The following is a 144179-nucleotide window of genomic DNA, read 5'->3' as shown; positions in this document are numbered from 1 at the left end:
CTAAACTGTTAAGTTGTGGTACAGAATTTCACATAAATGACAAAGAATGAAATTAAAGAGCAGCAAACAAGGCTATAAGTAAGGGGCCGTTCACATATTGCGTCTCAGGCGCACCATATTCTACGGTGCCTGTAAGATGACATGGTCGGTTCACTTAGTTTTGTTGGGGCCACGACATAGTAACTCGTGGGACTTCTTTTGTTGAGGGAAAGACATCCATTTCTTATGGATAGCGTTTTCGACTCGTACCTTACACGTCACATCCTGATGTCACGTGTCATTACAGGACCTTTACGGGTTGTGTGTGAATGCATGCACATACTTCGGGTAATCACTGGCAGTGTGAAATGGGAAAAATCGAGTGACCTGGGAACAATTGCCAGGACTCTAACGTGTATTTTCAGGAATGGTCGTGTGAAAGGGACTCAGTTAATATGACGTTCCTTCAAATGTATATTTCATGGCCACAGCATGATATCACGTTCCCATGAGTTAATATGATGTCCCCTCAAATTAATATCTAGTGGCCACGACATAATATCACGTTCCCACAAGTTATTATGTTGTGGCCATGACAAAACTAAATGAACCGACCATGTCTCCTCAAAGGCTCTGTAATAATCAAATCTTTTTTTGTTAATGTTTTTAAAGTTTTTCTTTTGTGCTAAAAGTTCACAATAAAAGTTCTAGTAATATAAAAATGAAACAAACACTGACTCATATCCCATAATACTCGCTCAATTGATGCATTTTTCCTAACAAGGTTCAGGTCTAATGAATTATGAATCTTCTTGAAGAATTAGTAGAAAACTTCTGTTTTTTGTAAATGTTTATTTATCAGGTTTGTTTTTCTCCTTTGGCCTTTTGTTTTACAGGAATCAGACGAGACGACGGTGATTTACACCGGTTTCATCACAGAACAATAATCAAACTCTCCCTGTTTCTGTTTCCTCACAAACTATATACTGATTACTGCTGATATCTGGCTTTTACACTGTTACTGTTTCAACTAATTTTTTAATTTGTCATTTGGATTTCTTCTTAGTGATTTCTGAGTTTATTGTAATCCTTAATTATTGATAATTGTAGATTAACAAATTAACAAAATAATAAAAAATAATTAATATATAATAAATAATGCAAATGTTTATTCTCTTCTTTTAAATAATCTGAGAGTTCAATGAATTAGTTTTCCCATTTCTTGAATTCTTGGAACTAGAAGTCATCATAGTTTAATAAAAACTTCCACAGCGGTGAACGGGAGCTAGAGAAATTACAATTTTTGCATTTGTATTCGATTGAAGAGAAAAATAAATACAATACATGATGTGATTTAAATGATTTACCAGAAGAGAAAATAAAAATATAAAGAGACTGATTATGACACTCAGAAGAGAGAAGGATGTCGAAGTCACTGTCACTTCCTCAGCAACACCATCGCTGCAGGTTTTACTACTTTATTTATATATTTATTTAATGTAAGGCTAAGTTAAATGTATAGCATAATAAATATGATTTTAAAAATGAAAATATACAGAAAAAACGTATAACTTAATATAAGTGTCTTAAATGCATGAACACAGTAAATCAGATGCACGTAAAAGTGTAGTTCGTCACAATAGCAATGGTAGACTTTTTCATTAGAGCAAAAAAAAAAGAGCATTCAAAATTAGAAATCAATAAGAATCGGAATCACATTCATTAAAATTCAATTGATGCCCAACATAGTTTTTTATTTTTTTACTGGCAGCTATCTATTCACATCATTTTAATCCCTCATTTCATTCATCAAACCTCTCACTAACCTTTATACAAGATTGCTTGGTATGTATAAGTTCTATCAATTCATCTTCATAACGAAGTTGACATTGTTGACAGATCATCGCCCGCTCACTGCAATCGTCAGCCCACACCGGGGCATTCCCTCTCTCACAGCTATAGGATGCAGAGGTGGGCTTTGTTATCCTCTCATACCTATGACATCAAGTACCGAAAGTCAGAATTACATAGTAACACAGACAGACTGTCCAGACTGCCTTTTCCTGACAAAAAGAAAGCCACACGTGGTTCAAATGTTCTGCTTCAGTCAAGATTAAAGGGCTCCTGTAGCAGCTGCGGAGGTATGTAAGGGCACATGCAATCATCCAGTGCTGTCCAGGGTCACGGATATTGTCATGAGGGGAAAAGGTGAGAGCGATGGCCTAGGGGTTAAATGGTTCCTTTTTTGACATCATGAACTTTCAGAGAATAAGTTGTGTTCATTTACTTAAGCGATTCAACGAGAAGGACTGAATGTTCTGAGTTTTAATATCAATATTTTAAAGTGGAAGTGAAACAGTCAGTCAAGTTTACATTATTTAATAAACTGATTTCCAAAAAAAAACAAAAACATATTTAACAAACACGATTATGTTTAATACATGATAATGTGTTTGGTTTTCACCATAATTGCATGAATATCGAACACCAAACTGTTCTAAATCACGAAGTTTTGATCGTGGAAAACAAAAACATTGTTTTCATTTCGCAAGGCATAACGTGATGTAAACAAACAACACTGTTAATTTATCTACACTTCCCATAATGCACAGTGTTGCGTTTTCTGTTTATACATCTGAGAATACAGAAGGGAGGAATAGAGCCGTCAACTATTAAATTGAGTAAACCTGTATGAAGATATTTAACAGTATTTATCTGTGACAAACCCTGATTCTGTTTGATCTCTGTGTGTTTCATTGCAAAGTTAAATATCAGTTGAACCTGTTTGTGCAAATCCACATCCCATTTTTAAATGCTCTACTTTTGATCAGTTGTCATTCCCCATATTTCTTCCTCGTCTACTTCAATATCTTCATTTGTATTATTTTTTTTTCATCCTGTCATGTTTTCAGCTCGTCTGCCTGTTCCTGTCATCAGCAGAAACTGTTCTTCATCTTCATCATCCTCAGCGCCTTTTTCCCTGAGGTGCATGACAAGATAACTGACGACTTGTGTATTGAGTTTGGGCCAGGTGATTTCAAACACAACTTAAAGTCTAGGAAGGGTTATGCACCTAAAGTGCTTTCGACTCCATTTAAAGTGCAGGTTGTAACACTATCTCCTTTCTGTCCCAAAACACTGGTTGGGCCGGAGCCGCTTAATACACTTTTGCTGTGCCCTGTATGTGCGGTGTATATTTATACCAAGTGCTCTAGACTGTTCAGACTCTCGGAGCAGCTAGTTGTATGCTTTGGAGGGCGCACAAAAGGCCTGCTTGTACACAAAAGTCCTGTATTGTTCAAGCAAAGGCTGTCACACTGGATCATCAATGCAATTGCTTTGGCTTATGTCTCTAAGGGTGTAAAATGTCCATTTTGTGGCATCTGGTTGATGAGTTTAAAGGGCCCTATTTTAACAATCTAAGCGAATGGTCTAAAGCGCAAGGCGCAAGTGCACATAGGGTGTTTCCAAATCCACTTTTGTAAGTATAATGATGGGAGAAACCGTCTGCACTCTTTTGGGCATAACGTGCAATAAAACAATTTGAGTCTGATCTCCCATTTCCTTTAAAAGCGAGTTATGTTCGCACCTTGGCGAATTCGCTATTTAAATGGTGTAAATTTAAGGTGCACAGACTGAATGCGAGAGCAAATTAATCTGCTCATGCACAAGCAAATAGGAAGCCTAATTCTAAAACATGAAATTATTATCCATGATGATATTTTTAGATTTATGTAGCCTTCACAATAATATTATTTAACACTGTAATCCATTCATTTTTAATATTTGGCATATTTGTGTGCTATTGCGTGTCCCTGTTTGTAATAAGCAAAGTGAATGTGTGTTGTGGACCCGCCCAGAGGTGCATTTTCTACTAACATGCTCTGTAAATAACAAAAAAAAATGGTGCCATTGACTTTAGACCAGGTTTGAGTTGGTCTATGGCGCAGACCATTTTCACTTCCTCAAAATAGCAACCCACTTACAATGCAGCTAAATAAACCTATTTTTTAGACCAGCATGCCCATGGGCACGGAAATGCATTTGCTATATAAACAACAGGTACAGGACTTAAAAATGAGAACAGCGTCATGCTGAAACTAGCCCAAACACTTGTGCCTTGCCTTTTGTCACATTGCGCCAGGTGTAGGTCCTAAATGTGTTTCAGTGGGTCAGTTTATTTCTGTTGAACATTACATCATTGACCTACACAGGATGTTGTGGGACACTGGAGCTCGAAGTGACAATGTTCATAGGATGTGAATTAATCAGAGAGAAAAAAAGAGCTAGACGTTACATGCATTAACACTTAAAGGTGTGTGGTTAGTTTAGATGAAGGTGGATTTTCACACAACTACTACACGGAAGCTTCACATCATATTATTACTGAACCAGTTTTGAAGAGTTTATCTTTTCATATTTGTGGACTGAAAGTGTTGAAGATGTTTCATGCAGTTGTGTTCTGTTTTTGTTTGTGGCGTCTAGTTGGTGAGTTTGAAATGAGTTTTTATGCCTTCAGTTGTTTCCATTCTTGTACCATGTAATATATTACTGGTTAATTTAATTATGCAAACAAAAATAGGTATAAAGCAAAACTTTATTTTCTTTTGCAAAACATTTTTTTGTGTGTGTGTGTATATATATACGGCATTATATTGACTCCGTAGTCGTCAATCTGATTACATCTGAGGCCCGTTTAAAAAAGGAGATTAAGTGATAACTCTGAGTATGATAACCCTGAAATGAGGAAAACTGGGTTTTCTGTTTCAGAATGGGAGGTTTGTTAATACCGAGAAAGTATTAACAAACCTTACAATGTGAACCTAACCTGGTCAGGAGCAGGTTTTCTTCAGTAAACTCAGAGTATCAAGTCAAGTCAAGTTGAGCTTTATTGTCATTCCTCTACATTTGTGGACATACAGTGGAATGAAATGTCGTGCCTCACAGGACTATGGTGCTATATAAATACAGACATACAACAATTACGTAAAGCAGTATAAACCTATACACAACTAACCCACTGACAGATTTTGACTATAGATATACTATATATAAATGTTTACCTATACATAAACTAAAAAAAAAAAAAAAAACTATACAAATGCTTCACATAATACTGTACATGTGCAAAAAGAAACCTCATACTGTAAGTCAAGCAGAAGGCTGCGGAACAATGCAAGACGATTTGTAGTGCATGAACATGTAAACATATTACTGAGTGTTTTGTTGGGGATTATGTACACACAGCAGTGTGTGTGAAAAGTGTCTAGTGTGCATAGAGGAGAGTGTTACTACAGGTGGTTTGTACATGCCCACGCACCTGTGTTTAGCACACTTCGAATTGCACAGAAAAAAAAGATAGGTTCAGACAGTTTTTTTGTAATGTGGTAAGGTTGGAGGGTGGAGGAGGTGAGATGGTCCATGTTTCAGGAGGTATGGGGTTTGTGTAGGGTTTCAGAGGAGGGCAGGGTGATTTGAGTTCAGGGCTTTCACAGCCTGGGGGAAAAAGCTGTAGAGCAGTCTGGAGTAGTGGACTATGATGCTCTGGTACCGTCTTTCTGGTTGTAGGACCTTGAAGAGACTGTGAGAGGGATAGGTGTGGTCCTTCATGATACTGTTGGCTTTGCTGGAACAATGTGTAAGGAAGATGTCCAGGATGGAGGGCAGAGGGGCACCGATGATCTTTGCCTTTCTCTGTTCACTGTCCGCTGGAGGGTCTTGCAGTCAGCAGGACTGCAGTTCCCATACCAGACAGTGATGCAGCTGGTCAGCACACTCTCTATGTTGCCCCTGTAGAAAGTGGTGAGGATGGGTGGAGGGAGATTTGCTTTTTTCAGCTGGTGGAGAAAGTGTTGGTGATGTTCTGCCTTCTTGGAGAGTGACATGGTGATGGTGGTCCAGGTGAGATCCTCTGTGATGTGCACCCCCAGGAATTTAGTGCGGTTGACTCTCTCCAAAGTCGAGCTGTCGATGGTCAGTTTGGGGTGTCAACGGAGTTTCACTCGAAGTCCATTGTTAGTCCCACATCATTCAGCAAGCTGAACTTCCTCTCTGTAGTGTGCTTCATCGCTGTTACTGAACAGATCTACCACAGTTGTGTCTTCTGCAATCTTGATGATGTGGTTGGACCTGAACTTGGCAGTGCAGTCATGGGTCAGCAAGTGTGAAGGGCAGCAGGCTGAGCACACAGCCTTGTGGGGCACCTGTGCTCAGTGTGGAAGTGCTCCGACTGACTGAGGTCTTCCATTTAGAAAAATCAATTTACAGACGGAGGTATTTAGACCCAGCAGCTTCAGTTTATTAATGAGCTGTTGTGGGATTATTATGTTGAATGCTGAGCTGAAGTCGATGAACATCATTCTAACATAGTCATCTTTATTTTCTAGGTGGGTAAGAGCTAGGTCGAGGGTGGAGGACCGTAACCCTAACCCTAACCCAGTGTGTTTTGTAGGCTGGTTTTGATGTTGTGCATGACTAACCTCTCAAAACACTTCATCATGATTGCAGATAAAGGACAGTAGTCCAAGCTAATGTCATCCTTACATCGGTTGGAGACAGACAGAATGCCTGGTCATTGGGAGATATGGGCAGTTTTTATGCAGCTGTGTCATTCTGCATATTCCTTGATTTTATACCTTGCATAAAAGTGGTTGAGTGCATCTGGGAAGGATGTTTCATTATCACAGGCCTATGGCGGGGGCTTGTAGTCAGTGACGGTCTGAATGTCTTGCCACAAGCTCCGTGTGTCTCTGCTGTCTGTGAAGTGATTGTTGATTTTTTGAGCATATGACCATTTTGCATTTTTGATGCCACAGGACAGATTGGTTGTTGCTGTTTTGAGGGCTGCTTTATCTCCTACCAGCACTGACTCTACAAAGGCAGCAAAATCCTCTTTAGGACTGTCCACTGGAATGCATGCCTTTGACCGCTTGCTCAGGCTGGTGTATAGGAAAACACAGAGCGAGTGGTCTGGATAGTTATTAAGGCACTCAAGCTGAATTAAGTCCAGATTGTGAGCTTCCAGTGGGCAATCTCCATGCTCCACAAATTTCCACTTGAAAGGAGATAGATGATTTGAATCATTTGAGACTCGAACAGACAGATCCATAGATACATCTTTGTGTAATGATCAGAGAGATCAGACAGTCCAGGGAGCCATGGTGGAGCAGGGAACTCAGGAGGCCATGGCAGAGCAGGCAAACTAAAGAGCCTATAGTTAGTCCTATAGTTCCTAATAGGAGATTTCAGGTTACATGGCCAGATGTGGGAACAGAGGCCTTCTCTGGGCTGGATGTTGGGACTAGAGCACTTTCTGGGCTTAACTAGGGAACAGGGGTCCTCTCTGGGCTGGACACGGGAACAGGAGCCCTCACTGGGCTTAATTTGGGAACAGGAGCTCTCTCTGGGTTATGTCTTGTAGCAGGAGCTCTCTCTGGCTTAATTTGGGAACAGAGTCTTTATTCTGAGCGGACTTGGGACTGGAGCCCTCTTTGGGCTGGATGCAGGAAATGGAGCCCTTTCTGGAGCAGACTAAGGGGCTGGAGCTGACACTGGAGCAGACTATGGGGCTGGAGTCAACAATGGAGCAGACTCAGGGGCTAAAGCCAACACTGGAGTGGACTCGGGCTGGAGTCGACAATAGAGTGGACTCTTTGGCTTTTTGACTAATGATTCCTCATATAGGTTGAGATGAGGGAGATGGCTGTTGTCAGCTGAGGGCTTGGGAGTGAATTGTGAAATTGTGAAAATTGTGAATCAACTTGAAAGTGTAAGAGCCAGTGGGTTTAACAATGTAAGGACCAGTGGGCTTGACAATGAGGTCAGCGGGCTTGACTTTTGAGTGGCCAGTGGACTTGACTCCTGAGCGGCTGGTGAGCTTGTCTTGCGGCAGTTTCCATGATGGTGGGGGGAAAACGGAAAACAAAACTTTAAAAAGGAAACAAAAATTAGGAGAAGGGGCACCACTTACTGTTAAGTTCAGTGGAACGAGGAGCACAGAGATGATAGAGAATAACACAAGGAACCATCTTCATTCATCCAAATTAAGACTAACAAGCAGGAACACATGCGTAGCACAGAAGTTTGACATATAACACTGGATGCAGGATACAGGAAAACTCAGGGCTTAAATACCAGGAACTAAACAATTAACACCTGACATCAATGAACCTAATCAACAAGGGATAAACTGAGTAATGGGGAGCACATGACTAGCAAAAACAAGACACAGGAATACAGGGCTGACAAACTCAAGGGATTTTGTTCCATATATGAATCAGTTTTTTTTTTCTTTGTACTGCTGCAGAATATTATTTATTATTATTAGTTAATTTAAATGATTTAGAAGTATTTTAGTGAAGCTTCATCAAACCAACATCAATTAATTGTTAATCTGTGAACAACTCTGTCGAAAACTCTGTTCTCAGGTGTGTTTGGAGCTACAGGGCTGAAATCAGTGATAGTGATGGGGGGAGATTCAGTCACTCTAAACTCTGGTCTTTCTGAAATAAATGGTGATGATGTGATTCAGTGGAAGTTTTGGATTGAAAAAACATTAATAGCTGAAATCAATGTAACGGCCGACAGAATGACTGTATTTGATGATGTTCTTGATGGGAGATTCAGAGACAGACTGAAGCTGGACAATCAAACTGGATCTCTGACCATCACAAACATCACAACTGAAGACACTGGATTTTATAAAGTAGAGAACAAATATATTAATATAATTTTCATTCTTGGTGTCTATGGTGGGTTAAATATTTGTTTGAACTGTTTTATTCATTTGCTTTAATCTTTCAATTATTCAATTCAAATTTTAGTTTCAAACATTCCTTTTGTAAACAATCTTATTTAATAACACTAATCTGTGACAAACCTGTGTCCATGTGTTTTCTGTGTGTTTGGTGATACAGATGAAATATCAGTGAAGGAGGGAGATTCTGTGACTCTAAACTTTAATCTAACTAAAATTTTGGATAATGAACAGATTCAGTGGAGGTTTGGAAATGAAAGCAGTTTAATTGCACGTATCGATGTAGGGGAAAAATTCAGCACTGTAAATGATGATGTTCTTGACGGGAGATTCAGAGACAGACTGAAGCTGGACAATCAAACTGGATCTCTGACCATCACCGACATGAGAACTGAACATGCTGGAGATTATGCACTAGTGATAATTGGAGTAAAACGGTCATTAAAAGCTTTCCGTGTTTCTGTCTATGGTGAGTAGAGATCATTTGTTCTGTCCTTCAAAAATTCTTGTTTTTAACTGTTTGCTAATTTTTTATTTTATCATGTGAAATGCGTCATATAAACACTCATTTAACACACTGATTGAACTGAAAATAAGATTGTTGATTAGATTTGTTCTTATTTATCTTTTTTCTCTCATGTTTGCAGCTCGTCTAGCTGTTACTGTCATCAGCAGAAACTCTTCACAGTGTTCTTCATCATCATCATCATCCTCAGAGCAGAATTGTTCATTGGTGTGTTCAGTGGTGAATGTGGGTCATGTGACTCTCTCCTGGTACAAAGGAAACAGTTTATTGTCCAGCATCAGTGTGTCTGATCTCAGCATCAGTCTCTCTCTACCTCTGGAGGTGGAATATCAGGATAAAAACAGCTACAGCTGTGTGCTCAACAATCCCATCAGCAACCAGACTCAACATCTGGACATCTCTCAGCTCTGTCACACATGTTCAGGTACAGCAGAGATGATATTAGTTGATGTCGGCGCTGATATTAATGTTTATTGACTGATCTGATCTCAGTTTGGTGTTTTTATTCCTCAGACTCTGTCCACTGCTGTGGTTCTACTGAAGCTGTGATCCGATTGGTCCTCTCTGCTCTGGTGGGCGTGGCTACTGTCATTCTTCTGGTTTATGACATCAGATCCATAAAAACTGAATGAGACAATACACAGATTCGCACATCAGGTGCATGATTCATGATGTCATTTCTTAAAAAAAAAAAAATTAAATTCTGAATATTTGTGTCTATATATGTTCATCTTTTTCAGGAATTGAAATCTGAAGGAGACGCTGAACTTTAAAAATTTCTTCAAGTGTGTTTTGTGTGGTTTCTATATTAATATATATAAATTTACTTTGAATTATTCATTATATCAGGCTTTCTTTTTTCTTTTTTTATATAAATGTAATATTTGATTCAGGGTTTAAGGGCTTTTAAAATGTAATTGTCTAATAATGTTTTTATTGTACAGATGCAGTTTAAAAGCTTGTTGATTATATTTCTCTCAGATAAGACTCTGATCTCACTGTACTATTCATTTGTCTTCTGTATTTGCTTGTCTTTATCAATAAAGTTTTCTCACTGAGCTTCAAGAGTCTGTTTATGTTTTGTAGCATTTATAATATCGAGTGCCGTCTGGAGGAATACAGAAGTTCAGAGAGCATCATCTACAGTCCTACATTATCAAAACATAATTTTTAGTGCTGGGCAACGATTTTTTTAAAAAATGTGATTAATCGCATTAATGTATGTGATCAATTGCAATTAATCGCATGGTTATGCACAAAACGAATAATGCATTTTAAAGTAGTGTATTGTATTGTATATATATATATTTTTTTTTCATTTAAAAGTAAGCCTAATGCCATATGAATAGAAGTGTAAATTTGGTTTGCAAACACTTTAAACAAATAAGGTGCTGTTACATAGTAGCAGTTAAAATATTTATTGTAGCCTAAATAAACATATAACATTAATGTAATTAAATAAAATATAAATCAGGCTATTTGTCACCACCAAGACATTGACAATTTTATAAAAAATATTTTATAGTTTGCTATAGAAAAACAAGTTATGCTTGTATCATGCTGGAGTGCAGATCTCCAGATACATGCTGCATGATTGCATGAATATTTCTGAGTGGCTAAAGCGATAGAACTATAAAGTAATATATTGTGAGAGGGACATGTGTTAACGTGTCCCATAATAAACCACAAAGTAAAGAAAACAATGCACTCCACTGTGTTGAGCAAGTGCTTCTCTGCTGCACAATAAAATTATTGTCGGTGTTAATCAATTAATGTGTTAATGCAATAATAATGCTAACTTGCCCAACCCTAATTATTGTAAATATTATTTGCAAATGTTTACTTAATTAAGCTTCTTTTTATACTGATAAAAAGTTTTGATTTTGTTATTATAAATACTATAAATTGTCAAGAGAAAACCACATGTACATTTAAAAAAAAATGTTTATTAAAGTACTGAATATACACTGAACAAAGTTATAAAAGCAACACTTCTGTTTTTGCCCCCATTCTTCATGAGCGGAACTCAAAGACCTGAGACTTTTTCTACATACATAAAAGGTCTATTACTCTCAAATATTGTTCACAAATCTGTCTAAATCTGTGTTAGTGAGCACTTCTCCTTTGCCGAGACAATCCATACACCTCACAGGTGTGGCATATCAAGATGCTGCATGATTATTTCACAGATGTTTTTTTTCCCTTGTTCTAACAAAAAAATCCCGTCAACATGGCATCGTATCAAGAAATATCTGCCTCCACACAAAACCAGTGAAACCAGTGACACGTTGGGTGATGACATCATCATTTTAGAAAATATACTGATGGCACCGTCCACATAAAAATGCAAAGACTGCGTTTTCTGATTTTTCCACTCTGGGACCCGGTTTAAAAAAATAGTGGTTTCACCTTCCGAAAACACAGAATCTGTGTGGACAAAACGACTATCCGATAAAAAAAATTGTGCGTAATCACGGAAACACATCAAGCAGGGGCTTGTGGTCCGTAAAAAATCATGAACTGGCGACCTGCTAGGTACTGGTGAAACTTTCTGTCAGTGGAAACAACTGCAAATGCTTCCTTATCAATCTGGGCATAATCGCTCATTTAAGCAAATAGGCTTTTTCTGGCCATCACGCTCCAAGTGAAACAATGAAGCCCCAAACACATAGGACAAGGCATCGCAAACCACTGCCAGGGGTTTCTTTTCATCGTTATGCATCAGCACGTAATCCGTTCGCCTGAATGTATGCCATCTCATAATTTGCTCCCCACTGTCAAGTAGCGTACTGGTCAAGGAGGTGATGCAGGGGCTACAGGACAAAGGTCTAGGAAGAAAGTGATCGTAAAAGTTAAGAAGCCTCAAGAGTGGCTGGAGCTTTGTCTTGTTCCATGAAGGTAGGGCCTTTTTGAAAAATGGTTTAAAACGGTTGTTGACACTCCAAACTGCAATCTGTGGTGAGAGTTAATAGTCAGTAAGTCAGCTGGTTTGTTATCCAAAGGAAGCTGCAGATACGCTTGTTTCAAATCAAGTCATATTCACTTGTAGCTGCAACTTTGTGTTTGCATGAGTCATAGCAGAGGGCTGCGCATGGATTTTTGCACCACACACACTAAGCAGCACAGAACGAATCTTTGCGTCATCCTTAACATAATTTGCATGGAAAAAACACCTGCACACAGTCTGTTCGAATCTGCTCATCGCCTGTCTAGTATACTTGAATGACAGGAGGAGGCTGTTGTGTCTGGTTTAATCTGTCAGTGGATAAACAGCTTCTGCTGAATGTTTGTGGTTTCTGTGTGTGTGTAGTTTTTATGTGAAGCATTTCTTAATTTTCTCTCCTGAAAATATGAACCTCATAATCTTCTTCTCGACACAAAACATCTTTACGATGCAATGAAGTGAATTCATCAGCAGTCAATTACGAGTCTGAGCTTGCAATGCTAAATAACACAATACAGATATATAATACAATATTTCACACTTTTTATTGGTTTTCACACAGGAACAGAATTAATTTGAAAATGTAAAATCAGCAGAAGCTTGTTGATTTTCGTGATGATAAAGGAGACGGACGTGTGAGCGGAAACTATCTGACGTTTGGGGAGGATTCAACCAGATAAGTATCACAGTTCAGTCGTTTCAGATCAATCTTGAGTGTTTTCAGATATTTTAAGGGTTGCTGTCATTAGTTTTTATTTGAGAAGATGTCTCTGAAATTAGTTTGGTTCTGTTTGTGTTTCTGGCATCTGGACGGTGAGTTTGAAATGTGTTTTATGTGTTTCAGTTGCTTCTGTTCTAGTAGCATGTAACAAAATACTAGTTAAATTAGTCAAAGAGGATAAACATCTACTGATATTCTCCTACGGAAATAATTAAAGTGTGATTTAACTGTGACATCAAGATTGAACTCAGATCTGAACTGATACTCAACAGAATTATTTTCAGTGTGCCATTGCTCTCAAGTTTTTCTTTTTTATTTAGTTATTGATCTATATGAAATGTTTGAACTACTTTTCCATTCATTCCAGATATGTTTCTTTGCTGAATATTTTTCACTTCACATTAAAATTAATAAATGCTTGTGAAACCTCATTAAACCAACATCACATGACTTAAACTTTGATCTGTGGAAAAACTCTGTTCTTCAGGTGTGTTTGGTTTTAAAAAGAAGCCAGTGAACGAGGGAGATTCAGTCACTCTCAACTCTGCTCTTACTGAAATAATGGATGATGATCTGGTTCAGTGGGATTATGGACCTGTAAACACTTTAATAGCTGGAATCTATAAGCCGAACAACAGATTCACTGTATTTGATGATGCTCTCGACGGGAGATTCAGAGACAAACTGAAGCTGGACAGAAAAACTGGATCTCTGACCATCACAGACATCACAACTGAACATGCTGGACGTTATCAACTAGTGACCAAATCTAATAGAATTTCTTTCTTTCTCACTGTCTATGGTGAGTTAAAAAAAAAAGTTTATTTATGACAAAATTGAAATTATTATAATTTTTTTTTACATTTACAGGTTTGTATTTTATATTCTATATCAGATTGTTTTTAAACGCTCTTGTTTTTGAATACCTTTGATCATATGGTTCTTTTCGACGTTTCTTTCATTTTCACAGCATGTTAAAATATCACACTCTTGACCAACTGTGCATCAGTAAAAAAGATTAAAGACTCTAGCTTCGATATTTGACCACTGTTTTGGAAAAAACATATTGTTGCAGTGACAGTAGTTTAGTAATTTATGTTGCACAAAATAATAAATCCTCGTGTCATATTTGGTATAGAAATTCTATCTAGATATATTTACACATGTTTACTTCACATTTCTTCAGACAGAATCATAATTTCTATTCATTTTCTACTGATTTACACAATCTGATGAAAATTGCCATGGGCTGTCTCGATGTGCTGCCTTCACGTGCTATCAGTAGCCAGATAACTAACAAAAGATTGACTCGTTCTCAAGTCAAGAACCAGTTGCATAGGTTTTCGGATCACCAGTGGTGATGGGAAGTTCGGTTCTTTCAGACAGTTCGATTCAATAAACTTTGAAGAAAACGGTTCACCGGTTCTTTTGCGCTCTACGTAATTACGTCATTGGTGATAATTGTCCTTGATTCAAGCCTTCGGTTTACCCGCGCTCATAACATTAGCACAGAATCAGTTCAGAATCAATCAAGAAAGGAATCAGTTCGGTTCAGACGCTGTTGATCATGTTGATCATGTATCTAGTCAGAAAGACCCATGAGCAGCAATCTTTTTATTTGGGTTATGTCATTTGTGTCTCCATGCCAAAATGGGGAGTGAAAGCAATGGAGATATCTTCATTCACCCTCATTTTTCTTTTTTCTCTCATGTTTTCAGCTCGTCTGCCTGTTCCTGTCATCAGCAGAAACTGTTCTTCATCATCATCCTCAGAGCAGAATTGTTCATTGCTGTGTTCAGTGGTGAATGTGGGTCATGTGACTCTCTCCTGGTACAAAGGAAACAGTTTATTGTCCAGCATCAGTGTGTCTGATCTCAGCATCAGTCTCTCTCTACCTCTGGAGGTGGAATATCAGGAGAAAAACAGCTACAGCTGTGTGCTCAACAATCCCATCAGCAACCAGACTCAACATCTGGACATCACTCAACTCTGTCACACATGTTCAGGTACAGCAGAGATGATATTAGTTGATGTTGGTGCTGATATTAATGTTTATTGACTGATCTGATCTCAGTTTGGTGTTTTTATTCCTCAGACTCTGTCCACTGCTGTGGTTCTACTGAAGCTGTGATCCGATTGGTCCTCTCTGCTCTGGTGGGCGTGGCTACTGTCATTCTTCTGGTTTATGACATCAGATCCATAAAAACTGAATGAGACAATACACAGATTCAAACATCAGGTGCATGATTAATGAAGAAATTTCTCACCATATACAGTATAAATATGTGTGAGATTAATAAATTCATGCCTTTATATGTTCATACTTTACTGTTGCTGTCAATATGGCATCTGTATTTGCTTGTCTTTATTAATAATAAAGTTTTCTTTCTCTGAGGTTCAAGAGTCTCTCCATATTTTATTACATTCACTGTAACAAACTCCTGTAAAAATTACAGCAATATTTTACAGTAGCTGGATGTTTTCCTAATACTACAGCATATTGCTGTAAACTACAATGCGGTGTAATTCATTTATTCATCTTACTTTATTTTAAATGGCTTTATATAACAATCTGCTGCATCGATGCAAATAAAAATCACTTTCCTCGCATTAGATTTAGTATGACAATGATTTTTTGATTTTTCCCATCATTATTCTTTTTTTTATGTTATTCAAATTTGACTCAGCAATGCACAATAGTTTTACGATATTGAAACATAATTGTAAATGAACATTTAATACCATCATATTTTTATACTGATAAAACATTGGTTTTGTCTTTATTCCGGAAGGTTTTTTTTTTTTTTTTTTTTTTGTAAGAAACCATATTTACATCTTTACTAGCCTACTATTTGAACAATTACTTAATTATTAAATTATATGAGTGGTAGTAAGCAACATAAAATATATGTTAGCTAAAAACACGTGTTAACGTCATTAAACATTTAATGTCAGATTTCTTGTTGACTGTCTCAACAAGAATCACACACTTCCTTCGCGGTCACGTCACGTACTTCGCAGAAGCTCCGCCCACGGCGCTGACTCCTCACTCGTGGTCTCCTCTGATTGGCTGCGCGTTCAGCCAATGGTTCTCAGCCATCTGTGCAGGAACACAACCGAGCCATATTTCACGGACCCTTCACCTCGAGCGTAATTCATTATATATCGGGATCTTCATCTATTAAAGGTCCTTTAACAGTGCAGAGATGCGGATCGCTGCGGTAGTGTGTTTCATATCTGCACTGACTTTCATTGCACATGCAGATGTGTATTTTAAAGAACAATTTCTGGACGGAGGTAAATAGCACTTCTTCGGTCGATAATGACATCAAATAGTCTACATTGTCACTGTTATACTGAGATGAAAGTGTTTCTTGAAAATGACAAAATAATGTCTTTAATATCTTTTAAACGTGTATTGAGCAAGTTTACTTTCATGCATTTCTGTGATCAGAGCTTGTTGTATGTCACTTTCATTTACTGTATTTGCATACTAAACTGTGTTATAAGATTTACAAGTTATGCTAAGAATATACGATTTGTGAAAGATTCAAACATTTTCTTTTCTAAATGCGTACTTAACTTAATGCGTGATTATGGCAAACGGGAAATATTGATGAATTCAAAATGTGTTGGGTTTTGGTTTCAGTTCACTTTTTTTTTTTTATACTACTAAACAGTTTTTGTCTTGTATATACATATAAATGTAAATATTTACTTGGAAATATGGCAAAAGATTATGCAAATTTAAACGAAAAAAAATTCTAATAAAAGTAGAGGTTATTTAAATATAGTTCTCTATTTACTGTAATAGGAAATTATTGCTAGATGACTGCAAAACGTCATTTAAAAATAAGAAGGAAAAAGCACCCACAATTGAATATTCCAACATACAAAATTGATATGATAGTTTTTAACAGCTAAACTTCGTCTTTCCAGATGGTTGGAAAAGCCGATGGGTCGAATCCAAGCACAAATCCGACTACGGCCAGTGGAAACTGACCTCAGGGAAGTTCTATGGTGATGCCGAGCTTGATAAAGGTCAGAGGTCACTGCTTCTTTCACCAGCACTTGATTGCTTATGCAAATGTCTACATCTGAAAAGCAAATAAGTACAAGTAGATGCGAGATGACTTTTAAAAGAAAATGCAATGTTTGTTTTCCCCTTCAAGGTTTGCAGACAAGTCAAGATGCCCGGTTTTATGCTCTATCCAGTCGCTTTGACTCGTTTAGTAATGAGGGTAAAACACTTGTCGTCCAGTTCACTGTGAAACATGAGCAGAAGATTGACTGTGGCGGTGGGTATGTGAAAATATTTCCCGCTGACTTGGACCAGACCGAAATGCATGGCGATTCACAGTACTACATCATGTTCGGTAAGTTACAGTTGGTGGCTTTAAAATGTGCACAAAGTCACTTTCTTCAACCAAGAAAGCCAGTAAAACATTAACCACATTGAAACAGTGCAACGTGAAATTCACTATCTTTGTGTCACTTTCATTGTGAACTTCCTTGTAGGACCCGACATTTGTGGCTACAGTACCAAGAAAGTTCACGTCATTTTCAACTACAAAGGCCAGAACCACCTAATCAAGAAGGACATCAAATGCAAAGTATGTTTTTTTTGTTTTGTTTTTTTTTATTAAATTTAAAATATCTTGAGATTCAATTGCAGCCTTTGCAATTCAGTTCTTCCGCTTGTCCTCATCAGGACGATGAACTCACGCATGTGTATACGCTAATCCTGCGGCCAGACCAGACGTATGAAGTGAAAATTGACAACGAAAAAGTGGAGTCAGGTTCTCTGGAGGAAGATTGGGATTTCCTTCCTCCAAAAAAGATCAAAGATCCAGAGGCCAAGAAGCCAGAGGATTGGGATGACCGGGCGAAAATCGACGATCCTGATGACACGAAACCTGAGGTATATTTTCAATCATCAAAGCTGTAGTGTGTAGAAATCTTTGATATTTAAAAAAGTTGTTCATCAACATGAATCCAATGGTGCTTTTATGTTTAGGATTGGGACAAACCTGAGAACATTCCCGACCCTGATGCCAAGAAACCAGACGATTGGGATGAAGACATGGACGGAGAATGGGAACCTGCCATGATCCCGAACCCTGAGTACAAGGTACAAAATATCAGTCCTCACGTAGAAGATTCTAATATTTTAAAGTGGTTCAAAATGGTTGGATTGTTTTAGTGGTCTAGTTTGATGGTTTTAGACTTAAGAACATTTTAGAGTGGTATTTTCTGCAGGATAGGCTGCCAGAAGATGGTTTAGGATTCAATACCAAGTAGGTTTGGACTTTCCAAGTGTTTTTGAAAGTGTTTATCTCATTATCAAAGATGTTCTCATGTAGACGATCCAAATACATTAAGATCTACCAAACATTAAGTCATAAAGTTCTTCAAACTAGTCCGATTGGTCTAGTTTTGGTTCTTGGGAGACTAGCTAAAACCACTTCAGACTGGTTTCTTTCACAATTAGGTTTGGGCCTTTTAGGAGTTATTGAGAGAGATTAATACTCAAGGTTGTTTCACATGGGCCATTTCTTCTGCGTTTTCAAAACCAACTGATTTTCAATCAGAGTGATTGTTCATTATGCAGGGACCAGCTTCATCAACCAACTAACAAAGTTCTGTTTATGTAGGGTGAGTGGAAACCAAAACAGATTGACAACCCCAACTACAAAGGCACCTGGATTCACCCTGAAATCGACAACCCTGAATACACCCCAGATGACACCATTTACAAATTTGACAACATTGGCATTCTGGGACTGGATCTTTGGCAGGTATGGCTTAGATTGGCGTACCGTTAAATCAACATTGTAATTAAATATAATTCGTAGGTTTTAAAAACTATTTGGTTAGGTTATATCTGGTGACATTAACCAGTCCACCAGGATTACATGATTATTTTTTGTGTGTAATCTTTGCAGTCAAAATGACTTTAGATTTTTGTGGTGGAAATTTCCAGAACTTTGTGGAACATTTGCCATATTAGGGTATGATGTTAATTGTACAATAGTCATACATTGCAGGAAAAAAAAGAAACAAAATGCAGAAAGCCTGCTTATTTTTATGTTTTACCAAATTCTTACATGCAAGATAATTATTTTCTTCTTTTTGTGGTAGGGATGTAACGATTCACTCAACTCACAGTTCACGTTTTTATTTTATTATTATTATTTTTTATTGCTGGACAAAATGCTGCACATTTCTTTGTGTAAATTAAATAACACTATAATAATATAGCACTTGCATATCATTGTTCTTTTGTTGGTTCTGATCACTTATATTGTCCACATTTGTAAGTCGCTTTGGATAAAAACATCTGCTAAATAACCAAATTTAAATATAATGTAAATAACAAAACTAACTTGAAAATTTAAAACAAGACACAAATCAAATAATGCATATAAAATAAATCTCTTCATATAAACAAAATTAAGGCTTTGAGTGCTCTTTGCATTTAACATTATAGGCAACCACTCCATTTCAATCATGATTCAAATAAAGATGCTGCATACATGAGATGCAGATTTATTCTCTGCCTTCAGGTGGCGCTTAAAGCATTTCCTTGGTTACCACTGTAAACAAAGCAGCCCTTCAGTTATAAACTTTAATATATATATATATATATATATATATATATATATATATATATATATATTAGGGGTGTAACGATACGCGTATTCGTATTGAACCGTTCGGTACGACGCTTTCGGTTCGGTACGCGGTACGCATTATGTATACCGAACGGTTCGTTGGAGTATTTAATTATATTTGAAAAAAAAAAAAAAAAAAGAGAGAGAGAAATATAATGATATGCGTTCAACAAGGTAGCCCAATAACCCAAACAAGGTAACAGGCAACGCCCCTGACACTCCCGAAGAAGAAAAAAACACCATCTTATATGTTTATGTTAGGCTACTCAGCAGGCGCTCGCTCACTCAGTACGCGCTGAAGGCTCGTTGCAAAATAGCCAATGCGTTTAACAGACTAGAAATGAGAAGATCCTCCAATAACCAACAGGTCTGGTGTTTGGGTGCACTTTGGATTCCCTTTAAGCTATAATGGTGATGGCAAGAGAGTGGTGGATAAAAAAACAACGGTATGTCGCATCTGCAACATGACAGGGTACACCAGCGGGAATAAAAAAAAAAAAAAATATCTGGGATGTATGCGTCAGTACTATCTGGGAAAAGACGAAAAAAAGGAGAAACATGCACGCAGCAAACTATCCCTGCAGCATTTAGACACTATAGCTTACAGGGAATCCAACCCAAACACCAGACCTGTTGGTTATTTTAGGATCTTATATTTCTGGTCTGTTAAATGCATTCGACATTTTGCAACGAGCCTTCAGCGCGTGCTGAGTGAGCGAGCGCCTTAGGGGCCGTTCACATATCGTGCCTAAAAACGCATGGAAAACGCTAAGCGCGTCTTTCTCCTCCTTTCCAAAGCGCTTGGGCAGAAGCGCTCATGAGGCGTCTGTCTTTGCTAAGCAACAATGACGTGCTGCTCTCTCCATGAGACGCGGAAATTTCAGCGAAGGATAAATGGATTTGCAGCTCTAAAAATCGCTTGCAGTAGCTCTGCTACTAAATTTATTTCAAAATTGCAATCCATATACAACTATGATCAGCTGATCCTTCATCTTGGCTGAGCTCTCAACGTTGTTACGGGAAAGGATGAAGCTGATTGGTTGGTTCTTGTCACATGACCCGCGGTGCGCTTGCGGCATTCTGAAAAGTTGAGATGTTTTTACATTTTGCTGTATCTAAAACGTATCGAACCGAACCGAACCGAACCGTGACATCAGTGTATCGTATCGAACCGAACCGTGAATTTTGTGAACCGTTACACCCCTAATATATATATATATATATATATATATATATATATATATATTATGATGATGATCATTTTGTGGTTAAATGCCGATTTATTACGTTGTGTTTAGCGATCTGTTGACTTTTTCTTACAGGTGAAATCTGGAACGATCTTTGATAACTTCCTGATCACTGATGATGTTGAAGAGGCCGAAAAATTTGGTACAGAAACGTGGGGCGCAACAAAGGTAAAAATGTCTGGAGTGTCACAACTGACAACATATTAGTATTAATAAATTGCATTTATTAGATATCTGTGATCAGTTCTTCCATTTGTTTCCACAACATTATTATTAAATAATAAATGCTGATGCCACGATGTTATGTATCAGGAACCAGAAAAGAAAATGAAGGACCAGCAGGAAGAGGAAGAAAGGAAAAAGCGTGAAGAGGAGGAAAAGAGCAAGAAGGATGATGATAATGAGGAAGATGAAGAGGAGGAAGATGATGATAATGAGCCAGACGAGGAAGAGCACACAGAAGAACCTTCTGAGGAGGAGGAAGAGGAGGGTGAGGATGATAAGATCCCTAAAGATGAGTTGTGAAGAGGAGTTCCCTTTCTGAATGAGCAGATCTGCTGCGTTTCTGACGTCTTTTTCTTTGTGGTGTGAATTTTTGGCCCCGCCCCTTTCTAGTCACATGTTGCATCCCTAAACTCTGATTTCTTTCATTTTTGCTGCTAGATGCCCCCCAAAATATTCATAGTACGGCCCGATAAACTATAAATTAATTAATGTTTGGGTTTTCTGTTCTGTGTGGAGTCGCGCAAGGGAAAAATTCGAATGCATCATTTGTTGGATTTGCACTTTTTTTAAATAAATGATTTATTTTTAAATGCTCGTCCGTCTCGTTTTTCATCGATGTTAAATTGTCCTAATTTTTGGTTCAAAGTAAATGTTTACTTTTTTTTTTTTTTTTTATTAGATTATATTTTTATTTTAACTTTTCTTAACTATAATAACCGTTTTATATAAATATGCAATTGTCCTACTGCGAGTTTAACTTTTCTTTATCTGTAATACCTTTTGTATTGTAAACACACATAATATTGTATTTGATTTAAGAAAGACACCACACACAATATTGTATTTGATTTATTAAGAAAGACACCACACAGGTCATTGTTTTAAGCATTTATTAAGAAAACATTTATGGAATATTAATAAGAGCTTGGACATAATGAAACCTGTATTAGTAAAGCTTTAAAGAAAGAAGGACATTACCATAGAATGCTGTGTGAAGGAGAACTCAAAGAAGAAAATCCCGGAGGAGAAATATCCGAAAATAGAAGAGCTTCTTAGGGAATTTCCAGACCTCATGACATCACAAGACATTGGAATCCACCTGCTGTCTATGAGGGACTGAAGTGCAATGAGGAAAGCAGATGCTGATTCTGTGGAACAGCTTATCTGGTCATTTATTTATTTTTAGGAACCATTTGTTGTTAAATGACCAAAAAAAAAAAAAAATAAAACCTAGAGGAGGAGACCACACGTCATTAGGGCTGTTCGAATCCGGATTTTTTGGAATCGAGTACGATTCTGATTCCCGGTTGTGGAATCGAATCCACGGATCGATTCCTCACTGTTGTTTTCTAATCTTTTTTTTTTTTTTTTTTTTTTTAGATTGAAGGAACCTAATCTCACCATGACAGCAGGATATATGTCGTAAACCGTATAATTCTCATAATATGAGGCTTTATTTTTAGAAAATTACAATACATCGTTATTTTGTTTGCTTTGCACCTGAAATTAGCAGGGACATGAGTTTATAGCATGAATTGAACAAGACATGAAATGTCCAAAATAAATGTGGACCGTTCAGCTGAATAATGAAGTTTACTTTGATTATATATGCTTTGCACAAAATTAACAAACTGTACACTGAAACAAAATAACCAGAAATTATCAATAACTGATAGAGCACGTGGTTTATCTGTCAATCAGATGCGCTCTCGGCCACAGATCTATTTGTCTATACCTATTACCATTGTCTGAATGTTTGAAAAAAAAAGTCTTCTTAGATGGAAATAATATATTAAAACTAATCGGACTTCACTTTAAGCGAGCATTGGGGAGGGGAATTGTTAAAAAAAAAAATAATATTTTATCTTTTGTTATTGTGGCTTTCAGCGATCATAAGGGAGGTGAATGGTGCTTCTCAAACGGAAGGTGGCATCCTAAAATTAAGAAGATCTCAGTGCCGACTCGTTTTCTTTACGTTTATTTTCGTGAATTTAAATGTTTCCAACCTGCCGTATTTCGATTGATAAGCTCTGTTGAACTGAAAAAAGGCTCTGAATGAAGAGTCGATTCACTTTTGGAATAGACTCCCAGCCCTATTTGTTCAAACACATGCACACAAAACACATTCTTCTGATTTACGATAATCAATGAATTGTCCTCACTACTTGAGTCAATTAAATTAAGACTTTTGTTGAAAATGGTGTAATTTTTTTTCAAAAAGTATATCTACATGTATATAAAAATGATATTTCTATGGAAACATAGACTTGCCTTTTTCGTGGTCACTGACAGTGAAGCTAGTTCTGAGGAAAGCTCGAGAAACTTTTGTTGCTCTGGTATTTTACCTCATATAATGCCAGTCAGACAGACGTTCATAAGACTCACAGGGGTCACTGTACGTCCATGTGTCCATGTGTCTTGTCCAATTCAGCAAGTAGATGGCGTCTTCCCTTACCACAGGCGCCTCATCCGTCCAGAAGATAGCTGAGTCACATCTCCACGCGCGCTCACCGAGGACACTTGCGAGGCTGTTTTTCGCGCTCAAACACAATGCTGACGATCACTTTGAAGACCCTCCAGCAGCAGACTTTCAAAGTGGAGATAGACGAGGAGCTGACGGTGAGTGTGCGTGTCTGTACCCGTGTAAACATGGCAGGGCGCGGGCACAACGCGCTGGGAAACGCCGCGGCCTCCAGCGGCCGCTGCTTGTGGAACGCGCGAGCGGACAGTCGCTGTCATTGTATAATATTGCATTATAACAGGTGACGTCACAGAGCCGCACATTCCAACAGTTGTTGATTTGAAAATAACGGTCGTGTGATTCACTTTAACGGTCTGTTTACATTCTGGTCTTGTGGCAAGCCGTTTTAACATGTTCGTTTAAACTAATTAGTGTTACTTACTTTTATTAATTACATTAATAGTGATTAGTACGTGCTGTCTATTTCACTGATATTGACTATTAATTATATACTAGAAGGCTATAGTTAGTCACTAAGGCTTATTCATTACTTGTCACTATTCCACTATTGACTTGTATTGCGTTGTTGTTACTGGTTAAAAATTTATATTTTTTTGCCACTAAATTATGGGGCTTTGTTAACTATAACCTATACCAAGTTATTGCATGTACCTTTTCTAGTTTTACTATTTATTCAAACCAAATATGTATGTTATACCAGTAGTTACTAGTGTCTATCCCAGCTTTACTAATTTATAATCAATAAATACTAGTATTTATAAATGAAACATTGGTGTGTATGCCAACTGTGACTAGTAGAATTTATTTCCTCAGAGGGCTTTTTCTCCTCTTTTTTTTAAATAATGAAAAGTAAGAATGGGCACTTCGGTGTTTCAGTTAATCTTACTAATTAAAAATGCTACTGACAATTGGAATACACCGTGTATTTGCTAGTTATTATTATTATTTTTTCTATGAATGAATATTAAAACAGCTTGCCATGTTTCTTATTTTCCTAGAATGACAATGCATTACAGATATAGATTGTATTTATGTTAGGAACTATTATTATTTAAAACTTTTTAGTCAGATTCATGTGTCTTGGTTATTTAAATGGATAGTGTCTATAAATGTGTTAATTTGGAATGAGTATTTTAATTCATTTAGGATTTGTTAAAAGAAGTTTTGTTCAGATAATGCAGTATCATTCTGACTGTGTTTGTGCAAAGCAATAAGATGAAATAACTTCATAATTCAACATGTGCCCATATGAATCCATATGAATCTATTTCTCTTGAAGATAGTTTGGGAAGCACATGACCATTAGTTGCCTGCTTTCATAATCATACAGTTCATGCGTTTTATTTTGTCCTTGAAAAAGTGAAAACCTTGAGATGCTTCTGATTAAATTCTGTCCTTCTAAATTCAGGTAAAAGCTCTTAAAGAGAAGATAGAAGAAGAAAAGGGGCAAGATGCTTTTCCAGCTGTCGGTCAAAAACTAATCTATTCAGGTCTGTTTTTTCTGACATTTTTATTTATTTCTGTCATTGCAAAGCTTAGGTGTAAACATACCTATTAAGCTCACCAAAATCTACATTGAGACATTTTTAGTGGACAAGATACCGGTTTCAGTACAAGTTATATTAAAATAACAAAATAATTATCTCTCACACGATTATATTACATTTTTGTTATCTTTAAGCTTACTCCTGTTCCCACTAAGCTCCCACTATTTTATTAAAACATTCTTGTTTATTTTAAACAACCGTTTTAAAGAATAGTTATATAATGTCACAAAAAAAATCACAAAAATCACATTGATATTATCTATGAAATTATACTTTTTCTTATTGATGCCACACTGAAGCTGTGTGATTTTCATAGTAGTGCACCAATAATATGAAGTCTTTAAATATTAATTAATAATCTGAGCTCCAAATGGTAGTGAACTTAATAGATACGTTTACCTATATAATTACTGTCAAATTAAACTTTTTGCATGCACCATATCCTTCTTTGGTTTTAAAAAGATGCTTTTTGATTTATAAAAGTTCGTTTTTCTCTGTAAAACACAGGCAAAATTTTGAATGACGATATACCTCTAAAAGAATACAAGATAGATGAGAAGAACTTTGTTGTGGTGATGGTTACAAAGGTAAGGCTGTTTCCTTTTCCACACGTTTCTCTCATTGCCTTCTTCAGAAGATGATTTATGCAAGTTTCAGTCCCACTAATGGCCTTAAAAAATATTGTCCTTCCATAAATTTTCTTTCAAATTTTGGGATGTCACATTAAAAACACGGGATGGGAATGCCAATATGTGCATAAAATCTTAAAATGCACATAAAACAATAACAGTATTTTTTTTTTTTTTTTTTTTAGGTGGATAATTTTTTTTATCTGATAAGAAAATGTTTGCATAAACTTCTTTGGAATCTGATTTAAGGGGTGTATACACTTAAAACTTAAAACTTTTTAATGGTTTTGGACATTCATTTGGGGGCCTGAATATGCAAATTCACAGAATCATCTCTGTGTAAATTCCGAAAATGATAATTTATGAAAATGGTGACTTGCATTTGAATTACATGTTCAATGTATTTATAGGCATGCATATGTGTGCAGGTGTGTAGTGTTTTTTTACTAAGTGACACTGCCAACTATTGGCATGGTATGCATATTACTGTGTATTATAAAACGAATAGTTCCAGTCCTTGATTCTGATTGGTTGAGCCACGTTCAAAGCTACACTACAAGTATACACCTTTGTTTACTTCTATGTGTTGCTCGGCAACCACTTTGTTGGAACCACAACTGTTGCTGAGGAACTACATTGTTTGGTGGAAGAATACTGTTTAGAATACTTATATTTACATTTTATTACACTTTATTTGCTGCGTTTTATTCTGTAAACCTTATTATGTATATGGAATAAACTTTTTATAAAAGCAATAAGCCCCATGAAGCTGTGGTTTACAATGAATTTATAACCACTAACTAAGCTTCACTTCGTGCCTAACAACGGCCCTTAGCTGTTATAGATTCACTGTAAACCACGACTTCTTGGGGTTATTTCATTTTAGAGGATCTACGTATGTAAACGAGGATCGTTTTGACAATGTTGTCATCTGTGCACAAAATTGTCAAAATCACAAAGGGAAAAACCTTTCAGTTTTTTGTACAATCGTTGTTGTGTAAACATAACCTTAATTAATAAATTCCACAATATGCAACAAAAAACTGATTTGGTATAATTACTTCCAAGAACAGTACTACAAGATTGCGTTCACAAACATCAGACATGCAAGAGAACATGAATGCGATTGTAATTGCGTTCAATCGGCACACAAGTTTATTTTGTAGGAAAAATAGCCAAAGTACTGTCGTCAGCCTTGGCAACTTCCATTTTTAATTATACTTCACGCCAGTTTCCCAGGAAGTGACGTTTTTGTTCTCTCAAACACATTTCTTTTATTCACATATGTTAGGGCTGGGAAAGTAAATCCATGCATCATGTTTCGTGGATAGATTCTGAGATACATACTCAGAATCTGCTTCGTGATTCTCTCTCGTATCGTTTCTGAGGTTAGTTTTTAACAGCAGATGTTACTAGTTATTAACCACACACTCAAAAATGCTCATGAAGAAGAGCGCTTGTGCATTTGATTGAGCAATGTATGTGATTAAATGTACTTACACTTCGGTTTTAATGATGCAAGATTCATGTAAATTAATGTTAATCTAAAGCACGCAGGAAGCTGTTAAAAACTAAGCTCAGAACCATCTTATTTCCGATAATCTCGGAATCGATCCAGAATTATTTCTCTGTTCGCGATGCATCGATTCATTGTCGCAATCCTAAAAATTGTTTGTGTGTGTGCAAAATTTCAATATTTCAAATAGTTTTATTTGCAGCTTTGGATCGAAAACAGAGTTAAAGTTCATTGGCAGGTTTCTATACTTCTCTGTGCAGTTGTGTTTCTCTTTCTACAGCCAAAATCTGCAGCACCGCCACAAGCTCCTGCTCCCGCACCGGCAGCCGCCGCTACAGTTAGTGCAACCATCGCCGAAACCCCTGCACATCCACCCTCAACTCCTGCTCCCTCCGCAGTGCCTGTATCGACCCCTCCTCCCGCTCCTGTAGAATCAGCAGCGTCAGCAGATCCACCAGTGACACCCGTCACAGCGCCCCCTGCTGCTTCGGAGGATGCTGCAGAAAAGCCTGAGCCTGTTAGCACCACTCCCACTCCGATTTCAGAAGAAGAGAACCAGGCAGCGCAAGAAGAGCAGGCCGTTGCCCAATCAGAGGCTAGGTATGGCCACGCGCACAAACAAAACCGCGCCCAAAAAACAAAATTGCTTAACCAATAGAAAAACACTCAATTTGTTGTGTACTTTGTTCAGTGTTACAGATGAGTTGGGTCTTTTGGAAGCAGCTGCGTCCATATTAGGTACATTTGGTTTACTGTTTTGTTGTAAACCAGGTAAAGGAGAGAAGAACTTGATGTTATCATCTGTCGTTTTGCGTTTCTTTAGTTACAGGTCAAGCGTATGAGAATTTGGTGACGGAAATCATGTCGATGGGTTATGAGAGAGAACAGGTGATCGCCGCCTTGCGAGCCAGTTTCAACAATCCGGACAGAGCCGTGGAGTACCTGCTTATGGTGAGAGTTAGTAATGTAATTACTATAGTAAAGCTGCAGATGTTTTATTCCCAGAAAATACTGGGAGAACTAATATAACTGGTCTTGCTCGAAGTCAGCATGAAGTGACATTGGCAACCCATTTTGCTTTGTTAATGTGACGCATATTTCTGAGTTATACAGGATCAGGGACTTTTATTGATATTTGCACATTGCAACTCTTTAATGTTTAATGTTTTGTTTGGTAAAATAGCTTATTATGATTGCATCCATTTAAATAACCAAACAATATGCAAAACATATGCAAAAAGCTAATGTGTGCGTGTGTGTTTGCTTATTTTTCTCTAATGGTATAAATGACAACAATAGTAATTATAATGATAGATATTTATACTAATACTAAAATTTATATATATATATATATATGAGCAGAAATAAAATTGTTTATTTATAATTATTAATTAAATCTTAATTGATTGTAATTACAATTTTAATTAACAGAAATGTATAACTTTTTTTTTTTTTATAAAATATATTGCACCAATTAATTGCTTTCCTAATTAATGTGTATTAATAAAGAAGAAAGGACCTGGAATAGTGCCTGGTTTAAACCACACAATTGATCAGTCACAATTGTTAATGTCCGATGCTCAGGGTATTCCCACAGAATCCGAGCAGCCTCCACAGGAAGTAGTGCAACCCCCCCCAGTGTCGAACCCCACCCCTCCAGCACCACAGCGACCTCAGCCACCACCCGCCACCACCGGTGAGTGACCATGTGTCCACGACGTGTGGAAATAGACGCCCATTTGCCCTGCAGCTGCCACATTCTTGCTAATTCGTTGAAACATTATTTCGGCAGCACAGCTGATGGAGGAGTCTTGAATATTTAAGCTAAGGGGTGCCATTGTCATTCTGTACATTAGGCCAGTGAGAAAGCAATATCTCTATTAAGAATGCCCCCAAATTAGCATTAATGAGTGAATTTGAACGTTGGACTTGAAGGTGATGCATGTAAATTTATTAAAGTTTTTGGAACTTAACTTTCATATTGTGTTTGATTTTTAAATGGTTCGAAACACTGGTTAAACTGTTTATTACTTCTTGAAATTTGGTGGGGTTTTCTCATCTTGTGTTATGAATGTGTGTGCAAAGTATCAACACATAGATGTGTTTTGGAAAGGCTGTACACATTTTGGTTGTGTTGGGGTCCAATTGACCCTCATTGGTTTCCGTGCAATTCACCAAAAATAAAAAAACAGCAGAGTTGGGTGAAAAACAGAAAACCTTTTATTGTAGCTTGTCAAAGACTAAAATATAAGATACATGTAAACTTTTTATATTTATTAATTGGTGGCTAAAACAAAAGGGAAGTGTGAGAAACCCATTTTACCCTCAGAAGGTTTGAGAAACAGACTGAAAAAAATCATGAAAAAAAAAAACCAGAAGAAAAATGACAAAACACAACCAAATTATTAAAACTAAAATTTAATGTACTTATTATTAAAAGTAATTTATTATTACTTTTTGTGTTTTTTTTCAAGTGTTGAGTTTTGACGAATTTCCTGGAAACATATATATACACACGGTAGTTTATCAATGATGTTAAAATAACACTGCCAAAGTTATTATTAATATAAACAAAAATTAACTGGTATTCAAATTGTTTAAAAATATATATTAATTAGGACTATTTAAATTAATATTTTAACAAATATTAAAGTGTTATCATTAATACTATATGCATAATTAATATAATTATTATGTTGATATTTGGCAAATTTTCGTGAGGATCAACATCAACAGCATAAACAAAAAGTCAACACTTCGAAAACGTTGGCATTATTTTGACTTTCTCATTTGGAGGCACAGAAAATGGTTTTCTTTTCTCTCTCCCACGATGTCGGTGTAGCACTGTCCCGGGCCAGACTCCTCTACAGCTCTTTGTTCTGTGTACAGGTGTGGAGTCGGGAGCGCCACAGACCTCGGCAAACCCTCTGGAGTTCCTCAGGACCCAGCCTCAGTTCCAGCAGATGCGTCAGATCATCCAGCAGAACCCCGCGCTCCTGCCGGCGCTCCTGCAGCAGCTGGGACGTGACAACCCTCAGCTCCTGCAGGTGGGTGGAGCCCAGCACTGGGCCGCTTCGGTCGGACGTGCGGCGCTGAACGTGCCTTTATTATTCTGTGCAGCAAATCACGCAGCATCAGGAGCGGTTCGTGCAGATGTTGAACGAGCCACAAGCAGGCGAGGCCGGAGCCGCTGAAGCTCCCAGCGCACCACAGACCAACTACATCCAGGTCACGCCGCAGGAGAAGGAGGCCATCGAGAGGGTACGCTAACAGTGCTGTTTCTAATGTAAAATTTAGTTGTACTAGTTATCCATTTGGTCAGGCTAGAGTCACAGAAATTTAAAAAGATATATTGAATAGGTTTTTTTATTTCATTTAATGTTAAGCAAATTTCTAAAGCTACAAATGTGTTACAGTAAAATAAAATACTAATAAACTTATCTACTTTTACTTAAGTTAGCATGAAATGACATTTACAATCAATTTTATTTGACAATTTGACATAATTCAAAGTAAACAGTGTATATAAGCAATAGTAAATTATTTTATATAAATAAAATGAAATAATCTAATAAAAATGTTTATTTAAATTAACTTTTTTTTTTACTTGAAATAGTAAAATAATAAAAACGAAATAAGCATCCTAATCAATAAAAAATAAAACTATATAGACATTTTTTAAAAATGGAAAAAGCATTACTAAAACTTTAACAGAAACTAAAAATATCAACAACAAATCATTTTAAACTATAATATAAAAATCTAAAACAACTCATTCAAAATATTAACTATAAAAGTATATCTATGATAGTATATCTATGATAAAATGATACAAAATTACACTGCCAGTATTAATTTTATATATACTTATTCAGTTGTTAATATAATTTAACAAAAACATTAAGATTATTTAGAAAAATATTTAAATAAATATTATTATATTATTAGTTTCTAAACTAAAACGTATAATACGTTTCTTTTGTTGTTGTATTTTAATGCTTTTGTAATTTATACAAAGTTAGCATAAATTAATCAAATCTCCATATGGACCAGTACAGTATCTGTAGATGTTAAGCCGCAAAAGTTGGTTGAAATATGAATCCTGCATGTTTTGCACGTCTCTTGCAGTGAAATTTATTTAAAGAAATAAATCATACAATATTTCTTCCATGTTTTAATTTTAATAGCAAATCCCCTTTATTTACCAAAATATAAAATGTGTTTAAATTTCATAAATTAAAAGACAAATTAAATTTGGGTGAAACTTGTGTAATGTTTTTCATAAATATATTACTTGTAGAAAAACATTAAACACAATTGTAAATAAGTATAAAGAATGGCATTGGTTTTATTTTTAGTGATAAAAAGTGTTTTTTCTTTTTAATTAGCATATTTTTGTGTTTTGCTTTGGTGCCGAAATTGGTACCGAGAACCGTGGATTTTCACTGGTTATCGGTACCGAATACTGAAATTTTGGTACCGTGACAACACTATCTTAATTGATTTACGATAATTAAACAGTCATTCCACACAAAGTGTTTTAACATTTTATAAAATTGTGTTTTGTCTTCTAGTTAAAAGCTCTGGGTTTTCCAGAGGGACTCGTCATCCAAGCCTACTTCGCCTGCGAGAAAAACGAGAACCTCGCCGCGAACTTCCTGCTCCAGCAGAACTTTGATGATGAGTGAACGTTAACCGTTTAGACGCGACGACACTCGAAGGACGGCGACGGAGAGAATGCAAGTGCTAGGCCACATGTTGCGCATGTGTGTGTGAATGTGTATTACAGCGAATAGGACGTCGACTGGTCTTCCATGATGATTTTCATGGAGTTTAAACTGAAGCCATGATGTGATTTTTTTTTTTCAATATATATAAATACATATAAATGGCCGATCCTCCTCGACGAGGTTTCTGTCTGGTTTCTGCTGCTATCTCTGCTGTGTGCGTCGAGTGAAGTTTTAACACAGTTAAAAACCTGCCAAAAAACTCTCAAGGTCATCATTCATTTCTCGCCATTGTTTATCAGTATTAATAATGAGACGTCAAGATGGATGCCAAATTTAATTTGTCGCCACTGAAAACAAGCCTTTGATGGATTGACGTATGTATTTGGAATACGTCGTACCATTTTTGTTGCTGAAAAGATTTTGGGAGACACAGTTGCATCAAATTAAATATGGCATCTACTTATACCATGTTACATAATTTTTAGTGTTTACTTTACTTTCCATGCAAGCCTCTACTGTGTAAAATACAACGTTTATGCAGTGGACTTCACCAAACTACTACTTTATAACTCATCTGTTCCCTTAAGCTAAACCATTAATATTATAAATAAACCAAATGTTGGGTATGTTGGTATCTTTAAACCTATTTTTAAAATAAGAACTGTCAGTAAAGTCTACAATTATGAGTTATTGGTACAAAACAGCATTGACAGTTAGCTGCCTAACTAGAATTTATTTCCAAGTTTATTTCTGTTATGAAATACAGTAATTTCAACCCAAGATTTAAATTCTGTCATCATTTACTCACCCTCCATGTCTTTCTTCTGTTCAACACAAAAGGAGAAATTTTGAAAAATGTTAGTAACCAAACAGTTAATGGTAACAAGTAACTTCCATAGTATGGGGGAAAAATACTATTAAAGTCAATGGCTTTAACATCAACTGTTTGGATATCAACTTTCTTAATTTTCGTTTTTTGGTGAATTATCACTTTTAACTTTAAAGTTCCCACTAGAACCATTTCAGTATGCAGTAGAAGCCGAATGAGCATTGGTTTTGAATGGAGCCCGAAATGCTGCAACAATCGTAGGTATTTAATGTGGTGAAGCAACTGAATGCATTTGAGTGTCTCATCGGGAATTGAAAACATCATTAAAATATGCATTGTAATTTGAATATTTGTACATATTCTAGTGAAGGAGAAAACCGTGTTGTCTTGGTCTCTGTTGCACACTTAAGACAGTGCCAAACATAATTAGAAACTGGAAATAGATGAGTGGGCTGCAATGCTTAAAGTGGATGCAGAATGCATATATTTTTATATAGGTGATGTGTCCTGCTCCTATAGTTTTGAGTTAAAATGCTTTTATCGAGGACATTGAAAAATCTATAGGGGTTCTGACAGGTACAGGCAAAACTAAGCGCCCTGTTTACACTAGTTGATGCAGTTTTGGATTTTCATTTCAGCATTTTATATTGTTTCTATCGTCTTGGGGGATTTGATGTGTGGAGAAAGTAAACATGGAGGAGTTTGGTCTTAAATGCATCAGCACAAAAGTGTTTGCCGAGTGGTTTATGAATGTATTGTTTCAGTGGTGTGTGAAATAAATTGCTTTTAAAAAGCTTAATTGAAATCTTCAATAATGGATCTGGTTTCATTCATTAGTAGTACTCACTCCATAATCAGACAGCCCATATGCTTCTACAACCCAAAATTAAGAGATTCCTATACATTTTTCACAGTATTTACATTGTTCTTGAATTGTGATTACCACAAAAACCATGATAACCCAATTTAAAAAATGTTGTGTAGTAAGTAAGTGTAAGTTCACATCTTCTGCTCATTCCTAAAAGACCAATACTTCTGGTATTTTCATGAACAAATGGAAGTGAATGGAAATATTTACATTTGTAGATTCAACAACAATAATAACAACTGATTCAATCTAAAGATGTGGAGTTGTGGTTAAAAGAAATTATTATATACAGAATTTAATAGTAACCATTATTTACATATAGTGTTTGCAAATCTGAGCAAGATAAAATAACAATGCAAGTTAATAAAATAAAATAAAAACACTGAAATACACAGTGGATTATTGTTATTATTAAGTATTGTATATCTTAAGCTATATAGATATATGCCACAAAAAAGCTCATTAGCATTTCTAAAAATAATATATTCTTTACATGGGTGAAGATGTTCAGCTGTCCAACTTGTGGTATTGACTTGTTATATCTTAGGTATATACACATTACAAGCCTTGATGTTTCGATAGATGCCAGCATTTAAGTATATAACTCAACTATCCTGGGTAGAAATATTTACCAAACCCTTTTGTGTGCTTTTTGAAATTGGGTCTCTCTAGAACTTTAACTGGGATATTTTTAGCTATTTGCTCACCAACCCCATTCCCATGGAGAGTGAGTGACAGGCTAGAGCAAGGATATAATTGTCACATGACACGCTTCAGCAGAGAAGTGAGTGTTGGGAGGGGGAGTGCACAATCATGGCTTGTGCAAAGCAAGACATAGTTACCTATGACCAGAGCTCAGGAGCTGAGAAAAACGTAGCTGAGGAGGATCAGGATACTATCAATGTCGCTCCTGACACAGTACTCCAGGTGGAGGGGGAGATGTTCTTTGTGAACCGCGAGTATTTGGCCCAGCTGAGTCCCTACTTCCGAGCCTTGTTTTTTGGCGGTGGTCGTGAGAGCACTAAGAAGCACATTGAGATTAAAGGAGTTGGACTGCGGCAGTTTCAGGCTCTAATGGAGTTCACAAAGAACTTGAAGCTGAAATTAGACTGCAAGAATGTCCTTGAAATTCTGGAGGCTGCTGACTTCCTCCAGTTGGACAGGGCTCGGTTACTCTGCTGCAAGTTCTTGGAAAGGCAATTGCATCTTAGTAACTGCTTGGGAATGATGGCCTATGCTTGGCAGCTTGGCTGTCTGGACCTCTATGCGGCAGCAAGGGATGTCGTCTTGACCCACCTACCTGCCTTAGCCTCCGAGCAAGACTTTATGTTCCTTCCGAAGGAAAGCATTGCTGACCTCCTTGCTAGTGACAACTTAAGCATTCCCAAAGAAGACCTAGCTCTTGATGTGGCCCTTCGCTGGGCAACATTTGACCCAAGTCGGGAAGAGGACTTCATGGAACTGGTGGGTCTGGTCAGACCAGAGTGCTTAAGTCTTCCCTACATTACTGATCTTCTGTCCAAGATAAACAGTTCAGACCCACGTGCCAAGCTCATTTGTAGACTGAACGATAACTTGCCCAGCAGTTGGACTATGGGCAGGTCCATGCCTAGAGCCCGCTCAAGAGAAACTCTGTTTGTTCTTGGGGGACCGCATGAGCAAGAAACACAGTTGCTGTATCAGTTTCACCCCTACAGTGGAAGATGGCAATCCCATCCTTCGTTACAAAAGAAGTGTCTCACACAGTACTCTGTGGCTGCACTAGGTAACGACCTCAGCTGATCCTAAATATTTTAACCCAACCATAAGTTGTTAGCATAATAACCAACCTGGATCATGCTGGATCAGGTGTTGCATGCCCTTTCCAAAATTAAACTTTTAAGTCAGGAGTGCCGAATCCTGTTTCTGGAGATCTACTTTCAGTTCTCCAATATTTTCAGAAAATCTAAATGAGCTAGTTCAGGTGTGTTTGGTAAGGACTGAAGCTGAACCTTGCATCAAAGTAGATCTCAAGAATCAGAATTGGGCATTTTGCTTTTGTTGTCTTACTGTCCACACCATCTAAAATATTATTTCTTGCTCTAAGGGGAAAACATAGTAGTGACTGGAGGCTACTTCCGGGACGTGTTATGGTATAGTGTGGACTGGGTGAGCATTTATGAGCATGGCGACAAGCGATGGGTGGACGGCCCGGCGATGAAGAAGTCCAGGCACAGCCACTGCTCAGCATCTCTGGAGTTCCAGGTGTTTGTGTTTGGCGGTAGTATGGATGAGGGACCTGTGGCCGACGTAGAAAGGCTGGTTTTGGGAGCCAAGGAATGGGACACCGTAAGCCCCATGGTGCGGGCTGTGGAAAGGGCGGCCACTGTCACTTTGGGGACTAGTATTTATGTGGCCTGTGGTCTAGATGAGAATGGTGATGTTTACAGTGGGATTCAGAGGTACAAGCCAGAGGTTGATCAATGGGACGTGGTATCCTATTCTCCGTTTCCACGGTGAGTAAACTCAGTTGTGTCCAACTTGTTAGAAATGGTCCTCATGGGAGAACACAAGATCCTGGGGGCATGGTTGGATCCAAATCCAACTCCTCCCACCTTATGTATACCTAAACCTACCTGCCTCCACCTTCTGATCCCTAAACCCACCCATCTCCTCTCCTAAACCTACAAATCTCCACCCCCTAGATTCGGATCCAACCACGCCCCCTAAATCTAGTGTTCTGCATTGAGGGGATACTGACTTGTAATGAGCCAGGCTTGATCAACTCTGGCCCTCAAGGTTCACTGCCCTGCAGATTTTAGCTCCCACCTCAATCAAATACATAAAGTCTAAGCAAAGATTGTAGACAGGTGTGATTGGCTCTTGAGTTTAGCTCCAACCCTAATTAGAGTTGCCCATCTTTACAAGGCAATTCTCTCCACAGATGCCACCACAAATAGTCTTTTTTTTTTTGCACACTTTGGGAAACCCAAGTAAGATCTTGTCGGATACACGTGTACTTCTTTTACAGTTATGACCTTCTTGCAACTGAGCTCAATGGTGCCCTCTATCTGCTGGGAGGACAGGCTCTACGTTTAGACATCGACACAGACGAGTGGACCGTTCTTCACGAGGACTGTCTGGACAACAAATTCTTCACAGGCTGTGCCACTGTGAACGGGCAGATTTACATACTGAGTGAGAGGAAGATAAACAAAACATACCCAAACATGATTTTACTAGACCCTTACACTGACACTTGCTTGGAAATTAATGATAAAATACCCTGTCCTGTCCCCATAAGAGGTTGTGTCACAATGCATGTCAGTCTTTTTTAAAGCCATAATGCCAAAACTATTCTTTCAAAGTAGTAAACCAATGCAAAAACATTTTGTTGAGTAAAGTTGAGTATAATCATATTCTAAAACACTTTTATTGTTATTCAAAAGGTCACCGAAAAAAAATAGCGGACGAGAAGCATGTATGCAACATTACCAGTACTGAAGATTACAAGAATATATTCCTCTTCTGTCATTGTTACAAGATATATAACAACTACAAAATGTTGCATTAACAAACTCAGAACATGGTAAATCCCAATAAAAAGAGGGAAATTCATACAAAAACAATCACAGGTCTTTTATATGTTAAACAGTGTAAGACAGACGCACAGCTTTTGAATGAAAGATCAGTTATGGCTACTGTGCAAATAAACTTTCCAGCTTCATCTAGAACAACGAAAAAAACTTTGCCTTTAGCCCTTGGAGCAGAGTCAGTATTCAAGAAATCAAGGGGCTTACATAGTTGCCCTCAAATTTAACTACCCCCTTTGACTTTAAAGATTTCGAGGCACATGCTCCGGTGAGAAATCATCTGAATGATTTCAATGCGCCATCTTATAAAACACAACAAGCTCCAAAAGCTCCTTGCAACAAAATCTTACATTAGTAGAATCACAAAAACAAGTGGACCTGATGGCGCAGTAAGTTTCTCCTAAAGGTCAACCATTGCCCATTTTGATACAAATAGTAAAATTACATCTAAATGTTGCAGCAAATTAGTAAATTAACTTTAACAACACTTCAACAATTAATACTTAAAATGTCTGTTTATAAAAAAACACGTTTGTATTTACGTTAAAAAAAAATTTAAGTTATAGTGCTACTACTCAACCAATGCACTATAATTAATTAGACTAACTTTAAACAAATTAAAGTTTAACCTATTTAAGATACTCCAATGGTAATGTAATAATGCAAACAAGTAGTATTTTTTGTTTTACGCAATATACTGACTAAGCGTTATGTTTTCACGCAACCAAAACACCAGCGGTCTGAAATTACAGTAGGACTTTGACAAACAAGGTAAGCCAAGAAAGTTGAAGATGATTTAACACGTTTAAATACATAAAGTAGCATTACTATCTGGCTTTTGGAGTTTTACTATTCATTTTTCGCCTCTGATTTGTTAAATTGTTCAGAACACAGTTATTGGCTAACGATGCCAATTTTGTGTTAAAAGCACCCTTTTTTTGCTCCCAGGTGTGTTCTTCTTCTCCACCTTCTTCTTCTTCTTCTTCATCAGCTTCACTCTCTTCATCGCTCCGTTCATCGCGTTCCACCTTAAAAACACGTTTTAGTTTTTTTTTTACTTATATATAAATAGGGGATAACCTCATAAATAACGTAAGATACTCACTTTGCCTAAAAAGATAAATTTGTGAACCATTCGAAGAATCAACCAAGCCCAGAAGACGTGCAGAGCTTGCAAAACCAGCAACAGGCCATTTAAGAAATAATAACCAGGGTACGGAGGAAAGACGTCCAACGAATCCACCACCGCTGTGTAGACGATTCTGGAAATGAACCAAAATACAGTTCGTAAATCTTCACCTGAATGTCTTAGATTTGAAAAGAACATTCATAAATCATTTGAAATCGGCATTAAATTAAGTTATTACCTGTATGGAAAAACCACGAGGCGAGTTACCAGGAATACAGCGGCGAAAACGACAAACAAGGCATCGCAGGTCTTTCTCCATCCAGCATAATTGAACATCTTGGCAGACTGCAAATCAAGCAAAAACAAAACATCAGTCATTCTTTATATATTGACGTGTATATGGCAAAGAACATGAAACAACTTCCAAAATAAATTCCACAAGAAACTGTCAGAATCACGTTTTTCAGCATTTATGTTAAAAACTTCTGCAATGAAGACTGTTTATCTTTGCGTGGACTTTGCGAATGAACAAAGATAGCAAACCATTAAATTGTTTTATTAGTATTAAAACTATTTATTGAAGGAATCATCGCCATTTTTCTTCCATGTTTTAATTTTAACAATAATACTCTACTGTGCAGCACTTTGTTTGCCAAAAAAAGTTTAAATGAAATTTTATCAAAGGATACATTTAATTAATATTTAATGCCATCATTCACCAGAAAAAATGGAAAATGGAAAACAAAATTTGAAAAAAATTCTGTATATTTTATTGTAAAAACTTAATAAACAGTGTTAAAAAAATAAACAGTATTTGAGAAAAAAAAAATGTATTTAATTGGGCCCTAAAAATTTACATTTAGTTAAATTGTTATTAAATTATGTATAGTTTTATTCATTACAAAACTTTTATTTAACCATTAAAACATAGTCTAAAAATATTAAAATAAAACATTTAAATTTAGTAATTTTGTCTATGCTTTTATCCAAAGCAACTTACAATTGGGAAATACTTCTTATTAAAGAGCCAAACAGACACAGGAAGTGCTCGTAATACCAAGTTCTAGGTATTGTTTTAATAAGTACAAGGTAGAAAGAGAAGGAATAAATAAAGAGAAAGACAACATTTTGTATTACATTTTTTTATTGTAATTTATAATTCAGTAAAAAAGAAAGATTTTTAAGGGAAAAAAAGGAAAAATTAATCAGAATTTTAAGTCATAAGGCCCTACATCAGTATGAATCCCGAGGTCATGATGTCATAACAGAAGCTCACCGACTGGCCAATCAGATTCTGAGATTTACCTCCAACAGGAAGTCAGCAGAGTCGTGGACGAGCATCACCAGGGTTCCCACGCGCACATAGTTCGCACAGTACGAGAAAGCAATGAGGAAAATGGTGGCGATGTGGTGAATGATTTGCTCTTTGAAGTCCTACACAACCGAAACAAACACACAAGCGCAGTTTATGAATGAAAAGACCTTTCAAAGGAAATATAATGTTGAACGACACTTACTTTGCGCTTTATGTCCACCGATACGCAGAGCAGAAGCGAGAGATAGAAGGCTAACTCCACGATGTAATACCAGAACTGAGCTTCTGTTACGGCCTGCAGATGAAATCACACATAACGAGATCTACAAGAGCACATTTTGTGTCTCTTTTTCATATTCAAACAAGTGAAAGGTTAAAAGGTTTAAGTGTGTAGTATGTTTCTGGCTCTTGTGAGATAGTCTGGGCTGTTTTGATCGGATCGTGGGGTGCAGCGCTCACTAGTTCCTCTGATTTCTGCCTAATCTCAAGTTCCTGGGATTGTTCAGCAGGAAGTCAGTGTGTGGAGAGCCGTTTGTTACGGACCTGTCTTGGGTATCCACGCCAGCATTCCCGATGATCCCAAAACCACGGAGTCTGAAAAACAAAAATGACGTGAAAAAAATAAATGATAATAATTTATTACAGGTATGTCTTTTAATGTACAAGTTATGATGATTTTTTTTTTACTTGGGGTAACTTGCACCAATTTATTTTTGCATTATATGATTATAAATTTGTATGTATTCAGTGTATAAGATATTTAATAAAATAAAAATATTATCAAATACTTCGTTTTTATTTTGGAGTAACATGCACCATTTTTTTTAAATACAGGGATCCTTATTTTGGTGCATGCAGAAAATCTATTTTTATAATTTTTGTATTAATTTTAATATATATCTAAATGTTTTACCTAAAATAAAATAAACATTTAAGCAAACAATATATATATATAATAATAAAAAAAATAATATATTATATATATATATATATATATATATATATATATATATATATATATATATATTTTACTTTGGAGTAACAGGCAAAGTATAAATATAGGACTGCAAATCTATAGTTATTAAATGTATTATATTTTAAGAATTAAATCAAATCTACTTTTATTGAATTATTTTATCTCTATAAATAATTGAGTATATAAAAAACTGAATATATATATATATATATATATATATATATATATATATATATATATATATATATATATATATATATATATATATATATATATATATTCATTTTTGTTATTATTTAACTTTGGAATATAATGCACATTACAGAACTGCTCCCTTATATTATTATTATTATACATTTTATTATTATCTATTATTACCAAATTTTATATATATATATATATATATATATATATATATATATATATATATATATATATATATATATATATATTTAAGTAACAATCATTAAAACATCATTAAAAGACAACATTTTTGTGTGTATTAAATATATTAGATAATATAATATATATTAATATTAAATATTAAAATATATTTTAAAATGTATAAAAATATTTTAATTATAATTTCATTTTTTTATGTTTTAAATGTTTTATATAAAATAAATATTTAAGCCAAAAATGATATCAAACAAATATTATTATTATTATTATTATTATTATGAAAAATAATATTAAATTAAATTCTAAAACCATTTTCTGAAATCATCAGGCACAAATAGGACAATTTTTCTGAGAGCATCTCAGTCTGTGATGAGTCTGGAGAGACTCACCTGAACGAGTGAGACGAGAGCAGCTGAGAAGGCCACCAGATAAAACACAAACCTCCACCTGAGGAGCCACACAGAGGAGCCGTGTTAAACACACACAGACGGTTTTTTTCGAGCAGACTTCAGAAGCAGAAGACGTGTCAGCTTACGAGGCCTCACAGAACTTCCTGGTGCTGCTGGGACGGTCCTGGTTTCGACGGTGACGCAGCCAGCTCTGGATCTGATGCTGAGAGAGTCCACAGAGCTTCTCCAGAACCAGCAGATCGTTCTGAACACACACATAAAATATATTATGTTCTATGATTTCAAAACATCAAAACATTATATGCATGTATATAAAATATATTAAAATAATGTAAATATAAATTATAAAAAAAAAACTATAACATAATATCAATACGCATTGGTAGTGTTAGATATAATAAAATATAATAATTATATAATATGAATATTATGTTAGTTATTAAATGATACATATTAATAATATATTTATAACATTTATTAACAATTATTTTAAAACTATAATAAATGATTATTATTATTTCATAAATGTTGAATATATTAATGATACTAATGATGATGTCTATGTTTTTTTTCATTATAGGATCACTAATTATTATTATTATTATTATTATTATGTAATATTACCAAATTATTATTATTATTTAAATAACAAGTACCAATTATTGTTAATAAAAAGACAACTTTTTGTGTATTAAATATATTAGATAATATTAATATTAAATATTTAGAAAATATTAAAATACATTTTAAAAAGTATAATATAATAAAATAAACCAATAATACAATTTATTAAAAAAATATATACATATATTTTAAAACTATAAAAAAAATATTATTATTATTTTATAATAATGTGCCATGATGCCTTCTAAGATACCTAATTTTAGACAAAATGTAAATCAGCATTGCATGTATAATTCAGAGAGAACAGAACCCAGAATTCACTGCAATGAATAATAATAAAACTAAAATGCCTAAAGATGATATTTTGTTTAATACTGAAAAGAGCAGATAAAAACAGTCCCGTTTCCTTCTAGATGTGCCTCTGTCTCCAGTATTTGTGCTCAGCTGTACGTGATGATGTTGTGTCTCTCACCTGAGACGGCTGCTGCTTCTTCTGCAGGTAAAACACCTCCAGCTTCGGGACGGGTGTGACCCGCAGACGAACCCTGTCCCGGACGCCCAGACACCGGCTGAGCGGCAGCGCCACAACCCTGCCACACACACACACACACACACTCCAGGGCGTGACACACAAGCATCTGACCGAAACCCGATGCCGTCTGTAACACAAGATCTTTAATCAAGCGTGGCATGCTGTGGAGCGAGATGTGGGCGGCATCTGATGAGCAAACATCAAGAAAGAGTGGGATCTCGCCTCAGGAGCGACGGGACAAACAGCTGGCGTTGTGAGTCGCACCCTTTCTGTCTTATACTGTATATACAGCAGGTCTGCACTTGACTCGCTCGTCCGGACCGGCAAAACAACCTCACAACTCTGAGATAGAAATATGAATGATCTGTCAAGATCACATAATCAACAGAAGTAAGAAAGGAATCGATATGATACGTGACATCATAAATTATTTTATTTATTGTCTTAATAATAAGAATAATAAAAATACTTTTTAAAATATTAATAATATTATAATATCTGTTAAGATTATATTTTTATATTGTAATATACTGTAATATAATATAATAAACAGAGCACTGAACAAAAAATAAATAAAAAACAATAAATAAATAAAAAAAACAATTCAAACAAAAATGCTGAATTTAAACGTATTCATTTGTTTGGTAACTTAATGATTATTAAAAAAAATCATAATTAGCTATTTAGGTTTAAAGTTAATAACATTTATAAAAAGTTATTTGATTATTTAATATATTTAAATATAACGTTTAATATACAATTTTTACTACTATATACTATTAAGCTATTTTATATTATTAGTATATTAATGTATGATCATCTTATAAAAAAATACATATATATATTTGTATGAATATATATATATATATATACATACACACACAAACACATACACACAATATAATATAATATAATATAATATGATATGATAATGTTCTAAATTGCATTTATTTTGTTTCTTTTTTAGAAAGAACTTGGGTTATTTTGAGAAAATATAAATTAAATGAACGATTTTGATTTGAAACAAATACTTCTTAGTGGTATTTGCCCATGAAAAATAAACACAAAAAAACAAACAGTTCTTTAGTAGAAAAAATAAACAAGTCCAATGAGGATCCAGTCGCTGCAAAAAGATAATGGCGACGGTGTAAAAATAGCAGCATGCACCTGTGGTTTTGGTTACATGGAAATATTGACAACGAAACCATGAGAAAACAATACTCCACTTTAATTCGGTCCGAACTGACACACTAAACTTCGGCCTGATGTCCTCATTTCAATCATTCAAAGATTAACTGTTGAATAATACATTGTAGTTAATGTTAGAAAGCATTCTAAGTGCACTAGAGAGAAAACCAAACCGCGCATTAGTTACCCAATCCGCTAGTGTTTACAGTAATGATACACTACTGATCAGAGTTTGCACCTGTTTGTTTTAAAATTCACTTACAATATGAATATAGATGTAGTATTGATATGTACCTTTCAAAAACAAACCGCAGTGCGATGAAACTCAGGGCCAAGGGCAGAGAGATGAGCAGGTCGCGGGGTACGGGAAAACGACTTCCATCCGCCGTCCCTTCAGCGATGTCTTTCCATGTAACGCCAGGAGGAAGCCAGAAATCCTGCCGCCAAATCCACTGGTTCACAAGTTCCTCTAATCTAGACACCAAAGGAGAGAGTTAGAGAAGGCTATACTAGATTATTACAGCATACAAACCATCTAAAGATACAATTCGGTCCGCAGTAGACGGAACAAAAACTCTCATGATAATAACATAATTATTCCAGTATTTTCCATTTTGGCTGAACTACTGCTTTAAAATAACACAATGAACTGAAAGGTGAGTTCAAATAAAATAAAAAGAACAAATATTTATCGAAATGTGTCTTCTAAAGAGTGGCTTAGGCAGCGAAGTGGTTAAAAGCCTACAACGTTTTGACTCCGCAGCGATTAGCGATCGCCGTTTTCAAGTTAATGTTTACAACAAATCAGATAAATCCAACTAAAATCTGACTAAAAGTAGTGTAAATTTGAGTACTTCTTACGTTAGAAATACAGCACTCTGACAGGTGAGTTTATTTAGAACATAAAATAGACAATATTATCAGGAACGTGTTTTCTTACAGGGTTAAACGGCCGTCGTGACGTCATGACTCCTCAAGATTAGCTATGTGTGTTTTCAGAACAATCAACAAGCTGGCAATAAAACTATGCATAGACGCCACATATTAGTCGTAAAAAATGTAAACAAACAAATTCCATCATTAATCTAGAAAAAATATAATTAATATAGGCCTATATATATATATATATATATATATATATATATATATATATATATATATATATATATATATATATATATATATGCATTTAAGCTCAGGTGAGCTTAAATAAACTAAACTAAACCCATATTGTCCTAAATGTGTTTTTAAATAAATAAATAAAATAAAAAATACATTTAGGCCAGTTAGAAAGGGTTAACAGGCCTGACGTCGATTGTTTTCAGGCAGAATACAACAAACCTGACTATATCGCAAATAAATTATGAATAGATGCCGTATAGCAAACCCAGCTCGATGAAGTCAGAAATAGACAAAATCATTACCGTGATTTAATAGTAACGTTCAATACATTACGTTATAAGGGGAAAAACATACGAAAAAACACCATCCACCTCAAAATTATTGAGTAATTACCAAATTATGTCAGCGATTAATGACTGTACAGTAATATGTACATACAGGATTGTTTTTTATAATGTACCTGTCCATGCTTCAGTGATGGAGAAGCGGTGGTGGATATCGTTTAAAGCAGGACGCAGGGCCTCTTCTTCCCGTCTTTCCGTGTTCTAATCCCGTTCTTCGCTATTAACAGCATCCAGCCTCACGAACGCTCGAAATCAGAATGAAAACAAACGCGAATGTTCGAAGGAATGCGATGACGACATCAGCTGGATCACATCCACCACATCAGCCTCAGGTTGCGAGTCTTTCACGTGCTGCATTCATGAAACTATCCCAGAAAAACGGAGGATTTCAGCAGCAGCATCTACGTTTTCTCTCCATCAGGAAACATGTTGTAAGGTGCTTCTCCACAAACCTCTATAGACGCCCCCTATTGACCATGAACATACAACAATATCTATCTATCTATCTATCTATCTATCTATCTATCTATCTATCTATCTATCTATCTATCTATCTATCTATCTATCTATCTATGTGTATTAAACATTAAGAATTCGATTTATGCGTTTGAAAAACACAACCGGGATTATGCATTCATTACTTTGAAATCAAAAGTCTCAGTGCACATATTACTTTCCCCTTTTCCTGTTGTATGTTTTTGCCAAGTAAAATGCCTGACAGGTGTTTAGAAGTTCTGCCAAGGAGAAGGTTGTTCGTCGTCGTCAGTCCTGTCTTTCTGGCTCCTTACAACGAATCTACTGTTTGTTATTCAATCAACGGGGATATTAAATGGAAGAAAACAAACCTTATGTTTATTGATTGTTTTTCACCATCTCATCTCTTGACTTGTTTGGCATATTGTGAACAGCACACAAAAACACAACTTGCACGGGCCTTTCACAGTCTGTTTTATTTGGCTTTTTACATGTGTTTTCCCAGACTGCAGTGCATTTAATCTAAATGCAATGTGGCTAAAAGTCAAAGTATGCATTACAAATGTTGAGGACGGCACCCATAGACAGCCATAATGCCAACTGCATGTTCTCTCTGCTGTTCTAAACGTGGGGTGTCCTGGCTGGTTGCTAGGTTGTCCTGGGTGGTTGTTAGGGTATTGCTAGATTGTTGTAGCTTTATAATTTTTTTAGCTGTTTATATCTCACTTCATCATTGGACATTTTATTATTTCAGTATGCTGTGCTTTATCTGTTTCATGAATAAATTTGCTTACTTTGCACAGTAAATGAATCATGTTCCTGGAACAATATTCCAATCAACCAATCAGAATTAAGATGATTCAAATGATTCGCGATCCCGCTCCGAACTCCCAAACTGACTCAAATAATTCGCGAACCCGCTCCGAACTCCCGAACTGATTCAAATTATTCGCGATTCCCATAACTGACTCAAATGATTCGCGATCCCGCTCCGAACTCCCAAACTGACTCAAATGATTCGCGATCCCGCTACGAACTCCCTAACTGACTCAATTGATTCGTGATCCCGCTACGAACTCCCAAACTGACTCAAATGATTCGCGATCCCGCTCCGAACTCCAAAACTGACTCAAATGATTCGCGATCCCGCTACGAACTCCAAAACTGACTCAAATGATTCGCGATCCCGCTCCGAACTCCAAAACTGACTCAAATGATTCGCGATCCCGCTACGAACTCCCTAACTGACTCAATTGATTCGCGATCCCACTCCGAACTCCTGAACTGACTCAAATTATTTGCGAACCCGATCAGAACTCTGGCATATATTCAGATATAAATGTAATAGTCTATTTTGCCGTCAATACTGTTGACGGTGTCCTTTATTCAGTAGGCTTTATATTTATGCTCAACATGAAGTATAGATATTGTCATCGTGAAGAATATCCTGGTCTGTCGGCGGCCTCCCTCTATGTCACCTACAGTAGCAGCATCGCGCCAGCGCGTGTCAGGCACAATTCTGGTGTGTAAAGACCATAGACTGTATAATAACACAGAAAACGCGAAGCAGCCGTGTATGCTATACTTCAAGTAGGCTTAATAGCTAATAATAATAGTTAATTAAAAAACACAGAAACTCTGGTTACAACCCACCAAAATAAAAGTCTGGTCTAACTCAAAGAAACTATGTAAGACATTGCTTAGTAAAATATACTTAAAAAATATACTAAAACATTATTTTTATCACACAAGTTTTCATAGAAGTTTTAATTTAAACTTGCCAATACAATAACACCATATTTTTCAAAAACTATTTCTAAAAGTACATTTGTATTTGGGCCTATAATGTTTATTTATTTATTATTATTGTCAGCTAATAAAACCTATGCTTCAGGGACCATATTCATATAACATCTAAGGCTAAATGTAGCTCTTGACTGGTTGAGTTAGATGGTGATCAACACTTAACAGTAGAGTCTCCCCATCTTTAAATGTCATTGGCTGTTAAAATCTTGTGTTTCTTATAATAAATTGACATATTGATAACACTGAACCTTTTATAATGCTCTTAATTACATGTCGATGCATACTGTATGCATTAGTGAGTGTGCTGGTGTTTATGGGGTATGATCACTTATTCCTTATATGAACTGTTTCAAATGCAAGACACTGATTGCATGAGATTAAGTTTCTAAATGATAGTCTGTGCCCTTTTGTAGTGTGCACACAAACTATTTATCATCAAACTGTGATAACTTTGACTAAATTCAGTATAAATGCCACATGCTGCCACCCCTCAAAAATTCCTGCCCCCATCAATGTTTTTCTAGATCTGCCCCTGTCTACACCCTTGTTAATCTTGTATCGTTTCCCATTGATTTTAGGAATAAAATATGGGTAGGGTTAGGTTTAGAGGTAGAGATTGGGTTAAGGCTATATTTTTGGACAATAATGTCGATCTAGGATCATGTCTTAAATCACGGCGACCAGTATAGTAGCATGCTTTTTTGAACATAGCCAGAGGTTCATTTTTAAGGAGTGCAGGTCTGCTTTAGTGTCAGCAGATGGTGCAATGTCACACTTGTTAAGTCATGTTTAGTTGTTGGCTGTTGCAATCATGGCATGAAGGGTTTGAAAATGTATTTATGATGTTGGTGTATAGTGCAAATACAAACAATCTTATGGCGGCGAGTATTTGTCATGTCATGCCAAAGCGAAGTCTTTGATTGTAAGACTTAGTTTTGGTTTGTATAAAACAAACAAAGAGACCAAAGATAAGGAATCAATTTCATATTTTTTTTACTTTTATTCACCAAGGAATTCATTTGGATACAATCTAAATTGATATGACCCAGTCCCTCTTGAATAAAAGGTCTTTCAGACTGGTCCACCCTCTCAGGTTTCCAGGATTTAGAGCAAATATTTCCATGTGTTATCCTCTCTACAGAGGCACCAAATGTCTTGTGGAGGTGTTGAAGGAAACAGGGACATGGAGGTGAAGTTCATGTCCCAAGTTCTGCCTAACAACCAGCCAGAACAACCTAGCAACCGGGCAAAACATTAGAGCAACTGCCAAGTAGCCATCCAAGCACTAGCAAATGCCTAGCTAGCTAACAGGAAACATTCTCACAACTATCGTTAAAATTATATAGACCAAATAACAAATAGATTGTTATTAGCTCACTCTGAAAGTTTTTACAGACAACAGAGATCTACTTATTTAAAAATAATAATAATAAATAAATAATTGGTAATAAATTGAAAATGTATTCTTTTTGTAAGCATCACTGCGAGTCGACCCCACATAGTGACTCAGAAACACCCGGTCAGAACCAGAAACATCAGGTTTCGTCATAAACGTTAACCGGTCTGCCCTTAGCATTTAACCATCAAACAGAACAGAGAGACGTAACACCATGCGGTTTCCCAAGTCTCTCATCGTCCTCAGATGATCTCAGGTCTTCTCTGCGTGAGATCATTGCTAGTTGTCATTTCATGAATGATTATCATTATCAAAGGGCGGTAATTCTGTTCCAACTGCATCATACAAGGACACACGAGTCTGAGGATAATAGCCACCATGTGTGGAAACACATTCGGGTTGTGATGATGATGATACGGAGAAGAATGATTGCAATCATGCAGTGGCTTTCTGCCACTACGTTTTTTGGTCCATATTCAATGTATTTTTAATTAATATATTGAATGATAAAATTAAATGCATTTAGCAGACACTTTTATCCAAAGCGACTTACAGTGCATTCAGGCTAATAGTTTTTACCTAACATGTACAATTTAGCAGGGGTTTTTAAATCTTAAATATATTTCACATCACTAAATCTTTAAATGATCTGCAAATAATTGAAAATAATGATGTAATCATGTTTTACAGTTTGTTTTATGAACAGCTGCGCTATAGTCTAGTTGGGAAATCCCTTCTGTATGGGGTGGGATGTGGGTAAAGTGACTCAATATTAAGAAATCGTATTTGTTAGTTTATTGCGCTAAGTTTGTTTTGCTGTCCTTGGCTTTCCTCAGGGAGTGGATTACCTCAGCTGTTATTGAAGGTGCTGATTAGTTCCTCATTAGCAGCCACACAAGACATTAAGATGCTGCTCTGCAACAAAGGGTCCAGTTGTCAACTCGCTAGCTAACAGGCAAACCCCAAATTAACGACATATCAGTGTGATGCAGCATCTAGATCCTGTTTTTTGGCAGGTTGTTAGGGTTTCCGGTAGTTTCCAGAACGTGCCTGGTTCACAGTCAGGAATTCACCTCACTTCACTTCAGGAGGACCAAAACTGAAACCAAGAGACCGGCATAAAACTAACCAACTGATGTAAGTTTCAGATTTTGAATATTATCAGACATTAAAATTCATTTTCACTATCTATCTATCTATCTATCTATCTGTCTGTCTGTCTGTCTGTCTATATATATATATATATATATATATATATATATATATATATATATGGCCATGTTGTCTGATACAATTGTCTGATTGATTTTAAAGTCTCAAGCATTCAGAAATATAGCAAAAGAAAATGAAGCAGTTTTACGATGAAACCATGCTAATTTTTTGTAAGGATTTTTTTTAATTTTATTATAGAGGCCATATCATCTATAGCAAAACGGTGGCCAAAATGAAAGATTAAGTGGATATTTTTAATTCAATGTTTGGTCAATAGCATTTAATGTATTTTTTTAAAGTAATTAAAACACGCCATTATCGTCAACAGCCAAAAAGTTTCAAAGGATTATGATGTACCTGAAGGTTATACATGGGCTTCTTATTAGATAGAAATAAAGTTGCAATTATGAGAAATAATAACAATGGTGAGATAAAAGTTGTGCTTTTTTTTAAATATTACATCACAATTGTAGTTCAAAAAAATCTAAGACTTACAAGAAATAAAAGTTGCAACTGATAAAAATAAAACCACGATTATAAGAAATAGTCACATTGTGAGATGAAAAACTTGCAATTAGTAATAAAGAGAAATATATAAGTCACAATTGTGAAAGATAGAAAAGTTGCAACTATGGAAATACACAGTTAGTACAATTACAAGAATTTTACACAAAATGCATCTAGAATCAACCTCATTTATTTATCTTAGTGACAAACAGTAAAGTTTAACAACGTATTTTGCTACCAACATGGTGGCACCACTATACAGTTTTTCACGTCAGCCACCCAAACTCATCCGAATTTCCAAACTCATTCAAAAGTACATCTTGCTTTGGAATTCGGTCATTTGAACGCAAGCCAAACTTAACAGAGCGAGAAGTCTGTTTAGGCGTCTGTTTGAAAAATCGCCTCTCTGTGTCACTTAAGAGTGAATTTCACTGAAGAAGAGTGCATTCCACTCCCATCTTAAGTAGCCATGCCCTGCTAAATGTATCCCATGGTGCACTGGGTCTGCTGTGGCTTCCAGAGCTAGCAGAGTGCAATCAAAAGCCAAACTTCAACAACTACCAGATGGCCGAGAGACCACACACCTTCTAAAACAATGGTTGTTTTCTTAATGCTGCTAATATTAATGTCGGGAACATGACGAAAGATCTCCCAGAAGAACATGCCACTATTTAAAAGTTGCTCAGGAGACTTGAATTTTATGAGAAATTCATATTGTTCCTATTGAGATTTATGACGATTGACTGCAGACTTAATTTTTGGAAATTTCAATATTTTGAGAATTTGTTAAAATCTTATCTGAATCTCTAGACAAGATGCATTTGGGGCATCTCACTGCCATCAGAATTACTTAATATATAAACATAAACATAACATCCCCCAAAACAATACAAATTACCTGTCAATGTGAATATATGATGTTATAACAATGGCCTAGCATACAATGGAAGGTGATGAACTTCAAAATGATCCCAGCGTGAAGCACCGAACAGCTGGTTGGCTTTACCCGTCAGTAGAGGAACGGATCCACCCCCATCTGCAAACTCCCAAACGTTGACTTCAAAGCAGCCGTCTGGGAGTCCAACAGAGGTGCCGTTCCTCCATGGTCCTGCCTGGCAGGATCACACTTGCTAATGCTAAGCAAACAGACATTTGACTTTGTCTTTGAGCTGCGTCGCAAAAGACTGGAGAGCTCACTTCTCAGATGTTCCTCGTAAAGACTCCCAGTAATCTCACACTTCTTCTTCAGCATTTCGTAAGATTATGTATTAAGCTGCATTCAATATGATGAGCACAAAACATTCCCCCAACTACTTTGGCAAGTTTTGACTCATTTTTGTCACCAAACTGATATTCATTAAGTCTTCTGGGTGACAACCCTTTCCTATAGGAGCCAGTGATTCTTTCCAAACAAAGAACTATGTACTGCATGTGAACTATGTAGAATTAGTTGTATTTGTCAGTTTATTTGCACACTTTATTTCGCTGCGACCATGCTTGTGTTTGGTGTACTACATGTGTTTGCACAAGGTTACACGCATAGTTGTCAGTACGCGGGAAAACACAGCTGGCCACCTGACTGACTCTCAACAAAACTGACCCTCTACAAAATGGTGCCAAACGTTACCACCCAAGCACAAATCTTGGGGGAGGACGGGGGAATGGGTTTTGGACACATTTTGATGTCTTGAGGATATTAATGTTGTTCTTACATGCCAAGCTCTGTGCAATTTGTATCTCCCGAGATAATTCTATCAAGCACACCCAAGTGAAAAAGTACAGTATCCCTCAATAAAGTACTTAAATCGTGGATCCACAATGAGTGCGGACCTTTCATTCCTGTGCTGTGAGGCATGTTGAGTTAAAAACAGCTGCAGGAAATGCCGTAGACTGTGGGTACAGGTACAGTAGGATATTTTGGTTAGTTACCGAGCCATCACACATCTGTTCTTCCCATCCGTGATGATATTCCAGGCTTTCCATCCATTTGTCCAGGGTACACCTGCTTTACTTGATTTTCAGACCCATAAAAGAGGCTGTTTGGAGCTGTTTCCACAGTGGTTTGTTGGCTTGTGCTGGAAATAGTTATTTAGGACCATTAACCATTATCTATCAAGGGTGCTTACAAACTGTTGAGTTTAAGGTTCATGCTATTGTTACTTACTGTAAGGTACTGGGATGCAGTAGTTAAACCAAGCAAACCAAACCAAGAGACAGTATTTCCCCTAAAAATTCATCCTTGAGGTTTTGTTAACTTAATGTACGTACATACATGAAGAAAACTGACAGTGAGTCAAAACTGACTCAACCACAGATGGCAATAAACAGGCCAAAGTTCAATAGTGCATATCTATGATGAGAAATGTATGAAATTGAATACTTTTCATTGCAAACTTTGGTATCTTAGATATCTAAACACAGTTTGAGACATTGTTAAGATCTCTTCTGAAACTCTAGCGGTACGTCACTAGATTAGTAAGGTATTTTCTTCTCAGTAGGAGCTGGAGAATATCTCCATTTTATCTCAGTACAATCTAGGCAAAACATACTCTTTCCTATAGGTTCAATCTTTCAGAGCCCAACAACACAACTCCCATTAAGGACATTTCTCCAGTGGCATTATATAACCCACTTAATTTGCAATCTCATGCATTGGAAAAGAAATGTCTTCATGTTTGCTTATAACGTCTCTTTGCATGAATTGTGATGCTATTTTCACCTAAGCCATAAGGGGGCCACTGGCTGGGCCATATTTTATGGGTCATTTTCCATGTAAACCAGCGCTGGAGTGACTGAGATGGGGAACTGCTGTGCAAATAATCTGAGATCTGGAGCACATCCAGGTTTATTATTGCTGAGACGAAGGACTCCATGGCTCTGTCTTTCTCAAAGTTTCAACACCACCCTAATAAGCAAGAATGAGATGTATCGCAGGCAAAAGCAAGGTAGACATAGTTGATGGGCCACTAATATCATTAAATACAAGGATAGAACACATAATTGTGCTCCAAAATGCTGAAGCCTTTGACAAATGCATTAGTTAACATTTGCGTAATGGACGTACAGGACACTTACACACAATCACACAGGACTTCAGAAAGGGAATGAGTCAGGATTAGATCCTCAGCAGGACGCTATGCATGGAAAGAGTCACCGTCTGCGGTAAACCATAGTCAAAATATATCAGGGTTCTTCTGTTACACGACTGAAAACCAAAAATGGCCTTCCAAAACCTTACCTGACACCTGATATCCACTTTAACACACAAGTTCGCCCAAGTTTAGGGACTGCACACTGAGGGTACTTCTTACCACAGCGGGACACATGCTGACAAAACTGTTTCACAAATGGAACCAGGTGTTTTAGGGCCGAAACGTTGCAAAAACATTGCAGACATTGCTAAATGATCACTGGAACAAACTTACATGACAACTTTGCAGTCAGGTTAAACCAAAAACGAAGACAAGTTGGTTCCCAGTAGCACAAATCATTGTTTTAACAAGCCCCCCTGTTCACTTGCGTTAGGGCATGGATTTGCGTTATCAAGACGAAGCCACAGAGATCGGCGTTCCCCGCTCTTCGTAATTAACCGCAGATGCGAAAGTTTCATCCGAACCTGGAAGTGCACGTCAGATCTGTAAAAGATTAATGACCAATTTAAGTAAGGAGTCAAAGATGTTTTTCATTCTCTGCATGAATGACGTTTATCTGAATGAGTCTGCCGTTTTTTCCAAGGGTGTGGGGTGAGAATTCAATTCAGTTGATTTGCCAGACTCATGTCCAAAAGCCAAATTGATGCGTTTGCTCTGGGGTGGAGATCTCTTTAGATATGGGATGGACGGTGAAAAACCGCTGTATTTATAATTAGGACCGGATATTTAGTAACCTCATCATTACCCTCCACCGATGTTTCCGAAGAAACACAGAGGGAAGCTTTCGATGGTTAAGAAAGGTGCGTCTTAAGAAAACTGGCTCAGACTGTCTTCCAAGACGTCATTACATCACATCTGATGATCCACAACAAATTCAAATGAGTGATAGTGCATGTTTAAATGCCAACCAAAAATTTGCAAAAACATCATATACTCACCAGCATGTAATATATATATATATATATATATATATATATATATATATATATATATATATATATATATATATATATGTATGTATGTATGTATGTATTTTGATGTCCAATTTGCTCTTTTGCACACAATGAAAGGCAAAAAAAGCTGTCAATTTTCCAAAGGACAAAAAAGACAATAAAAGTAGCGAAATGATTCATATATATATATATATATATATATATATATATATATATATATATACTGTATATATATATATATATATATATATATATATATATATATATATATATATTCTTCAAGACTTGAATGCTGTATTCTGGAACCATATAGACGTAGCTTTGTTTGAGAAATCCCAAAGGAGAAACCTTTATAACCTTAATGTCATTTAAGTCATTTTAAGTCTCAATGAAAATATTCCCCTCTGACGTTAGATTTCTCATTTGTGTGCATTCAATTGTGGCAAAAGACCTAATGCATCAAGTTTGTCATCAACAACTAATGATGTCTTATTTTTGAGATTCATAACCTAATGTAGCTAATCTTGGCAAGTCATTTTTGAATCCACTTGTGCGGTACCAAAGTATCATTTTAGAAAAACCTCATCATCTTGAGGCATCTTATTAGAAAAGTTGTCCAAACGTTTATTATAGTGTTGCCAGGATTCCTTTCTACTCTCCAGTACTGCGTGATTTCAACACTGTTTAGATCTCTTTCAACGTGCAAAGTACACAACGGAAAAGAGAGCACCATGTAGGATAAGTGTCAGAACGTTCACATCTTTAAGTTTCGTGTGCAGTAAATTCCTGTCGTTTCTTAGATTCCCATACGACAGAATGTTTTATGCGCTCTTGACACGGTACATCTGAAATCCATTAGCACGGGATGCAGTTCATAAGGAGACGCTCCATGCAGCTCTATTGGAATTCCTTCTCATTGCCAGTTCCCTTCTCTTCCTTTACTCGTCATTTCTAGCTTTGAGGAGTTGCTTTCTGGGAACTTTCTACATGTCCCAGTGATTCTGAAACTCACTCTTTTCTCTCGCTTACTCACCTTCTCTTGGTGTTTTAAGGAGCCAATGAATAAACATTACATTTGATGTGCTATCAATGCAGGAGCCATTCTCACGTGTGCAGTTCCCACTTTAATGATGGTGTTTGTCATTGGTGCACATTTTTATTTCCCATTTTACAGGATGACGCAGGTTCAAAAACAGCCTACATTTGTCCTTTTATCCTCCTTTGAAGTGCATTCTTACCTCACTACATCACTGGAGGCCTACAGCTGCCTCGGAGGAAGGTGAGGTTAGCGTTACTGAATATATTTATATATATATATATATATATATATATATATATATATATATAAAAAGAACAAAGTGTTTGAGAGAACAAAGAGCTCTCGAGGTGTAAAAACACCAGAAATTAGAGTGACCTAAGATCCGCTTCCCAAAATAGTTTAGCACTCCTCTGATGTTTAGGGAAATGAAGAGATTAAAACTGAAGGACTTTATGGGAGATTTAATGGTGGAGTCTTCAACCGATGGCCACAGATTTCCTCAGTTCTTCATTTATTCGCTCTTGTGTCGCTCCAAACCCGTATGCGTTGGTCTTTTATATACAAGTAAAACGTATACTTAAAGATGCATTAATTTCTACTGTCAAGCCAATGCTTTCACAATCATTTTCACGCCAGACCACAGGAGTGCAAACAGGGAGCATCTCAAAACTATCACACTCCTCCCTGACCCATGTGGGTCACCACCACAAACCCAGATCTGAACCCCGTCCAAACCTCATTGAGTGACTCAATACTTTACAACATACTGTAGGGCATTTTATACCTCCTTGCGTCAAGGCTACAATGTCAAATTGCACACATACTGTAAGGAGCGTTCGCATTTTCTTGACCTCGCTATATATGTCCAACAAAGAAGAAAATCTCAGAAACCTGAATGTATGTGCATGCTTTTAGTTTGCACAGAACTAATGTGCACAATGCTCCGCATGTGGCTTGAATCAAGCGTCTTTCCAAAATAAATGACAGGGGTGTCTCATACGGCATCCTCTGAGATGCACCGATAAGAGTTTTATCTATAGACCTATAGAAATATCTGGTTTCCTAAAGCACGGGGGAACTTCTGATATGTGAGCTTTACAAGATTTCTAGTTTCTCATTTATGATTAATTCATGTTAACTGTAAAAAAGTCAACTGTTGGTAAAACTACATGGAAAAAGTCTCATTGAAATCAACAGCAAAATATCTTATTCAGCAAATAGCAATTGCCTTTCTAACAAACAAGCCGGCAAAACATGCTAAGTGTACTTTATAGTATATTGAGAACATGTACTGACAGATATTTTGTATGTTTTCATATATTCTGGCTTCTAAATATTGATTGTCTCTGTCAAGCAAAAAAAAAAAAACAGAAGAAGTTTGATTACTGAGAAAAGCAAGAAGGCACGTCATTTCTGAGTCATTAAAGGAACAGATCACCAAAAATGAAAATTTGCTGAACATGTATTCACCCTGAAGGCATCCAAGAATAGGATGGGTTTGTTTCTTCATCAGATTTGGAGAAATGTAGCATTGCATCACTTGCCCAGCAATGGATGCTCTACAGTGAATGGGTGCCGTCAGAATGAGAGTCTAAACAGCTGATAAAAACATCACAATAATCCACACCACTCCAGTCCATCAGTTAATGTCTTGAGAAGACAAAAGCTGTGTGTTTGTAAGAAACAAATCCATCATTATGACATTTTTAACTTCAAAACGTTGCTTCCAGCTGAAATATGTTTCCATAATCCATAATAACACTTCCTCCAGCAGTGAAAAATGTTGTCTGGTCTGAATCTGCTCAGATCAAACACTGTTTACAAGCAGAAAACAGTCCAAAACAGTTCTAAACTAATATGTGGGTGGATTTTGATGTGAGAGGAAAACAGGACATGGACTTTTTCACCAGAAATGACGGTTTTAAGTTAGTTTCTTAATGATGCATTTGTTTCTTACAAACATGCAGATATTGTTTTCTCCAGATGTTAACTGATGGACTGGAGTGGTGTGGATTACTGTGATGTTTTTATCAGCTGGTTGGACTCTCATTCTGACGTCACCCATTCACATCCATTGGTAAGCAAGTAATGCAATGCTCCATTTCCCCAAGTCTGATGAAGAAACAAACTCAGATGTGGCCTGTGGCTTAGGAAACTTGCAGTAAATTAACCATTCCCTTAATGTCTAGAGCACAACATGTTCGTTTTCAAACACTATGAGTAAAAAGTAATAGTGTTGCTTGCTAAGCAAATAGGGAAAGTATTACATTAATCGAAAGCAGAGAGTGTTTACAATTTTGGTAAATGTATAATCCCCAGAGCAATCCAAGAGAGTCACGAGATTAGTCAGAAAACCGTCTTCATCATCTTCCGGGAAAGTCTCTGGATGTCGCACTGTAAGCATACTGTCGAACACAACCTGTCAGATGTTGAGGGAGACTCAAAAGGAAAGGGAAAGGGGACCCGAAGCACAATGTGGTTTTGTTTAAGAGTGAGCCGCGTGGGTCTCGGAGAAAGACGGCTTTGCCAAGAACATTGGTCCTATCTCATTCCACTGCGTTCGCTCCAAGGACGAGGGGGATCGGAAAACACGCCACAAATAACTTCTAACACTGAGATGTTGCTCAAACATAGTTGCACACTCAAACGGTTGCATGCAGATCTCTTCAATTAATTAATTTTTATGACATTGGGAACAAATTTGACCCAAATCTCCCATGTCTTTTGACTTACTGAGGGATAAAACGAACACATTAAATGCGAGGGTGATGGAGGCCGTTGTTGAAATTGCTCATGCAACAAAGGCATCTATGTTTTTTAAACCTGCTGACTCAACAATGTTGTTGCTCGCATTTGGGTTGCGCTCAGCTGTTTGACCACCCAAGTGGCGCGTCGTCCCTAACAGCCAATTAAAATCAGGCAAGCTAGGTAGCATTATAGAAAACAAACAAACAAACCATTTTATCTTGTTTGGCTAACACTGGATTATTCACCCTTTCAGTATGATGACATCATGCTGAGCCTGACCTTCCATTGGCTTTATTTTGACTTCTGTAGTACATTTACTCTTCTTGCAAGTCATATTTTATTATCATTATTATTATTATTCGCGTGTGCAATGGATATAAAGTCTGTATAAATCATACAGATCAAGATAAATCACACCAAGACAATTTGAAATGTTTGGTTCAACGTTTCTCTCAAATAGGCTGACAAATGGTCAATGAGAATTTTTTGTGCACAAAAACATGCAAAATTACATAAACATATAGTAAGAAAATGTATTTTCTTCATAAAAATGGCTACATAACAGAATAATTGGCAACAATTTGAGTTAATCGTTTAGTCTCAGTAAATGCTGACTACAGATAGCTTTTACAAATACCATTGTTTGTAAAATGTTTCCTTATGATTGCTATCATGTGAAGGTCTACTTGTCTTTTCGAACATAAACATCATCAATCAGTGATTACAAAGAATAACTGTTTCTACTGGTGGGGAAATTTATGGAAATAATAGTTGGTTGCATTGCAGGGGGACAGTCAGTGGGTTCAAAACCCCCTCCTCTATGGTTCTCCATCCAAAGCACCTCCCCTCGACCTATCTGGGTTATTCACTCACGTTTCTCTTTCTCACAAGGGCTACAGTGCAGTTTTCCATTCAGGGGAACATATCCCGTGACAATAACGGACTCCTCCAGGCACTCCAAGACATCTGAGGTATTTCTGCTTCTATATCCTTATTATTCACGCATGGTTTATAGGCATCAGTTTCAACGATGCGAATTTAATATGCAACGCGATTTAAATATTACATGTAGGAAGCAAAGAATTTAAGGGCGATTTTGAAGTTGGCTACTTTGCAAGTTTTAATTTGAAGGAAACATTCCTTCGTGACGTAACCCGGCGTTTCTCTCCTTACAGTTTGCTTACCGGCTCTCTCATTTAAAACGCAAATAAAACTATTATCCTGGTACATGACTGCATAGAAATACATTTTAAAGATGAGAAACGCTGTAAAGTTTAGAAACATGAAAAAGTAACTTTAAACAGTTGGTTAAAAACGCTTTACGCGTCACTTCTTTAAATATCAATTTGGTATTCCTTAAAATAGACTAAACGCAACAAATACACTGATTATCAGCGGAATATTGGACGCCAGTCAATGTAATCGCGAAATCTCTCGTAAAGTAGGCTACAAACGCTTACTTTTTTTTTCTACCTACTGTTTTCTTCTTTTCTTTTCTTCACAAAGGATGCGCTCACGTGATGCTGCAATTTTAAACGTCATAATTAAAATAAATAAAAAATATTAAACGGTGTCCCTGTGTCTGACGTCAAGCGGGAGATGTAATTCATAATAATAATAATACTAATAATAATAATAAATAATAAAGATGACTGTTGTCTTTTTTTTCTTTGTTCGCGCCGCGTTTAGCGCCGCCCACATAAAAACTCCTCTAACTTTTCCTCTTAGATTTGCCAGACCTATTAAAATCAGATGAAATGTGAATTAACTGAATTAATCTATTATCATAATCATCATTTTATTAAACTGAAGACAAGCAGACGCCGTTCTGATGTTAAATAACATTTTAATTAGCAAATGCCTTTTTCAAAGCTACTCAAAATGCATGAGCAGTGTAATAGACCTCTATAAATGTATCTATGTATCTAGACTGCTGTTCCTCATTGATGTTTTTTTCCCCGTTCCCATCGCAATTAGACACGCCCACTTGAAAACTCCTCAAACTTTCCTTCTCAGACCTACTAGACCTGTCATCTTAGATGGTGTACTGTAATTTATTATCACAGTCTTCTCATTAAGCCAACTAAGCCTTTCATGTTAGCTAACAGTGATCATTTTGGGAAATTACATTTTGTGTTTTTATCAAAAAGCAGCTCACAGTAAAATAAAGTTATATATTATAATCAGCATAATAAAAGTCTGTGGAGGCATATCCAGTTTATGTTTGTTAAAGAATGTATTTATTAAGCAGTATACCCACTTTGCAGAGGTTTGACACAAATATATCATGCTGAAAAGAAAACTATGTTGTTTTGCCACCCCCCTGAAGTTGAAACCAATTCCTTCCATGGTTTTAAGTCTTCTGAGGCCCATTATTTACCCTAAAAACTTATTTTTAATGAGCCAGTTGAGGACAAAACCAGGAGACCAGTCTTGGCCAAGAGTTGGTTATTTCTACAGGGAATGCACACTAAGATATTTGATAAAAAAACTCCATCATCGACCGTGGGGGATTTAATGGCTACATTTATGAGGGGGCACATTTGTTCATATGTTCACTGTATAAGCCAAATAGGCTAAGCAGTAAATGAAAGTAATGGTATGCATTCGTCTTCTCTTTTTTAGCCTTCAGCCCTGAAGTGCTCTTGGATCACAAGCTTGAAGTTTTGCGTCTGAAGAGCTCATTGGAAAGGAAGAGTTTTATTGCGGGTGAGGCACGTTTAAGGAGTCGCACAGCAGGGGCCAATGGGAGTGTGGAAGCTGGCCAAGGTGGTGCTCGGATGGGCTGCAATCTGGTGGGCCACGGTCCATTCGGCGCAGGCGCAAGGAGACGGAGACATCCAGGCCAGTCGTTTCAATGGAAAACCTGAGGGGGAGGCGCAACTGAGGGTCCGTCGGAGAGGCCAGGAGTCCCTCAGGGGGTAAGACTTTTTTTTTTTAGTCACGTCCTGCTCCTGTTCTCTGTCAGTTTCATTCTTGAAGTGGACATTCTAATGATTTAACCATATGAGGCCGAGGGTTTAACTCAACTTTTATTACCCAAAGTACAGTATATTCATTTGGGGGTTGGTATATCTCATTTTTTAAAACTTGAATTCAAAGCTAGCGTCATCTTTTTTAAATGCAGTAGATTATTTATGTTGCAACCTGTTTGGGTTAAAGCCAAACGGGGTTGAAAGCACTATTGGTCCCGTTTGTGATAGAGCCAGCTGCAGAAGTGTTGTGAATCTACTGTGAAGAAATTTTAAGTACTGAGATGCCTCAGTATGTTGGTCATGACAAAAGGAATGTCATTTCCTGCTGATAATTTAAGTCGTTGACAGATATTATTGTTTGGTTATCGTAAATTTTATATCTTCTAGACGAATGCATGGTGTTTTAGATCTCTAGTTGAAAACTGAGGTAAACACACTTAAATGAGAGGAGTTATTGATATTATATGACATGATAGATATTTTTCCAAGCCTTCCAGTGCCTCAGCATCTGCATTCTTCTCCACAAAGCCAAAGCTGTGTATTTTTCAAATATTTGGGAAAACAATGGCTGTTTTGTGTTGTGCGGTCCTCATATGTTCAAAAAAGTTATTCCAAGTATCCTCTCATCTGTACTTGCTTATAATTCCTGTAATTCTTGGATCCTTATTTAATCAGGAAAGGGTCTTCTCAGCTAAGGTCTGAAACAAATCTAGCAATGTCAAACAGACACTTTGAGTCCATTAGATTAGGAATGTGGCCCAGTTGAAACTGAAATTCAGAAACAAAAGCACAATTCTGTATGTGTACCCCATTTCCAGAAGTGGGACCAATAGTAGTTGACCTGTACTGTCCTCAAAAATTAGTTAACGGAACACTTTGGCCAATTTTCCAGGTAAACAAATAGGGAGTGTCTGATCCGGTCAGTGGAGCAGAACCATGTGGCACCGAGTCAACTGAGAAATGTACCACAGTACCCTTTTGAGAGCCCATGCTAAACACAAACTAGCCCAAAGGGATGTAGGGACTGGCACGGTTTCCAGATTGTTTTCCGTCCAACAGTTCCCTTTGTAAAGGCGAAGTAAACGTAAAGACCCTTCTCACAAATGTTGTAGTCTTAAAGAAAGGTCTTATCACCACCAAGCACCATTTGTAATCATATTTAACATACAAAAACAGTGTAAGAACAGCCTTTAAAAAAGCACATTTGATCTGCTGTGGACCAATCAAGCCAAGTTATCCTGGCTCAGATGGTTTAAGAGAGCTGCATTAGGATTTGGAGCTGACTGGCTCTCCTTGCTAAGCATAATTTGGCCGTCAGATTGGAGGAGTCTGATCACATTGCATTTGGGGGCTCCTTAAATGAAGGTAAAGTCTGGGAGACTGCTGTAAAAGCAATGGTCTTGGGGTGAGAATATGATTATGTGGTTCTCGATGCCAACCCTGATGAGTTTCACTCAGTACAAAGCCAGTAATATGGGGTAGACTAGCTTGGCAAGGGTTTTCCTTCATTTGCTTTACATGTCTCAGAGGCAATGTCAGCCCAACAAGACTCCAAAGATGGGCTCCAGTTCTCCCATAATGCTTGATGTTTGTATCCCCAGAGAGACTGATTTCTTAGTTTTGGATTTATAGACTTTTAACAGCTAAAAGTACATGCCAGTCAAAAGGGAAACAATCCTTCTTGGACCCTAAAGAGCTTGCTACATTACATTTTGTTTTGGAAATATTCTTTGTGGATATATATTTTTAAGTTTAAGAACAGAAAATTTACCTCTAGGCCAACTTAGTTTTAAGGGACTCCACAAAAAAAACAACAACAGCAAAACCCCAAGAAAAGGAGTATGTTTATTGTCTTTTCTTTTGGGTTTGTCATCTAACCAGTGGAAAGGAAGACAAATATCTGATAAGTGTGTCCTTATGTGTGCATAATAGCATGCCCAGAAATTCTTATCATCTTATCAAATGCACTCATTGCATTGTGCCAAAAAAAGAAAAAAACATAATTAACTGCTTTCTGTTGTTTATTCCCAATATCATCCATCACTCCAGAACTCCGAAGGGTCTTGTGGAGCAGCTAGTACAAGAAAGTGACAACATCCACACATGGGACTTGTGCAAATGCATGAAATAATTGGAGTTACTGTACCCTACCTCTTTTGTTGCATCAAAAGTGTGTATGTGTATAGTCTAGACGGCTGCGTGATTTGAATTCATTAGGGTCAAGGGCTTGAAACGGGCCCAGTTGGACAAGGAAAAGGCCAGAGTGATCCAGAGGCTTTACACATGGGATCTTTTTAATGTTAAAACAACTGTGCCATTAGCTCATTGGCTCTGGATTGGAGTTAGCAGCAATCTGGGGGGTGGGAGCAGATGCCTCTAAATTGACCTTTAACCTCTTTAGGAGTGGTTGTGCTATCTTTGTCTACTCCCTCTATCCTTCGTGAGAGCTCTTGTTAGGTTTTTATGACCTCACGGAGAACTGGCCTGAGGCCGTCCAAGCATCCCTATCACAGTCTTGTCCTGACCTTTTACTGGAATTCAGTATGCGATGGGTTTTCAGGGCTCAAACATCATAAGTAAAGTGGACCCATTTTATCTGGAGATCTCTGGCAAAGCATTGCTTGCAAATCTCTGACCCAAAGGCTGCTAGACCCTGTAAATGAAAAAGAATTTGACCTGGAGAAGTGAAATGGATCGGTCCATCCAGCTGAAGGAGTCACATGATTGTTCCAGGTATTTGCCTTGTAGCAAATAACCCGTTACCAAATTTATATCTCCTTTGAGGTGCGGGTTCATATTTGAGATGTTGGGTTTTGCTAATGTTCTTCATTTAGTACTGGTGAACACACCGTACTGCAACTAATACATTTACTAATCTGCAAATGGATTGTGTGTTTGAAATACTACTTTCTCCAAAGATACTTCATGACCACCCAAAGCAGTATTCCAGCTTAAAGAAGCGTGAACACACTGAAAAGCGTAGTATTTAAGAAAGAAGAGATTGGTTTACATTTAGGGATAACCTTCTTGGCATTAATCTGCACGAGTTTCAGACTTAATTTTTGATAAATAAGACTCTTTGGTCCCACTCTGCTGATAATTCATCATCTTCTGGCCTAATTTCCGTTGCTGCTTTTGTTTTCAGCAGCCCACCTCTCAACTCCCCAAACTTTTCACTTCCACTTGTTTTCTTTACCTCCCACTGATTCTTGCCCTTTCCCCAGCTTTTTCCGTTTTCGTGTTCCAACATCTAGCCTTCCATTAGCCTCTACTCTTTCTGGTCCTCCACATCTCTTTTGATTTTAGCTGTTAGCAGTTGTGTCATCTGGCAATGCAGCACAAAATCCATCAAAAGATTCAAACTACAGCTGGTCGTTCCCAGGTGACTGACATTTGTAAACATCTTGACTTGTAGAGGAAAGGAATGTATGTGTTTGTGCATAGAAAGACAGATGTACCTTATGTTTTAAAGGTCCATTTACGACAGGCTTAACTTGGTGCTGATAGAAATAAAACCGTTTTCGCAGTGAGGGTCCAGGTTTGATGGAGATCCTAAGGGCTTGTTGGAAATAAACTGGCAAAATGACATGTTCTAAGGCGATTCGCCTCCAGGCTGTCAGTTAACAGTTGGTTTTCTTGGATAAAGTCAAATACACAACACAGAGTCCCAAAACATGTTGCTGGGTTTGTTCACATTTAAGCAGAGAAATACTGAACTTTGGGCTTGTTCTAGTCATTAATCACATATGTCATGACTACACAGACACCTTTCTTTGGAAATAACTCTTAATGAAAAATATGGCAAAAACAGCTCATGTATGACTGCATTTGGGAAAGTAAGAGTAGCTTTAGTAAATATTTCTGTCCCAGGAAGTTTAGTTATGGTCCTACTCAAAACAAACTCTTATCATGTTGTTTCCCTGGAAAGTCCTTTGGGGCGATTGTATGCACTAAGCCATATTTATTACAAAGAGTCAGAAGGTCTTTGAGACTAGATTTTTCATTCCGGTGTGTGTTTCTGAGAAACGTTCATGAATAATATTTGGTTTCTGTAATTTAATGGACTTGTTTCCATTGTTTCAGGCCCAACGTATGTGGTTCCCGCTTCCACTCCTATTGTTGTCCAGGATGGAAAACGCTTCCTGGAGGAAACCAGTGTATAGTTCGTAAGTATCTGCAATATTTGTTTTTAAAATTGGATGCTGAAGATGCCACTTACCCACTCAATAAACTCCTAATTTGCTGCTTATTAATATTTATGTTATTATTTGGTTTTGGGTAGGATTACGGATGTAGAATATGGTCATGTAGAATATGTGCCTTATAAGTACTATAAACAGCCAATATGTAAAAAATAAGCATGCTAATAAACTAATTAATAGAGAGAATTGGTTCCTAAACTAAAGTGTTAACCATTTAGCCTTAGGCTAACTCGAGGGTACGTCGGGGGAAATCAGCAACTCCTCAGTCCATTAATCGCTCTTTCTGGGGTTTGACCCCGAAACCTTTAACCACAACACAACCCCCAAGAGACAAAGACTTAAGCCCCTTTCACACTGCCATTCCGGCAAATACACGGGTAAAGTGTTCCGGCAATTGTTCCCGGGTCGCTAGATTTTGCACTTTCACACTGCCAGTGATGACCCGGGATATGTGCGTGCTTTCACACACAACCCGTAAAGATCCCGTAACGACACGTGACATCAGCGTGTGACGTGTAATGTACGAGTCGACAACGTTAGGCACCTTATACTTTCACTGAAGCAAGTGAACGATCTTGCCGTCAGCGCGGAAAGTGAGTAACTAACTGATCTCTGCTTCATTACAGTTTGCACATATTTTTTTTGTTGCGAACGTTGATCTTCCTTCAAAACAGCCAGTAAAAGAGTCGGGCGATAACATGCGTCATCACTTCGACACGCCATTAGATCTGGCTTTTGTTCACACAGCGCTCATCCCGGGTTGAACCCGGCAATGTTACTAGGTCCCCGACCCGGGTTCAATGCCGGAATTAATCCCGGGACGTGGTTGCTTTCACACAGAAGGAGACCCGGCAATGTTCCGACAATATGCCGGGTCCGATGTGCAGTGTGTAAGGGGCTTTAGACTTACAGTAGGCCCCGCTTACACTAGTGCGTTTTCATTTTAAAATGGTGTTTTAGAATTAAACCAATCTGCGTTTACACTGGTGTTACAGCTGCGTTTTTCAGAAACACATTTTCTTCATCTACACTACATAACCGAAAATGCATGTCACGTTACCATTCATGCACACTGGGCATGCATGTAAAAGTGTAAAAGAAGAAGTCAGTTGCTAGTTACTGGCAGGTTCAACAATGAGCATGATGGCAAGGAAAAGCAAAGACGTCTTTGTGTAGACAGATGTTAAGGTGAAATTGTTACTCAAAGTAACTAATGATTACAAGGCGGCCATAGTGGTCGAAAATGTTGATTGGAGTCATGCCAAAACAAATACAGCGACATTCTCGACTTGATACGGTTACACGGTCATCAAGGATATGCAGAGATTACATGGGCCATGCCATAGTTTGCGAATGTCTCACTTTTGGTCTGTTTACACTTAAATGGAGCCCCAGAGTTTTCAAACTAAAATGGGAACAGCAGCGTTTTCAAAAGTTTTTGAATGTGGAAAATGCTGCAAAAGTTACGCGTTTTAAAACGAAAACACACTAGTAGAGCTGAAACAACGAATCGATTTAATCGATTAAAATCGATTATTAAAATAGTTGTCAACTAATTTAGTAATCGATTCGTCGCTAAATAAATTGTATTTGCCATAAGCGGCTCATTTCGTGCATACTTCAAATCTGCGGTGACCAAAGTGTGGCAGTAATGAGCCACCGGAGGTTTTACTCAGCCAGTACAGCAGGTGAAGAAGCGAATAGCCAATAGCTGGCCTCGTTTTATGTCACGTGCTTCCCGAACAGCGTCTCTGCAGCATTCAGCGGGAAGTGGGAGTACTTTACTTTGAGCCTTCAAAATGAAGAGTAACCTGTAAACTCTGCACTACTGAACTGTTTAAGGGGCCGTTCACATAATCGTGTCTTTTGCGTGCTCAAGTTCGTTATTTCCTATGTAGGCGCGCAGTATGCACTCTCATAATGGAAGCGACGCGGTCGCGACACGCACGCGGTGCGATGCGCCCGTTTTTCCAGGCGCGTCCACACCGCATCCATTTATCCTTTGATGAAATTTCCGGGTCTTCATGGAGAGGGCACGTCATGGAGAGAGCACGTCATGGTTGCTTAGCAAAGGCAGACGCCTCAGGGGCGCTTCTGCCCGAGCGCTTTGGAAAGAAGGAGAAAGCGGCGCGACTAGCGTTTTCCACGCGTTTTTAGGTGCGATATGTGAACGGCCCCTAAGAATTTTATTTGTGCAGATTCTCCAGTACAAGGTTGTTTGCAAATGTTTAGTCGTAAAAGCTGATAACATTGCTTTTTAACAGTTAACATTTAAAGCTTTACAAACATGTTATGTGATCAGTTTGTCATTTACCAGTTCATAATTCAGACTTGCAGCCTAATTATGACTGAATGAGAGAGGTAAATGTTTGAGTATATTTAAAATGCACTTCTTTACTAAGTATTCACTGCTCTTTTTCACACGGCAGGTTTTTTGTGTGTGTCCCATTTTTTTTTTCTGGACAACCTTCTGATGGATTTTACTTTAAATTCTGAGTTCCATTCAGGTTTCATGCCATTGGCACTTTTTTTTCGAAGGATTGTTTACAATTTCACAGCATAAGCTATAAAGCTTTTTCCCAGTAAATAATAAAATACAATGCACTGCAATTTTATTCTGTTTTATCCTTATACTTCGTGAAAATATGTTCTCAAAGATTCCTTAAGCTTTGTTTGGGATGTTAAACTACTTTAGGAGCTCTAAGGACTGCCATGGTGAAAACAATGTTTGAAATCTCCTTGTGAATTTTGCTAGAGTATGGGTCAGTGTTTTGATTGCAGAAGAGTTCGACAAAGGATTACTAACATAATAAAACAACTCCAGGTATATTTTTGATGAGGATATGACAATGCAAAATGGTTAAAATCTCTTAAAAATCTATGCTGAATGATAAAGACCCTTTATTAATAATTTACTTGGGGAAAAAATTGAAAAAACTAAAATATAAGTACATAAACCGATTAATCGATTAATCGTAAAAATAATCGACAGATTAATCGATTATCAAAATAATCGTTAGTTGCAGCCCTACACACTAGTGTAAACGGGGCCTTAATTCCCAGAACCGGGTAATAACGCACATGCCAAACAGCAGTGTGCAACAAGTAACTTTTCAAAATTAAATAGGCCACTGTTGTCACATGATGTCACTACATTACATGGATTTTCATTGGGTCCTAAACTGCATACAGTTAATTATTCTTGAGTACTATCCACTTGTCCATATGCTAAAAGATCAAAATGTCTTCTCATGAATATTTCGTCTCTCCAGCGATCTGTAGGAACACGTGTGGGGATGGCTTTTGCTCGAGGCCTAATATGTGTACCTGCTCCAGTGGTCATCTTGCCCCTAGCTGTGGTGCGGCTGCAGGTGAGTTCAGTCATCACGATATTAAGTTGTCACCCATATTAATAGCAAACTCCCTGGGCTGTATGAAAAACACATTATGACTAGTTCATAGTTTCTTTTTTTTTTGGTGCTTTCATTCAAAGGCATAGTTTAGAAAAGGAGGAACTGGATAAGAAATGACTCCTAGCAATGTTTGGAGCATGTGCGCTAAACGCTAGGGCACAGCTTTGACTGTAGGTGTGTTTTCATAATAATTCTCTCTACCATTCTTGCTTTGTGGTTGAAGGGCTTGTCATCATTTTGAACTTTTCCTTGACATTTCCAGTGATTTATTTGGTTGAGAGTTGAAATTGAGCAGAGATACGCCCAGCTGGAAATACTGTGAAATTGCTCTGACAATGTATAGTGTTTCATCCATTGAATCATTAGCTAATGTGAAGCCAGGAGTGTTTTTTTTTGTTGTTGAGATATGTTAAATTTGGGACCGCACATCCATTGGTGAAACCTTGCACCGGGCATTTATTTTTATTTTTTTACTAATTGACAAACGTGATTTATTTAGTTTAGATGGTGCTGGGAATAGTAATGACTGCATGTTGGTGACTCCTGGATGAGGTGTTTAGCATTAGCGCAGGTTTCTCTTACTGCACTTGCTCTCTGCCAGTAGCGTCCAGCCTTTTTTCAGCAAATGCCCGGAATATGCGGTCATAGACAAATAAACCCAAATGCACCAAACCATAGGGTTCGATCTCGTAAGCTGTAAAAACAGAGTCAATTTATTCGGCAATGAGAAATTGACCATCTAGTTTGGCTGCCAATCCTCTGACTGTTTGAAAACAAATGCTAAACATATGCTTGTACTCTGTTTTGGCAGCCTAATGAGATTTGTGAGATTGGTAATGCTGTCATTACGCCTACCAGACCGCATACCGTCTACAGTGGTTGGGAGCGGCCACATTTATGAGTCAGCTATGAATCTGCAATTACTCCATAAATAACAAGACGCAACACGGATGCTAGCCATAGCCATTAGCTTCCAAAACATTGCAGCTGTGCTCAAGATACTGTAACGCTAACGTCTTTTCTTCATCATTAATGTATGATTACCATGCCCCTAAATTTATTATGTTAGGCCATCAGCAGTGCTATTTTAGAATCATTAATGTACTATTAAAGTATTTGTACATTTTTGTATCTTATCCAATTTAGTTTAACTTTTAGTAATTTTGTTGTGTTTTAGTCATTTTTATTGGTTTTTCTAACACATTACACTCATTAACACTAGTTAACTACATTAGTCAACGAGAACTAACAATAAAAAAATTTAAACTTAATGGAACTGAGCTGATGTGAACCAGTTAGTTTATTGTATTTCGCATATTAAATGTTATTAATCATTTTAGTTTTAGATAATAATCCTGGCCAGTAGATCTTAAGATGAATTTCTGGATTTTTAATAGAGCGCAGAACAAGAACTAGCGCTCCCTGCTACAATTCAAGAAACGATTCGTTTTCATCTTAAACCCCATCATGTCTCGTTGGTGAACCTGACGTCGACAGGCCACGGATCTCCACTCCACACTAAGCCGTGAGAAAGAAACGGCCATAAAGGACCTCTGTTTCTCGGCCTCGTTCATGTTTCCTGCCGTCAACGTAGCTTGTAAAAAACTGACAGATGTGACTGCTACAGACAGAGGTGCATTGTGGGGTGGTGGACCTCGGGGAGCCCCTTTCGCATGTGTGTGTTGGCGTGTGTGTCTCAGCACGTGCAGCTCACTTAGCATGGATCAGCGAATGAACCACCTGTAGGGGGCCGTCAGCAGGTCTAGCCAATGAAATGAAGTCATTTCCTGTGCTTTAGGAAAACACGGCCCATGCTCAAACATTTACAGGCCTTGCTGTTGAAAGCATGCCATCAGTGAAAAAACAAAAAGCACTCATGTTTGATCTCGATCCAGCAGCCTTTTTCATGTGAAATCAGACAGAAATCTGAATTTTATTTTATTTTTTACAAAAAAAATAGGTTTAGAAAGTTTTAAAAGTTTTGTTTTAAAGGATTAGATTATGGCAGGCAGAGATGAAAGGAATAAATTAATAACTGTTACATATTTTTTTGTCTGGGATAAGTAGTAGCTTGAATTATATTAGGGCTGAAGCGTAATGGCACGATGCCTTTGTTTAGACAGTACCAAAGAGTTTGGCGAGAGCAACGTTTTGATGCAACCGATTGGGAACATGAATCTTTTGAAAAACTCCCATCTGAAATGATTCATTGTGCTTATGCCAGCTAAATGCAATTTTAAATCACAATGTTTTCATATACAAACTCTCCTGAAAATTCTTCTCTAAGTGACTTTGTCTGTGCCAAGAGAATTCCTATTTCGTGAAAATTGGTGGAAAGTTAATCTACTTGTCCAAAAAAAATGTCTGGTAGAATTGCTCTTACCACAATTGTGAATTGGCAATTGGTTATATTGGAAACACAAAAAGTATAAAAATTAAAGGTCTTTCTCAAATGCATACACATAATAGTGAGAGGGAGATACAGTAAACTTAAATGTATACCCATGTGAAGGCATTCATACAGTTACCTATGCAAAGATGAATAATATAGCAATATAAAAAATGTAAGGCTGTGTAATACAGCAAAAAAAAAAAAAAAAAAAAAAAAAAAAAAATTATATATATTATAATTTTCATTATTTCTGCATTTCTTATGTTAATACGTGAAAAATGCCACATGGGAACTTTTACTTGCTTTTACTTGATTTTTCAAAGTTGTAAATGAAGATTATTGGATCCTATTTCAGTCTTTCTACTTTAAATTTTCATGTTTAAATTAGTGTGTTACTTGCTGTTTCTCTGTAATTATTTTTTAGATATTTATTTAAGCAATTTCTGAGTGTTTAAAAGGAAATTCCACCGCACTCTTGGTGCAATTCATCACAGAGGCAACAATATTCATAGTGTACAATGCCAAGTTTATTAGAAAACATTTTGAACCATTTCCTTGAAATTAATCAATTAATTTTTTGTAATAAAAGAATGTTTCTGACTGAATTTTATAGTGTTATTCCCAGATAATAGAGTTACTTTTCGCTGCATGCATGGTTCATTGTTAGGCTGAGTACAATTGAGCACTCTAGACGAATTATAATCACCTCTCTCGTCTCTGTACAGTCCAGTCCTGCAGCGTCAGATGCATGAATGGAGGGGTCTGTAATGAAGATGCCTGCTCTTGTCAGAACGGCTACACAGGAACTCACTGCGGACAGCGTAAGTGAATTTTTCTTTTCAGAACGTCCAGACATCTCCACATAGCTGCCCAGACACACACAACAATAGATGATTTTATAAGAGTTTGCCTTACAGACACAAAAGATCTTAGAATGTGTTTAAATCCAACTATATATCTCTCTAAATATTTAACGTTTTATTTGTGTATACATATTTTTTTAATTCACTGATCTTTTAATGAAGCACAGAGAACTTTCTAAACATCCCAAAGAACCATATAGTAACTCAAAACTCTATTTGCATGTTTTTTTTTAATTATCTAGGATAAAACATAATAATTCTCTCATTGAAATTGACTCTCATCTTTCTGTAGCCGTGTGTGAGAGTGGATGTCAAAATGGTGGTCGTTGTATTGGACCCAACAGATGTGCCTGTGTCTACGGTTTTACTGGACCGCAGTGTGAAAGAGGTAAGCCACTGCTATGCTTCCAAAATTCATATTTCCTCCAGTCTTAATTGTGTTGACGTCTGTGAGGATGTGCGGTTTGTTTACCGTCTCAGGCCTGCTTCAAGAATGTGGTAACACTGTGTCAATGTGACCCAGAAATGCTCCAAAGAGAAATTTACATACTTTAGATTTGAGGCAGTGTGCTTCCCCCTTCGCTGTAGCTGGTGTGAAATTAATGCTACAGTTTACATTGTGGCCACGTCTCTCAGAGCAGGAACAATGAGGTTATCTGGGGTGAAAAAAAAACACGAAAGCCTCCCTCACGGGTGCACGAGACGTTCTGTCACAGGTGAAATACTTGGCTGGAGTTATGAGAAAATGACAGACTGAAAGGACCGTAAAGGCATCTCCCATCAGGCCGTGTGAATTGTGAGATAGAAGCGCCCCAAGCACACTTTTTTCAGTGCCCCACCCTCCTGCGTCTGGTTCTCTGTGTGACCCCACCCCTTCACGAATCCCCCTTGTGCAATCGTTCCCTTTGAAAACCCAACGCAGGGAGGTGTAAAAGTTTGGGAGACATCTGGCAGTAGATAAAATAGGGTGGAAATGACAAGAGAACAATTCTGTGTGGAGCCGTACACTTTTCTGACAGGAAAGGGTGGTGGTGGTGGGTGATAGAGGGTGTTCTCCAAGAAATGGAGACCCCAGCTGTGTATACACAGCAAGGCCTGAACTAGGACAAACAATCTCTTTACATGGAGAGCACCATCCAAAGGACACCAGCTGCCCCCCCGGCATCTCCATTCTGGGCCACCCGACCAGAGCCATTCAGACCAGACTCTCGTCTCCGAAACTCCCCAGACTTACCCTCAAGGTCCTTGCTTGTAGATTGTTAAAATGTCACACTAAGCATTTAGTCATTTCACACTTAAAGAGTAGAGATAGACTCTTTATTTAGCCTGTCTCAGGCATGCCTGTTTATCATCAAGTGCCTGGATTTCACACAGTTGATGAATTTCCAAAAGATGATCCAGTTTTGCAAAAGTCCTGATGTCGGTCTCTCTATTTGGTTCTTCTTCTTCTTTTTCTTCTTCTTCCTCTTCAAAAAAAAGCCAGAACCGCCTTCCGAGAAAGAGGTAGTAACAAAGAAATTGGAACCTGAAAAGACTGAAGTACAATAGTTGGCTAGTTGGCAATAGTTGTCTGCAGAAGAGTTGGGCACGGTTTGTAGGGGGAGTTAAGTGCGTTAACGGTAAGAATGGTGTTAGCCCAATCTAATTAGTTTTCCGTTAGCCACGTGTACTCTGTGTTATCGCTTTACCATGGCCCACACCATAAAAGGTACGTGTAATACTCATTCACAGTTGAGGGTTGACTTTCCTCAAGGTCTTGGGTCACTATTAAATTTGAGTTCAATAGCATCAATTACCACGGTTTTAGCACAGATGGCATTGCTTTTTTGTGTGGTGCAATGGATTCTAGAGAAAAGGGTTTTCCGAGCAATGAAATGTGACTAATCCTCCTGTAACCACAAGAGAATGAATGAATGAAAGGACTGAGGCTCACTGGACTCATTGTGGACTGGCTCATTTGGGAGTCATTAAAGTGTTGAAACCTTGGCTTGCTGGATGTGTATGACAGAGATAAGATGTGAAGAGATTGCCGGTCTTATTTAGCCATACTCTAAATCACTGAGCAGTAAAAGAGTTTGTTGATCTGTCTGAAATTCTTCAAAGCCTTTCACAGGAATGCTTGAGCGTCTAATGTTTCCTTTCTACCCCCTCTTTTTCTTCAAACCTATGTGAATGAACTTCTGCTTCTCCCCAAGTGAAAACACATTTCTTATTTGGGAGTGTACTCTGATAAAACTGAAATAGGTGACAACAAAGCGAGCAACTATTCCCAGTCATTGAGTCTTGAGCACGTTTTTGGCTGCGCTTGGGGTTTCCAAATGCAGTTGGTCCCTATGGCTTAATGTTCCAGACTAGATTTTCTTATCTTTGGCTGATTTTTTTATTTTTTAGAAGGTCTTTCATGGCAGTTTACTTCCTTTTGTTCCATTAGCACAGAGGATGATTAAAAACAGGCCAAGTCATTGGAGTGTGAAGAAAGCTGGAATTCCTCCTGCCAAATTATTCTGCCGGCTCAATCTTTGGATAAGTGTGAATGCCACACATCAGTCACCTTCTGAGGCACTGTTTTTCTCCAACTTGCCCCATGATTCATGATAATATACGCTGCTGAATAGTTGGCAGAAGTCGCTGGCAGGGAAACACTGTGGTGACTAAACGGAAAGTAGAGGTGAGTGAGCGTTTGGCAGGATAGGGTGTAGGTGAATGGTTTTGATCTGACAAGCCACTCGAACTGTAATCAAGGCGAAATTACTTCCGAATGTTGTCTGCATCACAGACACATCCCCCCTTCTCCAGAATATGAGTCTGCTTGCTTCTGGGAACCAAGGTCTGTGCATTGCTGCCCAGTTTGCCAACATGACATTGAGGTTAACCGCTTTCCCTTTTGCCTTGCAGATCTGTTGCGAGATTGCGATCTTGTGTATTAAAGTGCTCAAAGGAGTCCAGTCTTCAGCGTGGACCTACCGTGTTACACTGAATTGATTCTTCTGGCCATGAAATTGGCTGGTTCAAAAAATGAGACAGATTTCGAATGATGTGGGCCAGAGTCTTCAGACTCCCAGGCTCCAGTTTCATTGCAGATCAAAGGGTTGTTAGATAGACCCGGACAGCTTTAAGGATGTTCTTATGGCAGACATAAGTCGAGTCAAAATAGACAAAATGGTGGCCTTAGTCAGCTGTGCAAGCTACCTCAGAGTAGAAGTCCCAAGGTTGCTTATAGACACTATTTTTAAAGCACTGCATTTGTTTGCTCCTAACATGGGGAATTACTAAATCAAGAAATTCTGACTTCATAGATACGCCCCAGAAGGCTTTATCCATATGAATATCATCACTCGCAGAAAGAGTCAAAGAAGCATTATAGAGAGGCCGATGAATTGGAGAATTGGAAATGCATGGACACATATAGGCCTTAGGTTGTCCCACCCTAGTCCTGACCAGGCATAATTAATCAATCCCAGATGTGCATAGGATGATCGCAGTGGGTTGAATCAACTTGGAGAGGACCTGCATTCCTAGCCCTAAATCGTCCAGGAAGAACGGTCAGATCAGGGGAGTGCAGGAGGGACGAGAAAAAGGGACAGCAAAGGGATTTGAAGACACATGAGGGGGAAATCTTCATAGGCCTTTCTTCCTTTTTTGTCTTATCCTCATGACCTACTTTCTTAGTGCCATTTCCCTCCCTCTTGGGTATGGATATATGATCTTTTGTTTTGCATGAAATATTATGATATGGAAAGATTTGTTAAATTCTTTGAGGAACGACTATGGTCAAAAAGTCATTCATATCCCGCTAGAGTAAACTGACTCTCACACTGTACCCCAAACAAATGCAGGATCTCGTTTAATAATATTGTCAAAACATCACTAGCAAAGACTCGGAGGATGCAATACTGTACAGCAGGGCATTTGTTAAGAGTTTTATTGAACAGAAATTGCTGCATCCTGAAATGCTCAGTTTATGTCAGTGTCGAATTGGTTTGTTTTATGCTCAAACCATCATTAATGTGATTAAGTCAACTCAATTGGCAACTGGCACAAAGGAAGTCAAAGCTCATGGCCAAATCTCCAAATGTCCCACTATCCCACATTTTGACCTCAGCCAAAAACAAGATGGTTTATCATGGAAATTGCCATTATTGATGCAACCCAGCATTTTCTTAGCTATAATCTGGTTATCCTATTATAAGACCGTGAAAGAGAATCCATGTCAGGGCATTCCCTGATCGACCTCCAATGATTGGGAAACAGCTGCGTGATGGAGAATATGAATCTTCTGTTTTCTTTATCCACAAATGTGATTTCTGGTGGGGTTCATTTCTTGGTTGCATGTCATAATGTTTGTTAGCGCTTGTCTTATCATATTATTGAAAGGTTTTGTCAGCCTATGATGGCTTGCTGGTCTTGGCAGGTTTATTCTAGTCAAGCAATTGGCCAGCTAGTCAGATAAGTGCTACAAAACCAGACCAGGTCAGCTTAGACCAGTACACCACTCTAGGACAGTTTTAGAAGTTTTTATGGTTTTGAGATTGGCCTGTGAAAGTTTTTTTTTTTTACTTTATTTAAAACTGTATAAAAACCCACATTGTTTTCATGTACTTATTGAACTCTCTAACGCTCTTCTTCCCTCTCAAAATCAGACTACCGGACTGGGCCATGCTTCACACAAGTCAACAACCAAATGTGCCAAGGTCAGCTGAGTGGCATTGTGTGCACCAAGACGTTGTGTTGTGCAACCATCGGGCGAGCATGGGGTCACCCATGTGAGATGTGCCCTGCACAACCCCAGCCTTGCCGAAGAGGTTTCATACCCAACATCCGCACTGGTGCTTGTCAAGGTAAGAATGAGCATCAACATTCCTGCTGGCATATAAACAAAATGTTCTTTCCTTCTCAGTGTCTGGCTCACATGTTTGGTGAATTCTTACGCTAATGACTAGCCTGACGTGGCAGATGACATTAAAAGAGGTCATGGCCTGTTTAGGGTAAACCATACCACTCCAGTCCGTGTCCAAGAGGACACTTCACCACTGTGTTTCTTATTAGAGTCAAATATTTAGATGACTTCCATTGGGAGTGTTTTAAATGGGATTACATAATGGCATGTCACATTTGTTTATAATTAGGGCCATATTGTTTGGACTGCTTGTTTGATTTTCAGGGACATAGTTGGACATAATTTAATTCTGTTCTCAAGGCCTGTTATACATTATAAACCTTAGTCATGAATATTCATTCGATTCAGTCTGTAAACTACTTTCTTTTGCCTCAGTGCTGTAGATTCTGCACAGTGTTTTATAGAAATATTCAGAAATATTTTGGGAGACAAAATACTAAATGCCACCCTGATTTCACACATAAACTCAAAAACAACCCCTCCCAATGATTAGAAGCATCTCTATTTAACTTGAGATATTCTTTTCCTCCCCTCAATGTACAACATAAGAGTCAGCTCCAAGTCTGGCCTGGATTTGCCCAAAGATGGAGTGCTTTTGCAAAAGTCTTTCTGGATGAAGCACAAAGCACACACATGTGCACAATTGGGTGGGAGGATTTGCGTATCTCACAGTGAGCTTTCCATAGTTTGTTTGTGTTTGATGGCATTTAATGGCAGAACTTATGTTAGGTCTACGTTAGTAGACAGAACCAATGATTTGGTGCTTATTGGATACAGGTTGAAAGCCTGCAGACTGCATTTTGGCAGTGAATGTGTGTATCATCGAAAAAGAGACAGATGTTAGCCAGATATGTAAGCGTCATCCAACCCAGACAATACCAAAGATCTGTAGTTGTGTTCAGTCTGAAGTCTGAGTTCAGACCATAAGAAAATGTCCAGACTGTGAGCTAACATAGATGTTACATGTGTTTTACCCTCTCAAAGATATAAAGTGACCTAGGAGAGATTCTTAAAGTGACCAAAACCCATAATGGATCTCACTTTAAGCGCTTTAGATGCTGCTGTTGTAGTAAAAAATTACTGTCTGCATTTCGAACAAAGCCGGCAGCTCAGGTTGTGCCAGGATTTACATGGGCCCTTGAAAAAAAAAAAATCTGTGATTTTTAAAATAAAGACCAATGATTTAATTGGTTGTACATGAACAATTTACACAAAAAGATATGCTATTTTAAAAACAACAATTATTGCCAAGAAAAATACCATTATTTAAAATTTTTCATTTACTTTTGTGTGCATTTTTTTGCAGATAATAATAAATTATGAAGCTAAAAACATGGTTTATTATGCTTCCGGTTCCGGGTTATTTGTAAATTGTATTTATTTTATGTATGTGTTGCAAGTCGAGTGCATTGCATTATATTGGGATATTGTGTCTGGTCAAGTTGTGTTCAAACACTACAGGTACGGCCCTGAATGTGTTTTCTTATGCTCTGTTTCTCTTTTTGTTAGATGTGGACGAGTGTCAGGCTGTCCCAGGACTATGCGCTGGAGGAAACTGCATTAACACCGTGGGCTCCTATGAGTGTAAATGTCCCGCGGGTCACCGGCAAAGTGAGACCAACCAGAAGTGCGAAGGTACGTCATTACTGCACGAAATCCAAACCGCGCAAGCTGTCAGAGAACAGTAAGATGATGATCTCAGTCCAGTTCATAACTCGTAATTGGAAAAAAGTTGAGTTGAGTCGTATGCAAGGTTTCCAAGTTTTTGATACGCATGAAATGTTGACGTCAGATCTGAGGATCCAGTGAATATTGCCTGGAATATTGCTGTTCACATTCCTGATTTAGCTGGTTGACTGTTTTCCTCTTGGGGTCCATCTTTAACATTAGTGGTGCTTGGGTGGAATTTTAACAATGCCAAGTGAAAACAAACAGGCGTGTTGTAAAGTGGGGGGTCTGCAGTTCTTGGATCCAAGCCTGCCCTCTAGGACTATTAAGATAAAACCTAAATAGAGAGACAAAGAAAGAGAGATAGTGGATCACAGCTATTATATACCAGATGGGTGAGGTTATTTCTTATCTACCACAGTATTTTATTTCTACTTAGTGTGTTGTTTTGGCATTACAATACTTTATTGCATTAGCAGCGCAAAAGGTTGTGGGCTCGATTCCCAGAGAAAAGAAAATTCCCAGGTAAAAAATTTAAATAAAATATATAGCCTGAAGATTTGGATAAAAGTGTCTTCTAAATGCATAAATGTAAATGTAATGTAAATGTATTGCCAAAATGGCAATGGCAAAATGGTACAAATTTAGAAAATGGTCAGTATTAACAAATAAATGAAAACAATAGGTGTAAAATAAAATAGGAATTTTGAATAAATATATTCTTGAAAATATAACTGAACAGAAAATAAAATACATAGTATTTTAAAGTATTTATTTATATAAAAGTAAAAGTATTACATTTTATTGTATTAAAATGAATCGAATAATGAATTGAAAGCAGTCTTATATATATATATATATATATATATATATATATTCTGTTTAATTTAAGTTTTTATAAATATTTCGTGCTTGTCTTTTTTACTTCTATTTAACTTTAGTTCTATATTTATTCTATACATTTTACTTTATAAGTCTATATATTTTAAATATTACTTGAATTATATTTACTAGTTTTCTCAATTAGCACCTTAAATAATTTTATTTGAGTTAAAGAACAAGGCAACGTTTCTTATTTAAGTCTTTTCTAATATTTATAATTTAATTTAAGCGAAATTAATGGAGACTTGATTTATGTCTCATTCAAGTATCTACTTTGTCTCAGATGTTTGTCATAAAATTCCTGAGTAGGAATATTATTAGGCACAAATGCACTGTTGTTGACATACAGGAATAAAACAGTGCTAGAAAAATTGAGAGACACATTTATTTTCTTAGAAGCTGGAAACTTAAGTAGAAGTGTCCATTTAATACCAGTTTAATCTCACTGATTATTAGTTTATATCTGAATGACATTTTGACCCTGAAGGACAAAGCTATGAATAAAATGAAGGTTTGGAGAAGAAGCAGACCTCTGCCTGCAGGCTTCACCCAAGCAGACTTTTCTCAAGCAAACCAGAGAGAAATTAGAGACTCGAGTGATAACTGAAACACCCTGAACTTTGAGTCTGAACGGCTAAAGTTGCTTGGAAAAGTGCTGCTCTGTTTTCTTTTAAGCCACGTGGAGGGTGGAAAAACCCCAGGTGGTAGTTCTGTGGGACGAGGGGGAGCGCTTAATTAAAAGACAATGGTCTTGCTTAAAAGTCTTGCCCTGGGCCAGGATTTAAGGCATGAGGTGCACCTCGGAGGCACTTTCTGACTCTAAGAACGTACTGAGGAGACTTACAGAAGCCAGGAGCTAATTTAAGAGAAAGTAGCTCTAGAAAGTTTATAGTAATAAATACTTTAGCTTTAGCAGATCTTGTTATATTTTGTGATTTGTCATGAGCTCTTGAGATGAGATTTTTAATGTTACATTAAAGGCCTTCACGTCAGGATAGTTTTAGTTCATCATCTGTTCCATTATAAGAACTTAAAAAGGTTCTGTTAAGTTCTTGCAGAAGAACCTTTCTAATGATACCATAGAAAAGCTTTTCTAAGTTCTTATGTTGCTGTAGAAGAAACTTTCAAGTTCATAGGTCATAGAAGACACTTTTTAGGGTAATATGATGTCACAGAAAGTTGACGTATCTTTTTAGGATCTTAAGTCATAGAAGAAACCTTTTATGACATCATAAGAACTTAAAAAGGCTTTTCTATGACATCACAACAACTTGGAAGAACCTTTATAAGTTCTTAATTCATAGGAGAACTTAAAGTTTAATGGCATTAAAAGAACTTAAAAAAGTTCAAAAGTGGCATTGTAAGAACCGAAGAATCTTTTTATCATATAAGAACTTGAATATTTTAATGGAATTAGAAAAACTTTACAAGGTTCTTCAAGGACATAATTAAAACTTGATCATTAAAACATGAAACGTATGATTATCAAGTTATTTAATGGTGTTAAAAGAACAAAAAAAGGGTTTTCCGTGAAGTTAGAACTTAGAAGAACCTTTTCAAGTAATTAAGTTCTAAGAACCTTAGAACCATTTTTTTTTTGACATCACAGTTGGAAAAAGTTGTTATATGGCAATAAAAGAACTTGGAATGTTGCCATTATTTAGAACCATTAATATTTAAACCACTTTTAAACCCAAATAATGGGGTTCAGTGTCATATACATTACATTTTTAATGTTTTTTATACTCCAGCCTTTTATTTTTTTCTTGTTTCTCTTTATTTAAATAAAGAGTTTAACTAAACATAACCATTTGATCAGAGAAACAACAACATCTGAAATGTGAAACCCTCCAAAAAAAGTGTTTTCCTAGCATATGAGGATGTGAACACACACTCCAGCAGTCATCTGTCATGATGGCATTTGCTTCCTTTCAATACAGCTTCACATCCACCCTGACTAAAGTCAAGTCCTGCTTTTGGAGCTCCGCTGACGAGCGGGTTAGTTTTGACGAGGTTTTTATGACTTCAGTAATGTTGTTTTCAGCTGCTGTGGCACACCGTGAGCCCCGGTTTCCACGCACACATCAAACACGTACTCACTCATGATCTTCCCACATCCCACCTCAATCTCATGCGACAAATCCAGCACACAACGTCCACATATAATTCAGCTAAATAAATTTAATTGCACGTGTGTATAAATACAAGAACGGCACGCAGTAAAAACCAAGAAAACTCTTTACCATCTGTCGAGTTTCACTTCGAGTTCGCGCCCGTAGTCGCATTACGTTACCATGAGGAAATGGACGATGCCAGTTTAAAAGCACAAACCACCAATGAGATCTCTTGGTTTTCTCAACTGTTGCTCCCAATGTAGAATCCAATGAGAGTTGCTGCTTAGATGTTTCTCCTAAACAATGTGTCTTCTCTAATTTGGTTAATACTGCATGGTTTCTGTCTGGTTAAGACTTGGTCTTGGACTTTTAACGAATGCAGGATATGCATCATTGTGTTGAATTTCTAGATATCGATGAATGCACAACTATATCTGGAGTGTGCGACGGTGGGGAATGTACGAACACCGCCGGGAGCTACGTGTGCACCTGTCCGCGGGGATACGTCACCAGCACAGACGGCTCCAGATGTGTCGGTGAGACTCTTTCATCCACAAACACACATGTGTTCCCGTGTCCTTGCAATCCTGGGCTGCATCATTGTGCTTGAATGACTCATGGGATGAACTTGCGTGCATTCAAGCCTGGGCTTGTGTGTATAGGCCTGTATCTTTCACTGCAAACAGGACAGAACCGTTGTTTTAAAGTTGTAAATAAACCTAGATGAGTTCGCAAAAGTGTTAGGTCAAATGTGTAATTTCTGTATGTCAAGCCACCTTTATTTAAATAGTGCTTTATACAATACAGACTGTTGCATGTTGCCTTTAAAAATACTAACAAAGGAAACCGTTCCTTCACAATCCAGACAGACTAGTCTTTCTTTAGTTTGAGTCTTTGGTTATGTGGAGAGTTTGTTGGTTTCTTTTGGCGAACAGGTCTCGCATGGTCTTATCCGGTCTCAGGGGGATCACTTGCTAGAGGACAACGGTGAAAACAGAGTCACGTGGATGCTATTTCCTCCTGCTAACATTCCAGTACAGTGATGTAGAGGCACAGTTGGCTCTGGCATCGCCTCTGTCTTTTCTCTTGACTGTCCATTTCTCTCACACTCCCTTCTCTCTCTATGTCTTTTTTTATACATGCCGTTTTGAGTTTCTCACTCCCTCCACCCTGTAAGTCTCTCGTAACCCCCTGATCCATCGGGTCCCCCGGTGCGAATAAAGAACCATGAGATATCGTCCATGGATGACGCATGGATGTGGCCTTCATTTGTTCCCAGAAACCAGTGTGGATTTATGGCAAACGTTAACTTTACGTATGGATCCTGTCATGGTGGAGAATGCGAGCAGTCTGTGGGTTTTTCTACATGTTGACATACAAAACAAAGACTCTAGGAAGCCAAAATGGTTTTTGGAGCACGACGTCATGGGAGAATGTTCGAAAGTTTATGTAAAATCAAAACTGACTGTTGCTATTACTTTCATAATTGTGCGCAGCTCATCAGTGGGTGTTATTCCAAAGGCCAAGCATGCTATTAGTAACCAACAACAAGCTATTCAGACATTGTTTTAGGCCAGAAACCAAAAAAGGCAAAAAAGTTTTGTGGTATCTTTGCATTTCCCCCGGCTGGTACTATGCTTCTCACAGAACCAGGCCACTGGGAGTCATTTAGCCATAAAAACACATAAAAAATTCTCACTTTGAGGATCGAGAAGGTCTGTTTCCAATTAAAGCCAGTGTTCCCGTCACCAAGCTTGCGAAATCCACCCTGCGCCCCTCAGGCCAGGTCGATCCTTGGAGGATGCAGTTCTGGAGTGTGAGCCTCCAGACGAAGGGTTATGTCTTATATCCGACATAAATGGCTGAAATTACTCCAAATGGACCTGATGTAATGCAAAGTGCTGGTTCATTAGCGGAGTTAATCAACTCTCACCCTCCTTTCGCATGATTCACACATGCTAATGTGTACGCAACCTATCACAACCAGCCCCCGCCTTTGACCTTGACTTGCGAAACGTATCGTCTTAACCCCGCATGCTTTTGGTCATTACCTTCTCACCTCATAAACCAACTTCCTGTTAGGGGATCGTGTACAGGGCACACGTAGACTTGACTTCCTGCGAGGTGCGACTGCACTTGCGAGAAAAGCATTTGTGTTACACAAGTTAAAAATTTGTGTAAATATCAGCACTTTTGACAATTAGAGTGCTTAATTTTTTACGAAATTCACATTGTTTACAGTATGCATACTACCCAAAAACAGTAGCAAGCATTTCTGATATCTCTCTTTTTCTGCCTCACAGATCATCGGGTCGGTGCGTGTTTCGCATCTTTAGCGAATGGCCGCTGTGCGAGCGAACTGTCTGGTCAGTACACCAAGATTCAGTGCTGCTGTGACACGGGCCGTTGCTGGGCCCTCGGACACATCCCAGAGATGTGCCCCGTCAGAGGTTCTGGTGAGTGGGCTATAGATAATCATTAGCATTTTTTTTAGGTCAAGCATCACTGTTACTATCGCTAATGCTGGAAATTTGAACTTTGTCAACGTTTATTAGAGTTTTTAAATCATGTCTATAAGCTTTGAGGCTAACATCTATATGCTAACATATTTTTAAAAGATACTTAGCATATGGACACATTTAATTTTTGCTTTTTAGAATGTTTTACAACTTTACAACATTTAAAATGAGCATCTTTTAACTTTTAAGAATGTTTTAGTCCATGTCTGTCAGTTTTGAGACTAATGTCTATATGCTAACATACTTTAAAATATATTTAGCATATGGACACGTTTAATATTTGCTTTTTAGAACGTTTTACAACTTTAAAAAAAAAAGTTTTTAGTTCACGTCTGTTAGCTTTGAGGCTAACATTTGTATGCTAGCATACCTTTAAAAGATATTTAACATGTAGACACTTTCAAAATGAGTTTTTTTTTTAATGTTTTACAATTTTTAGAAGTGTTTAATCCATGAATGTTAGCTTTGCGGCTAACGTTTGTATGCTAGCATACACCTACAGGAGAATTAGCATAAATACACATTTTAAATATGCTTTTTAAAACTTTTTAGAAGTTTTTTGTCGACACCTGTTAGCTTTGAGGCTAACATCAGTATGCTAGCATACCTTTAAAATATATTAACATATAAAAACTTTTAAAATTAGCTTTTTAGAACGTTTTTCAACTTTTTGTAGTTCTTAGTCCATGTTTGTTACCATTGATGCTAACATCAGTATGCTAGCATACTCCTTAAAGATGGCTTTTTAGAACGTTTTTGAAGCTTTTGATTCTGCCTATCAATAGCAAGTAGCATAGTTCACGGCTGTAATACGAGCTAAAAATGGTTGGCTCCTTCAAAAAAGCCCCAAATGTCCTTTTCAACAGGGAATTTTTTAACACAGAAAGAAAACTGAATTTCATGCCGTCTTTGTGGTGTTATAATATAATACTGAACTGACTTTAAAGTACATTATGATCCTGTCATGATACACTAAAAAGAGTGTTGACTCTTTTCATACTGCATTACAATAAAAACATAATTCCTAAGGAGGAATTTCTTTAGATGTCGAGCGGTGACCTTTATGTAGTGTTCTTTGAAGAGACACTCCAGGCGTGCTGTACCTCTCTGCAAAATCACGCTACACATATGTCAGGTCAGCAGAGCAACCGTTCCTCGGGATAAATAAATACTCTCTCTCATTCCTACGTCTTCACACCTGCGTGTTTTAAGCTCTCCCATCCTCTTTGTCACCATCGTGTGTCTTCAGCAATAATGCATGAGCGAAGCAGCTGCCAAATCCTCAGCCTTGAAAATATTTACGTGTATCTGCATGTATATATTTATATTTATATAATTTATATTATATACAAATATTTGTTATATATAAACATAAAATTTTTTGGAAATGTATGCATGCATGTGTGTGTGTTTATATATATATATATATATATATATATATATATATATACAATAAATATACAGGGTACACATACAAATTATTATGTAAACAAAAACGTTTAATTTTGGATTAATCATTTGACAGCACTGTATTTAATATAAATTATATTTTATATATATATATATATATATATATATATATATATATATATATATATTGCATCAATTGTGTAATCGTAGATGAATACAGGCGACTGTGCATCCAGAGGCTTCCGTTTACCACCGGTAACGGCGGCATCATCCACGACGGCAATGGCGGTCTGAACATCGGCGGCTACGGCAAAGGTCCCTCGCAGAACGGAAACGGCGGTGGCTACATTTATGGCAGCGAACACACCTTCGGAAATGGCAATGGTGGCAACGGCGGCCAGAAGATTCAGATCAGTGAGTGGAAGTTGCCAGTTTTTACCTTCAACTAACAATCCGGAGCTAAGAAATCAATGGTGTTTTATTGTTTGTGCTCAGGCCAGCTGAACGAGACGACAATCGACGTGTGCAAGCATTTCACCAACCTGTGCCTGAATGGCCGCTGTATTCCTACGCCAACCAGCTATCGCTGCGAATGCAACATGGGATACAGGCAGGACGTGCGCGGGGAGTGTATCGGTAAACCTGTGCATAATGTTGACATGGTCTGAAATGCTGCCACCTGTAGGCCGTTTGCTTGACTTCCACATGCCTCAGGGTTATAAACATATTATATTATTGATTAATTGTGTTAATGGGCTCTCATACGCCTGCTTTCTACCCTCAGATGTGGATGAGTGCATCAGTAACCCGTGTGTGAATGGAGACTGTGTCAACACACAAGGATCGTATCACTGTAAATGTCACGACGGATACCAGGGAACTCCCACCAAACAGGCTTGCATTGGTGTGTGGCATGATTTATTATATTTTATGCCAAGAGCATTTCTTTAATTTCTAATTGTAGGGTGTTTAATGCTAACATTTTTACAAAAAAACTGCTTTAAAGTAGGAAATATCATCATTTATCATTTACTCCTTATATCCAGAATATTTGTATTTTTATTATCATTACTTAATTTGTCATATTTTTAAACAATTTAGAAAATGGACAGTAAATGGATAATATTTAAATTATAACTACATTTGTAACATTTTAATTGAAGCAAGATTATTAAATTACATTACATATATATATATATATATATATACACACACACACAAAACAATATATATGTGATCCTGGAGCACAAAACCATTTCCTTAAGTGTAAATGTTTCGAAGTTGGGGTTTATACATCATCTGAAAGCTGAAAAAAATCATTTTTCCATTTGGAGCAAATACTGAGAAAATCATCTTTAAAGTTGTCCAAATTAAGTTCTTAGCAATGCATATTACTAATCCAAAATTAAGTTTTGATATATTTATAAATTTAAAAAAATATCTTCATGGAACATGATCTTTACTTAATATTCAAATGATTTTTGGCATAAAAGAAAAATCGATAATTTTGACCCATACAATGTTTTTTGGCTAGTGCTAAAAATATACCGCAGCGACTTATATATTTTTATATATATTATTTATATATTTTTAAATTATTTATATATAACTTTTAATTCATTTTTATTTTAGTAATTTTAGTTATTTTAATACTTCAGTTTGAACTTATTCAATCTATACTTCAACCTTAACTTCAACTAAATTTATTAAGTGTCCAAGTCAACATGTACATATATATATATATTTATTTATTTATTTATATATTTTTTTCCAAGTCAACATTTCTAATTTAAGGTAATTTCAGCTTATTTTGCATGACACACTTAAAAGAAGCAAAACTTCCAAATAATGTGACTGTGCTCAGCATCCTGCACACACAGAATTCAAATGGCACAATTCATTGTTAATAATCCATTTACAATGAATGCCATGGTAAAAGTCAGCCCTCAGTCAAACCCTCTGGTTGACACCTGTAACTAATCTGTTCCCGTTGCTTCAGACATTGACGAGTGTATCGTGAACGGCGTTATGTGCCGTAACGGACGCTGCGTGAACACAGATGGAAGTTTCCAGTGCATCTGTAATGCTGGCTTTGAAATCAGTCCTGATGGGAAGAACTGTGTTGGTAAGCACTTAAACTGCGATTGCAAACTCTGAACTGCATATTATATGTATTTTTTCAAGTTTTTACGCTTTCACTAAAAATGTGATGCTTCACCAGTTTGATTGCTTATTATTTGGTTGTACACTATAAAACATGCGTTAACATATTAAACAATTGTTTTAAATGCTTAATAAATCTCTTCTAGGAGTTTGGGGTGGGTGGATTGTGTCAGAAGGACAACATAAACATTTTTAATTAATTATTTTGTTGAATACAACTGAATATCCACTATATTTTTTAGTGTATTTTCAGAAACATTGAGAGTGTTTTCTTGTCTTGTAGACCATGATGAATGTGCCACCACCAACATGTGCCTCAACGGCATGTGCATAAACGAAGATGGCAGCTTCAAGTGTATCTGCAAACCTGGATTTGCTTTGGCACCCAGTGGACGCTACTGCACTGGTGAGCATGTCTGGGATTCGCTTTCAAAGATTATCAAACTCAAAAAACAGTATACTCATCCTCTTGTCTGGTTAATGACAAAAAATCCAACAGAGTGAAAGCACCACAAAAAGTTAGTAACTTCCAGTCAATACGATATATTCCAAGTCTTCAGAAGTCATACAATAGTTTTATGCACTTAATTGCTAAAATCTCATTTCCATTTGCACATTTTTCCAAGTTCAACACGTCTTGAGATATCTTTCTTGGATTGGTGACCATTCAAGTCAATGGATTCTGTCCAAATCAAAAATGTCAAAAATTTAAGCCGATATTCTCGGAAAACTATTCAAACTCCTTTGTATTGGCGTATTTTGTCATTGCTGCATGTTCGATGTCACAATACACAAAAAACAATGACATTTGATGCCATTGACAAGGAAGATCAAGCTAGTTTTCATATCAATGAGGAGAAACGTCTTTTAATAGTTTTTTATTTTATTTTTGATGTCAGTGGCTAAAGTTGCAGGAAGCAAAACCAATGACATTTGACATCATTGATCTCAATCCTGCTGCCTCAAAACATTATAGTAGTTTTCATGACAGTGACGTCAAATGTCTTTGGTTGTCTCAACTTGTGACCGTCTATTTTCCGTACAGACCTGTGACATTTTACGAGTGTATACACTATGTTCCAAGTCTTTTGTCAATTTTTTCAAATTTGACATCAAATCTGGCACCATACATCTTGAGATTTCTTTGGTTCTCACATTTGATGTCTTCAGTGATTTTAATGACCAAAATTCAAGTTGTTATTCTCAGAAAATCATTCCCTCATTGCACTGGTTCACTTTTGACGTAAATCTTTCATGTCAATGACATCATGTCAAAAGTTGTCGTCTCTTGTGACCATCATTGCCGTCATTGGTCATTATTGACTTGTTGTTCCATAACAATTAACACATTTATTGCGTTCCTGTAGCTCAAGTGGTAGGGCATTGTGTTAGCAATGCAAGGTTGGGGGTTCGATTCCCAGGGAACTCATGTTAGGAGTAATTGTTAGCCTGAATACAATATAAGTCACTTTGGATAAAAGCATCTGCTAAATGCATAAATTTATTAAAATGTTTTAATAATGGCTTCCGCCTTCATTTTGTTCTGACAGACATTGACGAATGCCAGACCTCGGGCATCTGTATGAACGGTCGCTGCGTGAACACAGAAGGATCATTCCGGTGCAAGTGCCCGCCAGGACTGGCCATCGACGTGGATGGCCGCGTTTGTGTGGACACCCACATGCGCACCACCTGCTATGGCGCAATAAAGATGGGCACATGTTCGCGTCCATTCCCCGGGGCGGTGACCAAGTCAGAATGCTGTTGCGCCAATCCAGAACACGGCTTCGGAGAACCCTGCCAACCCTGCCCTGCATTCAACTCCGGTAAACTATAACGATACACCTTCCAGTCGCGAACAATACTTTAATATCAACACAACGTATATTATCTTTGATTTGAATGACAGCTAGTGGCTAAAGTTGTTTGCCTGTTTCCAGCTGAGTTTCAGGCGGTGTGCAGCAGTGGACCTGGAATCACTGCAGACGGACGAGGTAAATCTATTTTCAGAAATGCGCTAATCGCGTTTGTGAATGCTAAATGCTAACAGACTGTTTTCGGTTTCTTTGTAGACATCAACGAATGTGCTTTGGATCCAGACATCTGTCAGAATGGGATCTGCGAGAACTTGCGCGGGAGTTACCGTTGCATCTGTAACATCGGCTATGAGTCCGACGCTAGCGGCAAGAATTGCGTGGGTAAGTTGCGTTAAAATTTGTATTACCTAACTTTTTTATTATGTAGAAAAACGTATCTTACTTTGTTTTATATAAAAAAGATTACTTGCTCTGAAACGTATGAGTAGTAGTTACAATTGATTAATTTTGTAAATTTTTTGCATATCTTTCAGACATCAACGAATGTTTGGTGAATCGGTTGTTGTGCGACAATGGCATGTGTAGAAACACACCCGGAAGTTATACTTGCTCTTGCCCCAAAGGATTCTCTTTCAAACCTGACTCTGAGACTTGCGAAGGTTTCCTTATGATTATTTTTCATAAATTTCACATAGAACTGTGTATTTTGAATCTTTCATTCTAACCTGTCCTCCTCTTTTTCAGACATTAACGAATGCGACTCCAACCCTTGTATCAACGGCGTGTGCCGAAACATAGCCGGTTCTTTCAACTGTGAATGTTCCCACGGCAGCAAACTGGACTCCACCAACACCATCTGCGTAGGTAAGTCTGAAAAGTAGTTTTAAGCTAAAAAAGTGTTTCCAACAGCAAGTTCTCTGATTGGTTGTTGCTATTAAATGTTTAAAAAAATGTAAATTGTTTTGAAATGTTTGCAAAATACACAGCGAAATACTGCTTCAGGGACTTTATTATGCAACATCAGCATAGTGGTGTGCATATCAAGGTTTATAATGTTTTTAGAGGTAACTGGACAGCATTATGCTACTTTTATTTATTTCTAGCCAGACGGTTTTCATTCTTTGTCTGAAACTGAATGTTGTTTGATTGAAATTAATGGAATATGAAGGCAATAGGTCACGCGTTTGTGCTTTTAGCATGAAAGACCACTGCGATTCTATCGCGCTAGATATCTGAGTTGGTTTTTATCTGCTGAAATGCAATGACTCTCCACAGGGGAGCCACTTCAAATGTCACAATGTCCATTTGTCATTGTCACAAATTTTTGGTTCTCTTTAATGTATTTGCTCCATGCAGACAGCATGAAAGGAACCTGCTGGCTAAACATCCAGGATGGCCGATGTGAGGTGAATATAAATGGGGCCACACTGAAATCCGAATGCTGCTCTACGCTGGGGGCGGCCTGGGGTAGCCCATGTGAACGTTGCGAAATTGGTTAGTTCATATACAAAAAGCTAATTTATATATATATATATATATATATATATATATATATATAGCTAAATGATTGGTTACATAAAACATTTACATTGATAATTTGATTAAATACAAATTTAAAATAAATAAATATTGTATATATATAATTTATTTGAAATAATACATTTGAAAATTCAGCCAAAATTGAATTTATTCATTAATAGTTTTTTTTTCTAGCTAAATTAACCATTGAACCAATATTTGCTTTAAAGACGCAATCATAGAAACATAAAGTAAACAGTATCTCACAAGTTTTCAACCTATATTTTCTACAGATACAGCCTGTTCAAAAGGTTTTGCGCGCATGAAGGGACTTGTGTGTGAAGGTACGTGCTACCCACAATTCTTTGTTGGATTTACTTTCCATATTATTTAGTGCATTTCATGATGATGCATTACGTTTCTGCTCCGTCTTTAGATATTAACGAGTGTGAGGTGTTTCCCGGCGTGTGCACAAACGGACGCTGTTTGAACACGCAAGGCTCATTCGAATGCGAGTGTCAAGAGGGACTTACGCTGGATGGAGCCGGACGAACATGTGTTGGTATGAAAAAATATTCATTAACTGATTTATTGGTTGCAGACTGCATAATACATCAATATGAATATGTTTTTATATCATATCAGGGGAAGTCGTGGCCTAATGGTTAGAGAGTCGGACTCCCAATCGAAAGGTTGTGAGTTCGAGTCCCAGGCCGGCAGGAATTGTGGGTGGGGGGAGTGCATGTACAGTTCTCTCTCCACCTTCAATACCACGACTTAGGTGCCCTTGAGCAAGGTACTGAACCCACAACTGCTCCCCAGGCGCCGCAGCATAAATGGCTGCCCACTGCTCCGGGTGTGTGTTCACAGTGAGTGTGTGTGTATTCACTGCTCTGTGTGTGTGCACTTCGGATGGGTTAAATGCAGAGCACAAATTCTGAGTATGGGTCACCATACTTGGCTGAATGTCACTTCACTATCACTCACTATCACTATTTTTAAACCAAAAACAGAAACTATCAACTTGATTTATGACTTAAAATGTACAACTGACCTAAAACAAACCTGTTTTTTGCAATTAACAATACATGCGAACCAAACAGTGGTAAATTAAAGTGGTTTGTGTGTCCTGTAGATATCCGAAGTGAGCAGTGTTATATGAAATGGGACGAGGATGAGTGTGTGGAGCCATTACCGGGCCGGTATCGTGTGGATATGTGCTGCTGTACTGTGGGAGCTGCATGGGGTGTGGACTGTGAGGCCTGTCCCAAACCAAACACGCCCGAATTCAAAACTATCTGCCCGCGGGGACCTGGAATTGCCAACCGAGGAGACATCCTGACAGGACGACCCTTCTACAAAGGTGGAGAGCCGAGCTGTTTGTCATTTATTCATAGGGATGAGCGGATATAGAAAATTGTGACCGATATGATACCGATAATGATGTTGTTTTGGCAGATAAGCGATATTGACAGATATTATACATCCATAGTGTTTACAGCAATTGAAAACATTATTAGAAACAGAAGTTTTGCTGATATAATCGGCTTCCAACATCAGCTTAATCAAACCGATAACACTAGAAAAGACTAATATCTGATACCGATATTGGCTGACAAGAATAATTCACACAAAAACCTGATGAATGTATAATATGTAATAGTAATGTTATATTATATAAAATTGTAATTATGTTATAATTCAAATAATTATAATTATGTAAAAGTAAATATTACTTATTACTTAAGTAAGTATTTGTTAAATAAAACATTGACAATTTATGTAACAATTTTTTTTATTAATATAAATGATAAACTGTACAAACTGACAAAATATATTAAAAAAATATATATTATTATTATTATTATTAAGATAAATACATATTTTGTTATCAACAAATTTTTACATTATTGTTTTTATTAATTCAATTACAAATAAATTTAATTATTAACAATGATATACAAATTGACTATATATATATATATATATATATATATACATATATATATTATAGTTATTATTTAAAAATAAATAAAATGATTATAAATGTAACTATTTATTACATAAAACTTTCACTGTAATCTTTTTAATAAATTAAATAAAAATTTATTTGAAATGTACAAATTGACAAAATGTATTTAAAATACATCAAAAATTATAACATTTTTTTTAATAACTATGAATCTAATTATTTATTACCTGAAATTTTGAGATTTTTTTTTTTTTTTTGTGAATTTAAGTAATATTAATGAATTCATATACAAATAGACTTTGTTGTTCATTTTTATTAATTAAAATTTGTTTGTTGTTTGTTTTTTCCATACATGTTTCTCCCCAGGGTATCACTAGGTTACAAAAACTCTCAAATACACAGAAATTAAGATTATTGGTATTTCCTTCAGGGTTTTTTTCTCTGTGTTGAATAATGAAGTTATGAGCCTGTTTTTCTCTGTAGATGTGAACGAATGTAAGGTCTTCAAAGGCCTGTGCACTCACGGGACGTGCCGAAACACCATCGGCAGCTTCAGATGCCGCTGTGACAGCGGTTTCGCCCTCACCATGGAAGAGAGGAACTGCACAGGTCAACATCTCACCCATCACCACATTTAACTCAAACACAACACATGTTTGAATGCAACACTCATTCTGTTCCCGTCGTTCCCACAGATATCGATGAGTGCACCATCTCTCCGGACCTGTGCGGACACGGTGTCTGCGTCAACACGCCCGGCAGCTTCGAGTGCGAGTGTTTCGAAGGCTACGAGAGCGGCTTCATGATGATGAAGAACTGCATGGGTGAGGCTCGAACCCTGGCTGTTTTCTGCAGATTGTGAAAGCCTGCATGTGTCACAGTGTCTCCATCTCTGTCCCGCAGACATCGACGAATGCGAGCGGGACCACCTGCTGTGCCGCGGCGGCACGTGTCTGAACACAGAGGGCAGTTATGAGTGCGACTGTCCTCCGGGACACCAGTTGAATCCAGAAGCTTCTGCCTGTGAAGGTACAGGAGAGCCACACTCCAAACCTATACTGAAATGTGTATACATTCAGTTTATCATATAAAACACTTATTTATATAATTATTTTAATTTATATATTATTTTATCAACTTAACCAGTTAGTATTTTATCACTTTAGTATATATATATATATAGATATATATATCGTCAGAGGACGAAGATGATAAAAACAGGACTTGACCACCGCACTTATCTGTTTACCAAATTTAAGATTATTATCAAACCAAAGTGTCTTGCACATGTAGTTCTATATGGAATAAGAAGTTCAGATTCAAAATCATGTACACAGTGGTCATCTGAGCCAAACAAAATAAATTCAGTTTTGCTTTCATTGACGCTTAGGAAATTACTTGTAAGCCAAAGTTTTAGTTCAAATCCAAATAGTCTTTAAAGTCTGTTTGTTATCATGGATGAAAGATATATAGATTTGTGAGACATCGGCGTACGGCATACCCCGTTCTTTTTAAAAATAGATCATAGAGGAAGAATATAAAGAGAAAACAGAACCGGACCAAGAACCGAGCCCTGAGGGACACCAGACTTTAAATATATTTCAGATGAAGATTGGTTTCCAATACTAACAACATACCTCCTATTGGTGAGATATGAACGAAACCACTGCAACACAAAGCCCCGAAGGCTAACACGTTACAAGACGTGATCTAAGTGTATTATGATCAACTAAATCAAAGGCAGAACTGAGGTCTAACTGAACCAAAGCCATAGACTGACCAGTAATTTGCATGGTATAATACTTTAAAGAACTCACTTAGTACAGGATTGTGACAGGATTTAAAACTAAATAAAACATTTTCAGAGATTGAATTTATAGTCAAATATAACTGAAGTTGATTTAAAATTTGAAATAGGTTGAAAGTTAGCCATTAATGTGGGATCCAAACTTGTTTTTTTTTGTTCGTTTAAAGTCGCCTTGTTCATTAAAGTGTTATTTAGTATTTTATTTTATTTTCAATGCTTTAAAATGTTATGGTTATTACTGACACATGAATAAATATATACATAAATATCATACATAATAAATAGAAGTATTTACTTTAGTTCTACAGTTATATACAGTTATAAATATACAGTTACAGTTACATAATATTTAAATGAAAATGTAAATAATTCTAAACTTTACATTTTAGCAATAATTTTCTTATTTATATAATTTAATATTTATTTAAATAATTAATTCATTTTATTTATAATCTTATTACAAAAATAATATTTGAGAATACATTAACAGTATTACTGAATCATTATTATTAGAATGATTTGAATATAATAAAAGTTTCTATATTTTACAAATACACACATTTCAATTGATTTCTGTTTGTTTGTTTGCTTGTTTGTTCCCCCCAGATGTGAACGAGTGTCAGCTCAGTGATAACCTGTGCAGGAACGGTCAGTGTGTGAACATGGTGGGCACCTATCAGTGCTCCTGTGACATGGGATACCAGGTGACACCCGACAGACAGGGCTGTGTGGGTGAGCGAACCTCCAGCAACATCAACATCCACGAAGCAATTCACTCTCAGAAAAACACTCCATCCAAAACTCAACATAAAGGTAAATGTGCATGTTCTCATCTCCTTCAGATATCGACGAGTGCACCATCATGAACGGCGGCTGCGATACTCACTGTACGAACTCTGAGGGCAGTTACGAATGCAGCTGCAGTGAAGGTTACGCACTCATGCCTGACCTCAGGACCTGCGCCGGTAACACACACAAACACACACTTTTATAAACACACACACACACACACAGACACACAGACTGACCCTCGTCTCTTCCCGTAGACATCGACGAGTGTGAAGACACGCCGGACATCTGTGACGGCGGTCAGTGTACGAACATCCCCGGAGAATATCGCTGCCTCTGCTATGACGGCTTCATGGCCTCCGTGGACATGCGCACCTGCATCGGTGAGTTTATACGTGTGTGAGCATCAGAAACTCAACCAACCTTAATTTGGGGTTTCTATTACCTTTAAAAAAAAATTATAATAATAATTGAATTATTCCCTTTTAAATAATTTTATGTTTCATTTAATGGCTAGTAACCTTCATTTATTTCATGAATTTATAAAAAAAGTATTTTTATTTAAGTAATGAAAATAAATAGTAAAATAGTTTACCGTATTTTTCAGACTATAAGACGCACCTGAGTATAAGTCACATCAGTCCAAAAATACGTCATGATGAGGAAAAAAACATATATAAGTCGCACTGGACTATAAGTCGCATTTATTTAGAACCAAGAGAAAACATTACCGTCTACAGCCGCTAGAGGGCGCTCTCTGTTTTTAGGGGTAGGCAGCGCCCTCTCGCGGCTGTAGACGGTAATGTTTTCTCTTGGTTCATTTCAAATACATTTTTAGAAATAAGTTGCACCTATAAGTCGCAGGACCAGCCAAACTATGAAAAGAAGATCGAGTTATAGTCCGGAAAATACTGTAACAAAATTATTTAACATTATTTTTAATTAATTCACAGTAACCTTGATTTATACAATTATGTTTTTAATTGTATGACCTTAATTAATTATTAAACATTTTTTGTATGACCTTAATTATTAAACATTTTAATTTACATTTAGTTTACTTTTATTTTAATAATAAAAATAGTTATGCTTTACTTTGAATTAAAGTTTACATTATAAAAGTTATACTACTTTTATGGTAACTGTGATTTGTTTTATTATTATTATTATTATTATTATTATTATTATTATTATTATTTTACTTTAAAATAATAAAATTATTTATTTCTAAGTAATTTAAATGTTTACTAACCCTGATTTATTTTCTATATTTTTAATGAAATATAAAATTAGTTTTTCATATTATATAAAAAAAAATTGTTTGTATTATTTCATTTTTAAATATTTTTTTCAGATTTATTAAGAAATTTTTACTTAATTTGATATAATGTAATGTGAACGTGAAGTAATCTTGATTTATTTGATTTATTTTTAAATAATCAAAATAAATACAAAATAATAACAATTAACTTTTAATTAAATAATTAAATCAATTTAATGCTTAGTAACCCTAATTTATTGTATATTTTTTTTAATACAAATTATTAATTCAGTTTGGTTATCATTTCATTTATTTTATATGTTGATATTATTTACTTTTTATCTTTCTTGAAATTTAAATAATCTATTTAGTTGCATTCTTTCTTTGTATAATTTCATTCTGATATTTAGTTGTGATATTGTAATGTTAAATTTATTAGTACGTCTGTATTCCATTCTAATGTAATCTTTCCTGTCATGTATTCGTCCAGATGTCAACGAATGTGATCTGAATCCTAATATCTGCCTTCACGGCGACTGTGAAAACACGAAAGGCTCCTTCATCTGTCACTGTCAGCTGGGATACTTCGTCAAGAAGGGCTCCACGGGATGCACAGGTACCACAGAGTCACACCTGAGGACTTCAGGCCGCTTCGGGATCATGCTAGCTGGTGTTAAGTGTTTGTTTGTTGGCAGACGTGGATGAGTGTGAGATCGGGGCTCATAACTGTGACATGCACGCCGCCTGCGTCAACGTCCCGGGGAGCTTTAAGTGCCGCTGTCGTGACGGCTGGGAGGGCGACGGGATCGACTGCACAGGTGAGTGACGAGAGCCGCGGATCGCCAGCGGAGTGGTAAAGTCTGGCTGTGGTTTGAGGTTGTTTTTGTGATGCTGCAGATGTGGACGAGTGTGTGACCGAAGAACACAACTGTAACCCGAACGCTGAGTGCATGAACACGCCGGGATCGTACCGCTGCTCCTGCAAAGAGGGATTCAACGGGGACGGATTCACCTGCTCCGGTAATAAACAATGCCGTTTTTGAGTTTTTCCTTGCTTTTTAATTTAATTAAGTAATTTTATTTGTTGCTTGTGTGTTTACTTTTACATGTTATCTTTACCTATTCTTTTAATTTTAATTAAGTAATGAATGCATTTATTTAATTGTTTGGAAATCTTGATTCATGTTGTAATTTACGTGTGAAATTTACGGTTAATTACAAATTAAATAATTAATTTATATTTAATTAAACATAATTGTAATGTTTAGGAACCTTTATTTTGTGTGTTTGTGTGATTTACGTTAAATTATTAAATAATTAATTATTTATTGCATTAATATATTTACTTTAAACAATTTATGGTAAACATTTGTGTAGTTTACATTTAATTTAAACTTAAAATTAAATAACGAAAAAATAAAGTTAGCTTTACCTATAAGTAATCTTTTAATTTTAATTAAGTAATTAATGCATTCATTTTATTGTTCGGAAATCTTGATTCATGTTGTAATTTACGTGTGTAATTTACGATTAATTACAAATTAAATAAATAATTTATATTTAATTAAACATAATTGTAATGTTTATTAACCTTTATTTGTTTTGTGTGATTTATGTTAAATTATTTAATAATTAATTTTTTATTACAATAATATATTTGTGCAATTTACTTTTAGTTTAAACTTAAAATTAAATAATAAAAGATAAAGTTATCTTAACCTAATAAGTAATCTTTTAATTTTAATTAAGTGATTAATGCATTCATTTTATTGTTTGGAAATCTTGATTTGTTATGTATTTCTTTGTCTTATGTGTGTAATTTCCATTTAATTAAAAATTAAATAAATAATTTACATTTAATTAAACATAATTGTACTTTTTTATTTTTTTGTGATTTACTTTAAATTACAAAATAATTATTTATAGAACTCGTTATTAATTCATGTGTTAATATTTAATAAACAAATAAATTACAATATAATAATAAATTATGCTTAGTTTTATGATTTTTTCTAATAATATAAATTATTAAATAATTGACTAATTATTTGCTAAATATACAAATTTGAACACATTTATAGAAGTCAATATATATATATATATATATAACATTTATATAATTTTACATAATTTTAATTGAATTAACTGATGCATTTACTTATCCATTAATATTTTTGTATGATGTATTTAGTTTCATTTTTTATTAATATTAATATTTATCAACTTTATAACTTATACATGAATTTTATATATAATTTTGTTCATAATAATTTATAACTACATTGTTATTACATAAACAGTTTTAAAAGATAATACATAATTTTATTGTTTAGTAACCTGGATTTATTTTATTTATTTATTTATTTATATACAACTTTATGTATAAATTTAATTAATGTTTATTTTATATTTTCTTTGTATATGTGTACGTGTTTAGTAATGATATTTTAATGTTTATGTTATATCTGTATGTTAGTATTTTTCCTATTTTATCTTCTGGTTTATATTAATATCTTCTTTGCTCTGATGTCTGGTCTTGCGTCTGTTGATGCAGCATGTTTTCTGCTAGAGCACTGAAGGTAACTGAGGCTTGTTGTTTGTTTGTCCAGACACGGACGAGTGCGCAGATAACGTGAATCTGTGTGAGAACGGTCAGTGTCTGAACGCGCCGGGAGGATATCGCTGCGAGTGTGAGATGGGCTTCACCCCGACTGAAGACAGCAAGGCCTGCCAGGGTAAACACACACACACACACACACACAGAGAGGTACAGTAACACACACACACACACTCACTCTGTCCGCTCTGTGTCGTCCGTCAGACATCGACGAGTGTAACTTCCAGAACATCTGTGTGTTCGGATCGTGTCAGAACCTGCCGGGAATGTTTCGCTGTGTGTGTGACTACGGATACGAGCTCGACCGCAGCGGAGGAAACTGCACAGGTGACACACACACACTCACACACACACACACACACCCTGCACAGGTGACACATACATACACACTCACACACACACACACCTACACAGCCATGTTCACAAATCATGAAAGATTTTACAAGATAGTATTTGATTGTGAATTTGTTTGTTTGTGTAATATACACAAAAAAATTTGATATTAATATGTCAATGAAATATTTATAAGAAATTTATTTTATTTTAATAATGTGTGTTTAAAAATAATAATAATACATTTTTATAAAGAAAAACAACATAAAACAGACTAAATGTGAGCGTAGTCACAAATGTTTATGTTTCAGATTTTTTGTGATTTTTGTTTTATTTTACTTTTGTGTGTAATTAAGTTATATATATTAACCTAACATATATTAATATATATATTAACTTTTAATTGTTATTTTAAATAACATTTTTATTACATTAATGTTAATATTTAAATCGTTACATGTAGTTACTTTCCTTAATACATTTTTTATTTATTGTATTTTAAGATAATTTTGTGTAATTAAATTAAATGATTAAATTAATTGGACATTTATGGTATTTTAATTATTTTGTGTAATTTATGAGTAACTTCTAATCAAATAATTTGATATTTATTGTTAATTAAACATTTATATATATATATATATATATATATATATATATATATATATATATATATATATTTGTAATCTAATTTTAATTTATTTATTTTATAGTTGTTTTAAGCTAAGTCTCGATTCATGAATTTATTTTAACTGAATTATTTTGTCATTTGAACAATTTCAAATATTTTGTCTTCTTTTAATTTAATATTTAGTAACCCTTATTAATTATATGAATGTATTTTTTTATTAAATAAATAAAATAAATGCTATAATTACTTAATTATTCTTAAATAATTGAATCGTTTTGATATACAAGCGTCTTACGAAAGAGCCATTGAGTCTTAATTTGGAGCGTGTGGTTTCTCCGTTTGTCTCTGTGTGTCTCAGATATAAACGAGTGTTTCGACCCTGTGAACTGCATCAACGGCGTGTGTGTGAATCTGCCCGGAAGCTACCTGTGCAACTGCCCTCCGGACTTCGAGCTGAACCCGTCGGGCGTGGGCTGCGTGGGTACTGAAACCGTCCCGTCTCAGGACCTCGCTCGAATCACGACGGCACTGAATCTAACGTCTCCTCTGTTCTCTGGCAGACACTCGTGTGGGGAACTGTTTCCTGGACACACTTGACCGCGGTGATGGAGGCATCTCCTGCAGTGCTGAGATCGGGGTGGGCGTGACCCGAGCGTCCTGCTGCTGCTCGCTGGGCGGAGCCTGGGGGAACCCCTGCGAACTCTGCCCGCCCATCAACTCCAGTACAGACACACCAGAGCACCACACACCACTCACACAGTGACACGTTCATTCGCAGTAGACGTCAAGCAGGGTGGCAAATATAATGATTATATATAGACATGTATGTACAATTTTATTCAGTTGCTGAAATATATTTATGCGATATTAGCTTCAATTTCACTTAAACATATTTTAAAATAAGCAGCAGCTGATTCGGATCATTTGTGAAATATTAATAGCATGTTTAATGTGTCTATTTCTAGTGAGCTTTACGCATTAAAACAGCTTATGAACATTAATTGATAGAATGAAACAATGTTAATAAACATTAAAATCAAATAATGTAAAATTATTCAAAAGCAAATTGCTAATTTTCAATTATTTTCTGTTACAATGATCCAAAATTTTGAATTTGTGAAATATATTACAATTAATTTATTAGTTAATTTACTAATAATGTACAATTATTTAAAAGCAAATTGCAAATTTTAATGATTTTCTGTTACAGTTAAATGACATAAAATAATTAATTTGGGAAAAATAAGTTCATAATGTAAATCAAGTCTATTAAAAGGCATTGATTTCAGCAAGCATTTACAAAAGGGCCACTGATAATATAAATATATATATATATATATATATATATATATATATATATATATATATATATATATATATATATATATATATATAATTATACAAATTAATGTTATTTTATGTATAAATAAAATGTATGAATTACATAAAGTAAATAGTTATTTAACATTAGCTTATACCTATACTAAAACCACATAAAACTTGAATTCCAGCAATTTTTTGTCTTATTTACTGTCATTAAATAATGATTTGTACATATATCTCATTATAACGGCAGTCGTTCACTCTAATATCGGTACAGTGATAAATACATTTTATAAATATTATAATATATACAAAATTAAATTCTTAAGATTGCATAAAATTATGATTCATTTTTTATTCCCAATTACTTTCATTTCTTGTGGAGTGTAACAAAAATATACCGATATATCGGTAAATAGTTATTTAACATTAGCTGATACCTACACTAAAACCACATAAAACTTGAATTCCAGCTATTTTTTGTCTTCTTTACTGTCATTAAATAATGATTTGTACATATATCTCATTATAATGGCAGTCGTTCACTCTAATATCAGTACAGTGATAAATACATTTTATAAATATTATAATATTATAATATATATATATATATATATATATATATATATATATATATATATATATATATATATAATAACTTATTAAGATTGGATAATGATTAATTTTTTATTCCCAATTACTTTTGTTTCTTGTGGAGTGTAACAAAAACATACAGATATATCGGTAAATAGCTATTTAACAATGGCCAATACCTACACTAAAACCACATAAAAAAATTTTTTGTCTCATTTACTGTGATTAAGTAATGATTTGTGCAAATATCTCATGGTTATAATGACAGTTGGTCACTCTGATATCGGTTCAAGTGCACACACACACACAAACACATATATATACTGTATATAAACACAGACTGCTTGTATTCATGATAAACTGTGTGTCTCCTCACAGCCGAGTACAAAACCCTGTGTCCCGGCGGAGAGGGCTTCCGGCCCAATCCCATCACCGTCATCCTGGAGGGTAAGAGCGTATACCGTGATGCTGGACAGCGCCTGTGTTCTGTGTGTGTAATGACGCCCGCATCTCTGTCTCTCTGTCCTGCTCGTAGACATCGACGAGTGCCAGGAGCTGCCCGGTCTGTGTCAGGGGGGAAACTGTGTCAACACCTTCGGCAGCTTCCAGTGCGAGTGTCCCGCCGGATACTACCTCAGCCAGGAGACGCGCATCTGCGAAGGTCATCTGAGTTCACCTTATGATCGGTTCATTTTTATTATTTAGTAACCATTAATTAGATGTGTGACCATGAACCACAAAACCAGCTTTAAGTGTTACAGCATCTGCAATCTAAATAAATAAGCTTTCCATTGATGTATGGTTTATTGGAATCGCACAATATTTGGCCAAGACACAACTATTTGAAAATCTGGAATCTAAGGGTTTAAAAAAAACCAAATCTAAACATTGAGAAAATCATCTGTAAAGTTGTCCAAATTAAGTTCTTAGCAATGCGTATCACTAAACTAAAAATATATGTTTTGATATACATGTGTGTGTATATATATTTATTTATATTACAGTAGTATTTATATTTTCATTTCTATAAATATTTTAAGAATTAAATGTTCTTTTTAGGATTAAAAACTTACTTTTAAATACATTTTACATTTACTTAATTTCATTATTTAGTAACCTTAGTTGATTTTATGAATGCATTTTTATGATTGTTTATATTTTATGATAGTTTATTAACTTTGATTTATTTTATGAATGTATTTTTTATTACTTTTTAAATAATATCTTTATTTTTTATGTATTTTAAGTAATTCGTTTTTTAATGTATATTATTTTAATAATTTAATTTACTTTAAATTACAATTTTATATTTAGAATATTTAATTTTTTTTAACTTTTATTTGAATGTTTATGATGTGTAATTTTATGAATTTTTGTATATATATATATATATATATATATATTTTTTTTTTTTTTACTATTTTTGTTTTATTATTTTGCATGATTTCATTTTAATTATTGTGATAAAGACTTGCATAAATGTTAACTTCAGCGTGTCCGAAAGAGTTTCTGAGTGTCTGAATGCTGATGTTTTTGCTGGATTCTCTCAGATATTGATGAATGCACGGCACACATTGGCATCTGTGGTCCAGGAACCTGCTACAACACACTGGGGAACTACACCTGCGTCTGTCCGCCCGAATACATGCAGGTCAACGGAGGAAACAACTGCATGGGTAAGAGCCGCTCGTCGAGTTCGTCACCACTCAATCACAGCTTCTGCAGCTCAGCGGGGTGTTTTCTGCTTTGGTTTGACAGATATGAGAAAGAGCGTGTGCTATCGCAACTTCAACGACACCTGCGAGAACGAGCTGTCCTTCAACATGACCAAGAAGATGTGCTGCTGCTCCTATAACGTGGGCAAAGCCTGGAACAGACCCTGCGAGGCCTGTCCCACGCCGGCCACGTGTGAGTGTCTTTAGCGCCGCGCTAGTCATGTAGTGCAGGAGAATAACAGCCTTCTTTAGTTTACATCTGATGCCAAGAGCAAAGAGCTTTGAATAAATACAATGCAGTGCATACAATTACAACTATATAAATAAATATATCTGACGCTTTCTGAGGGTGTGGCATTCAAATTTTGGCTACTTTTGCTTACAGTTAAATAAAATGGTATGAAGTAAATTGCAGTGCATAAAAAATAAATTAAGCTAATGTATACATATAATTATTTTAAGCAGTCATTGTTTTCTGTGTTTGTGTGGCATTCAGTTTCAGCCTACTTTTGCATTGCTTAGTCTTGCATAATATACAATTAAATAGTATAAAACAAGTTGCAATACACACACATATATATATATATATATATATATATATATAATGAAGATATATATTCATTATCTTTTAAATTTTTTATTTTAATTTTTGCAGTCATTACTTAAATGTTGATTTCTAATGGGTGTGCAAATCAGATAAAAAAAAAAAACTGTCATTAGACTTGTTTTCTGAAGGTTGGGAATTAAAATTCTATCTCCATTTGCATTGAATAAAAGAAAAATGCATATAAATAGAAATAAATAAATAAAAGTAATTAAATTAACTATATTTAATGTATTAAAGTTATATATATATATATATATATATATATATATATATATATATATATATATATATGTGTGTGTGTGTGTGTGAATAAATAAATAATTTGGATCTTAGCTTTTGATAAAATGAAATAAAATAAAATGAAAATGTTACATAAAAATGTAAAATGCATTGCATCACATAAAAAACTCTCTCTATCAAAAAAATACATATATAATTCTAACTATTTTAGGCGGTCTTTATTTGGGTCTTGTTTCTAAGACTGGTGTTTCTCTGTGTCTCCTGCAGCCGAGTACCAGCTGTTGTGTGGAAACCTGTCTCCTGGTTTCATCATCGACATTCACACGGGAAAACCCATCGGTGAGTCGCCTTGAGCATCTCACTTCATCAGCACAAAGCTTTGCATGATCGCTTTCATAGAAGCGTTGTGTTTGCTCTCCTCAGATATCGACGAGTGTCGCGAGATCTCAGGAATCTGCACGAATGGCGTCTGCATCAACCAGATCGGCAGTTTCCGCTGCGAGTGTCCAATGGGCTTCAGCTACAACAACATCCTGCTCATCTGTGAAGGTACGGCACTCTGCTGCCTCCACACTGGAGACCGCAGTCGTGTTTCTTGACTTAACGCCGTCTGTTCGCCACAGATATCGACGAGTGCAACAGCGGCGACAACCTGTGCCAGCGCAACGCAAACTGCATCAACATCCCCGGCAGCTACCGATGCGAGTGTTCGGCCGGCTTCAAGCTGTCGCCCAGCGGAGCCTGCCTCGGTGAGTCCACCAATGAGAAAAGATGTGTTTTTGAGTTTTTGAAGTTGTGGCATTCAAACTCAAACTGCATTTGCATTAAATGCATTAAATAAAATACAATTAATTGCACACAAAATTAGCGCAATTTTCTGCTCAAAACCACTTCCGCAACTTCAGCAGGCGCAGAATGTGCTGGTATGAAGTTATTGGTTTTGAAAGCGAAACAAATAATGCAACTGTCAATATTTTCAATGCAAACACACTTACCGTATTTTTCGGACTATAAGTTGCACCTGAGTATAAGTCGCATCAGTCCAAAAATATGTCATGACGAAGAAAAAAACTAAATAAAAAAATAAGTCACACTGGACTATAAGTCGCATTTATTTAGAACCAAGAACCAAGAGAAAACATTACCGTCTACAGCCACGAGAGAGCGCTCTATGTCTTCAGTGTAAACTACAGTAGCACAGAGCAGCATAGAGAGGCATAGAGCGCCCTCTAGCGGCTGTAGACGGTAATGTTTTATATTGGTTAATTTCTCTCGGTTCATGTCAAATTAATTTTGATAAATAAGTCGCACCTGACTATAAGTCGTAGGACCAGCCAAACTATGAAAAAAGTGCGACTTACAGTCCGGAAAATACGGTACTTTTTATTCAGATAAGGTTCAAAATGAAATGCACCACATTTAGAAACATCTGTAGCGTTTACATAATTAACATGGTTTTGGTTGTATTATTTGTATATATTTGGTTGCATTTGGTCGTATATATTTCAAAGCGATGCTGGTGTACATTCTCTAATCATTGTGGCAACAATAATTGAATGTAAAAATATTAATTAACTTTTTTTTCTTAAATTGAGACTGAAAGAAAAACTGAAGACTGAAAGCCACAATGACTCCTTAAATTATGTCTATGTATTTTTTAAATGACATTTCTTCAGAAACTAATCCACCTATTTATTCTAGTAGAATTTCCACCCTGTTACTTGCACAATCCACCCCGTTAAGTTTATAGACCTAACAGGGTGGAATCTAACAGGGTGGAAAATTTTGAGCTCAATTAGCCATAGCTGATTGAGTGAACAACATTTAGCTAGCTAACCTTCTACAGATTAACAGAACTTTTATAACTATGTCAGATTTGTTTTTAAATCGTTTTTGATAGGACAAACATTCTCCATAATCCATCCTAACAGGGTGGAACTTTTAGGGCGGGACAAGCAGGATAACATTTCAAAAACAAAGAAAAAAGTTGAAGCTTATCTCAGTTTGAATTCCAGTTGGAAAGATAAATTATGTCACTTTTAGGAAATGGTCGCAATGAAATTGCAGTCGGTTTTGGAAGGCAAGAAAGTATGTACTAACAGGGTGGAAAATGACTTTAGGGACATGATAATTAAAGAAAAATAACTGAAAATAACTATATTTTCACCTGATTTATATGTATTATTAGAGGCGCTTTAGCCCAGTCTATAACATAATTAAAACAAATTGAGTTTTTTTATAATTTCATGGTTTATATTTATTGTTGAAGTTGATTACTTTGCACTATGGACATAATAGTATTTGTAATTTCTATTATTCCTTGACTCATTTCAGAAAAAATGTGATTAAATAAATCATTGGGACATAAAAGTCACTGTATAACAGGAATGATCCATATATATATATATTAAGGTATTCGCCTTCAAAAACCAATGGAACTAATGTGGCTGATTTTCATGATCACTTTAGTTGAACATTATGGAACCATATGGGTAGCAATATTTAATTTGGAATGTAATATGCAAAATGAAATCTTGAAGCCATAAACCGAAATTATCAAAACGTAGACGGACCAACTGTCTTGTCCATGTTCTCTCACTTAAATCCTCTTCTTGAGATTTGAGTCTCTGACCTTCTGCAAGCCCCGTCTTGTTCACGCAGTGATTGAGGGTTCATGCAATTAAGAAAAATAGCATTTAAATGATAATTTTGCCACAGTTTTTGCTTGAACATGTTAGACATATCTAATCATTTCTGTAATACATTTTAATTTTAATTTTGCAACTTATAAAGCATTAAAATTAGTATTCATTTGACATATTAAAACTAGTGTACGAAATGGCAAATAAAAATTATGTAATTTCATTTTCATTTTGCACCAAACGTTGCACAAATGTATTGGAAAATGTAAATGTGAATACAGAAATGCATTGCCATTTTGCATATTACATCCTAAATTGAATATTGCTACCCATATGCTTCCATAGAACACACTTTTTTTGTGCATTCGTTCCTGCAAAACTGTCCTAACTTCTTGCTGTCAGAGATGTTTCTGGAAAACATCAGAAATCTTCATCAGATTTGTTACGAAGCACAGACTGTTCTCCAGTAAAGAGCTGTGAGTTTGATGGGATCTTGTCGTTGTTCTGGTGTTGTGTCAGACCGTAACGAGTGTCAGGAGATCCCGAACGTCTGCAGTCACGGCGAGTGCATCGACACTCAGGGCAGTTTCCGCTGTCTGTGCCACAACGGCTTCAAGACCACGCCGGACCTGACCATGTGCATGGGTGAGTGTCTGTGTGATTTCTGTGGTGTCAGACGCTCTGAGGCGAGTCTGGCGTGTGATCGGCTGTCTCTCGTTGTGTCTGGCAGATATCGACGAGTGCGACAGACAGCCGTGTGGAAATGGTACCTGTAAAAACACTGTGGGCTCCTACAACTGCCTGTGCTTCCCCGGCTTCGAGCTGACGCACAACAACGACTGCATGGGTAAGACAGATTCAGTTCAACTACTACAGCTTCTGTACGCTTTTTAGATTGACAAAAAAGAGCCTGTTGGATTTATACAGAGATAATATGTTTCCATAATCTGATTACGTGTTAATTTATTCCTTTTTCTTTTAATCATAATAAAACTTTACAGTTTTAAAATTGATATAAAACTTTTTCTAGTGTGATTTTAACCATTTAAATTTTTAAATAAATAATTAACCATTTAATATCACAAAGAAATCTGATTATGTTAAATTATTCATTTTTCCTTTAATCAGAATAAAACATAAATATTTTAAAATTGATTTGAAACTTTTCTAGTATTATTTTAAGCATTTTACTCTTTAAATACATAATTAACCATTTAATATCGTGGAAAAATTATCGATTGACAAAAAAGAGCCTGTTGGATTTATACAGAGATAATATGTTTCCATAATCTGATTACGTGTTATATTATTCCTTTTTTCCTTTAATCAGAATAAAACATTAATTTTAAAATTGATTAAAAACTTTTATAGTGAGATTTTAACCATTTAACTCTTTAAATGAATAATTAACCATTTAATATCGCAAATAAATCTGATTGTGTTAAATTATTCTTTTTTAATTTAATCAGAATAAAACTTTGATTATAAAATTTATATAAAACTTTTTCTAGTGTGATTTTAACCATTTTACTCTTTAAATACATAATTAACCATTTAATATCGCGGAAAAAATCTGATTACGTGTTATATTATTCCTTTTTTCCTTTAATCAGAATAAAAGATTCATTTTAAAATGTATTTTAATCTTTTTCTAGGGTTTTTAACTATGTATCCCTTTTAAAAAATAATTAACCCTTTAATATCGCAAAGAAATCTGATTATGTGTTAAATTATTCCCTTTTCTTTAATCAGGGTGAAACTTTACAGTTTTAAAATTGATTTAAAACTTTTTTTAATGTGATTTTAACCATTCAACTCTTTAAATAAATAATTAACCATTTAATATGTGTTTATTATCAGCATTAATTGCGTATTGTTGTATGAGTTTGAAATAGTTTAAAATAAGTTGTCTAATTACAAAGTTTCCTTGTGATTACACATTTCTTTATGATATTAAATTAACTATAAATTTATGAGTTTAAATGGTTAAAATCACATAACAAAAAGGTTTCAAATAAATAGTAAAATTGTAAAGCTTGATTTTTATTAAAGGAAAGGAAAGACTTTAATCTTTAATGCTGATAATATGTAAATTTATTTACAATATTACATGGTTAATTATGCATTTAAAGAGTTGAAATGGTTATAAATCACATATTAAAAAGTTTTAAATAATTTCTTTACATTTAAAAGTTTCGATAATATGTAAATTTATTTACAATATTGCATGGTTAATTATGTATTTAAAGAGTTGAAATGGTTAAAATCACATAATAAAAAGTTTTAAATAATTTCTTTACATTTTAAAGTTTCAATTAGATTAAAGGAAAGGGAATTTGTTTTACATTTTGTTTTGTGATTTTAACCATTTAGATTTTAACTAACAAATTAATATTAATATTAGTATTAATATTAATTTATTAGTAAATAAGCAAACTGACATTTTACATTTTAAAATGCACATAAAATACATTTATTTTGAATAGTGACATTTACTATGTAAATTCTTTAAATACATAATTAACAATTTAACTCTTTAAATAATGCATATTATCAGCAGTAAAGGCAAACATGTTTCCTTTTATTAAATCAGAATACAATTTTACAATTTTAATGTATTTTAAACTTTTTGTGTCCTGATTTTAACTATTTAAACTCCTTTAAATGCATAATTAACTACTTTATATAATAAAAAATAGCTTATTATCATCAACGTTTCCTTTCATTTCTTTAGAACGAAACTTGATACATTAAAAAAATTTCGTATTGTGACTTTAACCAGTTAAACCTTTGAAATGTATAATTAACCATTGAATGGTGTAAATAAATTTGCATATGCTCAGCAATAAAGACTGAGATGTTGAATTGTCTGAAATTTAGAATGAAACTTTACCATTTAACTTGTATTTTAGGCTTTTTATATCGTGTTTAAAATAATAATTAACCATTTAATATCTAACATTCAAATATCTTGAATATATGAATAGATTTGCATGTCAGCAATAATATAAATCCCACAGAAGATGCTTATATTCTTGTTTTAATGTGGTTTTCAAAGTGTTAATTTTATGCAATTTCATAATTAAAGTCTGTTTTACAGTTTGTTATTTAATTAAAGAAATGCATTTTGCCTTTTTAATATAAAATGTCCCTTAAAGTGCGTCAAAGTAAATGTTTTTGCATCAGCAAAATGTAGGGTATTAATGTTTTGAAATGAAATGTTATGCTAAATGAGAGCAAAAATGTACGTGCAAAGATAACGCAGTAATGAAAATGAAATGTAGGCTAATACTCCTGGCTTATTATTTTGGATGTTTTTTGAAAATCTTACTGATTCTGTAGGTTGAATGTAAGACTTTTTGTTGTCACGTTGAAAGCAGAGGAGGTTTATGGTTGTTTGGGGTTAATAGTGTGATGTGTTCGTGTTCAGATATCGACGAGTGCAGCGTTCACGCCAGTCAGGTGTGCAGGAACGGCCAGTGCATCAACAGCATGGGCTCCTTCAGGTGTCTGTGTCTGGACGGGTATAACCTGACTCCGGACGGCAAGAACTGTGTTGGTGAGACTCGCTGATCGTAAACCGGCTCATCAACCCGCTGTCTGTTTCTGTATAGATCATCAGTCCACTCCTGTAGTGTGTTAACCCTTTACAATCCTCACTGGAGATCCGTGAAACCTCTCTATTGATCAACATGGCCTTCCAGTGCATCCAGAGAGATAATTAAACACCTCAACATCCATACGATTGATTCAGAGAGTGCAGATCTCCAGAGAAAACTCAGAACTAGTTCAGAAACACATCAGACACTGAATTAGCAAATATACGATACGATACGATACGATAGCAAAGATAAGTGTAATCACACTCATAAAATAACAGTCCCCATGATTTTTTTGTTTGTTAGCAATACACATTTATTATGTACATTTGATACCTGTAACATGTTTTTATAGTTGTACTTGCAGAAAATATTGTACAAATTTAATTGCTAACTTATAAATACTGCAAATAGTTTTAATATATCTTATTATATTTAATATATCTTATATAGCCATTAATAAATATTATTCTATTTTATACCTAGTATAAATTTTTAAATAAAACATTAATTTGCTTAAACATTGATAATGTATGAATATATGTGTATATATATATATATATGTGTGTGTGTGTGTGTGTGTGTGTGTGTGTGTGTGTGTGTGTGTGTGTGTGTGTGTGTGTGTGTGTGTGTGTGTGTGTGCGTGTGTGTGTGTGTGTGTGTGATAATTGGATAATGTAGGGCGTTTTATTATTTGCATCTAGTGTAAATAATACAACAAAAAATAGGTATGTATAAATATTAATTAAATATAAAATATGAATTAAAAATAGCTTTATAAAGATTAAATGTATCAATATTTTGCAAACAGAATTAGATCGCAGGGTGTTTTATTAGTCATATTTAGCATGAATTTATGTTTTACAAATGAAATGTATACATATTTTACATAGAATAGATTTTATATTAATAGTTTTTCATGTATTTTAAAGAATGTGTAAATATAATTCAACCATTATATTTTATTATATATTTTATATAATATATACATATTATTTATTTTATATAATGGATAAACATTAAGTTAAACACTATTTTTTTAGATACATTTGTGTGCCAAACACTGCTTAGATTTAAAAAAAAACATATCCTGTTATAAAAGCTGCCGTTTTTCATAATTTAACCTGTTAACTGCCACTTGGCCCCTCGGTGGGCCCTTTACGTTTACTTCACTATATTACAATTAAATCCTAATCTAATCATGACAAACTATATATCATTGGAAAGGTCTAAGACTCCTAAATAGATATTGTACCAATCTTATTTGTTAAAAATGCTGTAGGAAAACGACAGGAGTTCTGACATTTGTCAAAAAAAAAAGTCTTCTTTTGTTGCCTTTAGAAATCATCAGAAATTATATATGCCTTGAAAACATAAAATCTCAAAAATTCAGACATTGCATCACATCAATGTGAGTGTCAGTTAACAGGTTAAACAACATTTTTCCGATTGCTGTGTTGTCTGTAGTGTAGTGTGCTATGTAGTGCGTCAGCTGCAGTGTCATGTGGTGTAGACAGTATAATGTGAGGTGTGTGTCGTTGTGTCAGATATTAACGAGTGTGTGACGCTGCCGGGAGCCTGTCAGCCGGGGACCTGTCAGAACCTGGACGGCTCGTTCCGCTGCATCTGTCCGCCCGGATACGAGGTGCAGAACGACAAGTGTGTGGGTAAGAGTTCAGTGCAAGTCTGGCATCAGCTGATTAAAGAAGTCTCTTCTGCTCATCAAGGGTGCATTTATTTGATTAAAAATACAGTAAAAATAAATTAATCTTGCTAAATGTTATTACAATATAAAATACTGGTTTATATTTTAATATCCTTTAAACCTTAATTTATTTCTGTGATGCAATGCCGAATTTCTCCAGTGTAAAGTGTCATGTGATCCTTTAGAATTATCAATGTCGCAATACTTTTTTCAGAATCATTTGATGAATAATAATAATAATAATAACAAATAGCTTTATAAACATTACATTTATCAAATAATAAATAATAAAATGAAGCTTTGTGTCACAGAATAAAGTGTTATTTTACGTCATCATAATATTTCACAATATTATTTGTTCCCCGTATTTTTGAATGAATAAATGCAGCCTTGATTAGCATAAGAAATTAAGAAATAATCGTTCTGATGGCAGACTTTTGAGCAAGTTTGAGCATTTTGTAGTGATGAAGGATTTCCATCAGTTCATAAAAAGTCACTTGCTTCATTCCTGAATGATTCAGCCGTTCGAATGAATCAATTGAATTAATGATTCAGAGATCAAATCAGTGACTTGCCGCCACCTGCTGGTGGATTTAGTTTCATTTTTAACACATCATTTCAGTTATTTAATATATCTGTATTCAAAATGTTTTATTTAAAACATTAATCTCCACATTAATTAATGAATTGCCACCTCAAAGCCTCATTAAACATCTGGAAATGCACCTAGACGCAACTTTTATGTTCTTCTGCGCCACCTCTGTAGTATAAATAAATGTATTAATACTAAATTCACACAACTGGTAACTTTTTTGTCTTATTCTACTTCTTATTGTTGTTTTATTGTTTTTTTTTCTTATTATTTTTAAAAGATTTTTTTTTTATTTTATTTAACATGCCATTATAAATGTAAAAAGTAAACACTCCTGTAAGTCACTTTAACGAGTCAAATGTCACCTCGTATTAGGAAGGATAATATTGATCAGAATTTTTTTATTATAGATGAGAAAGTGCACCTACATTTCTAAATTAGGAGAACAAGTGCTTCTGACTGAAATTATGTGCTAAAAATGAAACTAAATCCACCAGCAGGTGGCAGCAAGTCATTGATTTTATCACTGAATCATTCATTCAATTGATTCGTTTGAACAAATGATTCCGAATTGATTCAACAATTCAAATGAATCAATTGAATGAATAATTCAGGAATGAAGCAAGTGATAGTCTTTTTATTTTACATCATAATAATATTTCACAATATTTTTTCATGTATTCTTGACCGAATAAATGCAGCCTTGGTTAACATAAGAAATTCCTGTAAAATTATAAAAAAAATTGTTCTGATCCCAAACAACAGGGATAGAAATGTTCAGTCGTTATGAAGGATTTCCGTCAGTTCATAAAGAGAGTCATATGCTTCATTCCTGAATGATTCAGTCGTTCGAATGAATCAATTGAATGAATGATTCAGAGATAAAATCAGTGACTTTTTAAGTTAGCAGAACAAGCACTCCTGACTGAAATAATGTGTTAATAATTTAACTAAATCCACCAGCAGATGGCGGCAAGTCACTTATTTTATCACTGAATCATTCATTCAATTGATTCGTCAAACAGCAGAATTCACAAAAGTCTTTATAAACTGACGGAAATCCTTCATAGCGCCGTTAAACTTGAATCCCTGTGTACTTCCACACGCTCTGACCTGTGTGACCCTGACAGATATCAACGAGTGCAGCGTGGAGCCCAACATCTGTCAGTTCGGCTTGTGTAAAAACACCCCGGGCAGCTTTCAGTGTCTCTGTCCGCCTGGCTTCGTGCTTTCAGACAACGGCCGCCGCTGCTTCGGTGAATATTAATCTTATTTCATTTATTATTTTAGGTGAATCACTTTATGAAGTAGATCTGTGTGCAACAGCAGATTTTTACTGCATTAATCTGTGTATTGAATCATTGTAATGTTGTTGTGCATCTTTATATATATATATATATATATATATATATATATATATATATATATATATATATATATATATATATATATATAAATTTGTTATTAAATATTGATATATTTTTATTTTATAAAAAATTCGAACTTTTATGAAAACATTTTGTAATTTTATTTTTGTTCATTTAAATTCAACAAGCAAATTAATAATTTAATAAAATCTGTTTCATGTGATTAATAAATCGCTCTAAATTCTGTTTTTATGTTTGCCATTTCTAACTTTTGTTTGTTAGTAAAGTCGTGTATAATTAGTTGTATTACATTTATAAATAAAATATGTTTATAATTATCCATTTGTTTAAATATCTATATTTATATTTTTATATTTATATTTTTAATGGAATCAGACATAATTGTTTTTTTTATTATATATTTAGCATGTTTTTTTATTAAACTAAATTTAATTACATTTATTAAAAGATTAAATATTTATAAACAGGATTACAGCTTCATACATTTAATAAACTTTTCATGAATAAATAATTTACATTACATTTATTAGTTTTAATTTTGATCAGTTAATTAATAAATAATGTTATATAACAATGGAGTTAACAGTAAACTGTTTTAATTTGTATATCAATTTAGCCATTGTAATTTACATAGTTTAATTAAACAAAAAAATATAATTATTTAATAAAAATTGTTTTATACAATTAATAACTCATTCCAATTTTTATTTAAAAACCTAGTAATTTTTATGTATCGTTCAATTTGTCGTTTAAAAGTGTTTCATGTTACTAGTCATTTTAATTTTGACCACTGAATTTAATAAACATTTAATAATTTAATTTTGACCATTTAATTTAATGAAATGTTTTATACAATTAAGATTTTAATATCTTAAGTATATAATATCTTTAGTATGTCAAACAAAAGTATATGTATGCATATTTTTTATAGAGTAATAATCTTTCATATATTTTATATAACATGTTGTCAATGTTTTGTGCGAATGTATAAATTAAGCAATTATTCTTAAATATAAATTAGTCTAAATACTGATATTTTGCAATTGCATTAGATTATATACAGTGTTTCATTGGTTGTATTAAGCATGAATTTATGTTACATAAAATACTTTTTAATTTATAATACATTTATATAAGTTCTTTATACAGTGTTGTAATTTATAACTAATATTTTATGTATGTAAAGAAAGAGGTAGAAAAACAATATAAACCTTCATGATTTCTCACATGGGCGTTCAGTGAAGTGCAGTATCTGAGTGTTTTCTGCTCACGTGTTTTTGTGGTCAGACACACGCGAGAGCTTCTGCTTCACACGCTTCGAGGCGGGCAAGTGCTCCATCCCCAAACCTCTGAACACCACCAAAGCCAAGTGCTGCTGCAGTCTGCTGCCGGGCGAGGGATGGGGCGACCCCTGCGAACTGTGTCCACGAGAGACCGAGGGTCAGTCACTCATCAATATACAGCTCCACACATCAGCACTTGTGTCCAACAGCAGCCACATACAGTCAGTTTCTCTAGAAGGAAACGTTAGATACATTTAAATGAGAATAAACGTATGAGTTAGTATTATAGAAAGTAAACATGAACTGTCTGTAATTAATTATTTAATGCTATTGAAGGATCTGAACACATATTTGCACTTCTAAGATGTATTCAGATTTGTTTTTTTATTATGTATTTTATTTAAAAGATATATGGATAAACATAAATGTTGTAAGAACAAATTAGTTGATTTAATTTTATATATATATATATATATATATATATATATATATATATATATATATATATATATATATATATATTATATTATATTGTATTTTTGTAGCAATAGTAAAAAAAGAAGAAATTGTATGGGTCAAAATTATTGATTTTTCTTTTATGCCAAAAATCATTAGGATGTTAAGTAAAGATCATGTTCCATGAGGATATTTAGTAAATTTCCTACCGTAAATATATCAAAACTTCATTTTTGTTTTGTAATATGCATTGCTAAGATTTCATTTGGACAACTTTAAAGGTTAATTTCTTAATTTTTTTTTTGCACCCTCAGATTCCAGATTTTCAAATAGTTGTATCTCGGCCAAATATTGTCTGATCCTAATAAACCATATATCAAGGGAAATATTATTTATTCAGCTTTCGGATGATATATAAATCTCATTTTCGAATTTTGATTTGTTGTCATTATAATTTCTAATTTAGTTTAAATACTAAATTAAATATTACATTTATTTTTCATAATATATTTTAATAAAAAAGTAATAATTTCATAAAAATGTTTTACATAATTTAGATTATTATAGTTTTTATTAAATAAATAGTATTTTAATGCTGATCGTATCATGGAGAAAAAAAAGTTAATTACATTTTTTTATAAAATAAATCATAAATAGTTATTTGGTTATTTTAACCATTTAATTTAAATTCAAATGATATATATATTTTTTAGATATTTAATTATTAAATCGTTCAGGATGTGAGAACAACATTTTGTAAGATTAATTTTGATTATTGAATTTAGCAGAAAGTTGATTTAATTAATAAATCCTTTCTATCTTTTATTATTTCTATTTTATTATTCATAATATATTCTAATAAAAACTGAATCATTTAATAATGTTTTATATAATTTAGATTAATATTTAAGGATGTCAAACTTACTTTTTAATAATTTTTTAGAAATCAGACTCTTGTCTCCCAGTCATTTTTGAGTGTTTTTCTCCCGCAGCTGCATTCCACACGTTGTGTCCCTACGGTCACGAGGCCATCCTGAGACCAGAAGGACGAGAAGGTGAGAAAACCTGTTAAATTCTGTCAACTAAAGCACTTCACCTTCCCACAATCTCCGGTACTAATGTCTCGTATGGCTCCACAGACATGAACGAGTGTGTGGAAAACCCGGGCATCTGCAGCAATGGCCTGTGCATCAACACGGATGGCTCGTTCCGCTGCGAGTGTCCCTTCGGTTACAACCTCGACTTCACCGGCGTCAAATGCGTGGGTGAGTTCACAATAAACTCATTCCAGATCAGAGTCACTAGCCATTTCTCAATTCCCAGTTAACCTCAGTTCACTTTATTTTGGCTCTTCTTGATGATTGCGGGAAGGTTGTGGGTTCAAATCCCTGGTTGATTAGACAGATAAAGACGAGCTCTCGATTGGAAAGTTGTGGGTTTAAATCCCTCAGAAACTAAAAGTATTAAGCTGATAATAAAAGAGTTTTGCAGGAGGGTTATTAACAGTCTGGTGGTTGATTAGACAGATACGGACGAGCGCTCGATCGGAAGGTTGTGGGTTCAAATCCCTCAGAAACTAAAAGTGTTAAGCCAATGATAAACAAGTTTGACAGGAGTGTTATTAACAGTCTGGAGGTGGATTAGACAGATACGGACGAGCTCTCGATCGGATGGTTGTGGGTTCAAATCCCTCAGAAACTAAAAGTATTAAGCCAATGATAAACAAGTTTGACAGGATGGTTATTAACGGTCTGATGGTTGATTAGACAGATACAGACAAGCGCTCGATCAGAAGGTTGTGGGTTAAAATCCCTCAGAAACTAAAAGTATTAAGCCAATGATAAACAAGTTTGACAGGATGGTTATTAACAATCTGGTGGTTGATTAGACAGATACGGACGAGCTCTCGATTGGAAGGTTGTGGGTTCAAATCCCTCAGAAACTAAAAGTATTAAGCCAATGATAAACAAGTTTGACAGGAGGGTTATTAACGGTCTGATGGTTGATTAGACAGATACGGACAAGCGCTCGATCAGAAGGATGTGGGTTCAAATCCCTCAGAAACTAAATGTATTAAGCCAATGATAAACAAGTTTGACAGGAGGGTTATTAACGGTCTGGTGGTTGATTAGACAGATACAAACGAGCGCCCAATCGGAATGTTGTGGGTTCAAATCCCTCAGAAACTAAAAGTATTAAGCTGATAATAAAAGAGTTTTGCAGGAGGGTTATTAACAGTCTGGTGGTTGATTAGACAGATACGGACGACCTCTCGATTGGAAGGTTGTGGGTTCAAATCCCTCAGAAACTAAAAGTATTAAGCCAATGATAAACAAGTTTGACAGGAGGGTTATTAACGGTCTGATGGTTGATTAGACAGATACGGACAAGCGCTCGATCAGAAGGATGTGGGTTCAAATCCCTCAGAAACTAAATGTATTAAGCCAATGATAAACAAGTTTGACAGGAGGGTTATTAATGGTCTGATGGTTGATTAGACAGATACGGACAAGCGCTCGATCAGAAGGATGTGGGTTCAAATCCCTCAGAAACTAAATGTATTAAGCCAAAGATAAACAAGTTTGACAGGATGGTTATTAACAATCTGGTGGTTGATTAGACAGATACGGACGAGCTCTCGATTGGAAGGTTGTGGGTTCAAATCCCTCAGAAACTAAAAGTATTAAGCCAATGATAAACAAGTTTGACAGGAGGGTTATTAACGGTCTGATGGTTGATTAGACAGATACGGACAAGCGCTCGATCAGAAGGTTGTGGGTTCGAATCCCTCAGAAACTAAAAGTGTTAAGCCAATGATAAACAAGTTTGACAGGAGGGTTATTAACAATCTGGTGGTTGATTAGACAGATACAGACGAACACTTGATCAGAAGTTTGTGGGTTCAAATCCCTCAGAAACTAAAACTATTAAGCTGATAATAAAAGAGTTTTGCAGGAGGGTTATTAACGGTGTGATGGTTAATTGGACAGATACAGACGAGTGCTCGATCGGAAACCCCTGTGGAAACGGTACGTGCTCAAACGTTCCTGGTGGCTTTGAATGTTCCTGTCAGGAGGGCTTCGAACCCGGACCCATGATGACCTGTGAAGGTACGGTTAGGATATAAGCTGCACTGTATTCCACAATCATTTAAAAAAAATCATTTTTACAGGCATACTTATATTTTTTTTATCATTTAATAAAATGTGTTTAATTTAATAATTGTTCACAAGTTTACAATAAAATCCAGCAATTTAATAAAAGAAATTGAATCATTTTAAGATATTTTACCATATAATATATAATATATATATATAATACCAAATAATTTTATACAAAGTTTTATACATTCTATGAGGAAAATTTTATAAGAAATATATTTATAAGAATAATATATATATATACATAATAATATAATATATATATATATATATATATATATATATATATATATATATATATATATATATATATATATATATACCAGATTAATTTACCTAAGAAGCATAATTTTTAAGCTATACATAATTTAAAGGTTTTATGTGCATTTATTTTTAAATATGCATTTTAATAAAAGTACTGATATATTACACAATCATGCTTCTTAAGTTAATAAATTTTGCTCTAAGAATGTATACATGTTTTTATGGGGGGGAAAAGTAGTTCAAATGCAACATTTTGAAAGTCTATCATAAATGATAAATATATTTTTATATATTAAATCATATAGTAAATTATGATGTAAAATTTAAAACTATAATGTATGTAATGTAAATTGAAAACATTCTATCTATAAAATGACACTTAATTCTTATTCTTCTTAAGAAAATTATCTTTGTTTTAAGGTGATTTTTTTTTTTATATAGTTGACACATTTCTCTTACATTCTCTTTATTCCGTGTGTCAGACATCAATGAGTGTGCGGTGAACCCACTGCTCTGCGCTTTCCGCTGCGTCAACACCTTCGGCTCGTACGAGTGCATGTGTCCGACGGGATACGTGCTGCGAGACGACAACCGGATGTGTCGAGGTCAGTGCGACTGATTCACCACACACACACACACACACACACAGGCCATCATCGCTCAGTCTCTCTCTCTCTGCAGACCAGGACGAGTGCGCTGAAGGGCTAGACGACTGCGCCTCCAGAGGAATGGCCTGCAAAAACCAGATCGGCACCTTCATGTGCATCTGTCCTCCAGGCATGACACGCCGCCCCGACGGAGATGGATGCATGGGTGAGAAAGTGTGTGTGTGTGTGTGTGTGTGTGGACTGTTGGACTGAACAAAAAAAAATAATTATAATGATATAGGCGGAGATGAGGAATCGCACACTTTCTTCAAAGAATATGGTTTGTTTTTATTGGCGTCACACTGAATGTAGTAAATATTGTGTTTTGTCAAAGTATATTTGGTAGGGTAATTTTTCTAACAAATAAATTATTTTGTCATTTTGACAAATAAATATTTTGTCAAATTATTTAAAATGAATTTTGAATGAAATATTAAATTATTATTATATAACTATTATGCATGTAAAAAATGTACCCTAGTAAATAGACAAAAAACAATAGTTACTAAATATATATTACGAAATATAAATTTTTATATAGTAATAATACTACTATGCAATATTAAAATAAACTTGGGTGACTGAAGTATTGTATTTTGTCAAACAGTTTAATAGGGTAAATTTTTATAGGATTTTTATAACATTAATGTAATAATTTTTGTTTTTATTTAATAGTTTTTGTAATATCCATACATTTTTTTTTTTAATTTATGTATCATTTATATATTTGTTTACCGTGCATTTTAATAACATTTAAATAACAGTAATAGTATTAATAATAACTTTTAAAATTACATGCAAAATTAACAAAATAATAACTGCATATAATATGTATATAGTAATAATATATTGTATGCAATATAAATAAATTATTAATACTAATAATGTTTAATGCATAAGTAATATTGTGTCCAATATTATGCAATTATACATTTTTGTTAGATTTTACCTAAACCGTTATCTGTAATGTATGCTGGATATAATAAAAATTTGACAGTGACTTGGTGTGCTGATGGTGCTCTGTCTCGTGTGTGACTCTGGCAGACCTGAACGAGTGCCGCAGCAAGCCGGGAATCTGCAAGAACGGCCGCTGCATCAACACGGTGGGAAGCTACCGCTGCGAATGCAACGATGGCTTCGAGCCGAGCTCCACGGGCACCGAGTGCATCGGTAAGAGCACAAATCACATTAAACTGCATTAGACTGAGATGGCTCTTTCTGTCTAACTGGCCTGTTGTGGTTGTCAGATAACAGGAAGGGCTTCTGTTTCACGGAGGTCCTGCAGACGATGTGCCAGCAGTCGTCCACCAACCGAAACACCGTCACCAAGTCGGAGTGCTGCTGTAACGGTGCCCGCGGCTGGGGCTCGATGTGTGAACTCTGTCCTCTGCCTGGAACCATCCAGTACAAGAAGATGTGTCCCCTCGGACCCGGATACACCACTGACGGCCGAGGTTACTCCTGAACGCCTTTACAGAGATTTCACTGAGCGACAGTTGGGAAAATAAAAACAGATGACCAGTCTTTATAAGAAAATCTCTGCTTTGCTTCTTTTAGACCAATGCAATGATGTGGAAACTGATTTAAAATTACTTTGGACTATTTATTTGACACTTTTATAAATGCATTTGTTAAATATCTATTTAGCAAATGTGTTACTTTCCATGTTTGTTTATAATTATAAATAATTGCATTAATAATATTTTTGAATAAATATATTATAGTAAATAATTTATCATAATAATATTTTTTTTTGACAAATTATACATTAAGTATCAAATATATTTCAAAAGATATGGAATATATATTTATAATCATGTTTTTATTAATATTTCAAATTAATTTATGGGTATTTATTTATGCATTTTAATATTATTTCATGATTTTATATAAATACAGAAAATATTTTTTTATAATAATGCATTTTTAAAATAATTTTATTTTGAATTATTTATCATAATATTAATCATCTTGGAACAATTATACAAATAAGAAATAATTGAAATATATTTCATATGAATATTCATATTTTACTAATACAGTACTTATATATATATATATATATATATACACACACATTAATTTATTCATAATAATAATAATACAATATTAATATGAGTACTGTTTTTAAACAACAAATGCTACAGGTGTTTAGTTAAGTACTGAAATCCAGGCATTTCTTTTAGATTAAGGAAAGCACATATGGATACCATATCTACTGTATTTTTGCAGACATTAATGAGTGTGAGGTGATGCCTAACCTGTGTAAGAACGGCCAGTGCATCAACAGCGTCGGCTCCTTCCGCTGCCATTGCAACGTGGGTTACACCAATGACTTCACTGGCACTTCCTGTGTTGGTACGTTCTCCTCGCTCACCGTATTTAAGTGCTACACTGTTCTAAAAGACTATGTTTGATGCAATACTTGATGCTTTTCAATTAGATATGGACGAGTGCTCTCAGTCGCCCAAACCATGTAACTTCCTGTGCAAAAACACCGAAGGCAGTTACCTGTGCTCGTGTCCCAGAGGATACATCCTACAACCAGATGGAAAGACCTGCAAAGGTTAGTTCACAATTAATGGTTACTTTTTTCCATGTTGGGATAAGATCTGCTTATAAATCTGGTTGTAGTCATAATCCGTGCCAATGATCAACCCAATGTCTGCTAATTAAAAACCAATAAAAATGCTTTTTTGATCCCAGACTTGGACGAGTGCTCAACCAAGCAACACAACTGTCAGTTCCTATGTGTCAACACGATCGGTGGCTTCACCTGTAAATGCCCCTCAGGCTTCATGCAGCACCAGACGGCATGCATAGGTGAGTGATATGAACTCAAGCCTGCTAAATAACTGAACGGGTCATTCTTGAGATAAAACTGCCTTTATGCTTCATCTCTTAGACAACAATGAATGCAGCAATCAGCCAAACGTTTGTGGCTCCCGCGCCTCCTGCCTCAACACCCCGGGCAGCTTCAACTGCGAGTGTCAGAAGGGCTTCTCTCTGGACACCACGGGAATCAACTGCGACGGTAGGCTTCCCATTTTGGGCCCATGTGAAATTATTTTGCATTAAACAGTAAATTGACCTGTCGTGAGCTCCAAGGTTGTTGATCGCTTGTATATGCTTTTGTTGAATCCATCAGTTCACACTAGTTTATAATTGTGTTTAACAACACAATTCGTGTTGGGAAAACTACTATCCATGATGTGTGGTTTGTTATCTGGTTGAGATACGACTACCGTATTTTCCGGACTATAAGTCGCATTTTTTTTCATAGTTTAGTTGGTCCTGCGACTTATAGTCAGGTGCGACTTATTTATCAAAATTAATTTGACATGAACTAGGAGAAATGAACCAAGAGAAAACATTGCCGTCTACAGCCGCGAGAGGGCGCTCTATGCTGCTCAGTGCTCCTGTAGTCTACACTGAAAACATAGAGCGCCCTCTCGTGGCTGGAGACGGGAAAGTTTTCTCTTGGTTCTTGGTTCTAAATAAATGCGACTTATAGTCCAGTGCGACTTATATATGTTTTTTTCCTCATCATGACGTATTTTTGGACTGATGCGACTTATACTTAGGTGCAACTTATAGTCCGAAAAAAACGGTATTTGGAAATCTGGAATCTGAGGGTGCTAAAAAATCAAAATATTGCGAAAATCACCTTTAAAGTTGTCCAAAATGAAGTTCTTAGTAATGTATATTACTATTCAAAAATTTATTTTGATATATTTACGGTAGTAAATTAACAAAATATCCTCATGAAACTAAATCTTTACTTAATATCCTAATGCTAATCCTAAAATATCCTAATTTTTGGCATAAAAGAAAAAATTATAATTTTGACCCATACAATAGCTATTGCTACAAATATACCCCAAATATACCCCTTCCAATGATGAGCATTGTATCAAAGGACAAGTCCGCGAATTATTGGCCGAATTATTATTTTATGCTTCATGGAATTGTTTGTTTTGTTTGATGGCTTATAACACTTTAACGAAGCATTTTTCAAAATCCCAATTGGAAGAATGAATGTAAAAAATACTTCCGGATCCAAAATTGCTGAAAAGGTGGTCGGCCACCCTACGCCACCATGTATTAGAAACACATGCTAACCTGGTTTTGTTTTCTTTCTTTCTTTCTTACAGACGTTGATGAATGTGGTGGAAACCACCGGTGCCAGCACGGCTGCCAGAACATGATGGGAGGATATCGCTGTGGATGCCCGCAGGGTTACGTTCAGCACTACCAGTGGAACCAGTGTGTGGGTAAGTATTTCTACAACGATAAAGTGTGATTTTTTTTTGTTTGTTTGTTGTTGTGCCGTTCTAATTTCTCCATCTTCCTTCCCCCTAGACGAGAACGAATGCTCCGGAAATCAAGCCTGTGGATCTGCGTCTTGCTATAATACTCTGGGCAGCTATAAATGCGTGTGCCCGTCAGGTTTCGATTTTGAGCCCTCTGCTGGTGGTTGCCAGGATGTTAATGAATGTGGCTTGAACAATAACCCCTGCAGCTATGGCTGCTCCAACACTGATGGTGGATACTTGTGCGGATGTCCTGGAGGCTTCTACCGAGCAGGACAAGGGTGAGTATTTAAGACCCCGATAAACTTCAAGCAAAAACTAAGCACTTTCTTCAAAAGTTCAGCTCCAGCTTTCTCCAACGTACCCACTTGGATGTATTCTTCACTAACTAGTTTAAGAGCTAAAGTCTACGAAGGATTGGTCACGCAAATAGTTTGAACATACTGTATATAGCAGGGAGGGCAACCCTAATCTTGGAAAGCCACTGAGTTGCAGAGTTTAGCTCCATCCCTTATTGAATGCACCTAAAACAATCTAACTGAAGTCTTTAGGAATACATAAATTACAGTTTTTTTTTATTTGGATTGGGGCTAGGTTCTATCAGACAGTGGCCTGAAGTTGGCAATCCCTTCTACAAAGCCAAAGTACATCCAAGCTAAGCAAAGTGACTGGCAAGACTTTCTCTTAGATATCAGAGCACAACCACGGGATTTACTTCCAGTCAGAGAGGATTGGCTCGTAGTTTACTTTCTAAAGTGTTCAAAAGGGTTCAGGTATTTCCTTGGAAAGGGATGTCTTCATACTTTTGCCATGTAGTGAAGAAGCATATACTTGCCTGAAACTTCAAGGCACTGTCCTAGATTATACTCATATCCCTCGTTCGAGTTCACGTTTTGGTGACACACTCCTATATAGATTGTCAAGCAGTCTACCGTGGAGTCCCACCATCATGGGCTTAACAATGGTACAAGATCCCTTCTGAATCCTAACATGGGATATACTACAGTCTTGTGGACTCCATGGACCTCAAGGGCAAACCCCAAGTATTGTGAACCAAGGTTATAAAGATATTCAGGATAACAAAAACTTCAAGGAAGGTATATTGGGACAAGTTGGCGCTATGTTCGGCAGGGGTCTCCAACCTTGCTCCTGGAGAGCCACCATCCTGCAGAGTTCAGCCACATCCCTAATCAACCACACCTGAAGCAGCTAATCAAGGTCTTCAGGGTTACTTGATAATTACAGACAGGTGTGTTGGAGCAGGGTTGGAACTTGAAGTCTGCATGATGGTATCTCTCCAGGAGCAGGGTTGGAGATCCCTGCAGTAAAGGTTGTTGGCCCTTCAGGGTTCGGATTTGGACATTCCTGACCTAAGCTGAATAATTACAGAAGTTAAAGAAAAATAATGTTTCAACCTTTTCGTTTTTAGGCACTGCATCACAGGAGTGGGCTTCCAGGGTCAGTTTGGCTCGGAGGGAGTGGATGACGAAGAGTCACTGTCACCGGAGGCCTGCTATGAATGCAAGATCAATGGTGACCTTGGGAAGAAAGGTCGCCATAGGCGTAATGCTGGCGATAATGATCTAAAGGTACATTTTGAGGACTGTCCCTCTCTCTGTAGCTGTCATGTTTTTAATATGGTCACACTGCTAGCCCTGAACTCAACTCCTAACTTTATAAAGAGTATATACGACTTAGGTCAAAATCTGTCTGAAGCTTCTTCTAATGTTCCCAACTGTTCTGTCCTGACCTTAGGAGACGGTGAGTATGGCCAGCTTGGATGTTCAGACTTCAATCCCAATGAACCTGAGTCTGGCGCAACTGCAAAACAAGGAACCCCTACTTGAATTGCTTCCAGCCCTGGAGCCGCTTGAGCACCACGTGCGCTACGTCATAACGCACGGAAACCAAGGAGAACACTTCCGCATTCTGGAGCGTCGCGATGGGAAGAGTGTTCTGCGGCTTGGCCGAAAGCCACCCCCTCCAGGTTTGTACCATCTGGAGATCGCTAGCTTGCGTATTTTCGGTCCTCACAAACTTCAGCAAATAGAGGACCAGCACGACAGCGACTATTTGCTAGGTGAAATCGGCGATGCACTGCGCATCAAGCTGCACATCCACCTGCACTGAGACTGACCCTTGACCCTGTGCCCTTCACTGCAGGGCATTGGCTCTGAAAGACTTTGTCCATTTATCGCAATGTTTTGGGTTTGTTTTCATGTCAGCCCCCACAGATACCACCAGGTTGGGTGGAATATGTACATATACAATCTTAAATTAGCAGGATGCATTCGCACTAGCATTAGCGCCCAATCAGACAATCTATTTAATTTTAGTATGGCTTTTACAGTTGTAAACTGTCAAAATTATCATGAAATCACATTTCAGTCTTTAGTGCACATAAAAACGATGCATTATAGATGAAAAATATAATGACCGTTCACTCACCTTGATAACTCACTGCAAACTGGGGTCAACGTTTATTCCATTCAGTATTTAGAGTCATTTGTCAAGTATTTTACTTGACAATTGTTCAAGTTTTAACAGTCGAGGGTTCAAACAGCTTAAGGTTCTCGAGACTGAAACACATCTTTTTACATAAGATTTCTTGGATATCCTGGAGTGTTTGCTTGGGCTGCCACATTGCGTTACCTCATTTTACACACATAGACAAGAACACACACACATCTGTGTGGCAGTTGAGACAGGAGTGGTGCTAAACACTCAAAATTTGCACTGGGCCTCCTCTGCGTATTTAATCAGGGAAATTTCATTCCAAAAATGGCAGCAACTGTCCAAAGGGTTTTCAAATATGCATGTGATGTTGCACAAACTTGGCATTCACATTTGAACCATTCTCTTCTCCATACTTGTGTGCTCTTGTCGGTGTATTTGACATAGACGTACTTCGCAAACAGAGCACATATGAATGGAGAACTGGAAGCCTGCTGGGTAAACCAACCAGAGGCCATTTTTGATGCAGCTGGAGACGTGCAGTCTCAATGGTACATAAGGTTTGTTTGGCAAGCCATCCTCCAAAACACTCCAGATATGGACATGCAAACACACATTTTCAACTTTCAAGTGTGGGGACAAACCAACGATCGTTTCTTAGTTTCTCAGTAATCTCGAGCAAACAAGGTGCTAAGTTTCCAACTTACGCTGTACCACAAACTGATTTCTGGATCGCAAACGTAACATTTTCAAAGTTATTTTGTTTTTTATTGTATGTGTGATTGTCTTTTGTAATGTCTCAATGCTGAAAAATCTATACTATCAAATCTTGATGAAAATTTTAATTGTATATTTTAAAGTGAAATGTAGATTTTGTTTGTATTACTTCTTTTGTATTCTGGAGCATCAAGACTACCAAACCAAATATTTACTTGTAAACATTTGATAAATAGCTTTTAAGGGCTGTTGACTTTGTTTTTCCATTTAATATGGACAATTAATGATCACAGCATCCTTAATTTACTGTCACGGAGCACTATGTGACAGACATCACTGTTTACATGAGCTTGTCCATTGATCATCATAATACTGTAGTTTATTTGCCATGACCAGCAACATTGGACTGTTTTCAAAGGCTGTAAACAAAGTAATTTTGGTGCTAGAATGGCAAAACCGTTTCTTGAACATCACAGTAACTGCACTGTACGACAGCCTGAGCTATATTTATGTATAACCATTTGTCTAACATTGGACCTTTGTATACTTTCATATCTCTTGTTTTTGTTGATGCCACTACATGTAAAAGTGTGAATGTGCGTGACTGTAATGTACGTCCAAAAATCAACAGCAAACTTGAAATAGTCATCAAGCTATTGTTGAGTTACGAACTTCAGACCAAAGAAAGTGGACCGGGTTGCTCAGGATGATGTCAGTTCCCCTAAATCTTTGGGGGGCATTGATCACGGCGCATGTATGAATTTTTGTGAGCCATAGAGATCCATGATGAAGAAACCTGAGCACCCAGTACATGACTAATGAGTAATTCCAAATGCATTTTTTTTTTTTACCATTTTCAATCCATCTGTCAGATCCGAGTGATCCGCACAATGTTTGTGAACATCTCTATGAAACAACGAATGGCAATAAAACAACATTGGTTATATTTTTAAACCTTTGTTTTTCTGTACTCGGTGTGCGAAGGCCATTTTTAGCCACGTTAAAGAGATTTAGCGAGCGTATCCAAGTGGAAATGGCTTATTGATCTCAAAAGGGTGGCCACTTCAGTAGACTTCGTCCTGAAGATATTGGAAGCTTTAAGTGAATAAGCCCAGTTTTATTTCAAACAAAAGGGAATTAGGAAAATATCCAATTTACTTACAAAACTCACAAAGCAATGCAAGCTCCTCTGTTTCTTGGCACATCAACACATTTTACACATGGGTCCTAATGAGAGCTACAAATTTAAGATGACACATTAGCAAAAAGGGAACTCCAAATCGGAGTCGGGATATAAAAATAAAGCTTTTAGTTGTTTCTAAACCTCTCTTAGATCACAACAGTTTCAGAGAGCTCAGCAGATTAGCAAACAGACAACCAATGACATGAACACTTTTGAGATATGAGAACATATGGCTTATACACACACACATAGTCAAAGGACAGGAAAGAGTCAAACAGCAATAATACAACGACTGACACTCAGTTCTGAAGTCTTAAAGGGATGTTTGCTCCAAATCCAGAATATCGTCAGAAATATATAAAGCACAGAGTTTAGAATAGGTCTGTCAAAGGCAGCAGGTATGTCGGACATCCTAGGACTTTCCAACAATGCTGAAGTGTGTATGCTGAAGATGTATTTTGATGAAAATTACCATGCTTTATAGACAAAAATCATAATGAATAAGCCATAATTAGGGTAGGCAGCTTATTTAATTTTACGCAAATGAAAACAAGGCTGCAAGAGCATTACTTACTAAACAGAACAAGGTGTACATTTTCTTATGTAATGTGTCTAATTCAATGCAACAGTTAACGTAAAGCAACAATTTTAACGACAGTTCAGTAATTTTTAGAGTGCACATTTTGTGAAAAACATTTACTGCATTCAGTGCAACAAACAAAGTGACAATTTAGGGACAGTCAAGTGATTTTTATGGTGTCAACTGTTCGTAAAACCATTTATTGAATTCAACGCAACAATTAACAAAATGACAATTTAGCATCAGTTTGTGATTTTTAATGTGTAAATAATTTGTTAAAACAATTTGTTGCATTCAATGCAACAATCAAGTGATAATTTAGCAACAGTTTAGTGCTTTTTAATGTGTAAACTTTAAACCATTTGTTTGAATTCAACAGAACAATTAACATAGCAACAATTTAAAGGTTGAGGAGATTACCCTCTTCTATGTAAAGCACTTTGAGTGCCCAGAAAAGCGCTATATAAAATGTAAGGAATTATTATTAAAGATTTTTTTTGGTGATTTTTATGGTGTAAATTTAGTTAAAACCAATTGTTGCATTCAATGCATCAATTAACATAAAGCGAAAATTTAGCAACATTTTAGTGATTTTTATGGTGTAAATTTTTTGTGAAAACCATTTGTCGCATAAAGGTGCAACAGTTAGCATTAATCGATAATTTAGGGACAGCTATGGGATTTTTATGGTGTACTTTTATTGTTAAAACCATTTGTTGTATTCAATGCAACAATTAATGTAAAGCAACAATTTAACGACAGTTTAATGGATTTTATGTCGTTAAAACCATCTGTTGCATTCTTTGCAACAATTAAAGTAAACCGACAATTTAGCAAAGTTTAGTTATTTTTTTAAGACATAAAATGTTTGTTGAATACAACAACAAAAAAAAGATTTTAATTGCAACAATTAACTTTCATGCTTTTCAGTTTAGCAGCAGTATAGAAAAAACTATGAAATGTTTGTTTAGATCATTTGTTGCATTCAATGCAACAATGCACATAAAGTAACAATTTAGTGATTTTTATGGTGTAAATTGTTAAAACAATTAACAGAAAATTTTGTGCCAGTTTATCGATTTTTACAGTGTAAATTGTTCTTTAAACCCAATTGATCATTTACATAAAAATTTAAGGTCCAATATGTTTCAAGTTCTAGGTCAAGTCATCGTCTAGTTTTGTTAACGTAAATTAACACATTTAGCGATTTTTCTTTTTTGCCCACTGCAAAGTTTACATACAGCCATATTTCCAATATTTCATTAGTTGAACATCAATTTATAGCAGTGACCGATTCCATAACAGCCTCATTTTCAGCTGCGTTAAATTAAATGTCAAGTTTCATTATGAACTTTTCATTTCTGATTATGTCTTTTACAATTAATGTGTATTCATTGTAGACCGTCCTGAGGATGTAGCTACAGCAGAAGAATAGGACGACCCTGTTAATACGGAAAAAAGTGTTCTTTGTGTTTACACCCAAAGCACATTTCAAGGTATACATGGCAGGTGCGTTCCCTGGGAATCGAACCCATGACAGTGTTAGCGAAATTAGCTAAAGGGTTGGAGTCGGGCCACAGGCTGGGCTAAGGCAGTTGGCATCTTTCAGTCATGTGACTACACAAGGGCATAGTCAAACTGGCCCCGCTCGAAGCCGTCCTTATGATCGGTCCACACCGAAGCCGGCATTTGGCTGTAGGGGTCCAGCAAGATCCGGAAGCAACGCACCAACAGAAAAATCAAAAACAGCATCAGGAGACCCACGAACACGAAGGCCGTCCTTTGCTCGGCGTCCCCTCCAAGAGGTGGGCTGCTGGGGACCCCGGCGAACGACGGCCCCGGCGAGAGCAGCTCATAGTCCAATGTGGACACATCGCTCATCCTCCAGGGAGGGCCACGACAGAACTTGCAAGCTGTCGTAAGGGTGGACTGGATGGAGAGATTGGCCAGATTGGTGTGGCGACTTCGATGTGGACAAACGAGGCCAAAGTCAACACTTTTGACTGCGTGATGGACACGCAAAGTGACACAAGTGGAGCAATCCGGGGTCAAGATGACCTTTTTATTCCAGACCTGTCAAATCGGATCTGACCCGCGAGTGGCACGGTGCAAGCCGATGGGACATGACACAGCGGGCTGCCACAACGGATAAAAACAGCAAGGACTCGAGTCACACGCTTGTTTCTTTTGTCCGCAGGGATGAGGCTAATTGGCTCCAGATGGGACACGGTTTGCAGGTGTTGTCCCCACGTTGGATGCCAGTTTACGGATCGCCCCACAGCAAGTATCCCATTTCTGGTTGATGCTGAAAAAGTCAGACAGCAAAGATTGGACGGCTAATCTAATCAGATCAATATGCGAATCTGGGAAAGCCGAGAAAGCTCAGGAGAGTTTGATTAGTGGGCTCCAGTAGGTGGATGAGTCAGGGATGACGTGCTTGTGTTTTCTCACACAGAACTGCTTGTAAGGTTGGTACTATTGATCGAGAGGGGCTAATGTCTGGTAAAGTGTGGATTTCAGGGCCAGGATCAGATGTAGGCGGACAGCACAGAGTCACAGAGACTGTACTGTAGTGTGTTCGGCCTCTGGTCTGATGTACTTCACCCTATAAACACACAAGATACACATATTCAGCATTTAGTCGGTTTAGTGTCATGACCATTAAATGTTCCTACCTAAAAACCTCACAATAGAGAGATATCATATTATTTTCATAAATGGGTTACTTTATTGAACTGTCTACTGAATGTTAACACAAAATATGTAATATGTATACATAATTTTGTATTAATGTATTTTTCATAGTATTTACAATCTTTTAAGCATTTCTGTTTAAAAATAAATAAATAAGAAAATTCTAAAACTAAATGTGTCTATTAAATGAATAAGAATAATAAATGCATTACAATAATGGCTGAAAGAAGTACTTTGAAAAAAACGCACACGCTTTTCTCAATATTTTCAAAAATGTTCTATTAAATCATACAACATTTCTCACTTTTCACATATAATTAAACACTTTATATTTTATAAAACAATTTTAATTTATATTCAATTTTATAATTAATATAATAAAGTGTGTGTATTTATATATATACATACATAAAATGTAATACATGAAATGCATTTAAATGACTGAAATAAATACTTTTAAATAAATAAAAAAGAAACCTGCTTTTTTCAATATTTTTGAGACAAATATTTTTTAAATATCACAAAATATTAAAGCATACACTACAGTAATTATTCATTTTTTAAATGTCAATGTAAGTCTAAAACAATTGTTAAATATATATAAAATGTAGCAATATAAATGTAAATTTAACAAAAAACATGATATAAAAGGTCCTTCTTCTTCGTGAAGAAACCAAACCACCAGAGGGCAGAAGAAATATGGATCATATACATCAGGTTTATCATTAGATGTTGATTATGTTTAATGATGTGGAGGCCTTATAAATTCATGTATCAAATAAATGTTTCGACTAATCCAAGCCATAATTACCCTGACATTCACTGTAATGGTGAAGCTGATTACAAACCAGCAATAGCAGCTGTTCTAAATGTTGTCTTTATCCGTCAGCGGGGCGTTTTAACGAATCATTAGCTGACTGCTGGAGGAGAGCACATAATACGAGTCTCATTCTCTCCAGTGTCACTAGTCTGGGATCACAGGATGCTAAATGTCAGCAGACGATTAACTTAAACTTGTGTACAGCGATTAAAGCACCAGACAGAGACGAGGGGAAAGATGGATGACAGGCGCAGAAATCAGTGGTGCTGAATGGACGGGCCTGAGCATCATGATGGATGACGGGACGATGTGGAGATCTGTGAGGCACCGCAGGAGACGCTGACAAACTATCACACTCTTCCTCTCTGCGTCCCTTCATCAACACCACTTAATCACTTAATCTTCCCTGAGACGCCGCTTTACAAGAGCCCACATCACAGAGAAACTACTATTAGAGACTATATAATTAATAATTACCACTAATTAAGAATGCTATAATTTTATTGTTATTATTAGCACAATTTTAGTATATATTTAATGATAGTGATAATAACCATTGTCATCATAATATAATAATAAATAAAAAAGGTAATATTACAAATATATACACATGCACACTATAAATTATATTAATAATTATTAATTTGTTATTTTTTCTACATTCACAATTTTATTATTATCATACTAAAATACTAAAAATAAATACAATATCACTACATTCCAAAGCATAAGATCGTACTTTTAACTTCACTACATTTCATAAAACATATCGTTACTCCCTATAATATATCACGTGCTCCGAGACGCAGAAGCGGTGTCTGATTCATCATGAACGTGAGTCTTTTCAAAATAAACCTTTAAATCGGATCGCGAATCGCACCAAACGATTCGTTTACGAATTAGAATGATCCGATTGCAGCTGTTCTGGAGTCGACCACTCACTGATTCAAATGAACCGTTTAGTGTGAGTCTACAGAAGTAAGAACCGTGAGATCTTGTGAGCGCGTGCGTCTGATGTTGCTAAAAGTAAGTTATTAATGTCGGAATTTAGGATTAACTATTGTAACTGAAAATCATATTTTTTATTATTTATTTTATATATTTTATTTTGATAATTTAGAATTATTACTGAAATACAACCTTTTTTTGTTTCAAACAGTTCATTGAACAATAATAAATGAAGTACCTGAAGCTGACAATGAAGTAAATGTATAATAATTAGCAAAGATGATTAATTTAGCGCTGTAAACGCACGTGTGAGGGGCGGAGACGCGCCGCGGAGCGTCAGAGGCGCTTGAGGACCAAACACAGCAGAGCGGTAGGAAACTTCACTCCTCTTATTATTTCTCTTTTACTATAGCGATTTATTTTTAGATACGTGATCTGAGTCTTTTATAGAGTTGTAGAGTTAGAGTTATTAGAGAAATATAATTATTTTTTACATTCTTTGGTCGAAGTTTTCAGATCGGCAATTCGGAGCCTGTTCGCGACTCCGTTGATTCAGATCGGCACTTCGGAGCATGTTCGTGACTCGGTTGATTCAGATCGGGACTTGGGAGCCTGTTCCGGCTCGGTTGATTCAGATCGGCACTTCGGAGCATGTTCGCGACTCGGTTGATTCAGATCGGCACTTCGGAGCCTGTTCGCGACTCGGTTGATTCAGATCGGGACTTCGGAGCCTTTTCGCGACTCGGTTGATTCAGATCGGCACTTCGGAGCCTGTTCGCGACTCCGTTGATTCAGATCGGCACTTCGGAGCCTGTTCGCGACTCGGTTGATTCAGATCGGCACTTCGGAGCCTGTTCGCGACTCGGTTGATTCAGATCGGCACTTCGGAGCCTGTTCGCGACTCGGTTGATTCAGATCGGGACTTCGGAGCCTTTTCGCGACTCGGTTGATTCAGATCGGCACTTCGGAGCCTGTTCGCGACTCCGTTGATTCAGATCGGCACTTCGGAGCCTGTTCGCGACTCGGTTGATTTAGATTGGGTCTTCGGAGCATGTTCGCGACTCGGTTGGTTCAGATCGGCACTTCGGAGCCTGTTGGCGACTCGGTTGATTCAGATTGGGACTTCGGAGCATGTTTGATATTTTTTTTTAAATTCAGATCTCGAAGCAGGAAGTGTTTGTCAAACAGTTAATTGGTGATAAATGAATATTTGGACTTGAGGCTTTTTTTTTTAGACGAGTAACGTTAGGCAGACATGAATGTTTATTCAGAACGGTACTGAAAGTAAATATTGTAGCTGATGCTAAATGTCTAGCAGGCTTGCTGGTGCTAACTTGAGGTAATTTTTATAAATAATGTCCAAATATTTTTATTCAACCACCTATATATATATATATATATATATATATATATATATATATATATATATAGATAGATAGATAGATAGATAGATAGATAGATAGATAGGTAGATATAGATATATAGATATATAGATTACATCTGGGGAGAAAAGAAAGGATGTGATGTTCAGAACATGGTAACTACAGTAATTATCAAAGAAGGGAAGAGATGCACCCCGTTTGGCCAGGGGTGTTTTTACACCGCAGACAAGGTTTGAGAAGGAAAAAAATCATTAAGAAAATATAATTATATTTTCCTTAAGATGTTCTTCCTAACTGCAGGCCTTATTATCTTGTCATATATAACTGTGGTGTTCTGTAAAACAACAAACTTTAAAATACTTTTTTCTTACTGATGAAGATCAGATTATCATCTGTTTTCTCTCAGGTACATCACAGTGTAAGCTTCACAGTGAACATTACTCTCGTAAGCGTAGTCCATATCAACAACAAAAATATATCTTGACGCCATATAGTGGTTATTTTGGAAAAAGGTATTTTGAGCAGTAGGATTATAAAAAAAAAAAAAAGTGCAAATATAAAATTAAATTAGCCTATATAAAATTGCAAACATCTATCTTTCAGTACTTTTTTACTTAAGTACATACAAAATTGAGTACTTTTGTACTTTCACTTGAGTAAAATTGAAAAAGGAGTACTTTTACTTTTACTGGAGTAATATTTTATTATTCGTATCTGTACTTTTACTCAAGTACTTGATTTGTGTACTTCGTCCACCACTGGTGTGTATGTGCATGTCTGAGTGAGAGTGTGTGTGAGTGTGTGTGTGTGTGTGTGTGTGTGTGCTGATCCTCTCCTCAGCTCCTCCTCTGTTCATTGGTTCACTCCTCGTCTCTTTCATGATGATTCTCAATAGATTGCGACGCTCATTCACGCCGTCAGAGCAAACAAACTGCATTTCATTAAGCAGCTCCTCCTCACTAAAGCAGATCTCATTATTCACTGAGGCGCGGGAAACCAGACGAGCCAAACGGCCAAATTTGTCATTATTTGTCGCAGAGCCCTCTCCAAAACTAATTAGAGACCAATATCAAATGACAAACGAAGGGTGTTAGCATTAAAGCGGACGCTATCTGAGCGAATTCAGTTCAATTCTCCCTCCAGCTGGGTGTTTATTAAGATAAAACGGCTCTGGGAAGAAAGAGGCAGAAAAGTGTCTCGAAACGGCCGAGAGATGACGCCATCCATCACAGCTGTTACTGCTGACACTCTTCGATTTTTCGCTTTATATTTGGGTTCGTCCGTGTTCATTCATCAATAACAGATCACTGTCACCGGCGGCAGGTCTGTGGGAAACGTCCCGGTCACCTTGAGCTCGGGACAAAACTAAAACATCACCTGGATGATGGAGAACTCTAGCGTTCAGATCAAGATATTTCTCCTAGAGTACAACACAAGTAATCACAATAGCTGACAGACGAGTGTATGCATGTAAAATGAATGCAGACAGCAGCTCTGAGGATTCGATGAGAAACTTGAGATCAGGTTGAGATTTCAGATTTCTGACTGGAGACTTTGGATCTCCGATTCAACGAGAAATTTTAAATGTTGAAAAAACCTGTACAAATAAAATAATAATAATAATTATTATTATTTCAAATAATACAATAAATTAAAAAATGTATGTTAAATAGAATATAAAATCTAAAAAGTAAAAAAGTAAAAATAATAATAAAAGTAAATTAAAATGATAAATATTTAATGCATTTAAAATGGAGCATAAAATCTATAATAAAGTGAAAAAATAGTAAAATAGAAATAATAAAGAAAAATGGACATGAAACAAATTCTATAATAAAATAAAGTAAAAGTAAAAATGCTAAATTGTAGAAATGCATATAAAACAGAATAAAATATATAATAACAAAAAAGTAAAATAAAAATGCTAAATAATAAAAATGCATATAAAACAGAATTAAATCTACAATAAAATGTTAAATAACGAAACGAGGGAGTCTTTATGAGAGAGTCTCTGAATCATTCAGTCAACCGATTCGTTTATAAATTAAACGAGGGAGTCTTTATGAGAGAGTCACTGAATCATTCAGTCAACCGATTCATTCAGAAATGAACATGGGAGTCTTTATGAGAGAGTCACTGAATCATTCAGTCAATCGATTCATTTAAAAATGAAACGAGGGAGTCTTTATGAGAGAGTCACTGAATCATTCAGTCAACCGATTCGTTTAAAAATGAAATGAGGGAGTTTTTATGAGAGAGTCACTGAATCATTCAGTCAACCGATTCGTTTAAAAATTAAACTGAGTCTTTATGAGAGAGTCACTGAATCATTCAGTCAACTGATTCATTCAGAAATGAACATGGGAGTCTTTATGAGAGAGTCACTGATTCATTCAGTCAACCGATTCATTCAGAATGAAACGAGGGAGTCTATATGAGAGAGTCACTGAATCATTCAGTCAACCGATTCATTCAGAAATGAACATGGGAGTCTTTATGAGAGAGTCACTGAATCATTCAGTCAATCGATTCATTCAGAAATGAAACGAGGGAGTCTTTATGAGAGAGTCACTGATTCATTCAGTCAACCGATTCATTCAGAAATGAAACGAGGGAGTCTTTATGAGAGAGTCACTGATTCATTCAGTCAACTGATTCGTTCAGAAATGAAACGAGGGAGTCTTTATGAGAGATTCAGTGAATCATTCCAACTGATTTGTTTGAAAGCAATGATTTGTTAAAGTGCTTGCCTTCATAAAAGTAAGTGAATCTTTTTTTTCTCTTCTTCAGCAAATCAGTTTCTCAGAAGAAAAAACAAACTGAGCAAGTCATTGAGTCGTATACTTTCAAAAATAAAAACATAAAACTACTGAATATTTTACTGTAAAATATTGGTATTTAAATAAAAATATTGCATATGGAGTATTGTGACTTACAATATCACCATAGTTTGTAAGGACGTCTAAGTGGGTTGGTGTTAACCTGGACCTGACCCGCGGAGACCGAGAGGAAGTGATCTGTCAGCACTCCTGACGTCTTTAATTCACATCCCAAATCAAGGCATGAATTATTAAGCCGCATGAGCGTGTGATGGACAGAAGAGATGGCAGTGAGTGAGCGGTTTGGACAGTGCTGGTCTTAACAGGACAGCCTCAATTACACAGCTCAGCAAACGGACACATTCACCTGGTGTCAGTAAGGACAGGAAGTGAGCGTGACGGAAAAAATGTTTGGAGTACAGACTTTACTTTACAGTAAAGTTAACTAGTTAAGTAAAAACTACAGTAAAACTTGACACCTTATTTTACATAACTGGGTTAAAGACATTGAGCAACACTGAATCTAAAAGTAAATATTTTCATTAAAAAGACAATGCATTGAAAAATAACAGCAACAACGCAAGTCTCTTTGTTTCATGAATACATACTCTTTTAAACGGGTTCTTTATAGCGAATCAAAAACATACACTGTAATTCACAAAAAAAAAAAAAAAACTAAATTGATTCATTTGGTGAATCAGTCTGATTTTTTTAACAAAAAAAAAATCAGAGTCATTTGAACCAGTTCCGAATTAAATACATAATGCGCAATAGTCTGATTCACAAACAAATGAATCTTTTAAACCAGTTCTTTTTAGTGAATCCAAATGTACAGTGTCAAAAATTTGTAGTTTAAACCGATTCTTTTTACCAGAGTCAAACGTGTGCTGAGATTTCTAAAAATATGAGTTATTTAAAGTGGTTCTTTTTAATGAAGTAAACGAAAAACATACAGAGCAATCAAAGTACTATGATTCACCAAAGAAAAATTAGTCATTTAAACTGGTTCTTTTAAGTGAAACAAAAACACTGCAATCCATGTAGTACGATTCACAACAAAGGAGTCATTTAAACCGATTCTTTTTAGTGAAGCACATTAAAAACTTGTACAAAAAAAAATTTTTTTAGTTACCACTTCTAATGAATCATCAAAACATAAAAAATAAATCACATACACACTGTTCACAAAGCTACTGTTTTATATATATATATATATATATATATATATATAAAACAAAAAGTGGTTTAAAGTTTATTTTTATAACGTTTTTTATTATTATTTATTTATATATTTATTTATTTTTAAGAGCAGTTTTGGTTGTGATTCTTAAATCGGTTAAATAAATAGTGATGGAACTTCATAATTTGGGCCCTATTGGAAATTATTTAAAATTAATATTTTTGTAATGTAAGTCCAAAAGAGACAGAATTAGCTAAGAGTATTTCTTCATATGAATGCAAAGTAGACATACAAGTCGAGTAAATGCTCAAATGAAAAAGGTTGTGAATCCAGCCAGGCTTGTCTAGTTGTTTTCAGCGAGGTCGGAGGTCACGTGCTGATTGTGGGAAGGTCAGCGGGCCCAAATTCAAAAGGACAACACCGATCGCTGCCTAAGGCAAGCTTACAAACACACACACGCAACTGAATACTGAAGAGCTCTCGCTCCCCAGGGAGAGAAAGAGACGCTGTGTCATGTCAAACCTCAGCAAATATGAGATGAAAAGTGTGCGAGGATATAAAATCACTCCAGCCAAATCGTGACAGTGGGAGATCCCAGCGCAGATGTATTAAGAATGGATCACTAAATCACCACAGATGGAAATGTAAATGCTGATTCCAGGTAAACGCAACAATCACTTTTTCAACCTCAATTTCATCTTTGACAGCGTCAAAAAAAGGCATTAGAACGAGGCAGCAACACTGGAGTGCAAAGTACACCCAACAAAAATATATTTTATGGGAACGTTTTGCTTACTTTACCATTACGTTACAAGAAACCCTGAACATTCTTCAAAATTTCAATGTAAAAAAATGCAAATGTTAATTTTCCATTTAACAAACAGAGATTTTTAAGTCAAACCAATGCAGTCTGTCAGTCTTATAATGTAAGTGAATGGGAATCACGGCTAAAACATACAATAAAAAAATACAAATAAATAAAATATATATACACAAACAAATCCAAATTAAACCCTGCAGCTCATGATTATACACTGATGTTTAAAGAAACAAATCAGTCTGTGCAAGAAACTGAACAGTATTTATATAGTTTTTCACCTCAATGTCTGAACTGTTAGATCTATCCTGTGCGCATTCTTAGCAGCAGGCGAGTGAGGCGTCTTCTTCTTCTTCTTGCTTTATGGTGGATCGCAGACTTATAAGTGCATTACCGACACCTATCCCTCAAGTGGACAGTTGACACTATCTACAACTCAATTAGGAGTGTCAATGATCTACTTGAGAGTTATGTGATTTGGTTTTGTTTGAGTATGTTTTTTGTCGTTGTTTTTATTGTCATTTTTAGCCATCCACTTACATTATAAGACTGACAAACTGCAACGGTTTGAGTTAAAAGTCTCAGTTTGTGTTCTACTGAAGAACAAAGTCACCTACATCTCAGATGCCCTGGGGGTAAGCAGATAAACATAAACTTTAAATTTTGGGGTGAATCCCTTATTATAGTTATAATTTTGCAAATATTATGGGAATGCTACTATTGAAAGTTCTCTGAATGTTCAAAACGTCACTTTTTTTAAAAACGCAATTTATGAAAACATAGCGTTTTTGAATGTTTTAAAATATAAGTTATGACATTTTTTTTGGAGCGTTCTCACAGAGCATTTTTTTTTTTACATTTTAAAAACTTTTTTCCTGGTTATGCAAACGTTAAAAGGAACGTTACATTTTATTCCGTTTTCATTTTGCAAATTTATACAGGAACATTACAAGTGGAAAGCTTCTTTTTTTTACATGTTCAAACATTAAGGGAACACTCATGATTTTAAAAGCATCATAGGAATTCAGTAGTTTTTTTATAACTGTTTTTAAAATATAAGTTATAAAAATGTTATTTTCTGAATGTTCAAAATGTCCAGTTTTTTTTTTCAATATATAAAAAACGTTATTTTCTTCTCATAGTTAGGTTTTAACGGAGCTTTCCATTTTATAACTTTGCAAACATTTGAAAATGTTACAATTCAGTGTTCAAAACATTCTGTTTTTTTTTTTTTTTTAATGTTTTTAAAATATATATAATCAAAATGTTATTTTCTGAAAGTTGTCAATGTTCAATGTTATGAAAACTATATTTTCGGAATGTTCTCAACATTGAAAACATCCAATCATTAAAGGAAAATAAATCATTTTAATATGGAATATTATGGAAACAATACCATTGAATGTTCCTGAATGTTCTCTGAACGCTCAAACCTAAATATTACGTAAATGTATGCATGACAGAGAAAAAAGTTTTTAAAACACTTTTAGAACGTTACTGCTGAATGTTCTCTGAATGTTCTGAAACAAGTTAAATTCAAAAAACGTCATGCAAACGCCCAAGACTAAAACATCCCTCACTTCGAGTACATTTTCAAGCGTAATTGCCTGACGCTGTAATTAATTTTGACTGAACCTGTCGTGGACATGCTGACTGGGATTAATAACGCTGATCTTTACAGCATTAATGCTGTATAGAGATGGGAGAGCGATCTAATTGAATCTAACTAGATCGGTAAAAGTTTAACAATGAAAAAAAAATCCTGGATTAGATATGATCTGCATTACATCAACCATCATCAATCCATGATTAATATCAATTCAGTTCATTAGTTTTGATATACAGCAACAGACTTTCATAAAATATGGATTAAATCTCAAGGTTTTTAATACAGTATAAATTCATGATGTGAGAAAAGATGTAAATGCTTAATGGACTGCACTTACATGCATTCAAAATGCAAAATGATGAAATAACTCAAAATGATAGACTAATATCAGTGAATCGAAAATTACATAATATTAGTATTAATGCTAAAATATTACTATGTAACTGAATGATTTTTATAAACATGGTTTTACTAAGGTATTTGATAAAGTACTTAATTATTGAGTAATTCAGGTACTTCAACGAATAAAATGTTACCACAATAAATGTCCAAGAAACATGGTACTTTTTCGTACGTTTCTGTCAAAACGTATATTGGCAAGCTTTAAACAAATAGAAATCGATTTTTTTATTCTATATGAGCGAATAAATGTAAGTTTTTCCTTGATGACATCTACGTTATTGAGTTCAAGCACAAGCCGTTCAAAATGCTTCACATCTCCAAACTGCCATCAGATATGCATTAAATATGAACACAATGAAACATTAAATAAAGTAAAGACTTACCTGTTTGCTCTTAAGTCTAATCTGCGCGGAGAGTCGGTTCTGCTGCGTCTGACGCGAAACTTGGGCGCGTTTAACAGCTGCGCGCTCCCGCTGCAGCTCCTACAGAGAGTGAGCGGGCGAGCGGGCACGCGCACGACCTGCTCTTAAAGAGCCCGCGCGCGCTACCGAGACCAATCACCAGCAGAGAAGCACGATTTCTTTCATCAGTACTTCGAGATTGGTTTGTCCTGGAGATTGCATTGTGAATACGATGGTGGCGTTAAAATAGAATGTAACTAAGTTATCAAATTTTTATTAAATATATTGATCAAATATATTAATTTAACATAAATATAACACATAACTGATTTTAATACAGCTAATATTTAATAAATGGTTTATGTAAAGGGATCATATGATGCAATTTTCAAAATTTCCTTTCTCTTTGGAGTGTTTACAAGCTGTTTGTGTATAGATGATATCTGTAAAGTTGCAAAGACTAAAGTCTCAAACCCAAAGAGATATGCTTTATAAAGGTTTAGACTCGTCCACACCCCACTAAAATACCTCATTCAAACACACCCCCACATGTCTACCTCACAGTGTGAGAAGATGTGCATAACACCACCCAAATGTTCACGCAAAGAAAGAAGGCTTTCCTTTTATTTCCTTTATTCTCGCTGTAGTATTGTTGTTGCCTCTGCTGATGTTGTGTCGTCGCAGTGTGTTTCATTGTGAAAGCAAAACTACTTTGTTTGGCCTTCCAAAAGAGGACACAAATAGAAATCAGTGGTTAAGTTGTATTTCAACACTGTTCCAGAACAGTCCAACCCAAATAATTAGATGTGTGCAGTGCATTTTTTGGAG

The 144179-nt window shown here is 35.9% G+C and overlaps 7 protein-coding genes across 8 annotated transcripts in view; 6 read left to right on the top strand and 1 right to left on the bottom strand.

Annotated features, from left to right (window-relative positions):
- LOC127942797 (uncharacterized) overlaps positions 1-15226 on the top strand; it is a 94035-nt gene extending 78809 nt beyond the window's left edge. The window contains exons 7-8 of the mRNA XM_052538759.1: positions 14829-14931; positions 15021-15226. Of these exons, the coding sequence (XP_052394719.1) occupies positions 14829-14931; positions 15021-15139 (222 nt within the window). The 3' untranslated portion in view covers positions 15140-15226. The remainder of the gene's footprint in view (positions 1-14828; positions 14932-15020) is intronic.
- Positions 5614-9892, top strand: LOC127942421 (uncharacterized). Its single transcript, XM_052538119.1, has 7 exons — positions 5614-5745; positions 5857-5952; positions 6037-6199; positions 8406-8683; positions 8895-8905; positions 9344-9684; positions 9774-9892. The coding sequence occupies exons 1-7, from the start codon at positions 5614-5616 to the stop codon at positions 9890-9892; spliced, it is 1140 nt and encodes a 379-aa protein (XP_052394079.1).
- A 795-nt stretch (positions 15227-16021) lies between the features above and the next one.
- Positions 16022-21661, top strand: LOC127942801 (calreticulin). Its single transcript, XM_052538762.1, has 9 exons — positions 16022-16222; positions 16865-16966; positions 17098-17301; positions 17444-17538; positions 17637-17846; positions 17943-18056; positions 18580-18723; positions 20922-21014; positions 21159-21661. Exons 1-9 carry the CDS (start codon positions 16132-16134, stop codon positions 21369-21371), a joined length of 1266 nt encoding a protein of 421 aa, XP_052394722.1. The 5' UTR covers positions 16022-16131; the 3' UTR covers positions 21372-21661.
- Positions 21662-23348: 1687 nt separating this feature from the next.
- On the top strand, positions 23349-33603 carry LOC127942802 (UV excision repair protein RAD23 homolog B-like). The gene is made up of 10 exons (XM_052538763.1): positions 23349-23690; positions 24962-25043; positions 25608-25687; positions 27526-27845; positions 27937-27983; positions 28069-28196; positions 28830-28941; positions 30135-30292; positions 30366-30506; positions 31820-33603. The coding sequence occupies exons 1-10, from the start codon at positions 23622-23624 to the stop codon at positions 31931-31933; spliced, it is 1251 nt and encodes a 416-aa protein (XP_052394723.1). The 5' UTR covers positions 23349-23621; the 3' UTR covers positions 31934-33603.
- An 820-nt stretch (positions 33604-34423) lies between these two features.
- Positions 34424-37368, top strand: LOC127942798 (kelch-like protein 23). Its single transcript, XM_052538760.1, has 3 exons — positions 34424-35437; positions 35759-36167; positions 36683-37368. Exons 1-3 carry the CDS (start codon positions 34486-34488, stop codon positions 36987-36989), a joined length of 1668 nt encoding a protein of 555 aa, XP_052394720.1. The 5' UTR covers positions 34424-34485; the 3' UTR covers positions 36990-37368.
- On the bottom strand, positions 37056-45727 carry cers4a (ceramide synthase 4a). The gene is made up of 11 exons (XM_052538765.1): positions 45403-45727; positions 44115-44294; positions 42573-42690; positions 41602-41720; positions 41456-41513; positions 40232-40282; positions 39891-39983; positions 39679-39807; positions 38612-38718; positions 38350-38506; positions 37056-38272 (listed from the first exon to the last, which is right to left on the bottom strand). Exons 1-11 carry the CDS (start codon positions 45408-45410, stop codon positions 38072-38074), a joined length of 1221 nt encoding a protein of 406 aa, XP_052394725.1. The 5' UTR covers positions 45411-45727; the 3' UTR covers positions 37056-38071.
- A 13708-nt stretch (positions 45728-59435) lies between these two features.
- On the top strand, positions 59436-129470 carry LOC127942792 (fibrillin-2). Of its 2 annotated transcripts, XM_052538743.1 has the most exons (65): positions 59436-59544; positions 61199-61494; positions 65632-65714; positions 69023-69121; positions 72281-72376; positions 72711-72806; positions 77059-77256; positions 78825-78950; positions 82390-82515; positions 84283-84435; positions 86119-86322; positions 86404-86544; positions 86693-86812; positions 87908-88033; positions 88355-88477; positions 89622-89897; positions 90012-90065; positions 90144-90269; positions 90422-90547; positions 90633-90752; positions 91245-91382; positions 91700-91750; positions 91843-91968; positions 92542-92769; positions 93862-93987; positions 94074-94202; positions 94282-94407; positions 95792-95917; positions 96028-96150; positions 96232-96357; positions 97726-97851; positions 97931-98053; positions 98133-98255; positions 99845-99970; positions 100057-100179; positions 101175-101297; positions 101377-101538; positions 103112-103180; positions 103269-103394; positions 104284-104409; positions 104492-104641; positions 105563-105634; positions 105719-105844; positions 105919-106044; positions 108457-108582; positions 108668-108784; positions 111368-111496; positions 113084-113203; positions 114964-115089; positions 116509-116661; positions 117953-118015; positions 118100-118225; positions 119951-120070; positions 120868-120990; positions 121067-121198; positions 122077-122202; positions 122280-122486; positions 123265-123390; positions 123476-123598; positions 123739-123855; positions 123938-124066; positions 125187-125306; positions 125395-125626; positions 126775-126934; positions 127101-129470. In XM_052538743.1, the coding sequence occupies exons 2-65, from the start codon at positions 61319-61321 to the stop codon at positions 127473-127475; spliced, it is 8619 nt and encodes a 2872-aa protein (XP_052394703.1). In that variant the 5' UTR covers positions 59436-59544; positions 61199-61318; the 3' UTR covers positions 127476-129470. The 2 variants fall into 2 exon arrangements, with proteins under 2 accessions (XP_052394703.1, XP_052394704.1); XM_052538744.1 differs by lacking the exons at positions 100057-100179; positions 101175-101297; positions 101377-101538; positions 103112-103180.
- Positions 129471-144179: the final 14709 nt, after the last annotated feature.

The sequence above is a fragment of the Carassius gibelio genome, chromosome A22 (genome assembly GCF_023724105.1).
Source record: "Carassius gibelio isolate Cgi1373 ecotype wild population from Czech Republic chromosome A22, carGib1.2-hapl.c, whole genome shotgun sequence".
Taxonomy (NCBI): Eukaryota; Metazoa; Chordata; class Actinopteri; order Cypriniformes; family Cyprinidae; genus Carassius; species Carassius gibelio.
Note: the sequence above shows the minus strand (reverse complement) of the source record. Positions and strands in the feature narration are given on the sequence as shown.

Bases quoted from the DNA above. Each gene is read 5' to 3' on its own strand.
- LOC127942421 (XM_052538119.1), top strand. From the start codon at position 5,614: ATGTGTAAGGAAGATGTCCAGGATGGAGGGCAGAGGGGCACCGATGAT. The intron at 6,200-8,405 runs GTGCTCCGACTG...CTCTGTTCTCAG, and splicing joins CACCTGTGCTCAGTGTGGAA to GTGTGTTTGGAGCTACAGGG. The intron at 9,685-9,773 runs GTACAGCAGAGA...TTTATTCCTCAG, and splicing joins GCTCTGTCACACATGTTCAG to ACTCTGTCCACTGCTGTGGT.
- LOC127942801 (XM_052538762.1), top strand. From the start codon at position 16,132: ATGCGGATCGCTGCGGTAGTGTGTTTCATATCTGCACTGACTTTCATT. The intron at 17,539-17,636 runs GTATGTTTTTTT...TGTCCTCATCAG, and splicing joins AGAAGGACATCAAATGCAAA to GACGATGAACTCACGCATGT. The intron at 18,724-20,921 runs GTATGGCTTAGA...TTTTTCTTACAG, and splicing joins TGGGACTGGATCTTTGGCAG to GTGAAATCTGGAACGATCTT.
- LOC127942802 (XM_052538763.1), top strand. From the start codon at position 23,622: ATGCTGACGATCACTTTGAAGACCCTCCAGCAGCAGACTTTCAAAGTG. The intron at 27,846-27,936 runs GTATGGCCACGC...TACTTTGTTCAG, and splicing joins GTTGCCCAATCAGAGGCTAG to TGTTACAGATGAGTTGGGTC. The intron at 27,984-28,068 runs GTACATTTGGTT...GCGTTTCTTTAG, and splicing joins AGCAGCTGCGTCCATATTAG to TTACAGGTCAAGCGTATGAG.
- LOC127942798 (XM_052538760.1), top strand. From the start codon at position 34,486: ATGGCTTGTGCAAAGCAAGACATAGTTACCTATGACCAGAGCTCAGGA. The intron at 35,438-35,758 runs GTAACGACCTCA...TCTTGCTCTAAG, and splicing joins GTACTCTGTGGCTGCACTAG to GGGAAAACATAGTAGTGACT. The intron at 36,168-36,682 runs GTGAGTAAACTC...CTTCTTTTACAG, and splicing joins TCCTATTCTCCGTTTCCACG to TTATGACCTTCTTGCAACTG.
- cers4a (XM_052538765.1), bottom strand. The intron at 40,283-41,455 runs GTGAGTCTCTCC...TTTGTTTTTCAG, and splicing joins CTCTCGTCTCACTCGTTCAG to ACTCCGTGGTTTTGGGATCA. The intron at 38,273-38,349 runs GTGAGTATCTTA...CGTGTTTTTAAG, and splicing joins AATTTATCTTTTTAGGCAAA to GTGGAACGCGATGAACGGAG.
- LOC127942792 (XM_052538743.1), top strand. From the start codon at position 61,319: ATGGGAGTGTGGAAGCTGGCCAAGGTGGTGCTCGGATGGGCTGCAATC. The intron at 82,516-84,282 runs GTGAGACTCTTT...TCTGCCTCACAG, and splicing joins AGACGGCTCCAGATGTGTCG to ATCATCGGGTCGGTGCGTGT. The intron at 120,991-121,066 runs GTCAGTGCGACT...CTCTCTCTGCAG, and splicing joins CGACAACCGGATGTGTCGAG to ACCAGGACGAGTGCGCTGAA.